General features: G+C 34.1%; 7 protein-coding genes and 2 pseudogenes across 7 annotated transcripts in view; 1 reads left to right on the top strand and 8 right to left on the bottom strand.

The window, feature by feature from the left end:
• LOC131657627 (uncharacterized) overlaps positions 1–7,367 on the bottom strand; it is a 23,479-nt gene extending 16,112 nt beyond the window's left edge. Inside the window, exon 1 of the mRNA XM_058927005.1 lies at positions 6,282–7,367. Coding sequence (XP_058782988.1) covers positions 6,282–7,367 — 1,086 coding nt within the window. The remainder of the gene's footprint in view (positions 1–6,281) is intronic.
• A 21,584-nt stretch (positions 7,368–28,951) lies between these two features.
• Positions 28,952–29,834, top strand: LOC131657621 (uncharacterized). The gene is made up of 2 exons (XM_058926997.1): positions 28,952–28,980; positions 29,213–29,834. The coding sequence occupies exons 1-2, from the start codon at positions 28,952–28,954 to the stop codon at positions 29,832–29,834; spliced, it is 651 nt and encodes a 216-aa protein (XP_058782980.1).
• Positions 29,835–30,317: 483 nt separating this feature from the next.
• Positions 30,318–30,998, bottom strand: LOC131657615 (ethylene-response factor C3-like). Its single transcript, XM_058926994.1, has one exon. The coding sequence runs from the start codon at positions 30,996–30,998 to the stop codon at positions 30,318–30,320; it is 681 nt and encodes a 226-aa protein (XP_058782977.1).
• Positions 30,999–63,991: 32,993 nt separating this feature from the next.
• On the bottom strand, positions 63,992–66,589 carry LOC131657605 (uncharacterized; annotated as a pseudogene).
• A 4,634-nt stretch (positions 66,590–71,223) lies between these two features.
• On the bottom strand, positions 71,224–73,852 carry LOC131657596 (uncharacterized; annotated as a pseudogene).
• Positions 73,853–103,872: 30,020 nt separating this feature from the next.
• LOC131657588 (uncharacterized) lies at positions 103,873–105,912 on the bottom strand. The gene is made up of 5 exons (XM_058926972.1): positions 105,245–105,912; positions 105,039–105,165; positions 104,650–104,940; positions 104,468–104,569; positions 103,873–104,352 (listed from the first exon to the last, which is right to left on the bottom strand). The coding sequence occupies exons 1-5, from the start codon at positions 105,910–105,912 to the stop codon at positions 103,873–103,875; spliced, it is 1,668 nt and encodes a 555-aa protein (XP_058782955.1).
• A 218-nt stretch (positions 105,913–106,130) lies between these two features.
• On the bottom strand, positions 106,131–107,251 carry LOC131657580 (uncharacterized). The gene is made up of 2 exons (XM_058926968.1): positions 107,030–107,251; positions 106,131–106,947 (listed from the first exon to the last, which is right to left on the bottom strand). Exons 1-2 carry the CDS (start codon positions 107,218–107,220, stop codon positions 106,131–106,133), a joined length of 1,008 nt encoding a protein of 335 aa, XP_058782951.1. The 5' UTR covers positions 107,221–107,251.
• Positions 107,252–107,334: 83 nt separating this feature from the next.
• Positions 107,335–111,398, bottom strand: LOC131657573 (uncharacterized). The gene is made up of 3 exons (XM_058926959.1): positions 111,238–111,398; positions 111,066–111,137; positions 107,335–109,678 (listed from the first exon to the last, which is right to left on the bottom strand). Exon 3 carries the CDS (start codon positions 109,675–109,677, stop codon positions 107,335–107,337), a length of 2,343 nt encoding a protein of 780 aa, XP_058782942.1. The 5' UTR covers position 109,678; positions 111,066–111,137; positions 111,238–111,398.
• An 11,898-nt stretch (positions 111,399–123,296) lies between these two features.
• Positions 123,297–123,968, bottom strand: LOC131657558 (ethylene-responsive transcription factor 1B-like). Its single transcript, XM_058926943.1, has one exon. It carries the CDS (start codon positions 123,966–123,968, stop codon positions 123,297–123,299), a length of 672 nt encoding a protein of 223 aa, XP_058782926.1.
• Between the last annotated feature and the right edge of the window lie 20,211 nt (positions 123,969–144,179).

The raw sequence follows: 144,179 nt of genomic DNA, 5'->3' as shown, positions 1-144,179 counted from the left end.
AGGGCACCTGGGCTTGAATGAATGATCTTAATAGCTTCCCTGAGACTCAATGATGCTAACTGGATGCTTATTGTAGCCTGAATCCTTCTGAATTGTTCTATGGACCTCCCTCGATTTGAGCTTCAAGTGAACATGGAGGGTGTTGATTCTCGAGTTACAGATGAGCTGCAGCCATCTGGTTAGCTTCACTATGACCTGAGGAGTGTGTCTGAATGATTGGCTTGGCTTGAAACCTCCTGAATCACTCCATGGACCTCCAACTGCAAGTGCTCCAAAGTGAGAGCAACAATGGTGTTCCTCCACCTACAGAAGTGATCCAGGTGCTTGGATCACCTCAAATGACCTCCCTTGAGATGTTAGAATGCTCACTTCCCAAAGATAAGCTCTGGTTTGAAGAAATCGATTCTTCTTGCCAAAGAACTTTGAAAAACAATGAACAAGAGAAGAGAAAGAGAAAGCAAGTAATATGGTTGCTTTGGTGTGTTTTTCTACTGAATTGTGCTCTCCTATTTATAGGCAAATGTCTCAGTACTGAGTGAGAGAGTGAGCTTCCTTAGTGAAGTTGATTTGCTTTCTTAGCCATGAAGGAATTTTTGCAAATATCTCTTATGCAATGATGAGAATTTTGATTCCTTTTGATCAATCCCCTAGCCCTCGATTTTGCTTGATCTTAGGGGACAATTCTGAGCCAGAAATGAGCTCTAATTGGTTGGTGGGAAGATTCCTTGGGTGATTCATCAATTTGCCATAAATTCACAAATGTAATCATTACATAATCACATGTTCTTGTTTTTAGAATCTTCTTCAATTCTTATGGCATGGTGAAAATGAATGCATGGCATGGTTTCAGATGTGTTATGGGTCGTGTAGCATCCATAAGAGAGGTTATTTGCACAAAATTTGCAAAGTCCAAAAGTGTCCATGACCTATAATTTTACTTCATGAGGCCAACTTTGAACAAGCATAACTCTTAGCTCAAATTGAATTTTGAGAAGGTTGAACACAATTTGGAAAGCCCTAAACATCTACTTCAAATCATTAGTTTATGTCTTCTTCAGAATCCTTTGGGAAATTTGTGAAAAATGAGGCCAAAGTTGGAAGAAAACTAGGTTAAAACACTTAGAAAAATTTCTAAGTGTTTATGACCTAAACTTCAAAATCTCCAAAACTTCATAAATGGTTGATCTTTTGAAAAAAGTTCCCTTGTAAGATGTTGTTTTATTTGGCAAGATCTACAACTTTCATGTTGGAAGTTTTTTGAGTTGTGTAGGTGAAATTTTGAGATCTCACCATGCCTTCAAAAACCCTAATTCCCGACTTTTCGCTCCTTGATGAATTTCTTTGAATTTCTTTGGCCAAATGACTTTGACATCCATATATTGATGATATTGATCTTTGAAAGTCATTTTTTGACCAAAAACCTTAAAAGTCAATGATGATCCTTCACAGTCGACTTTTTCCTGACAAAGTGAATTTTTGGGCTTTTGTGTAGAAATAAGATCTTCTCCCCAAATGGATGATATAAATGGATTATATGGAGGTAGTAGAGATCCTTGAATCATGTCTTGAGTTTTGGATTCATGCCCTGATCAGAAGTCAACTATCTTGGTGAATTAGGTCAAAACCCTAATTTGTCGACCATGTGAAAGTAATGACTGTAGACTTTGAATTGGAGTGTGATGTTCAGTAGACCTTGTAATATGAGTTATTTGAAGATGATTGATGTCTTTGAATGACCCTCTGAGGTTTCTTAGGGTTTCCCAAATGTGATCCCTGAGTTTAGTCCTTGATAGGCTCAAAACCCTAGTCTGGTGACCTGAGTATACCTGTACTCATATGACTGGATGTCTAATCAATCATAGATGAGAAAAGTGAAGTTTTTGAGCTCCATGATTGTATTAGAGACTAATCTTTGTATTGATTGATCCTTTGCCTGAGCTTTCTTGTCTTTGAGCATCCTTGATTAGGTACTAGATGGAGAAATGACTGCTCTGGGTACTTGTCTTGACCTGATGAAAAATCCTGAAGATATGTCATCTCAGGGGGGTCAAAAATTAGGGTATGACACCCCAGATGTAAGAGAAGTTCCTCCGAATTGGGTAAACAATTACTTGTGTTCTTTATGTTTCAGTACTGCATAATTTTGTGTCTGTATCTTATTGTAGTCTTCCTTGACAGACCGGATGTCTTGACATCTTTCTCGACATTTGGATCTGTCACAACAGAATTTCACTATATAATATAAATTAAATATATTGTTACAAATGACATGATTATGGATGTCCATAAATAAGCGGATTCCATATTGATTTTATATTCATTATATATGTCCTATAAATAGGACTCATCTTGATTTTGAAATATACATTGAATAATAGAATAATACAATACACTCCACTCTTCCCTTTCTTTCTTCTATTATGTTGTTTAGTTTCTAATACGTTATCAGCACAAAACTCTACAAAATCTTAAAAGGAAAAAATTGAAGTTCTAACTATTATAAGTTGTATTGGTGCTTTCTTTTAGGTTTTTTTTAATCTTAAACGTTTTGAATTTTGATATTATATTATATATTATTAAATTATCAAGTATCCTTGTAGATAGAAAAATGCTAAGTTTATATTATTCTTGAAGAATATATGAAGTCACTTGAAGGATAGAAAACTAATGAATTTCTTATATAGTTTTAAAGAACATATAAAGTATCCCTGAAGAATATTTTTAGTTTGTTTTATAGTTCCAGAAAAACTTATTAAGTATCTCTAAACGATAGTAATGAGTTTGTTATATAGTTCATGAAGAACTTATCAAACATCTCTAAAGGATTATAAATATTATTATTTTTACTAATAAAAAGATTTGTAATTGAGTTTCTACATAACTACATAAAAATATTTGTGATTGAGTTCTTATAGAACTTCATAAAAGGATTTGTGATTGAGATCCCGAAGAACTACAATAAAAACTTATGATTAAGTTCCTGAAGAAAAATTTGTTTTTGAGTTCATGAAGAACTTCAAAAAAAATGTTATTGAGTTCCTGAAGAACTAAGCATTTATATCATGCATTGGTTTACATGAGTATTTTAAAATATTTCCAATGAATAATATATTTTATCATGAAATGCATGTATGACATAGTTCGTGTAAAATTATAAAGAAATCAATATTAAAACATTTAGAAAGAATTGCATATATCCCTGAAGGATTCATCTATCAATAATTATACTTTTATTGTGATTCAATTATATGTTTAAAGTTTATCTATTTTTGATGAATTCTTGAAGAATTCATAGTATTGCATAAATCATTATATTTTAATTTTGATTTATGAGATCATTTGTGATATAGTTCTTGAAGAACTATATAAAAAGATATAAAAATAAAAAATTCCTAAAGGTGCAAGATGAAAATAAATTTAAAAGATATTATATAGCATGGACTTTTTGATAATTTTTTATGAATAGTGATTGTATAATTTTTAAAAAGTTTCTAATGAATTTTTTATCACAGAAAATAAAATAAAAGAAGAAACAATATTAATTTTCTAATGAACTAGACATTTAGATTATGTAAAATATGATCATTTAACTAGGAGTAATATGATGGATTATTGATACACTAATGTGATTTTTAAAATCAAAATTATTAATGAATTTGAATTTATATTGCATTAATACACAAATCAAATTAAATTTGTGCACCATTGATTCAAACAATTTAGAATAACTAAAATTTATGTATTATATAAAGCATGACTTTATATATCCAATTTTAGTTTATCGTTGGCAAAATCGATTGGATCATCTCGAATATAATAATATGATGCAGAACTTAGTATTTAAGAATCAAAAGTTTCTTCAATCCAATACACTGTGTGTTTCTAAAGGAAATTAAAAATATCAGAAATTGAGTTTTTCATGACTTCAATTGTTTGCATCAACTAAAATTTCATGTAAATTTTTATCCTCTACTCACAACCAGAAGTTTATAAAATTGTCTTCTTTGACTAAGATCTCATTTTTGGAAATTTTCAGCACTTTCTTAAAGTGTCACATATATTAAAATTGATATTGAACATCTTATAACATATGTTCATAAATAAATGGACTTGATGATCCATTCTTTAGACGTCTAACATTAATTGTATGACTAATACTTCCGAGATCATAAATTCTAAATTAGATATTAGAAACACATAAGGCATGAACATTAAGATATTTTTTCGCATTATACCAAAATATCAGTATACGTTTCTCCTCCCTTATTGTATAATTTATTTCAGGTTAATAATTTGATACTTCTCATTTAAGTGATTTTTTGGATGTGTTGTTTATTTTCAATTACTCCAATATAATCAATTAAGACAAGTTTTGAAAGAATATTGGAAAAATATATTTGTTATGAATCCCATTTTCGAGATATAATTTGAGAAAATAATTAAATACTTGATTGCAGTCTGGTAGGCTGATTATTAATTGAGAAATTAATATTTCTAAAATTAGAGGAAGAGATCAAGCGGAAGAGGAGTAAATGAGAATTTCAAATGAACAATTTAAAATAAATTATTATCTTGATCCTCGTATAAATGTATATGAACCAGAAGTTCAATATATTTCTCATTTGCAAAGTTTATAAAATTAATTATCAACAGCCAATACTCCAATCAAAGTAGATTCTCCCATTGGACAATCTAATATTACAAATGAGTTGAAATCAAGCATGAAGCGTGGTAGGAAAGTTGATTCCAATATTAAAAGTTCTCTATAAGAAAAGGAGATAAATTAAAGATGACTCAAGTGAAGATATGAAAACTCTAAGAGTACTCTGACATAATTTATTTTTAAGTTCCAGAAGAACTAATCAAGTACCTGAAATATTTGAAAATAAAGAGATCTCGATAAATAATGTCATGAACAGAATGTGATGGAACTAAAATAAAGTCAATATGAACAATATATTTGTATATAATATAGAACAAAAGATGATAAATGATAACGATAATCATGAATCAAACTCTATCAAAGATTGTAGACAAAGTGAAAATTGACCAAAATGAATACATCCAATTGAAGAAAATTAAACTCACTTTAGAAGCAACTCGCTTTGGACCTTTAGTTCATACACTTCAAGGTATGAAACCAATTGGATATAAATGCGTTTTTGCAAAAAAGAAAAATAAGAATGGTGAAATTGTGAGATATAAAGCCTAATTTATTGCTCAATAATTTTTACAAAGGCCTAAGATTGAATTTGTGAAATATATTCACCGGTAGTGTATTCAATATTCAATTAATTTTCGTTATTTAATCTTGTAGAACATAAAGGGCTTAATTTGAACATGATAGATGTTGTAATAACTTATTTGTATGGTTCACTTAATAAGAACATTTACATGAAATTATCTTAAGGGTTTAATATACCAGAGGCACATAATTTTGAACTCGAGAAAGCTAGTCAATACAATTAAACAAGTCTCTCTATGAGCTAAAACCATGTGGACGCATGTGGTATAATTGTTTCAGTAAATATTTGCTAAGAGAGGGATATAAAAACAACTCCATTTGTCCTTGAATTTTTATTAAAATATATGAAAAGGAATTTGCTATAATATATATCCATGTTGATGATATAAATATTATTGTGTTGTGAAAAACGATACCAATAACAAAGTATAATAGGGAATTATAGGGGAGAAGAAGAACACAATAATTGGTTATAACCGTTATTCTTTTACTTTCTCTTAAAACAAGATTACAAGTTTACAAGAATAACAAATAACCTCTCTCACCCTAAATTAGGATTTGCAGCTTAGCAATGATGAGAGACTAGTATGCTATTTATAATAAAACCTAACATACTAACTAATGGGCTTTTTCCACAAGGCCCATTACACAAGTCAACTTAATAAACAAGCTAACTTAACAAATTAGGGTTTAAACACTAAAACCTAATTTAACATGCTAACAACTCTAGCATCTTCGACACAAGCATGTGAACAACCTTCGACTTCATGCTTAACCCTGTCGAACCAAGAAGCTACCCTTCGGCCATACTAGAGTTCGATCCAAAATCTCACAAATCTCCACCTTGGATCTAACTCTACAACATCAAGGGAACAAACTAGCTTTCTTCATGCAGCTTTATCAACTGCATACAGTGGAAAAACTTGCAACTCGACAATGTCTTGGTGATCATATCAGCAGCATTGTCTTCAGTCGAAACCTTCAGCACTTGGACTTCTCCACGCTCGATTACTCCTCTGACGGAATGCAGCCTCACATCAATGTGCTTAGTGCGCTCATGATAGGCTGAATTCTTCGACAGGTGTATTGCACTTTGACTATCACATTTAACAGTGATACCTCGACCTTGAAGTTTCAGCTCCTTCGCAAAACCTTCAAGCCACAATGCTTCTTTCACAGCTTCAGTTAATGCAATGTACTCCGCTTCAGTGGTTGATAGAGCAACAACCTTCTGAAGTGTTGCTTTCCAACTAATTGCTGTGCCAAACATAGTGAAAACATATCCAGAAATAGATTTCCTGGAATCCATACAACCTGCATAATCAGAGTCGACATATCCTTCGATTACTGCTTTACCATCTTCACCCAAGGCTCCACCATAAATTAGGACTCTATTCAGAGACCCATTTATGTACCTTAAAATCCACTTCAATGCTTGCCAGTGAGCCTTTCCAGGATTCGCCATGTACCTGCTTACAAGACTTACTGCGTATGCTATGTCGGGTCTAGTACAAACCATAGCATACATCAAAGAACCAACTATATTAGCATATGGGATGTTATTCATATAGGCTCTTTCCACATCAGTACTGGGACACTGATCAATACTCAGCTTGAATTGAGGGTTTGTTGGAGTCACAACTGGCTTCGAATTCGACATACCAAACTTTTCAAGAATCTTCCGTAGATATGCCTCTTGAGATAGACATAACTTCGACTTCTTTCTATCTCTTCGAATGTCAATTCCAAGAATCCTGGAAGCAGCTCCCAGATCCTTCATATCGAACTCCTTATTGAGTTCAGCCTTCACCCTCATCACATCTTCGACACTGTTGCTTGCTATGAGAATATCATCCACATAAAGCAACAAAATAACAAATGAATTACCAGGTCGAAATCTGAAGTAAACACAGTGGTCGAACTGACTTCTAATGAAACTTATGCGTGCCATGAACTTGTCGAATCTCCTATTCCACTGTCGAGAAGATTGTTTCAGCCCATACAAGGATCTCTTTAACTTACACACATAATCATCCTTCCCCTTTTCGACATACCCTTCAGGTTGCCTCATCAGGATCGTTTCATCTAGATCACCATACAAGAACGCAGTTTTCACATCCATCTGTTCCAGTTCAAGATCGAACTGTGCCACCATGGCAAGCAGCATTCGAATGGACCTATGTTTCACAACAGGAGAAAACACATCATTGAAGTCGACACCTTCTTTCTGAGTGAAACCCCTTGCGACTAACCTTGCCTTATATCTTTTCGACGTCACTCCTTCAATTCCTTCCTTAACTTTGAAAATCCATTTACAACTGACTAACCTTGCCCCAGCAGGTTTCTTGATCAGTTCCCAAGTGTGATTATCATGAAGATATTTCATCTCATCATCCATGGCCTTCAGCCATTCAGTCTTATTTTGACTCCTCATAACTTCCTTATAATCTCTAGGTTCATCATCAAGAACCTCACTGGCAGAGATTAATGCATAAGCTATAAGATCTGCATACCCAAGTCTCTGAGGTGGTTTGATGACTCTTCTCGACCTATCTCTCGACAATAGGTAGTCATCGTCAGTTTCCTCAACTTCCTCAGCATCTTCTGCTTCTTCTTCGACTTCATCAGGGACATGCAATTCAGCATCAACATGCTCCACCTCAACAGGAATCTCTACCTGTTCCAGCTCTTCGTCAGATGTTTCTGTACTTCGACCAACATCATCAGTTTTCTTAAAAGCCATTTCAGCTTCATTGAAAACAACATCTCGACTGGTGATACACCTCCTATGACCTGGCTCTAGGCACCATAGCCTATAAGCTTTGACTCCTTCTGGGTATCCCATGAACATGCATTTCAGAGCTCTAGGTTCGACCTTGTCTTGCCTAATGTGAGCATAGGCTATGCAGCCAAATACTCTCAGTTTGTCGAGATCTGGTGGATGTCCCGACCAAACTTCTTCAGGTGTCTTCATATCTAACGCTGTCGAAGGACATCTGTTTATCAGATATGTTGCTGTCGCAACAGCCTCAGCCCAGAACACCTTCTTTAACCCCGCACTAGTCAACATACATCTAACTCTCTCCAAAATAGTTCGATTAAACCTTTCAGCCAAACCATTTTGTTGTGGAGTACTTGCAGTAGTTCTATGCCTTGCAATACCAGAGGTAGCACAAAAACTATCGAATGCCTCATTGCAAAATTCAAGGCCATTGTCGGTTCTCAACCTCTTGACCTTTCTGCCAGTCTGATTTTCAACCAGAGTCTTCCAACTTTTGAAATTCTCAAACGTTTCATCCTTAGTCTTCTGGATGAATACCCATAATTTTCTGGAATAATCATCTACTATGGATAGGAAATACCTTGCCCCAGAATGTGATGCACACCTTGCAGGCCCCCAAAGATCAGCATGGATGTAATCAAGGGATCCATGTGTTCTTGATTTGCCTTTGTTGAACTTCACTCTGCAAGATTTTCCAAGTACACAGGGTTCACAAAACTTCAGCTTTTCGACTTTGTCTCCACCAAGCAGATTTTGTTTCCCTAATTCGACCAGACCCCTTTCACTGACATGGCCCAATCTCATGTGCCAGATTTCAGTTTTCGACAAAGGTTTCGTGGATGCAACATTTGTCGAACCACTTACAACTTCAGCCTCAAGGGTATACAAGCCTTGTTTCTTCACGCCTCTCAAGACTTCCTTCGAACCCTTCATGACTCTTAGGATACTTTTCTCTCCTTGGAAAACATATCCTTTCTTGTCGAATTCACCAAGAGAAAGCAGATTTCTCTTCAAATCAGGAACATACCTGACTTCAGTCAACAACCTTATTGACTCATCATGGAGCTTGAATCTAACAGATCCAATACCTGCAATCTTGCAAGCCTTGTTGTTTCCCAGCAATACTGATCCACCATCTTGATCACATAATTCCTCGAACAAGTCTTTGTTTGGAGTCATGTGCCAAGTGCAACCTGAATCCATAATCCACTCTCTCTTAGAGTCACTGCTTGAAACCACAAGAACATCAGATGATTCGAAATCATCTTGAACAATGGCAGCGTTGCCATTATCCTTACCTCCATGATATTTCAGGCGTTCAGGGCACACCTTTCTTGTGTGACCCTCCTTTTTACAAAGGTAGCATCGAATGCCAGATGCTTCGCCACTGTAAGACTTCGACTGGCTTTTGCCTTTCTTCTTGTCGAACTTACCATCCTTTCGTAAGAGTTTTCCTTTAACGGCCAAACCTTCGCCAACAGTCGAAGGTTTATGCTCCTTTCGTTCATTCAAGTCCTTAGAGTACAAGGCTGATTGAACTTCTTCAAACGTCAGGGACTCCCTTCCATACAAGAGAGTTTCTTTGAAGTGAGCATGTGATCTAGGCAAAGAACACAATAGTAACAGCGCTTGATCTTCATCATCGATCTTCACATCAATATTTTCAAGATCAAGAATCAGCTTGTTGAACATATCCAACTGCTCAGCCAATACTTTGTCTTCAATCATCTTGAATGAATACAAAGCTTGCTTCAGGTAGAGTCGATTTACCAGCGATTTGGTCATATACAAACTTTCAAGTTTCACCCATAACCCTGATGCTGTCGTCTCCTTTGATACATGTCGGAGAACCTTATCACCAAGGCTCAACAAAATTGCGCTGTGTGCTTTCTCGATCATAGTTGTCTTCTCCGCTGCCGTTAATGCAGCATTCATGGCTGCCTCTCCCTTCAACGCTTCCAAACAACCCTGCTGAACCAGTAGGGCTTTCATCTTCAAGCGCCACAGACCGAAATCATTCACTCCGGTGAATTTTTCAATCTCATACTTTGTTGACGGCATCTTCTCCACGCTCACCGCACCAATTTGTTGTGAAAAACGATACCAATAACAAAGTATAATAGGGAATTATAGGGGAGAAGAAGAACACAATAATTGGTTATAACCGTTATTCTTTTACTTTCTCTTAAAACAAGATTACAAGTTTACAAGAATAACAAATAACCTCTCTCACCCTAAATTAGGATTTGCAGCTTAGCAATGATGAGAGACTAGTATGCTATTTATAATAAAACCTAACATACTAACTAATGGGCTTTTTCCACAAGGCCCATTACACAAGTCAACTTAATAAACAAGCTAACTTAACAAATTAGGGTTTAAACACTAAAACCTAATTTAACATGCTAACAACCCTAGCATCTTCGACACAAGCATGTGAACAACCTTCGACTTCATGCTTAACCCTGTCGAACCAAGAAGCTACCCTTCGGCCATACTAGAGTTCGATCCAAAATCTCACATATTGGAACTCCTGAAGAATTTCTAAAAGCTATAAATTGTTTAAAGAAATTGTTTAAGATGAAGGACTTGGGAAATACAAAGTCCTTACAAGGTGAAAATTTAGACAATGGAATTTTTGTAGACTAAGAAGGTTATATAGAAAAAGTGTTTAAATGTTTCTATATAGACATATCTCGTATGTTATATAACATAAGTGTTAAAACATTTATATATAGACAAATCTCATATGTTGTCTATCACAATGATATTAGGTCATTGGATGTGCAAATGATCCTTTAAGACCTTGAGAAGAGGATGAAAAATGAGTTGGTCCAAAAGTATCATATCTCAGTGTAATTCAAGCATTTATCTATATTGCTAATTATACATGCCATGATATATCATTTTCTATCAATCTATTATCAAGATATAATTCTTCACCTACATGAACACATTGGAACAAAATTTAACATATACTTTGTTATCTTAGGAGTACAATGGACATGAGTTTGTTTTATTTCAATGTATCCAAATTAGAATTAAAAGGTTAGGCATAAACAAGTTACTTGTTAGATCCTCATAATAGTAGACCACAAATAGGTTATTTGTTTGCTTATAGTGGTACACCTATTTCATGGAGACCTGTGAAACAAACCATAACCGTGTTAGCTGAAGATTTCGTTTTATGTTGTTTATCCTTCGAAGGAGTTGAGAATCGAAGGAAAGATGGTTACTGATGGCCATCCCTTAAAAAGTAAAAGAATGGCTACTGATGGTCATGCTTCGAAAAATAAAGACTTCTAAGTTCGATGAAGATAAGTGAACGCTGAAAGATTAATGAAAGCATATGTCTTCGGGACTTAGACAAAATTCATAGAATATGTATTCAAGTATTACTACTTAGCGTGTTTTTTAGTAGTGTTTGTTTAATACACTGCCACGCGTCGAAGATGGACTCAGGCGGGAAGATTTGAAATTCGAAGATGGTTTCGTAACCGTTCAACAACAGATGGCTTCGCTGGAAGTTCTGATGAGAAACGTGGCAGCAGATTAGTATAGGACCGTTAAGGTCGAAATTAGTATAAATAGGAGTCTTAGTGTTAGGATTCTGTGTGTTCATTTTGTACAAATCACTCACATATTTACTCAAGTATCAAGCGTTAAGAGAAAGAGTTCGCTGAGAAAATGTACGTATGACACCACCATTTTAATACATGTGTATTATCTTTTTGTTTTTATCTTTCAGAATTGCTGCATTTCGTTTACTTCTTGCCATTTACGTTTCTGCATCTTTACTTTAACGTCATTTACTTTCGAATTACTTTCATGCTATTTACTTTCAAAGTCTTTTATATTTCTGCAATTTAAGATTCTTTACGTTTCAATTGTCCATTTAATTTTTTATGTCATGTCACTTCGTTGAAGTCACATTTATATGTAACAAAGTGATTGTCAAGACTATTTGTTTTGTTAATCGAACAACGCTTATTGAAGAAGACAAATAATGAATATGGTTCGAACAAACATTGATAACAATCTTCTTGGCTATGTATCCTAGGATCAATCTAGTCGATCCTGCAAGTAACCAAATCATATTTATTATAGTTTGGAAGACTAGCGGTTGTTTACCGGAAATCACCGTAAACAAATTGGCACGCCCAGTGGGACAGTGTCAAGCAGATTGTTTTAATCAATTGCTTTATTTTTGTCTAGACAATATCAAGATCTTGTATGAACCTTAGGAACGGTAAATTAAAGAACAGTGCACAACCGATTCCCAAACAAAGGTACAACAGGAAAATGGTCGTTACGGCCAGTGCAGGGGGTAATCAAGATCCCCCACAAGGTTCAGGATCAGGAGCGGCAAATTCGACTTCTACTCAAGAAGCACGAGATGCAACGGGTCCAAATGGATCGAGACCTGCAGATAATTCCCAAACTATGCCTGAAAATAATACAGCACCCTCAGGGACTGTTCCAGTTTCAGTGTCGACAACCGCACCCTCATCCACAAGCGCAGAGGACGTATTGTTTGCCTCGACAAATGCTGCAAACAATTTATTTGGTCAAGGCACGAACTCCGCTTTCGAATGGAGACCAAATAATCCATACGGAATGCCATACCCACATGGAACAGGCGTACGAGGGGCAGGACATATATATGCCCCAACTAACAATGCGACATTTTCACCAGATGTTAGTTCAGTGGGTCGAAGTGCACATAACACTGGTTTCTCTGCCCAGATGCCTCACTTTACCACAAATAACCAAGCAGCATTTCGACAAGAAATAGATGCAAGCAACCATGATATGGTAGGGGTTTTGGCCAGAGAATTGACTTCAGTTTTAAGCCCACTAATGGCAAATGTTACTACTACGAATAGAGAAAACATGGAGACTTTCCAAAAGATATCATCTCAGATGAATCGAATGGCAGAATTCATGGGAGTAACGCCACCTAAAAGGAAAGACAAACAGCCTTCGAATCAAGAAGAGAGGCCCATTTTAGAACGTGTACAAGACATAGTTCCATCATCTAGGACGGCTACTAGGGATGTAGGCCCCTCACGAAGAACAGAGGAGTTCGAAGGAACTCCAATAATTAACTTAGAAGCTCCAAATCAAAGAACTGTCCCCGTCCGACAAGAAACGGAGGAGGAGCAACCCAGATTAAGGATTGTGGGTAGGAACGAACACCCAGATGAGATTGTTCAAAGAGTCAGAAGAGAAAATCTGGCTACAGAAAATAAATTAACTGCCATGATAGAAAGGGTTATGGCCAACAATGGCCTTAGTACTGGACTTAGACGTCCAAACTATACGTCCCCTATATCAGATTATATCATGCAAACAGAATTGCCTAGGGGCACTAAGGTACCCAAATTTACAAAATTTTCAGGCGAAACGAACGAGTCAACGGTGGAACATATTGCTAGATATTTGACGGAAGCAGGGGACTTAGCGGGAAACGAGGATTTAAGGATCAAATATTTCCCTAGTTCACTGACAAAAAATGCCTTCATTTGGTTTACTACTTTGCCACCAAATTCGATAGATGCATGGGCATACTTGGAAAGACTTTTCCATGAGCAATTCTACATGGGCCAAACTAAGATAAGCTTGAAAGAATTGGCCAGTGTTAAAAGAAAATTCACAGAAACAATTGATGATTATTTAAATAGGTTCCGTCTGTTGAAGTCAAGGTGTTTTACAACAGTCCCAGAGCATGAACTTGTTGAAATGGCTGCAGGTGGTCTAGATTATTCAATAAGAAAGAAACTAGATACTCAATACCTTAGGGACATGGCCCAATTAGCAGATAGGGTTCGACAAGTCGAACGCCTGAAGGCAGAAAAAGCTAGGGCAAATAAAAGTTATAAGAAAGAAAGAGTGGCATACGTCGAAGCCAAGGATGCTGAGAATGAGTCTTTCGATGACTCATATAGCCCTGAAGAAGTCGAAATAGACTTGGCTGAATTGAAAGAAGCGCCACCTTATGCTTGCAAACTGCTAAATCCTGCCAATGGAAAAAATCCAGTAGAAAACGATAAGAATGATAGGTTCCCTAAGAAAACTTATACATTCGACATTACTAAGTGTGATGAAATATTTGATTTATTGGTAAAAGATGGCCAAATGATACTACCTCCAAATTCAAAGATTCCTCCGTTGGAACAACGGAAGAAAAGAGGTTTTTGTAAATATCATGGGTTTTTAGGCCATAAAACTTCTCAATGTTTTCTTTTCAGGGATCTAATTCAAAATGCTCTCAATGATGGAAGGTTGAAGTTTGCTGACAAGACCAAGAGTCATATGAGGGTTGATACCAATCCCCTAAACATTGCTGACGCTAGCCTCTGCGAGATAGAAGATATCAACATGGTGGAGGTTTCTGAAATTGAGACTAAAGCAATGTTCAATGGAAAGCAGGCTACTGAAAGCCTAAACAGTGACATAATCTTCAATACTGATGTTGAAGAATCTTCCAAGGCAGAAATAACTGAAGCCTCGAAGGAAGAAAACAGCGAGGCCACTGAAGACCTCAGGATGAAACTCCAGAAAATCCAGATCTCTGAAGTCCCTCCAGCAGCGGTTAACATGGTTAGCGCCAGACGACCAGTGTCTGAATTTGGCGAACTAGAGACATGGCTGACGAGGAAAAATGGGGGCATCGAAGTTCCTCCAAGAACCGAAAGCCTCAAAGAATATCTCTGGAATTGCCACGAGAGAAATGGTGGTAAGCAATGGATGTGTCCAAGGTGTTCGATCATGCTGAATCGACGGGTCGAAGCCAACTTCGAAAGGGTTCGACGCGAAAGGTGGGAACACCCAGGAAGAGAGCCAAATCCCCTACTACAACTGTACCCAAAGATGGAGGAAAGCTTGGTAGGATTTTTGGTCAGATGCCACAAAGAAAACACTGAAGTTGCTCTCTGCCCAAGATGTGGGGCAGTCTATGACGAAATGCTAGCACGATCATTCGAACGTGTGTATTGCTACATGAGTCAAGAAACTCAGGGGTTGCGTCCCAACCTGTACGGTTTCGACATTTGGACTCCAACAAAGAGGCCTGATAGCCCACATCCTAGGACTCGAAGGGCGACGTTCAAAGTCCCTGCAAATGCACCCAAGGATAGGTGGGTACAAGCTGATGCAAGAACCAACAAATGGCGAAGTTGGGACCAAGGTGGAAGAACTGCAATGGCATATAGGAAACAATTTCAAAGACCAAATCGAGAGGCATATCGATTGGAGAATTATAAAGGAAGAAATCCTATGTCTCGATCCCAGTGGAGAAGACATCAGAGAATAAAAAAGGCTCAGAAGGAATACAGGCCAAGAGAAGCTGGAGACTCTAGTAGCAACCAAGTCCCATACCAGAGGGCAAAGTCGAACAAACCTCCGGTGGAACGCAGACTATTCGAAGCTGAAAAACTCTTGGATGAAGAAGACAAGATGCGTTCAAATTCTTGGAAAGAAGAGGATAGAATGACAAATGATTTTGACTCTGATGGGGTGTCATCTATAAACTTGAATTGCAATGTTGTCTCGGTACTCCCTCACGAGTTTAATCAGGAAACTGAAGTAGAAGACTGTGAAGAGGCTGATATCGAAGAAATGGCAAAACACAGACCCGTGTGTTACTATGTGCTGAATAACGGTGCAGTAGAAGAACAGAATGCTTTCTTCGAAAGGCCCGATGAGGGTATGCGAAATAATTTGAAGCCACTCTATATCAGGGCTAAGATTGAGAACGTGGGCATAAATAAAGTCCTAGTTGATGGGGGAGCAGCAGTAAACCTAATGCCTCAATACATGCTAAAAAGAATTGGTATGTTCGATACAGATATAAGGCCACATAACATGGTTTTATCTAACTACGAAGGCAAAATAGGACAAACTCTGGGAGTTGTTCAAGTCAATTTGACAGTAGGCTCAGTTACCAGGCCAACCATGTTCATGGTTATACCAGCAAAAGCAAACTACAACCTTTTGCTTGGTAGGGAATGGATTCATGGAGTAGCGGCTGTACCCTCAACCATGCATCAGAGGGTGACAATTTGGAGAGAAGATGGTATAGTGGAAAATATCGAAGGTGATCAGAGTTATTACATGGCTGAAGTCAACCAGGTGAACAAAAACAACTTCGACAGGAACTTGGCAAACATAGGCCCTTGTCATGCTGCTGAAGAGATGTATACCCCAAACAAAAATGCAATGTACTATTTGACTTTGCACCCAAATGGATTCCAATGGGATAGGGAGATCATGGATGGTCCACCAGATCCAGCACCATCGGAGAATTATCCAGCAGTACGACCAACGGGCTGGGACGATGACATTAATCATGTCTGAGTCTGCGTTCTTCGAAAAGATTTCGGCCTATGTGGCCGAGAACAAAAGGAAATCGGCTCTCGAAGCCGAACTATCAAATACAAAGATAGATACAGTCCTAACCAAAGAAGGAATATCAGAATTGGAAATTCGTACGAGTTTCGAACTCTCTGAAGATACGGGTCCAGTTGAAGAGATCATAGGAGAAGAACCAAGTCAAAGGTTAGATGCAATATATGACGAAGAACCGTTGGGATTTGAAAAAGACCCGATGGCGTCGAACATAAAGATGTTGGCCCAAGATCCACTTGAAGAAGTCAATCTTGGAGACAATGATCAAAAGAGAATAACATATATCAGCGCGAAACTAGAACCAGAATTGAAAGCAACGGTCATCAAAATGTTGAAAGACAATAGAGATTGTTTTGCTTGGGATTATGCTGAGATGCCTGGTCTCGAAAGAGACTTAGTCGAATTGAAATTACCAATAAAAGAAGGGAAGAAGCCAATAAAACAAACTCCCAGAAGATTCGCGCCAGAGATTCACTCGAAGATTAAAGCAGAGGTCGAAAGACTCTTACGGTGCAAATTTATCCGAACTACCAGGTATGTTGAGTGGATTGCTAATATAGTACCTGTAATTAAAAAGAATGGCTCATTAAGAGTATGCATAGATTTTCGCGACCTTAATGCAGCTACTCCGAAAGACGAGTATCCCATGCCTATAGCAGAAATGCTAGTAGACTCGGCCGCAGGTTTTGAGTATTTGAGCATGTTGGATGGATATTCGGGATACAATCAAATTTTTATAGCAGAAGATGATGTATCCAAGACAGCATTTCGTTGCCCAGGAGCAATAGGCACTTACGAATGGGTTGTGATGCCTTTTGGTTTAAAAAACGCAGGGGCAACTTATCAAAGAGCAATGAATTCTATATTTCACGACTTCATAGAAACATTCATGCAAGTGTATATAGATGACATTGTGGTAAAATCTACCTCGGGTATGAGTCATCTCGATCATCTGAGCCAATCATTCGAAAGAATGAGGAAATATGGCTTGAAGATGAACCCCCTTAAATGTGCTTTCTTTGTGCAGGCAGGCGATTTTTTGGGTTTCGTAGTCCACAAAAAAGGGATAGAAATCAACCAAAACAAGACAAAAGCCATTATGGAGACCAGGTCTCCCTCCACGAAGAAAGAATTACAATCATTGTTGGGTAAGATAAATTTCTTAAGAAGATTTATCTCTAACTTAAGTGGACGCACGCAAGCTTTCTCACCTCTACTCCGGCTTAAGCAAGGAAAATTCGAATGGCGTGCTGAACATCAAGAAGCTTTCGATCAGATAAAGCAATACTTGACTTGTCTACCAATTCTATCTCCCCCAAATGGAGAGAAGCACATGCGCCTATATATTTCAGCATCAGATAAAACAATAAGCAGCATGCTTGCCCAGGAGGATGAGAATGGCATCGAAAGAGCCATTTATTATTTAAGTAGAATACTCAATGATGCAGAGACTAGATATACTGATATAGAAAAACTCTGCCTTTGTTTGTATTTCTCCTGTATCAAACTCAAGTATTATATAAAGCCAGTTGATGTTTACGTTTCATCTCATTATGATGTTATTAAACATATGTTATCTAAGCCAATACTACATAGTCGAATTGGCAGATGGGCTTTAGCCCTTACTGAATATTCATTAATATTTCAGCCTCTCAAGGCAATGAAAGGTCAGATTGTGTCAGACTTCATTGTCGACCATGCGGTGGTTGAGAATCATCAGCATTGTGTAGATTTGAAACCTTGGAAGTTATATTTCGATGGTTCAACGCATAGAGAGGGAACTGGTATTGGAATGTTGATAATTTCTCCTGATGGAATTCCAACAAAGCTCAAGTATAAAATCAAAGGTCCATCATGCTCCAATAATGAAGCTGAATACGAGGCTTTAATTGCTGGACTTGAGGCTTTGTTAGAATTGGGGGCAACCAGAGTCGAAATTAAAGGAGACTCCGAATTGGTCATCAAACAATTGACAAAGGAGTACAAGTGCATCAAAGAGAATTTGATCATGTATTTTATCATCGCAAATAGGTTGCTCAAGAAATTCGAATACGTGGAATTAAAACATGTACCAAGGGCGAATAACCAGGAAGCAAACGACTTGGCTCAATTAGCTTCGGGATATAAAGTATCAAAAGAAAAGTTGGAAGAGTTGATTGAAGTAAGAGGAAGAGCAATGTTTACTAAACTTTCGCCAAGTGATCTGGAAGATTCACGATTGGGTTATGCCAATAAAGAACAATTCGAGGTACTAAATATAGAATCATTGGCTGACACAGATTGGAGGAATCCAATTATTAACTATCTGAAAAATCCTTCGACGGATACAGACAGAAAAATCAAGTATAGAGCCCTGTCATATTTTCTGATGGGAAATGAATTGTTCAAGAAAACTCCTGAAGGGGTATTGTTGAAATGCTTGGGAGAAGCAGAAGCATACTTGGCTCTATCGAACGTACATAGTGGAGCATGTGGTGCACATCAAGCAGGGCACAAAATGAAATGGCTCTTGTTTCGTTATGGGATGTATTGGCCTTCGATGCTAAAGGATTGCATAGAGTTCGCGAAAGGGTGCCAAGAGTGCCAAGAACATGCAGGTATCCAACACGCTCCAGCAAACGAACTAAGTACAATAGTAAAACCATGGCCTTTCAGGGGATGGGCACTAGATTTGATTGGAGAGATTCACCCCAAGTCATCCAAAGGGCAAAGGCACTGTAGGAAATCTAAAGATATATCTTGACAAGAAATTGAAAGATTTGCTAAATCAACAATGGCAAATATGATAGAGATAAAAGGGAGTCAAGCGTACAAATATTATATGTCTACAGTGGCCTCGATTACAAAATAAAGGTGCAATAAGTAACAAGATCGAAAACATTTAGTTGAAATCCTCAGGGAGATCCTTTTTGATCTTCAAATATTGAGTCTCCCATGAAGACATGCGAAGTTCGATTAGTGCCCGGTGTTTCTTCAACCTTTCGATTTCTGGCACTAACTTTTGTGCAGCCTCGAAATGTTTCATTCCTGACTGCACCACTTCGAGCAAGTCTTGTTGATTAGACTTTTGTAGGACTGCTTGACAACTTTCAGCCTCCTTTATCTTGCCCTCGATTACTTTGATTTCTTGTTTCCAAGAGCCGATTTTCTTCTCATAATCATCAATGGCCTTCTGATTTTCTGAATGTTTGAGCCTGAGGGCCTCACCTTGTTTTGTTGCGTCCATAGCAAAATTCCATGAAGAGTCATGAGAGGCCTTTGTCTCAGATAACTCTTTTTCGACATTTTGCCTTCGAAGGATGTTAGCTTGGAGTTGCTCGAGTAGAGAGCCCAGCAGAACAATTACCTCTGAAACTTCTGTGGAAACTTGAAGCAAATCTACTTTCTTTAGAAGTTGATTTAAGTTGTGGCTCTTAATAGGGTCCCGGTTGAGAACATCTACAAGATTGACCCCAAAGAATCTTTCTTTTATTTGTCGAAGAAGACTGGGAATATCTTCCTTGTCACTAGAGTCTGCAGTAATAGCTGTTGAGACGTTAAGCTCCGAAGGCGAAGGAGTATTCACATTCATAATGGCCTTCAAGAAACTGAGAGGATCAGTTTGCTTAAGTTGTTCAAGCTCTGAAGGAGTAAGCTTTGCAGGGGCAGGCGTCGAAGTTGTCTCAGGAATGGTTTTTGCGTCAAGAGTTGAAGTTCCATGAGAAACTGGTTTTTTAGGCTGAGAAATCTCTTCCATAGCATCTTTCTCCGACGCGGAATCTTCATTGTCATGTGATTGCTGGTTCACATTATCGCTGCCTGAGAATGGATGATCCTCTTCCAAATTTTTGCCTTGATGGGTAGGTGGGGATTCGTCAGTAGAGTGGCTCTCTTCGACTGGTTCATTAGGCAATATGGTAGCAATCGGCCTAACGTCTTCGAAGACTGGTGAAAGAACACGAGTTTGATTTTGAGAGGTACCTATGTTAAACAGAGCAAAGTTATTCAAGAAAAATAAATAAACTTTTGAGGAGTTTAGTTAACGAAAGTTAAAATTTGACAACTACCATAAAGTTTGTCAACATCAATGGTGAGGCCAGGGTCTTTAAAACCGGAAGTAGCAGTGCCAGCATCATCCTGCAATAACAAGGTAAAGTGTCAGTACAATTATTTAGTTAAAATCACAGGATAATATGTGGGACAAACCCAAAGTACCTTGGGTGGAATATTGACTGGACTTGAATTATGGCTTTCCACAACGAAAGCATTACTAGCAGCTTTCAAAGGAGACTCTTCAGAGGACGCTTTATCACCAGGAGAAACAGCCTTGGAAGGACTTGCCTTTCTCCCTTTTCTCGAAGGGGTAACAGCTTTATATTTTTTCTTCTGTCCTTGTCTAGTTTGAGGAGGGGATTTATCTTCGCCATCCGAACCAGTGGTCGAAGAAGCTTTACGCTTCGAACCCGTTGGGGGTTTCGAACTCTGGCGAGTGGAAAATGAGAAAGATGATTACTAATCACATATTGTACAAGATTGAGAGTATGAGATAAGTATGTACCGTGGGCTTCTTATCAGTGACGAGGGAGTCACTCCCACTTGGTTTATTGCTTTTAGATGTCCCAGAGTCTTTTGGGGCAGAAGCTTCCTTAATCTTCCTCCTTCGTGCAACAGCTGTAGTTGAGACTGAAATCAGTACATCAATAAAGAAAAAATAAGTCAGTCGAAAAGATTGCCTTAATCCAGACCTTCAGGTATTGGAGTCAGGACACGAACATGTTTAAGATCTATATGAAGATGTCCTTTGAAAGTATCCAAGGTATGCTTAGTCGGAACCACTCGTTCAGCGCGTTTTTTGGTACTCTCTTGAAGAATTTTGAGAGCATTCCCACACACTAACCAGTCTGGGAAAGGAGGACTTAGAGCCACACCAAAATCAGCACTTGGTAGTGGGGGGAATTTTGGAGGATTGAGTTTGAAAGCCACTTCATAACGTAGTTCTGGTCGAACATACGAGGGCAATTTCAACTTATTTAGTTTGGCGGAAAACTTTTCGCGCAAAGTAACTGCAGCCTCACGAACAGTCCGACTAAGATCATCAGGCCTATAGATAGTTTCAAAGAATTTTTGAAAAGCTTGGATTTCTTTAATATGAGTGGAAGTACCTTTTTGGAAGTTCTCCTGCACATCATTGAAAGCTGCAGTTAGTTCCTGAGCAAGGCTATCAGCATCAAAAATTTGAGAGCTATAATACTCTGTCCACCATTGATGAAAATCTGGTGTAGAGTAAAAAGAAGGTTCAAAAGGAATAGGAGAAAGATTGGTGACGTCAACGTATTTGTCGATTTTTTGTTCACATTCTTCTTCAGTCAAATACAAAGTGTGGAAACACATATGGTTCCTTTTCTCATATAAGCACTTGGGTGTTATTTGAGTTAGCCCAAATTGTCTTGAGACCAAATTCGGTTGATAGCACATGAGGATACATTGACCCTTTGATGGTCGAAGACGGTGGGAAAACAATCTTGGAGTCAGAAAGGCTTCCCAAATTTCCATAGATTCAGTTTGTTGATCCTGAGATGTTGGTGGAAATTTTCGAGTAAACCATTCAGGGCCTATTGTTCTGTGTACAAATGGGGCCATAGAAGGATCGAACTGGTCACGCCGAGCAAACATCATCGAATACGCCAGGAAATGTTCATGAAGCTTTCCCATTTCTTCTTTTGGAGTTAGGTAAGCTAACCTGGTCCCCTCTATAGTTCGATTTTTGATTATGCTATCCTCCTCATTGACATCTCCTCGAAAGGGAAGATGAGTTTCGAATGTAGCATTAAGCCACAGTTGCAATAGCCAGAAAGGACCAGCGTAAAGTAAACTACCAGATTTGAAATTCTTGGTAAGGTTTGCAGCTTCATTAAGGTTTTCATAAAGAGACCCTAGAAGTAGTTGGCTGAGGTTGAGCTTTTTTCCAGCATGCAATTGATTAGCCATGCAAAGGTACCTTTTCGCAACTTGGATAGACCTTGAACAAAAGGCACATCGTGAAAGCCATAATGCTAGAAAAGCAATATGCTCTTCATCAGATACTGTCGCTTCAGTGGTAATATGATGCTTCTGGATGAATGCCGTATAAGTGACTTGCGAATCGTTAAAACCAATAGTGTCATTGTCCATCTCATTGGGGTCAAAGGTTTCACCAGTTGGTCGAAGTCCTGTAATAGCGGCCACGTCGAAAAGCGTGGGGGTAACCATTCCACATGGGAGATGGAAGGTGTTGTGAGAAGCATCCCAAAAATGAACCGCTGCTACTAACATGGGTTGGTTGTATTCTAAACCCGTTCTTGACAGTTGAATCAAATGGTATATTCCTAATGTTTTGCAGAAGGATCCTTTTTGTTTCTCTACCCTTTCTAGCCAGGCATAGTACAAGTCAGGATCTTTGGCTAAAGGGATTGACCTAAACACTTTTACAGAATTGGTCATATAGTTTAACCTAATTTTTTTTAAAGCTAAAGGGATTGCGGTTGAAGTTTCCTCAATATTAGCAGATTTGCCTAAAGGAGAGCGACCGTCTTCATCTATCTTAACTTTGCTAACTAATGGTCTAGTCTTGTAGTAAGCAGGAAAAAACTTATTCATAGATTGGATACTTTCACTCGGTAACGGACCCATAAAGGCAAGAGTTTTCTCAGAAAGTTCAAAGGGAATGATTACCTGGGAAGCGTAAATAGCGCGTATTTCTTCAGTGTTAGGGTTTGGAACAAACTCTCGTTCCCCAGAACGTATTGTTGATTGGAGCTTCAAAGCGGGTTGAAGAACATTTGAAGATGAAGCCATGAAGAAATTTTTTGATTAAAAGAACAAGATTCTAAAAAAGAGTGAAGATGTTTCAATTTTTTGGTGAAGAAGATGAATGAAAGGCGGTATAGAGACACAAGATCAAGTATTTAAAGGTTTAACGGAAACCTTTTTAAATCTTTTGGGTAAAGCCCGAGAGACACGTGGCGGCTGGTGATTTAATCCAACGTCGGTCGAATGAGTTAGCTTCACTCCTAGTATGTAGGAGTAATGATCAGGAAGTAAGGTTAAAACGTGGGAATGTAAGTTATGAGAAGACATCTTTGAAAATGACAAGACGTCTCGGAAACAGTGTTATCAGTGATTATGACGCTAGTCAGCAGTCTTGGAACTTTCAAGGATCATAAAAACGAAATCTTATAATGGCAAGAAACGCCTATTTCTGTTGATTCTCGAAACAGGCATTTATTGGGGGCAATTTGTTAGCTGAAGATTTCGTTTTATGTTGTTTATCCTTCGAAGGAGTTGAGAATCGAAGGAAAGATGGTTACTGATGGCCATCCCTTAAAAAGTAAAAGAATGGCTACTGATGGTCATGCTTCGAAAAATAAAGACTTCTAAGTTCGATGAAGATAAGTGAACGCTGAAAGATTAATGAAAGCATATGTCTTCGGGACTTAGAAAAAATTCATAGAATATGTATTCAAGTATTACTACTTAGCGTGTTTTTTAGTAGTGTTTGTTTAATACACTGCCACGCGTCGAAGATGGACTCAGGCGGGAAGATTTGAAATTCGAAGACGGTTTCGTAACCGTTCAACAACAGATGGCTTCGCTGGAAGTTCTGATGAGAAACGTGGCAGCAGATTAGTATAGGACCGTTAAGGTCGAAATTAGTATAAATAGGAGTCTTAGTGTTAGGATTCTGTGTGTTCATTTTGTACAAATCACTCACATATTTACTCAAGTATCAAGCGTTAAGAGAAAGAGTTCGCTGAGAAAATGTACGTATGACACCACCATTTTAATACATGTGTATTATCTTTTTGTTTTTATCTTTCAGAATTGCTGCATTTTGTTTACTTCTTGCCATTTACGTTTCTGCATCTTTACTTTAACGTCATTTACTTTCGAATTACTTTCATGCTATTTACTTTCAAAGTCTTTTATATTTCTGCAATTTAAGATTCTTTACGTTTCAATTGTCCATTTAATTTTTTATGTCATGTCACTTCGTTGAAGTCACATTTATATGTAACAAAGTGATTGTCAAGACTATTTGTTTTGTTAATCGAACAACGCTTATTGAAGAAGACAAATAATGAATATGGTTCGAACAAACATTGATAACAATCTTCTTGGCTATGTGTCCTAGGATCAATCTAGTCGATCCTGCAAGTAACCAAATCATATTTATTATAGTTTGGAAGACTAGCGGTTGTTTACCGGAAATCACCGTAAACAAACCGCAACTTCATATAATCACGAAGAATTTTTTTAGCACTATATGAGGCAAGTTGAAAATGAATTTGGTTAATATCCTTGATTCAACACTCACAAAAGACTTGTGGCTAGACTTTTGAAAAAATAAATACAACAACTATATATGAAGATAATACTGCATGCATCACTCAATTGAAAGATGGTTACATTAAAAGAGACCAAACAAAACATATTCTTCCAAAGCTCTTTTTCACTAATGATCTTCGGAAAAGTGATGATACAACCATCCAACAAATTCGTTCATGTGATAATCTGCTAGACCTTTTCTCAAAATCACTCCCAAATAGAACTTTTAACCAACTAGTACAGAAGATTGTTCTTATCTTTGAAGAAATGATCGTTCAGTTGAGGGGGAAATGAATTTATCTTAAAAGAAGATTGTTCTTAACTATTTTTTTTCAATAGTTTTTCTAGCAAGGTTTTGAGGCATATCCTAAACGAACTTGCAAGTGTGTTATGAATAATAGATGCATGTTAAATATAATTGTCTCCCAAATATGTTTCCTTCTTATTTGAAATAGTTTGTATTGATTAGTAACGAGGAAATTTCTTAATAAAAAATGTTATACTCTTTTTTCTTCACTATGGTTTTTTCCACACGTTTTTTAAGTAAAGTTTTAATGAGCCATATTATTGATGGACATCCAAAAAAGTTGTAATAAATAACATGATTATAAATGTCCATAAATAAGTAAAATTCTATATTATTTTTTTAGGGTTAAATATGTTTTTGGTCCCTATAAATATCTCAGTTTTGGCTTATAGTCCCTATAAAAAATATATTGACTTTTAGTCCCTATAAAATTACTTTTGCACTCACTTTTGGTCCTGCTACAGGGACTAAAACTGAATGCAAAAGTAATTTTATAGGGACAAAAAGTCAATTTTTTTTTATAGAGACTAAACTCCATTTTAGGTAATTTTATAGGGACTAAATACATATTTAACCCATTTTTTTATTCTTTATATACATCTTATAAATAAAATTCATTGTGTTCAAAATATACCATAATAATAGATAATACAAAATATTATATTCTTCTCCTTTCTCTCTTCTATTATATTTTGTTGCATAGCATACATACATACATATATATATATATATATATATATATATATATATATATATATATATATATATATATATATATATATATATATATATATATATATATATAATAAATGTTAATACATAAATCACCATTTAATATAAATTATACTCAATAACTTTACCACCTACTAATTATACACATATATTATATGACAAGTGCTAACAAGACATAAAAATCAAGAGATTTTGTAGTATTTTTTTATTGTTCTAACATAATAGTAGTTGCAACTCTAGAAGTTTCTATTGGTAAACTCCAACATCGTTTTATCTTTGACGAAAATTCACAACATCTTTCTTTGTGGCGGCTAACGGTATTTAGGACTCGGAGGTTTTAAGGATAGACAAAATTAAACCAGAAGAGAATCTTGAATTCTACTATTCACACATTTATCATTATTTGTTTAATCCATATTGATGTTAATAATCCTATTTGAATTGCTAATGTTTAAAACAACATGCGTGCAGTGAACGTGTCCAAACCAAAACATAGCAGAGATCAGTTGAACCAGGTGCTGATTATTGTAACTGTCGCGAACTTTTTCGATTTTGACGTTTCTGTCGTTTGTTATTTAAATTGAAAAATGATAAATACAGCCTGAGGATCCAGTGAAGTTGGTCTTGTCTTCTAGTAGCTGGTCCTCTTCCTATCAATTTAAATTGATTAATAACATCGTTAACTATTTTGAGTTGTCTTTTCTTTTTCTCTCAATTATTCTTCTAATTTTTATCTATCTTTTAATCTAACTATGTAGAGAAATTATTTTATAACAAAACAAGAGTACACTTAAAAAAATAAAGAATTAGAAATAAAAAATAGAAGGATCCAAATTTATTGTTAATTTTGTCGTATATTTTTGAGAAATTAAAACTTCGAAAAAAATTTAGTTTCTTAAACAAACATAAAAAAAACCCTCCAGTTTTACGAAAGAGAGAGAAGAGGGAAGAAGAAGAAAAATTAGATTTGTTCTTATTGTTTTACTATTCACTTTCTTTATTAAGGTTAAAAGATTACAAGTGAATAACAACAACCAATGCTCTCTCAACAACCTGAAAGAACCAGTCTATTTATAGACTACTAAGCTAATTTAAACAGAAAGCTAAGTTAAACAATTGGGCTAAAAGATTGGCTTAATTCGACATGCTAACAACATATCATATGTCGATAACTGCTTGCTTGAACGTACTTTGACTATAATATGCAAGACTTCGACTTCTGTTCAACCAACCCTTATCGAGACTAGAGTTCGATCTAATTACAAAATTTTTTTACCTTGAAATAAACTCTACAACATCAAGGAAATAAACTAACTTTCTTCATGCAACGTTATCAACTACACGTAGTGAAAAAACTTGCAACTTGGAAATGTCTTGTTGATCATATCAGCAGCATTGTCTTCAGTCAAAACCTTCAGCACTTGGACTTTTCCTCGCTCGATTATCTCTCTGACAAAACGCAGCCTCACATCGATGTGCTTGGTTCGTTCATAATAGGTTGAATTCTTCGACATGTGTATTGCACTTTGGTTGTCACATTTAATAGTGATTGCTCGACCTTGAAGTTTAAGCTCCTTAGCAAAACCTTCAAGTCACAATGATTCTTTCACAGCTTTAGTGAGGGCAATATATTCCGCTTCAGTGGTTGATAAGGTAACAAGGGTTACTGCATATACTATGTATGGCCTAGTACATACCATATCATACATCAAAGAACCTACTATGTTAGCATATCGAATGTTATTCATATATGTTCTTTCGACCTCATTACTTATACACTGAGTTACAATTAGTTTGAATTGAGAATTTGTCGGAGTCACAATAGGATTTGAATTCAACATACCAAAATTATCGAGAATCTTCCGTAGGTATTTCTCTTGAGATAAACATAATTTCAACCGCTTTCTATCTCTCCGAATGTCAATCCCAAGGATTCTGATGGCAATACGTAGATCCTTCATCTCGAACTCATGTCTAAGTTAAGCCTTAACCCTTAATCCTTCTTCGACACTATCGCTGGCTATGAGGATATTATCCACATAAAGCAACAAAGTCATAAGTGAATTTCCAATTCGAAATCTGAAGTAAACACAATGGTTGAAGTGACTTTTAGTGAACCCAATATGTGCCAAGAACTTGTCGAATCTCCTATTTCATTGTCGAGGAGATTGTTTTAGGCCATACAAATACCTATTAAATTAGCACACATTATCGTCCTAGCCCTTTTCTTCATACCCTTCATGTTGCTTCATGAGGGTTGCTTCATCTAGATCACCATACAAGAAAGCAGTCTTAACATTCATTTGTTCCAGTTGTAGGTCAAACTTTGCCAACATAGCAACTAGCATTCGAATGGACATGTGTTTCAAAATAGGAGAGAACACATCATTGAAGTTGATTCCTTCTTTCATAGTGAACCCCCTAGCGACCAATTTTGCCTTGTATATCTTCGGCATCACTTCTTCGATTTTTTTCTTCACCTTGAAGACCCATTTACGGCTGACTAGTCTGGCCTCTATGGATCTCTTCATCGGCTCTCAAAGTGTTGTTATCATTAAGAGATTTCATCTCATCATCCATGGCTCTAAGCCATTCAATCTTATTTTGACTTCTCATTATTTCCTAATACTAATGATGTTCTTCATTTAGAACCTCACTTGCAGAGATTAATGCATAAGATATGAGATTTGTATAACCAAGTCTATGAGGTGGCTTAATGACTCTTCTCGACCTGTCTCTTGCTAGCAGGTAATCATCAACAGTTTCCTTAGTATCTTTAGCATCTAGTGCTTATTCCTCGACTTCATCTGGATTATGAAACTCAACATTAACATACTCCACCTCGATAGGAGACTCCTCCTATTCCAGCTCCTCTGCAGAGATCTTCGAACTTCGATCAACTTCATCAATTTTCTTGAAAGTCATCTCAACTTCATTGAAAACTACATCTGGACCTGTGATACACTTCCTATGACCTGCCTCTAGGCACCATAGCCTATAAGCTAAGAAGCTGATAAAGACGAGATCACTACATGTGGGAAAGAGTGATGTTAGAGTTTTGTTTTGAGAGTGATAGCTATTTTGTGTTGAAGTTTGATAACTTCGCTAATATATATGGGTAAAACTTATAACCATGGCTGTTAAAAACAACTGTGATAATATGTAAGTACTATTCACAATAGTTTCTTAACAACAGTATCTGTTGTTAATTATGGTGATAAATATTTATATTTTAATATATTTATAAGAGTATAATGACAACCTCTTTTTGTAACGAAAAATAAGAAAACATTGTTGGTACGGTAAATCGAAGCAAATAACATTTAATATATCACAATAGTTGTGTTTAAGGACTGTGATAAAATGTATTTATATAAAATATTGAAAATTTCAGGCACGCAAAAATGAGTTATTACTACGGTTATATAAACGGCCGTAGTAATATGGTGTTATCAAAGATAAATTTTGTTCCGCCTAACCGTTTTGATTTTGTTTATTCCAATTTATGGAAGGTGGAGGTGCCTAACAAAGTCAAAGCCTTCGGTTGGAGATGTTTTAAGAACAAGATTCCTACTAGAGATTCGCTATTGAAAAAGGGAATTCTTCTAGCTTCCTTGAATCTTATGTGTGTTTTTTGTGATGAGGTTAGTGAATCTCCTTCTCGTTCTTTTATGATGTGTCGGCATTCCGGTAAGGTTTGGAAAGATATGGCGGAGTGGATAGGTATGGACTATTGTAATCCTATGGATTTTAAAGAAAGTTTTTGGGTGTGGAGTTCTTTTTGTCATCAAAAGAAAGTTAAAAAAGGAAAGGAAGGAGTTGTTTGGTTGGCCATTTTATGGAGTTTGTGGTTGAGTAGGAATGAAATTATATTCAACAGTTCTCCTTGCAACGCTCATGATCTTATATGGAGTTGTAAAGTTCTTGTTTGGAGGTGGTCGGGCATAGAGAAAATTACACATCCCAATTGTAACTTCTACGAGTTAAGCAAAAACCCGTTGTTTTACTTAAGTTAGGTTCCATTTGGTGTGTAATTTTCTTTTCTTTTTGGCTTTTGGCTTCGCCTCTTTGTATCCGAGTTTTCTAGAACTTTCGTTCTATATTAATACAACTTGCTTAAAAAAAAAAGATAAATTTTGTAGTAGTGTATGTTTCGTGCTTTTTATAAAAATTGTTGCAAATTATTTTTTAAGAAATTCATTAATATTTATTTTTATTTAAAGAACAACAATACTTTAAAATATATGCTGTAATTTTTATTTTGTATTTTCTTTACTGCACTTTTAAATAAAACGATTATAAAACCAAAATTTGACGTAGTGGGAGGCTAAATTTATATTTGATTGAAGAGTAAATTGTTTAAGAGAACAATTTATTTCTAGCGAATCACTCAAAGAGGAAAGAAGTGCCGGCATATTGTTCTGGGCAATGCCCTAGCTAGCTGAATAATTATTGCTCTAAAAAGTGCCAAAATCACAAACAAAAATTACAAACAATTGTTAGAAGTTGGTGAAGTTTGTACTTGGATTATCAGACATAGTTAAAAGTTGCTCAAGATATTCAACTCCCAAGTCTTCTAGCACCAAAACACTTGATGATGATGATGATGATGATGATGATTCCTCTGATTGATCTTGTTTTCCTGATTTATTATTATTCTTTACACCTTTTGATGACAACTTTCTTTGGTTATAGTGTCTCTCCTTGAGTGCAAGTGCAGGTGAACATCCTTTTCTACAATCATATTGCATCTCTTGCAAAGACTCTTTGACCCTTTGGACAGAAAAATTGAGAGGAGCATTATCACCTCTCATTGAAAATGCAGCTTGATCATAAGCTAAAGCAGCTTCTTCAGCACTGTCAAAGGTTCCAAGCCAAACCCTTTTGCCTCCTCTTGTTGTGTCTCTAATCTCTGCAGCAAACTTCCCCCAAGGCCTTTTTCTTACACCTATATATGACTTTTGATCCGTCTTATTATTCTGCAATACTTCTTTAGATTGATCAGATGACTTCACCGAGTTCGCAGACATCGATGTTTGCGAACTCGATGAGAAATCAAGCGTACTAAAGGGAAGATAATCATGATTAATACCGAATTCGAAGGAAATTTCGGAAGGGATTTGCTGCAGCCTTTTGAAATCTGAGTTTTGAAAGAAAGAGAGATTGGTTCTTTGAGGCATGGTTTCTATTGGTGTCTTTCCCTTTCGGCTTTTAGTATTTATATTTACCACAAATTAATGGTCAAACCCCACTGCAGGTTGTTATTCAATTATGGATTATAGATTTAGATTATTCTAATGGGTCATAACCATTCATTTATTAGTTAAAGAATCTAGTACTTATCAAAAAATTAAGTTACGAGAATCTAGATCTAATGAGGAAGCTTATGTTATTATCACTCTTTTAGGACTATTTTTGCTGGCTTGTTTTTTTCTTAAAAGAATATTCGGATCCCGTAAACAAGTGGTCATGAGTTTAATTGTTAACCGAGTGAAAAATCTGTGTGGAGGGAGTTCATCATCTTAAGTAAAACTCCTTATCTATGCCGGTATCTTTTGGCTGAAGATAACTTGAGAACAAAACAAGCCAAAATCAAGAGCTTACGAAGTAAAGATTAAGTTGTTTGATAATATTTCTATTATTATTTAGTTTAGTTTTTTTATATAATTTTGAGTATGACGTGTATTGTGGAGATTGTTATGAGTATTATTGATTACGCATAGACGATTATGGATAGAGAATTTCTTTATTGACCCCACTATGGGGATGACTCCAGTGAAATTCCTAATTATGTTTTCAGATTTTATCAGATTTTCTCCATTTCCGAAAAAAATCCTAAAAATTAGGATTTTAATTAATTCGGAGATGCATCTCCAAAAAAACCTCAAAAAGATTTTTTCGGATATGCATATCCGAAAAAATCCCAAAAGTTAAAAATTTTCGGATATTAATTAATTCACATATCATAAATTAGATATAATTTATGAGTTATAAATAATTAATAATTATATATTTCTGATTCATATTTTAAAATTTAAAAATAATTTCAATTACAAAAAATTAAAATAATTTCAATTATTAAAATATAGTTACAAATAATTTTAATTCATGTTTCTACCGTTGATATAAATAATAAAATAGATCAAGTAAGAATAATGATAATAATAATAATAATAATAATGATAAAAATCATTTTTCATAATTAATTATGATAAAAAAAATCATTTTTCATAATTAATTATAATAAAAATATCATTTTTTTATTTAGTTAAAAAAATTAAAAGAAGATTTTGTCTTAATTTTATTTAGTGAATAAATTTATATTAAATTTTATATAATTCAAAATTTACTTAGGATGTTTTTAATTTATATAAGTTAGTAAGATAATTTTTAACTTTAAAATTGTTTAGAAAATTTTGTTTATAAAATGATTTTTTATAACTATAAAATTGTTTTTGAAAATTAATTTATAAAATGACTTATCATAAGAAAAATAGAAAATAAATATCTTTATTATTATTATTATTATTATTATTATTATTATTATTATTATTATTATTAATTTTTTATATAAAAATAAAATGTTAATTTAAATATTTATTAGGTTAATATTATTATTACATCTTGATTGTAATGATATATATTTAATAATATATTTTAATTAATACGGTTAATTATACTATTAATTGTATTGATTAACCTTGATTTTAATTTTTCGGAAATGCATATCCGAAACATTCCAAGATCAAAAATTGGAATTTTTCGGATATGCATCTCCGAAGAAACCCCTCTCTCAAAAAAAAAGTTGATTTCAAAAATGCATATCCGAAAACACCTTTTTTTTTTGGTGTTTTCGAAAATACATCTTCGAAAACACCTTTTTTTTTGTGTTTTCGGAAGTTCATTTCCGAAATATGGGGCATTTTGGGAATTTCGCCGCGGGTGACCAAGAAGGTTAGGGGGTCAATAAAGAAATTCTCTTATGGATATTATTGACTATGACTCATATTGTGGAGATTATTATGGATAAGAAACCAAGTTGTGCGAGGGGCTTTAGGGGTATTATTATCAACTAAGCCATACTATTATATATATTGTTTGTAAAACTATAACCATAATCAATCATAATTCCTAGATAGAAATAAAGGAAACTTTAGATGCTTTGTAGTCGTAGAGGTAGATACTGTTGAGATATTATTGAGATTGTATTTTTAATAAAATATTAAATCAAATCAAATCTAATAATATCAAATATAATCCAAGTTGTTAAGCCCAAGCCCAATCCGGGTTGTATATAAATAGTCATAGTGTTATCATTATTTGTACAATTCAATTCAATAATATAATCCTTATTTCCTTATTCTCTCTATTCTCTCTCCTCACTAAAAATGTCTCATTCACTAACAAATTGGTATCAGAGCCTCTGGTTATTGTTCTTGAGAACTTCACGTTAGAGATCGTGTTTCTAGGGAAAGTGAACCAATCGCTGCAAAGATGAATGGTACTAATGGTATTTCAAATTCTCTTCCATTGCTTGACGGAAAAAATGTGATATAACATAAAGAGAAAATAGATGCAATCTCTGTTTGACTTTCATGAAACCCTAGAAGTGGTTACTAATGGAGTTTATGCTGGCTGCAAATGCATCTGACGCACATAAAACTGCCCACGCCGAAGCCAAGAAGAAGGATTTCAAGGCTGCATATTACATTTAAACACCGGTTGATGTTGCAAATTACGACAGAGTCTCTCATGCTGAATCGGCGAAAGAGGTATGGGATATTCTTGTCAAATATTATGAAGGATGTGAGAAAGTCAAGGTTGTCAAGTTGCAGACCTTGCATCGACAATATGAACTGTTGTCAATGGGAGAAGACGAAAAGGTTGCAGAGTATGTGTAGAAGGTGTAGAAACTCGTCCATCTCATGCAGGGTTGTGGTGAAACCCTAACTTATAAGATGATAGTTGAGAAGGTAATGTGTACATTGACCTCTCACTTTGATCACGTTATTGTAGTTATTCAAGAATCCAATGAACTTGAAGGCACATGAGATTAGGATTGTCGACATGAAAGGAGTTCAAGATTCGATACAAGCCTTGCAGGCTCAGTCATGGAAAAAGAATGGTGGTTCCAACAAATTCAAAGGTAAATTCGAAAATACTCGGGGCAAAAAGCCTTGGTCGAACTCTCACAAGCAGCAGGTTGAAGATAGAACTTCTGAATCCTCGAAAGGAAAAGGAAGAAGAGGAAACTATTGAAAGGGCGAAGAAGATAAGAAAGGTAAAAGTGTGCAGTGCTATCACTATGAGAAGTGGGGTCACTTGGCTAAACATTGTTGGTACAAGAAAGACAATGGATCGACAAAAGGCAAAGACTAAGGAGCGAACCTTGCACACCAAGATTCAGATGATTATGAAGGTATGGTGGTTATGGCTACTGTTGCAGATAACCATGTCGAATCCAATATCTGGTTCCTCGATTTAGGCTACTTGAATCACATGACTGGTTAAAAGGTGTGGTTGGCAGATTTTGACGAATCGAAGAACAGCAAGGTAAAACTTACCGATAATAGTTCATTGCAAGCATTAGGTACTGGCAACATATTTTTTTCAGTTGAGTAATGGAGGGAAAGCTATGATCAAAGATGTGCTCTATGTACTTGGTATGAAGTGTAACCTGCTAAGTGTTGGACAAGTGGTCGAAAAAGGTTTCTCTATTGTCATGAAAGATGGAGTTTTAAATTTTTTCGACACCCAGAACAATTTGGTCTTGAAATCTCCTCTCTCGAAGAACAGGATGTTTAAGACCATGATCAGTTCGACTGAAATACAATGTCTAAAAACTGTTGTCGACCACAAGGATAGTTGATTGTGGCATTTGAGGTTTGGAAATTTGAACTTTCGATCACTAAATCAACTAATTACTCAAGACATGGTTACTGGTATTCCAAGTCTTGATATGCCTGACAAATTCTGTGAAGGTTGTTTAGTCGAAAAACATCCAGAAACTATTTTGCTTCGACTTTGCCAATGTCATCATCCTGTATTCAAAATGGTAAACTCAGTTGTATGTGGTCCATTTGAAGAACATACCCTTGGTGGAAACAAATATTTTGTTTCGTTAGTCGATGAGTTTAGTCAAAAGCTATGGCTCTATGTGATCAAGAGAAAAGACGAAGTATTTTCCATCTTTAAGAGATTCAAGATACTTGTCCAAAACCAGAATGAGAAGAAGATCAAAGTTCTGCGAACCAATAGAGGTGGCGAATACACATCCAAGATGTTCTAAGAATTTTGTGTCGAACATGGTGTTGATCATGAGATAAATACTCCTTATACTCCTCAACATAATAGAATTGCTGAAAGAAGGAACAAAACCACATTAGATATGGTGAGATGCATGCTGAAGCAGAAAAAATTGCCAATGTCCTTATAGGGTGAAGCTGTTTCGACTACAGTTTATATCCTCAATAGGTGCTCTACCAAGAAGTTGAAGAATAAGGTTCCTGAAGTGTGGAGTGGAAAACAACCATCAATGAGTCATCTGAAGGTGTTTGGCTATATGTGTTACAAGCATGTTCTTGATGCAAGAAGAAGGAAGCTTAATGAAAAGAGTGAGTCTATGATTCTGGTAGGATATCATCAGACTGGTGCATACAGGCTATTCAATCCAGTTAATGCGAAGATTGTGTTGAGTCGAGATATTGTGGTTAATGAAAATTCTGCTTGGGATTGAAATTCGAGTAATTCAATAAACAAGCCATTTATGAGCTCTTACTTCGAAGAAGCAACTGCTGAAGTCAAAGTTGGTGCAATTGTCGACACTCCCGTCAAAGTCGAAACAGTTGCCAACATCTTCGATTGAGATGAAGTCGAAGAGGGTGTGGTTGATACAAGCCAAAGACCTCAAAGAACTCAAACTCTTCCAGCAAGACTTCAAGACTATGAAGTGGCCGATGATGATGAAGTCACACCAGATGGAGAATTAGTTCATTTTGCTTTACTTGTAGGGGTTGAACCAATCAACTATAACGAGGCTTTAAAGATTCAACAGTGGAAGTTATCTATGGTCTAAGATTTACAAGCAATTGAAAGAAACAACGCATGGGAGTTAGTCAAATTGCCAATACATAAAAAAGCTACCGACGTAAAGTGGGTGTTCAAACTGAAACACAAAGCTGATGGGTCGATAGAAAGGTATGATACTACATCAAAAGAAGTATGTCAAAGAGATACTCAAGAGATTTAGAATGGATGATTCGAATCCTGCATCCTCACATGTCAAAACAAACTTATAGTTGGAGAAGCATGGAGAGGAAGACAAAGTCGATGTAACTTTGTTCATTCAAATTGTGGGATCTCTGAGGTATATGTGCAACAGTTGACCTGATATAGGTTTCGCTATCGGATTAGTGAGCCTATACATGAGTGAACCAAGAGTGTCGCACGTGAAGGCTGCAAGACAAATTCTAAGATGCTTAAAATGATCGATAGAGTATGGTATTCTATTTTGACAAAAGTCTGAAGACAAAGAAGCAACAGTCACTTGTTTTTTAAATACTGATTGGTGTGGAGATATGGAAGATCGAAGAAGCACAACTAGATATTTCTTTCAAGTATTTGGTGTTCCAATTTCACGGTGTTCAAAGAAACAACTTGTGGTGGCATTATCTTCGTGTAAAGTTGAATATATAGCAGGATCCTATGCTGCATTTCAAGCAATCTGAATCAGATTGGTACTTGAAAAAATGGAGGTCGAAGTAAAGAAACCTTTTGTGTTACAAATCGACAACAAGTCAGCCATAAATCTAGCAAAGAATTCAGTTTTATGTGGAAGGAGTAAGCATATCGAATCTAGATTTACTTCCTGAGGGAAAATGTAAATCGAGGTGAACTTGAAGTTAGACATTGCTCGAGTGAAACACAGTTGGCCGACATTTTCACCAAAAGATTGACGATCGACAGATTCCTAAATTTGATACAGAAAATAGGAATAGTTCATATTTACTCTTTATAGAGTTGTTCGACAACTTGGATTATAGGGGGTGTGTCATACCCCAAAATTTGCCCATCTCATTTTACTTCCCAAGCTCATACCAAGACTCAAGATTCAAAGACACGCTCTCCTAAACAATGGCTCAAGGAATTAGGGTTTTGATTTCTCTGAAGAAAACCAATGAATCAAAGGCTCCAATGCATTTCATATGGCTTATGATGTTTCAAACTATCTCCATGACAAAATTCAGGCTTCAATTCCAAGGATTGCCAAGTCAATTGCTCAGAAAGTCAACAGTCGACTAGTTTGACCTAAAAGTCAACTGTGGTCAAAGTACAGTCAAAACTCCTAATTTTTTGTCAACAACCTTATTTTGAAGTATCATTCATCATTTGATCAAGGATTGATCATGATTCATCAAGAAAAGATAAAAAATCAACAAAACCTAAAAGTTTCTAAATTAGGGTTTCATAGGAGAAAGTCAGCTGAACTTTGACCAGCCAAAACTTTCACATGGAACATCAGAAATTTCCCATCCAATGTTCATTTTGAAGGAAATTGAATTCTCTAAAATTTTGTCTCTCACAAGCCAAGTCTAAAAATGCTTCATTTGAGAGATATGGATCAAAAGATTATAGGTCCTTTTTGAAAGTCAACCAAAAGTAGTTTTTTGTCAACGCCCATATCATCAAGATGAAATCTCCAAATGCAAAATATCTTCCAAAGTGGCTTGTAGAGGACATCTTGAGGTTTCCAAAAAGTTCTAGAACTCCTCCATACCTTAAAAATTGAAGGAGATATGCCTTTTCAAAGTTGGTCGATTATTTGGAAAAAATGTGAAGCAAATGATGCTCAAAATGGATTTCCTTGCAAATGGGCCTAAGGTTTTATGGTCCAATATTTGTCCTCATGATATTTAGGGCCCCATATCCAAGGCCACGAATTTTTGGTTTAATATTCATATTTTTATTGGATTTAATTCATGAAAATATAATATAAATCAAATAACGAGGAAAATATTAAGAGGATTTCTTTTGATTCTATTTCCACTTGATTCCAATAAGCAATTATACCCCACAATCATTCAAAATTTGTGCAAATTGGAATGGGAGAAATTGAATCAAGTATTGGCCAATTTTAGAAACTTTTAAAACATATTTTCAATCAAAACTCAATTAAAGATTCAAAGAAGATTGGATGTAATTTTGTTACCCTAGTCCACTCACTTATAAATAGTGATCAGTTCATAACATTAAGGGGGGATTTTTGGGAAGGAGTGGCAGTCTCGAGAGCTCTTGGAGACCTAGAAAAACCGCCCCCTCTCAAGAACAAGCAATCAAGGATTTGGATCATTCCAAGCCAAGAAAAGAGTGCCAATCAATTCCTTGAAGCTTCCTGATCAATCCCAGCCATTCGCAACACATCAACCCGCTCTGAATCGTAATATCACCATTTACGTTTTATGGTTTTTTTGAATTTTCGATTGCATACATTCATGCGTCTTTAACGTGTTTTGATGATATATCTATGATTGTGATGAAGTTTGCAAGCTATCTGGATAGTTCAATTTTGTTTTAAGCGCAGGTATATGAATACACCATGGCTAGGGTTTGGAGTTTCAAAATTAGGGCTTCACGAAATAACCAAAATTAGACTAAGCCAAGGGTGCCACTGAATTCGTGAGACGATTTATAACTGAACCATGTCCAGGAATGCAATTTATTCATTGTTTCTGTTGAGTTCAAATGTTTCAGGTCATGGCTACGAACCAACTCGTAGCAAAAGCTTTGCAGAACCGTAGCAAAAATTTCCAGAAAAAAGACAGCAAGTGGAGAAGACGACATGACCTAGGCGCGAAGGGATGTTGTTTTAAATTTTTTTAGTTTTCTGTTTTTATTATATTATGGACAGTTTGTTTTTATATCAATTAACCACAGTAGCACGAATGGAAAAGGCGTAGTGGGCAATGTCAAAAACCTAGGTTCGAGTCCCCCAGGCTACACTCATTTTTACCATATTGTTTCTTATAGATCCGGTGTGGCTACCTTATGCGCGGCTACGATACATCCTCACACCAGGGCCCTTGGATTACCATCAAGATGGATCTGACGCTCTAGCACTCATCAGCTCCATCATGGACTCTCACCAGCAGACCACACACGATCCAAGCTACGTTATTTTTTTAATTTCTTTTTATTTTAATTACATAAACTTAAGTGCCTTCAAGGCCACACAATACAAGTTGTGTAAGCCCAAGCCCAATCCAAGTTGTATATAAATAGTCATTGTCTATATCATTATTTGTACAATTCAATTCAATAATATAATCCTTATTTCCTTATTTTGTCCTCACTAAAAGTGCCTCACGCACTAATAGATACCATTGGCCGAACAACGTTAACAAAGATTGATTGCGTTCGTCGACTTTTTCTTTTGTTTCTCTTTAATCTTCTATATTGGTTGTTGTTTTAACATTTGGTATTAGATGACGATTAACCTTGGTGTATAATTCTAATTAACAAGGTTCGACAAGACAAGAAATTTTAGATCATAGTAAATGAGGGTTAATAATATGTTGGCTAAGCAAAGTTTACATAAGGCGTTGTGTGAGACAAAATCGAACGACATGGAAGATACAAATTAGACAGAGATGAAGGAGAATGCCACAAAATTGATTCATCTATGTGGTCACTACTATGAATAAATAATTTTACCTCTGTTGTGAAATTTTTGTATTGCACAAAACTTTACTTCTTGGTTTTTTTTAATACACAAGGTGAAAAGTTAGTATTTACATTTTCTTTTAATTCATGGGTTTAGTAGTTTCAATAGAGGGATTTTTTTTTATTATTACATATTTTTCATTTTTGACCTGTAAGTTGTGACATAACTTATATTCATAAGTTGTAACATATTTTCATCAAACCGTAAACTAGTTAGGCAACACATATATACATTTTTATACAAAAACCTATACACACATTTTAGAATTGAATATAAATTTGTTAAACAAGGCAGCACATGTATTATTTACAACCAACTCAAAATTGCACACATACATTTACATTATACAAATTAAGGTTACTAGGAAATAAATAACAACAAATTAGTTAAATCATATAGTTATTTTTATATATATTATTCAATAACTATATAGAGAGGCGGTATGGTCTTATGACGGCAACAAAAGTCCCGGTCCGGATGGGTATTCTTTAGAATTCTTTAAATTGAATTGGGAGGTGGTTAAGGAAGAGGTTTTCATTTTTGTTAAGGATTTTCATGAAAGGGCTAAACTTACAAAAGCTTGCACGTCGTCTTTCATCACTCTTGTCCCTAAAGTCAAAAATCCTCAAGCCTTGAATGAATTCCGGCCCATTTGCTTAGTAGGAAGTATGTACAAGATTTTGGCAAAGTTGTTGGCGGCTAGATTAAAGAGTGTGGTTGGGAAATTAGTTTTGACTAATCAAATGACATTTATAGCGGGAAGAAACATTTCAGATGGTGTTCTTGTGGTGAATGAGGTGTTGGATTTAGCAAAAAGGGAGAAAAGAAGTTGTGTGATGTTGAAAGTCGACTTTGAGAAGGCTTATGATAGAGTGAGTTGGAATTTTGTTAGATATGTTTTAAAAAGAATGGGATTGGGTGCTCGATGGATGAGATGGATGGAATGTTGCATTTTTACCAATTCGATGTCTGTTCTTGTTAATGGTAGCATTACAAAGGACTTTAGTGTGGAAAAAGGCCTATAGAAAGGATATCCTTTGTCACCTTTTTTATTTGTTTTATTCATGGAGGCTCTCACGACCTTATTGAAGAAATCAAAGGAGATAGGTGAATTCCGTGGTTTTAGGATCAGTGGTGAAAAGGAGGTTGATTTGTTACAATTTGCGGGTGATATAATTATTATAGCCGAAGGAGATACCTCTAATTTATGGAAGGTGTTTCCTTGTCTTCAAATTTGGTTAGAGGGAAAGTTCTCGGAAGAGGAAATTAGAGAGGCAGTGAGGTCTTGTGTTGTGACGGCAACAAAAATCCCGGTCTGGATAGGTATTCTTTAGAATTCTTTAAATTGAATTGGGAGGTGGTTAAGGAAGAGGTTTTCATTTTTGTTTAGGATTTTCATGAAAGGGCTAAACTTACAAAAGCTTGCACGTCGTCTTTCATCACTCTTGTCCCTAAAGTAAAAAATCCTCAATCCTTTAATGAATTCCAGCCCATTTGCTTAGTAGGAAGTATGTACAAGATTTTGGCGAAGTTTTTGGCGGCTAGATTAAATAGAGTGGTTGGGAGATTAGTTTCGACTAATCAAACGGCGTTTATAGCGAGAAGAAACATTTCGGATGGTGTTATTGTGGTGAATGAGGTGTTGGATTTAGCAAAAAGGGAGAAAAGAAGTTGTGTGGTGTTGAAAGTCGACTTTGAGAAGGCTTATGATAGAGTGAGTTGGAATTTTGTTAGATATGTTTTAAAAATAATGGGATTTGGTGCTCGATGGAAGAGATGGATGGAATGTTGCATTTTTACCAATTCGATGTCCGTTCTTGTTAATGGTAGAGTTACCAAGGACTTTAGTGTGGAAAAAGGCCTACGGCAAGGAGATCCTTTGTCACCTTTTTTGTTTGTTTTAGTCATGGAGGCTCTCACGGCCTTATTGAAGAAATCAAAGGAGATAGGTGAATTCTGTGGTTTTAGGATCAATGGTGAAAAGGAGGTTGATTTGTTACAACTTGCGGATGATACAATTATTATAGCCGAAGGAGATACCGCTAATTTATGGAGTATGAAAGCTATCCTTAGAGGTTTTGAAATGATGTTGGGATCCCGAATTAATTTTTATAAGAGTAATCTTTATGGGATTAATGTGGGTGATTGGTACTTGGAAGGCGCTTCATCCTTCTTATCTTGTAAAGTGGGGTCTTTGCCGTTAAAATTTCTTGAAGTGAGGGTGGGCGATAATCCTAGGAAACTATCAATATGGAAAGATCTTTTAACGATGTTAAGAAAAAGATTGAACGTTTGGAGAGGAAAGCACCTTAGTATGGCGGGTAGGATGGTGTTGATAATTTGGTTCTTAATGCAATTCCGATTTATTCGCTTTCTTTCTACAAAGCCCCTAAGAAGATGTTGAATAAGGTTAGGTCCATGTCATACCCCAATTTTTGACCCTAAGATCATACATCATTTGCATTTCAATCTTCAATCAAGATCACAATCTTGAGGTATCACTTTTTTCCTTTTTTGCTCACTCTATCTCTGAGGGTAATCATCAAGCACTTTTAGCTTTTAATTTGTTTTATACTAACCAAAATCCAAAAATATTCATTTTTGTTTCCTTTGTTTGTGTTTTGCAGGAAAAAGATCGGGCAAAAATCAAAACAGTGCAAGAAAAGGAATTTTTGAAAATTTCACTATGGAAATCGATTTACCCATATAGGAAATCGATTTCCCTGGACGAAATTTGAAAAAAAGAGGGAAGCATGACACCATTTTGGCACCAATCACATTTTCTTTGATCATTTTTGTCATTTTACCAATTTTCCACCTCATCAAAATTAATTCCCTTCATTAAACCCACTTAAACCCCATTTAAATACCATTTTACCATTTAAATACCATTTAAACACCAATTAAACACAAGTTAATTAACCAAAAGCAAAAAGACCAAATTGCCACTACTCTTGCTCCCATCCTATAAATAGAGGTCTGTACTCCCTCATTTCTCAAGCTTGGAGAGCCAAAAAATTGCTTGCAAATTCATTTCTCACCCTTTCCAAAACCCTCACCCAAAGTTCATTTTCATAGAATTAGTGAGATTCACATTGAATCTTACTAGTTTTGAACTAAACCTCCTACATTTCACTCTTTTCTTTGTTTGTTCATCTCCAATTTTGAAGAATCTACACACTTTGTACTTGTTCTTGAAGCTACTCCAACATTTGATTCAAGAATTGGTAAATTCCTAAACTCTAAGATGTAGATCTTTGTGGCTTGTGTTCAATGCATCTTTGATGCTATATTGGTCCTATTTGATGGTGATTTGATGGAAAATTCGTGCTCCAATGGATATGTGATCATAAGGTGTTTGTATGTTTGCTTAAATCAAGTTTTATGCTTCCTAATGCTGATTTTTTGAAAGCTGCGTGCAGGAAATCGATTTCCCTCTGTAGGAAATCGATTTCCACCTTGTTTTTATGCCAAATTTGAACTCTGCACTTAGGAAATCGATTTCCTACAGAGGTAAATCGATTTCCAGTGAGGCAGAATGCTTTTTTTGCCTTTTTTATGCTTGTTTTGCCTTCTTTCTTCCTCTACTTCATTAATATCATTGGATCTAGGATGTTGATAGGTTTGAAATGACCAAATCCATAATATTAGATGAATGATATTAATGATAGTGTGAGTTGATTTTACTTTATGCATTTTATCTTCTTCTTCTCTTTTTTTCTTTTGATCGATGAAAGTCTTAATACCTTGAGAATTCTTATGGATTCTTGGTAAAGACTAGATCACTACCTATTTTCTTTTCGTGCGGTATTGCTTTCGGAGAGTAATCTATATATCGCTTCTCTTGCATGCATTAGCACATAAAGTTTTGACCGGCCTCGTTGTAGGGTGATTTCTACATAAATCACTTGGCGATCTGCTTAACATAGCGCAATATTTCGTGTCCCGAATCAAAAAAGATCAAATATGGAAGAGAATTGTATGTGGTGGATTTAAGACTTATGGAGGTTTATCGTGTAGTCGCTATGATTTTATCAAGCTTCTGATAAATGTCCATTGAATTTAAATCCGAGAACATCCTTCACTCACCATCGATCTTTATTACTAACTTTGATAACATACTTGACAAGTTTCAAGATAGTTATCTTTAACATCTAACAACTAACTTTAATTTCCGCACTTTATTATATTGCTCTTTATATTTCTCGCTTTATCGCTTTATTTTATCATTTCATCATATTTACATTCCGCTATTTTCTCTTTGTCCATTTGGACGTTTATATTCCGCTATTTTTTCTTTGTCCATTTGGACGTATCGTTTATGTTTCCGCTATTTTCTTTTTGTCCACTTGGACCATACTTTACTTTTATGCTAAAACACTAATAAACAACAAAAATCTAAAAAACGTTTAAGGCTATTTCTTGGACTATCGGTTACTATCCTGAGCATTTTGGAGATTCGGACTTATGGACTTAGTACCTCTGGACCCTTATTCTGTTATTACTCTATGATTATTCTGTCTGTTTGGCATTGGATTGTTGTCTGTTTGTGTGTGCAGGTATTTCCTTGAAAGTCCTTGATGGTTAATTCCAAGGCATTGAGATAAGGATTTTACCCAAAAACAGCCGTTACTCTGCCCGATTTTCGTCAGAATTTTAATGTGCTTAACGCAAAGTGGTGCTAAAGATAATAAGTTCATCTGGATCCCCAAGTGGTAATATGTTGGTTTAGTGTTGATATTCCAAAGGATGGGAAATCTACCTTGACTTTTAATGTCAAGTGTTGGCTTCTTATTTCGGTTAAACCGTTTCTTTCCTTAGCTTTTATTTTATGCACTAGGTTAGCCTCTTCATCTCCTCCCCTTCTTAAATTTTCAAAATCTTCTTCCTTTTTCAAAAACCTTCTTATGTTTGCAACCTTTTCAAAACTTTCTTTAAAAATATCTTTTGCCCTTAGTGGCTTTTCTTCAAAAAAGTTTAGACACGACTAATTGTTGGAACGAGTGGCGATACCCCATGATTTTGAAATTGATTGATATAATGAGATCTTTTCCGCGTGAGAGAGCTAGTGGCATACTCGTTGATTTCTATCCGAATTGGAGCCCTTCTTTCATTTGTGATGCAAAGAACTCATTTGTTCTCATGCTCAAGATCAATGGCTGAGTATTTCTCTCCGACGACGATAAAGTGTTTATTCGTTTTTAAAACGTTTTCCCTTTTAAGCAGAACTACATTAGCTCTGACTTCTCCATTGCACCGAGGAGGTATGTAGGCACAAGGCTTAACGCTTTGCCGAGCTTATTTTAAAAATAAAACAAACTCTTTTTTAGCACACACGACACGAATTTTCAAAAAGGTTCATGTGGAGTACCACAGATATGAGGGGTGCTTAAAACCTTCCCCTTGTATAATCAACACCCGTACCTAAGATCTCTTCTTTTTGTTTTTTAAAACAAACTTTGGGTTTTCTTCGTTCTTTTCCCTTTTCCTTTGGAAACAATAAAGCGCGGTGGCGACTTTCACTGAAATATTGAGTCGAGTCAATCCTAATGGCTTCGATCTCAGATTTTCCCCGCTACAGTCCATACAAAGTAAGTTTATTTTGGGAGGAGGTGATCTCAAAAATTCAATTAATTGGGTGTGTTGGGATACAGTGTGTAAATCGCAGAAAGAAGGAGGATTGGGAGTTTAAAATGTGGAGATAATGAATGTGGCTTTGCTTAGTAAATGGAAGTGGAGAATCTTTACGGACAAGGAGGTGGTTTGGCAAGATTTGTTAGAGGCTAGATATGGTAATACGAAGCTAAAAGTGTTGATAGGGGATGAGCCGGTTGTGGATAAGAAGGACTCTATTTGGTTGAGAGATTTAATCGTATTGGATAATTATGAGCAACTTCTCTTTGACCATTTCACGGGCGCAATTAAGTGTAGAGTTGGAAACGGGGCCAATATACCTTTGTGGTATGCACCTTGGATGGGACAACAATCTTAGATGGAAGCTTTTCCCGATATTTTCTTTTTGTATGGAAATTATTTGGATGCTATTGTTCATGCAGGTGATTTTGTTGGAGGTTGATGGAGATGCGATTTTGAGAAGTGGTTTGGGACAGGTAGTGAGGCAGCGTGTGCTACTGCAGGGGCTGGAGGAGCAGTCGTGAGTGCTGCTGTCGGGGCTGAAGCGTTCCCTCTTCAGTCGCAGCTGGGTAGCCACTATTAGCATATATGCAGTAGCTGATTCAGTGTTTACAGCAACAATCGGTGAAGGAAAATGTTGAGGAAATTTTTTCTTGGTCTTTGAATTCGAATGGTATATTCTCGGTTAAATTGTGCTATGACCGCTTCAAAGCAAAACTGTCCGGGCCACCTTTGGATGACAATAAGGTAATGGCTCTATCCTTTCTTTGGAAGACTAAAGTTCCTTCAAAAATTTTATTCTTTGGTTGGAGATTTATTCACAATAGAATTTCTACTAGAGATCAATTGGTGAGAAGGGGTATTTTGGTAGAAGGTAATGCTTCCATTTGTGTTTTTTGCTTATCGAAGGAGGAAACCTTATCGCACTTGTTTAGAACTTGTGATATTACCTTAGGCATATGGCGAAGGGTGTATATGTGGCTAGATATAAGCGAAGTTTTGTCTCTAGAGGAGTTTGTGGATTTCTTTCACAATTGTGTTAAATTTAAAAGCTTGAACAAGAGGACGATAGCGGCGGTTGTTTGGCTTGCTACGGTTTGGACTTTATGGCTAAAGCGTAATGCGGTGATTTTTAAAGAAGAGACCTTTAGCTTTACCGATTGTATGTCGGAGATTGTTTGTAATTCATGGAGGTGGCTTTGTTCTTCTTATAAGAAGGTGAACCTTTGTAACTATTATTATTGGAATATTCTACCTCTCTCGTGTTTTTAGAGGTAGGAACTTTCCGTTTGTTTTGGGGTGGAGCATCCCTTTTGCCCCCTTTAATTCCATTGCTTATTTAAAAAAAACTATTATATGAGCATATATATATATATATATATATATATATATATATATATATATATATATATATATAATTATATTTGTTATTTTATCAAATTAAGTGCCTTGAGTGATTGATTAAAATAAATTTAAAAGACTAATTAGATTTTGTTTGGTAATTAATTAATTAATTAATTAATTGGGTATGAGTTCAAATATGAATGAATGTCTGGATGAGGCATTTTAGAATAATGGAAACCCTAATTGGTCATCACTCTATAAATCTCTTCTCCATCTGAAGAGTGTTTAAGACATTAGGAGTTCCAGTTGAGGAAGACCAATAAGCCATCAAATGTTAGTAACTTGTGTCTACACTTTTGCATTCCAGGATTACCATTATCACTGCGTAAAAAGTTTTCTTCTTGGATCTGTTCAGATAATTCTACAATCTTTAATAATATTTCATAGACTAACAAATCGTAGATCATAAGATTGTGTGTATGCATGCTTGTATATTAGTTTTGCTTCCGCCTTAAATTATGATTATAGTTTTTTTATCTTTATATATTGAACTTGTAATGTATAGATTAATTATTAAATAAACTTTAACAGTTGGTATCAGAACACATCTTCATATTTAATTTAGGCTTAAATAATGATTTCGTCCCAGTAAGTTAGCGTGTTTTTGGTTTTAGTCCCTGAATATTTTTTTTTCATTCCAAGTCCCCATATGTTCAATTCGCTTTGGGTTCAGTCCCTCTTGTCAAAGGAACGTTAAAAAAAGGATTAGGTGGCAAAAGTTGCTGACATGGATAACATTGTTTCATTTTATTTTATTTTTCATTACACGTGTGGACATCTTCTCTTTGCAATATATTAAATAGGGACCAAATGGAAAAAAATAGAATTCGTTCTTCTTCTCTTTCAAGGTCTTTAACTCCAAAATCCCTCATCTTCTTAGCTGAACCTCTACATTCCCTCCTGCCATGGCTTACAATTCGTCTGCTAACTCTCATCACGTTGAAGCACCGGTTTGTGGTTGCAATAGAAGCATGAAAATGTTTATGTCAAACTCCATTGATAACCCTAAAAGGAGGTTTTGGAAGTGTCAAAATGCGGGGTTAATGTCTGGTTGCAAGTTATTCCTTTGGGATGATGAGCTTGAACGAAATCCAATTAACCATGGTAGAAGTGCATGTGTGTGCAATTGCTCTGAAATGTTGAAGGATTTAGGGTCCATTGTTACGGACATTGAAATTGGCAAAAAGGCAAAGATGAAGATTAAGTTGGAGAAGGAGAAGAGGAAGGTGACTCTGTTGAAGTTGTTGTTGTTGGGTCATGGGGGTTCTTTGTTGCTTGTCACAAATGGTGCTGAACCCAGTTGTTTGCTTTTGTTTATTGTTTTTTAGTTCAGTCCCTGTAACATATATGCATTTTGGAAATGGTCCCTGTACCATATGATGAATGAAAATGATGTTTTGACTTTTGGTATCATATGTATCATATTATATTGGCCATCCTGAATTGAATTATGCATAAACCAAACTTGATAATGTTCATCAAAGCTAAAACAATTGTAAAAGCTATAGGCTTGATAATGTATCCAAAACATACTTAAAATGTGCATAAAACATTGTGCATAGAGCATTGTATCCAAAACATTGTGGCATAAAGCCATATTATATGGTTGTGTCCAAAACATAACTGTTAAATCTCCAAGGCTTAGGCCATAAATCAAAATAAGAAACAACAAGTCTTAAACAAGTCATAATACACAATGGTTCACATTAAGTCATAATACAAGTCTTAAACACGTCTACAATTTCCAGGGTTGTGCTGCACTGCTTCCTTCTCCCTTAAGCTTTTTGCACTTGAGTACCCTTGTTCTATCACTCCTCCTTAACTCCAACTTCCTTGCCACTTTTTGTTTGGGTTTTTTTTGCCTATGAAGACACAAATTAAAACAAATTAAGTTAAGCAAATATCAATATAGCAGAGAGTACAACTGAAGCCATATTTTTAGTAACAAACTTAACTGGTTTAGGGGGCGCGGGTACAAGTTCATTAGTTGTAGCCTCAACATCTCTAAGAGGTGCAGACAAAATGTAGTTTGGTTGTGAGTCACCAACTACTTAAGAAACCATTACAGGTTCAGCCTCACGATCTGGAACATGGTCACAAGTAACTTGAGGTGGAACTTGAGCAGTGATATCATTAACATTGGGTTGAGGTTGTGTTGCTTCAAAAGCTGCACACAGATTTGCTGCAAGCATTTCAAACTCGTGGTGGACATCAAAATCAACATTAGGTTGTTGCTGCTCAGTAGGAGGATCCAATGGAGGTTGTGGCTGCACAGTAGGAGTATTTAATGAAGGTTGTTGCTGCACAATAGGAGGATCAACTCTAGGTTGTTCTTGTTCAGTAGGAGGATCCAATGGAGGCTGTTGCTGCACCACAGATGGAGGATCCTCTTGAGGTTGTGTAGTATTTTTCTTTGGTTTTTTCTGCATACAAAGTGAAACTATCAATATCATATGCCAATAGAGTGAATACATTTTTATAGAGATAGGATTGTACCTTTCTTTTCTGAGCTTCAGGGTCAGGAACCAATACTGAAGAACTCCTTGCATTGTGCCCATGTACACCACAGTTGGTACAACAATATGAGGTCTGTGTCCTTTCCTTGTTAGGGTCTTCATCAGGTTCCCTCCTTAATTTCTTGGGCCTACCAGGGCCTCTTTTGTATGATGGAGGCAACATCTCCTCAACATTCACCTCAGGCCACATGTCTTGGCCATTAATAGGACTGACATTGAAATCTTAGCATGCCACATATGTTTCTTTAGAATAACAGTCATCTACATATTCTTCTTGGCATTGGTTCCTAAAGCCTAAGGCAGCCACTGCATGTCTACATGGTATGCCTACCAACTCCCAAGAGTTACAGGTACAAGTTATCTTTGAAGTGTCAAGTATGAAGCTATGCTTGCTATGGATATGTTCAACTTGCCAAATAGTATCACCAGACTAGTTTGGAACCCAATTACCAGCAAGTTCTACCTCTTTATCTAACCTAATTCTAGGTCTTGGCATTATCCTATGTTCCCACCTATCAACCTTTTCTCTTAGGGTATCATTTCTATTCATTAGGTAGTTTCTTATCCATTCACACATGGTTAAGATTGGTTTATCCCTAGCCACAAGTATTGTGCTATTAAAAGCTTCTGAAACATTATTCATTAGCATATCACATTTGGGAAAGAATGAGAAAGCATGCTTACACCATAATTCGGTAGGTACTTTCATCAACCAATCCCAAGCCTTATGATTAAGCACCTTCAACTCTTTCATCTTTGCTTCCCATGCTTGTATATATGTGGCCTTTGCTACAGCCATCATCAAATATGTTATCTGTGTGCATCCACCAAACTTCTTTTTGAAATTGGCATATAAATGCCTAAGACAGAGTCTATGCTTCACTCTCTCAAACATCTCTTCAAACACAGGAATCAATCCCTTGTAATCAAAACAAAACATTAACATAAGGGACATAATTCAACACAACTAAACATATTCAGGGACCAAATCAAAACTGAATTGCATAACTTGGGGACATAATTAGAAAAAATTCAGATCTGAGAAATACCTTTTGCTGATCTGATATGAACACCCATATTTTCTCTTGTCCAATATCTTCCAAAAGCAAGGTCAAGAACCACCTCCAAGACTCCTTTGTCTCAGTCTCACACACACCAAAAGCCAATGGGTAATATTGGTCGTTAGGGTCCCTACCAACAGCCACAAGAAGGGTGCCTCCATATTTTATCTTTAGGTGACAACCATCAACACCAATGAATGGCCTGCAAGCATGTGTGAATCCTTTCTTGATTCTGTCAAAGCAAAAATAAAAGCATCCAAATCTGGGTTGTATTGTTGGACCAACTCTTATGACATTAATTTTGCAGGTGTTCCCAGCATTAACCCTCCTTAATTATGCAGAATACCTCCACAATTGTGTGTATTGCATTGTGGCATCACCTTCAACTTGAGCTCTTGCAATTTGTTTAGCCTTCCATGTCTTGCTCATAGATATTCCCACAGTGTAAGTATTCCTAATATCAGAGACTATTTCACGAAGCTTGATTCCATCAGAAGAAGACATCCTAGCAGCCACAGTCTTCGCAATCCACTTGGAGTTAGCAGTGGTGTTATTCAAAACCCTACCACATGTGTGAGGGCCCAACCATTTCTTCATTCTATAAGTGTGTTTATTCCCCACTTTACTAACAAGAGCCAAAAACCCACAATTGCACTTGCACACCACTCTAACTCTAACCTTGTCGTTTTTTACAAACTTTTGTTAGAACAAGATTTGTTCTGATCAATATTCTTAGTTTTGATGATAACAATGTATATGAATTTTGTATGAGATAATGTGGTACTCTAATACTATGCAATTTCCATTTCATGAATTATATAAAGAGTATGCATAAAATCAGCGCAAGAAGCACTGACTCAGAAGGTTCAGCATGCAACATCAGAACATGGTCTGGCAAGACATCAGAAGATGGTCAAGCAGAATCAGAACATGGGTCTATGGAAGCATCAGAAGAACTTTAGATCAGAAGCAGAAGCACTGAAGTTCTCATGGTATCACGCTCAGAAGCACTTCAAGGTCAGAAGACAAGAAGATGCTCTGCCCCAAGCTGTTTGACTCTGATGATATTCAAACGTTGTTCACACAAACATCAGATCAGAAGCAAGTACTAGCTGGCAGGCTATGCTGACTGACAAAAGGAACGTTAGAAGCTATTAAAGGCAACGTCAGTAGACACAGCGAAAACAAGGCTCGAGGTAGTTGACAAAAGAGTGAAACATTAAATGCAATGCTGTACGGATTACGCAAAGCATTAAATGCTCCTAACGGTCATCTTCTCAAACGCCTATAAATATGAAGTTCTGATGAGAAGCTATGTTACGAATTCTGAATACAACACTTGCGCATTATACAGAAACGCTTTCAAATTCAAAAGCTCTCAAACTTCATCATCAAACTCACTACATTGCTGTTGTAATATCTTAGTGAGATTTAAGCTTAAACTTAAGAGAAATCACAGTTGTGATAATAGCTTTATAAGAAGCATTGTAACTCTTAGAATTTGTTTACCTTAAGTTGTAAGAACTAGAGTGATCAGGTTGTTGGTCAGTATACTCTAGAAAGTCTTAGAAGGTATCTAAGCAGATTGTTCCTAGAGTGATCAAGTTGTGATCAGTATACTCTAGAAGACTTAGCAGTTGTCTAAGTGGAAAACCATTGTAATCTCATGTGATTAGTGGATTAAATCCTCAGGTGAGGTAAATCACTCCAAGGGGGTGGACTGGAGTAGTTTAGTTAACAACGAACCAGGATAAAAATCATTGTGCAAATAGTTTTTATCTTACAAGTTTTAAAGCTACACTTATTCAAACCCCCCCTTTCTAAGTGTTTTTCTATCCTTCAATTGGTATCAGAGCGTCGGTTCTAAGGTGCAAGCACTTAACCGTGTTTAGAAAAGATTCAGGAAGAGAAAAACATTAAGTCAAGATGGTTGAGACTCCACCAACTTCATCTACATCTACATCTGGCTCAGCTGAGCAATACAATGGAAATGGTAACAATGGTTATACTAGACTGCCAGTATTTGATGGTGAAAACTTTGAATACTAGAAAGATAAACTTGAAAGTTACTTCCTTGGTCTAGATGGTGACTTATGGGATCTTCTGATGGATGGTTACAAACATCCAGTGAACGCTACTGGCGTAAGGCTTACAAGACAAGAAATGAATGATGATCAAAAGAAGCTTTTCAAAAATCATCATAAATGTAGGACTGTTTTGTTGAATGCTATCTCTCATGCTGAGTATGAGAAGATATCTAACAGGGAAACTGCCTATGATATATATGAGTCATTGAAAATGACCCATGAAGGAAATGCTCAAGTCAAGGAGACCAAAGCTCTTGCTTTAATCCAGAAATATGAAGCCTTCAAGATGGAGGATGATGAAAATATTGAGAAGATGTTTTCAAGATTTCAAACGCTAACTGCTGGATTAAGAGTTCTGGACAAAGGCTACACCAAGGCTGATCATGTAAAGAAGATCATCAGAAGCTTGCCCAGAAGATTGGGTCCAATGGTGACTGCATTCAAGATTGCAAAGAATCTGAATGAGGTTTCTTTGGAAGAGCTAATCAGTGCCTTGAGAAGCCATGAGATAGAGCTGGATGCAAATGAGCCTCAGAAGAAAGGTAAGTCTATTGCATTAAAATCTAATATTAAAAAATGCACTAACGCTTTTCAGGCTGAAGAAGTAGATTCTGAAGAATCAGAATCAGAAGAAAAAGATGAACTGTCCATGATCTCCAGAAGGGTAAACCAACTCTGGAAGAGCAAGCAAAGGAAGTTCAAAAGCTTCAGAAGTTCAAAGAAGTTTGAACGAGGAGAATCTTCTGGTGGCAAAAGATCTGACAAGAAGAAGGTCGTCTGCTATGAGTGCAATGAGCCTGGACACTTCAAGAATGAATGTCCAAAACTTCAGAAGGAGAATCCCAAGAAGAAGTTTCATAAGAAGAAAGGTCTTATGGCAACATGGGATGATTCTGAATCAGAATCAGAATCAGACTCTGAAGGAGAGCAAGCAAACCTTGCACTGATGGCCACAGTAGATGATGGATCAGAATCTACATCAGAATCAGATTCTGAAGAGGTATTTTCTGAACTATCTAGAGAAGAGTTAGTGTCCAGTTTAACTGAACTTCTGGAACTCAAGGCTCATCTTAGTATCAAATACAAAAAGCTGAAAAAGCAATTTGAATTTGACACTAAGAAGCTGGAAGTGGAAAATTCTGAACTGAAGGAAAAAGTTTTAAAATTATCCAAAGATAGTGGATCTCCTTCTGAATCAGAAAAATCCATTCCTAGTCTCAATCATATTCTGAAAGAATATGACTCGAGCTTCAGAAAGTTCCTATCTAGAAGTATTGGCAGAAGTCATCTTGCTTCTATGATATATGGTGTTTCTGGAAACAAAAGGTTTGGTTTTGGCTATGAGGGTGATACCTCACATAAATTTGAACCTGTTGATGATTTGAAAATCACATGCAAGCCATTGTATGATCAGTTCAAATATGGCCACTCTCATGATATCAAGCTCACCTCACATGCACAGAGTTTTCACACTACACACACCAAGAAGCATGTGACACAACCTAAAAGATATTATGCTGCCAAACCTAAAGAATATCATGTTATTCCTCCTGTTACTTATAATGCTAAACCCAAGTTCAATCAGAACTTGAGGAAAACTAACAAGAAAGGACCCAAGAAATTGTGGGTACCTAAGGAGAAGATAATTTTTGTTGCAGATATCCTTAGCAGAAAAGAAGACAAAGCACAAAATGTCATGGTACCTGGACTCTGGGTGCTCGCGACACATGACGGGAATAAGGTCTATGTTCCAAGACCTGGTGCTTAAGTCTGGTGGAGAAGTCAAGTTTGGAGGAGATCAGAAGGGAAAAATTATTGGCTCTGGAACCATAAGTATTAGTAACTCTCCTTCCATAACTAATGTACTTCTTGTAGAAGGATTAGCGCATAATTTATTGTCCATAAGTCAATTAAGTGACAATGGTTATGACATAATCTTCAATCAAAAGTCTTACAAGGCTGTAAGTCAGAAGGATGGCTCAATCCTATTTACAGGCAAGAGAAAGAACAATATTTATAAGATTGATCTTTCTGATCTTGAGAAGCAGAAGGTGACTTGTCTTATGTCTGTTTCTGAAGAGCAATGGGTCTGGCACAGAAGATTAGGACATGCTAGTTTGAGAAAGATTTCTCAGATTAACAAACTAAATCTGGTCAGAGGACTCCCAAATCTGAAATACAAATCAGATGCTCTTTGTGAAGCATGTCACAAAGGCAAGTTCTCCAAACCTGCATTCAAATATAAGAATGTTGTCTCTTCCTCAAGGCCGTTAGAACTTCTGCACATTGATCTGTTTGGACCAGTCAAAACAGCATCTGTCAGAGGGAAGAAATATGGATTAGTTATCGTAGATGATTATAGCCGCGGACATGGGTAAAGTTCTTAAAACACAAGGATGAGTCTCATTCAGTATTCTTTAAATTCTGCACTCAAATCCAATCTGAGAAGGAGTGCAAAATCATAAAGGTCAGAAGTGATCATGGTGGCGAATTTGAGAACAGATTCTTCGAGAAGTTCTTCAAAGAAAATGGTATTGCCCATGATTTCTCTTGCCCTAGAACTCCACAGCAAAATGGAGTTGTAGAGCGAAAGAATAGGACTCTACAAGAAATGGCCAGAACCATGATCAATGAGACCAATATGGCTAAGCACTTCTGGGCAGAAGCAATAAACACTGCATGTTATATTCAGAATAGAATCTCTATAAGACCTATTCTAAATAAGACTCCTTCTGAATTGTGGAAGAACAAAAAGCCCAACATTTCATATTTTCATCCTTTTGGATGTGTGTGTTTTATTCTGAATACTAAAGATCATCTTGGTAAGTTTGATTCTAAGGCACAAAAATGTTTCCTTCTTAGATATTTTGAACGCTCTAAAGGCTACAGAGTATACAATACTGAAACATTGGTTGTAGAAGAATCAATCAATATCAGATTTGATGATAAGCTTGGTCTTGAAAATCCAAAGCAGTTTGAGAATTTTGCAGATATAGATATTGACATATCAGAAGCTGTAGAACCAAGAAGCAAAGTTTCAGAAGCTGAAAACCTCAGAAGCAAAGAATCAGAAGATCAAGTTGCTGCATCTTTAGAGAATCTCAGAATTTCTGAAGATCCAACAGTCAGAAGATCTTCTAGACTCACTTCAGCTCACTCAGAAGATGTGATTCTCGGAAAGAAAGACGATCCTATCAGAACTAGATCATTTCTAAAGAATAACAATCAGAAGCAGTGATCAGAATCAAAAGATGAAAAGTTCTTTCAGTACAACACAGCTGTCATCAAGAGTATTCTGATGATGAACACGTGTATGTACGGTTGGTAAAAGCGTGAGTTTATCTGATGGGACGCCACCCTATGTAACTGTGTTAAATCATTTCATTTACCACGATCTCTCATCTAACGTCACTCATCATTTAATGCAATTGATTTCATTTGATTCTGTAACTGTTCATTCTCATAACTTTATTGCATTCATTTTCAAATCCGTCTCTATAAATACAATTCAAATCATAACGTTTATCTTTTTCGCTCCCATTCTCTCTTTCTTCTTGCATGCATTTTTGCAACCTTTTCGGTCTTTTCTCAAACCCTAAGCGCAAATACAGAAATTGTTCTTCAAATCTCAGTACTGTTTCAATGGCCGCTTCATCATCTCACAATGTTGGCTCATCTGTCCCTCTCCATCTGCAAGAAGAAGATCAGCAAATCACTCCGGTTATTGCCTGTTCTATTCCCAAAAAGGAGTTGGAAGTTATCTGTGAATTCATGGTAGATTTTGATAGCATCGAAGAACATGGATATCATCTTAAAGAAGATATCATTTTTCAAGGGTGGACTTCATTGTTTGCTGAGTTCTGTGGACCGGTCTACCCAGATCTTGTTAAGGAATTTTGGGTGCATGCAGTTGTTGCACCTAAATCCATTCTGTCCTTCGTCCATGGGAAGTTTGTGGTCATTACTGAGAACATCCTGAGAATGATGTTCGATCTAAGAAACCCTGAGGGTGCTCACGAAATTGATCAAAGGGCTGATTGGGAAGAAGTGTTGTCTACCCTTTACATAGACGTAAAGGAGACAAAGCATGTCAAGGACATGAGGGATCTTTATAAAATCTGGGCCAAGATTCTTCTGGGGTGTTTCTATCACAGGAAAGGAACACATGCTGCAGATTTCGTCAACAATGAGCAGAAATACATTCTGTATTGCATTGCCACTAAGAAGAAGGTTGATGTTATCTACATTATATTCAACCACATGTGGAATGCTGTGAGGGATTCCAGAAATGCCTTCAGAGTAAAGAAGTGTACTATTATTCCTTTTGGAAGAATCATTACAAACCTTCTGGTTCATTCCAAGATAGTTGAGAACTTGGAAGCTGAAGGTACCATCAAAGATCTGGTTGTCAATACTGGAAGTTGCTTGAATGCTCTCACCTTAAGAAAGATGAGTGTTATTGATACTATCATCAAAACCCCTCAACCTCTTCCTGGAGCAAGAAGCAGAAGAGATCCTATTCTTGCTGACTTTGAACTCTTCTTCAGTAGTGAGGTGCCAAGAGTCAGAACTAGATATCTGAAGTCACTCAAGGAAGATGAAGGAGTAAAAGATCAAGAAAAAGGTGCTCCTGCTAAAGAAGGTCGCAAGAAAACCTCTACTTCCAGTTCTGCTGTTTCAGAAGCTGTTCCTGAAGTTGCTGAAAAGAAGGAAAGAAGGACTAAGAGAAAATTTGATCATCCTTCTGATAATCGGGAGAAGGTAGTTCAGAGTGTAGCTGTTGCTACTACTGTTGAGAAAGTCGTTCCAAAAGAAGTTATTGCTGAAGGAGTTCAGGTTACTTCAGTTACAAATGAGAAGAGTAAGAAGGAGACTGCTGAGAAGAATAAGAAGAAGAGAAAGATGAATAAAAATGTTGATACTGGAAAGGCTGTTGAGAAGAAGAAAGCAAAAACAAGAAAATTAATAATTGATGCCTCTAATGATGATGAGGATGTTCAAGAAGCTGTGACTCAGCAAGTTAAAATATCTCAAGGACCAACTACTCAAGCAGTTGGAGGTCAGAAGGTTGTTGGTAGTGAGAAGGAGACACTGGAATCTACCAGAAGAAGAGAAATCTCTCTTGGGAAGGCTAAGATTGTGGAAGAGCAGAAGAGTAAGAAGCAGAAGAAGCTTGAGGTTGTGTTTGAAGCTGTGTTTGAAGCTGTTCAGAAGGTATCCAAAGGTTTTCATCTCTCTGAACCTGATTTTGTTCCTACTTTACGTTCAGAAGTTGCACCAATAGCTGTTGCTCAAACCCCTGAACCAGTAAATCAACCAGAAAAAGCCCCATCAGAATCACCCATAAAAGTCCATGTTCTCACACCTCCTTCCTCTCCTATAACCAAAACCCTTACTCCTCCTCCCTCACCCATAAAAAATGCTCCCATTCCTTCATCTCCACCCACAACCAACCTTGCTTCTGACCAGGCCCCTGAAAACCCTGTTCTTGATATACCACCCCTACAAACTCTCTTTCCACCTCACACAAATATATCCACTTCTCAACCTCCTCCTCATGCACACTTTGAAACCATTCCTTCCACCTCTCAAAACAACCCATCTGGTTCTGGTCTTCCAGATTCTACATCACATGAGCAATGGCTCCGTGACTGCAATTACACACCCAAGCCTCGTCTTGAAGCTGAGATGGTAGTGTTAGATTTTGAGAATGAAGCTGAATCATCCTTTCGTTTGGATAGAGAGCCTCAACCCTATTCTGTCCCAAACCCAGATTCCCCCATAACCAGAATAAACTCCCACCGAGCATACCCTATTGGTGTAATTTATGAAATGGTAAAGAAGAACCTTAGAAGGATCTTTGATACTCTCAGAATAGTTGAACATGCTGGCTTAAATGATGGTTCTATGCAAAAATTCTGGAGAATCTTCCGAAGAAGAGCAGATGCTTATTTTGAAGAGCTTCAGGAAATTTGTGTAGATCTTGCTCCACGCCCTTGTGGAATTCTGAGGAGCTATGAAGACTTCTGGTTCAGTCGTCTCGGAGGGAGATATATTTTTGAAGAGAAGGAATTTGTTGATGAGTTGTTGGACAACCCTTGCAGAGATATTGTGGTCTGGAGACCTCAGTATCCAGTTCTGATTGGAGACTTCAAATCGCTGTTTGACTTTCTGAGGGAGAATCCTTTTGAAGAAGATCCTGATTTGGTAATCCCAGAAGTTGAAGGTCCTTCTGCCCCAAGGAATCTTGCTGCCATTCTTCAGGCTCTTGAGAATGGAGATTCTGAGGTGCCTGCTGCAGAATATGGAGATGCTTCTATGGAAGAAGCAGATGCTGATGATCATCCTGCTGAAAGTATTCCTGTTGAGGAAAATCAAGGTGATGATCTGACAATAGAAGTCGCGGTTCAAAATGCTATCCCTCTGGACAAAAGTTGTGAAGCTTCTTTTGATGAACCTTCTCGTCTCGCAAAGACTCTGGAAGTTATTCAGAAGAACCAGGCTGAGCTATCTTCTCGCATGGATGAGCAACGAACGATCAATGCTGAGTTCTGCACCTTCATGGAGAGGCAGACTGAGAGCAACAATGGGATTCATGACATGCTGGCCAAGATCATGTCAAAGCTAGGGTCATCTTAGTCTTTGAGTCTTAGATTGTTTTCTTTGTTTGCTGCATCTGTTTTTCTATGCATCTTCCATGTACTTTTATACTTCTAACAGTTTCTCCTTGCTATCAATGAAATTAGCTTTTCTTCTCTCATTTTGTTTATCTTGTTTTTCATCTGAATCTTTTATGTTTTTGATGTTATGACAAAAAGGGGGAGAATAATGTGATAAATGATCTGATTTATTTTATCAGTTGCTGGGAGAAAGGCTCCACATTTCTAACAGAACTTGCAAAGTTCTATGTCTTTGAGTGTTTTGCAAGAAGTGAAGAGTTTCTTAAAAGCTCAACATGAGAAGCAAAGACATGTGGAAAAGCAATTTTGTATGGAATCAAGCTCATGGAATTTGAAGCAAGCTGAATGCTATAAAGCTTCAAGATCAGAAGCAAGAAGGAAGAATGTTCTGATATTCTGATGATAGAATATGCTCTAACACATTCTTATTCCTTATATATTCTGATGCATGTTTTTAGTTCTAAAATATGCTCTGAAACATTATTGCTTTTTGCTCTGATACATAATTATATATTCTGATACATATTTTATGTTCTGATTCATTCATGCTCTGACTGTTGTCGTTTAGTTTGTTCTGTAACATTTCAGGATGTAGAGATGCTCAGAAGATGCTCTGGTACATTCAACAATGTTCTGATACAATCTGGCATGCAATGATTCAAGAAGAAATTCAAGCTCTGAAGCTGTCCTATGGAAGCAAAAATCAGAAGCTGTGAATGTTCTGAAGTTCTAAGCATATGTGATCGTATCAACTGAAATGGAAAATACTCAGGGAAGTCCTTTATTTATAAATTTCTTCCAGTATTTATTTCAGGGGGAGATAATTTATCTCAGGGGGAGATTGTTAATCTCAGGGGGAGACATATTCACACACTATGTTTATATGCTTATGCTATAGCTGTGTAATTGTCTTTAGCCGTCTGATATTCTGATCGCAAATTCATATCATTTATATATGTTTTTGTCATCATCAAAAAGGGGGAGATTGTTAGAACAAGATTTGTTCTGATCAATATTCTTAGTTTTGATGATAACAATGTATATGAATTTTGTATGAGATAATGTGGTACTCTAATACTATGCAATTTCCATTTCAGGAATTATATAAAGAGTATGCACAAAATCAGCGCAAGAGGCACTGACTCAGAAGGTTTAGCATGCAACATCAGAACATGGTCTGGCAAGACATCAGAAGATGGTCAAGCAGAATCAGAACATGGGTCTATGGAATCATCAGAAGAACTTTAGATCAGAAGCAGAAGCACTGAAGTTCTCATGGTATCACGCTCAGAAGCACTTCAAGGTCAGAAGACAAGAAGATGCTCTGCACCAAGCTGTTTGACTCTGATGATATTCAAACGTTGTTCACACAAATATCAGATCAGAAGCAAGTACTAGCTGGCAGGCTACGTTGACTGACAAAAGGAACGTTAGAAGCTATTAAAGGCAACGTCAGTAGACACAGCGAAAACAAGGCTCGAGGTAGTTGACAAAAGAGTGAAACATTAAATGCAATGCTGTACGGATTACGCAAAGCATTAAATGCTCCCAACGGTCATCTTCTCAAACGCCTATAAATATGAAGTTTTGATGAGAAGCTATGTTACAAATTCTGAATACAACACTTGCGCATTATACAGAAACACTGTCAAATTCAAAAGCTCTCAAACTTCATCATCAAACTCACTACATTGCTGTTGTAATATCTTAGTGAGATTTAAGCTTAAACTTAAGAGAAATCACAGTTGTGATAATAACTTTATAAGAAGCATTGTAACTCTTAGAATTTGTTTACATTAAGTTGTAAGAACTAGAGTGATCAGGTTGTTGGTCAGTATACTCTAGAAAGTCTTAGAAGGTATCTAAGCAGATTGTTCCTAGAGTGATCAAGTTGTGATCAGTATACTCTAGAAGACTTAACAGTTGTCTAAGTGGAAAACCATTGTAATCTCGTGTGATTAGTGGATTAAATCCTCAGGTGAGGTAAATCACTCCAAGGGGGTGGACTGGAGTAGTTTAGTTAATAACGAACCAGGATAAAAATCATTGTGCAAATAGTTTTTATCTTACAAGTTTTAAAGCTACACTTATTCAAACCCCCCCTTTCTAAGTGTTTTTCTATCCTTCAACTTTATCTCTCTTCCATTTAATACTGACCATTGCACTATATCCTCCTTAAATTTATGCAGAGATACAAACTCCAAACCAACTTTAACTTGTAGTCTTGGTCTAGCTCCTCCATCCCAAACCTAGGATACTTAGGTCCTTTCTCTTGGTCTGATGCATCAGGATCACTGCTCCCAAGATCATCACTCACATAATTGGTTTCAAGGCCTTCACTACCAATACTAATTCCACTAGATGAACCTACATTGCTGCCTCTATTCTTTTTAGGGTTATTCCTATGTTTCCTTGCTACCCTCTTGACCCTTTTAGTTGGTTTATCTACAACCTCAAATCCATCATCCATGCCAAGGGCCCTTTCATCCTCATTGTCCTCAAATGAAAAAGCCTTATAATCACCATCCTCACTATCTTCACTATCATCACCATCATTTGCACCTTCAATATCAACTTCAGCATCAACATTATCAACTTCAATCTCATCCACATTATCATCTACATTATCATCCACATTATCAGTTTCAACATTAACATTAACATCATCAATATCATTCACATTATCATCCACCTTGTGCTCAACATATAAATCTATATTACAGCTAGTTTGAACAGCAACCTCATAGACCTCAGTAGCATCAACATCACTAACCACCCTTGAATGCTTACACGATATAATGTTATACCACCATAGCCAGTAATCGGTTGACTCCAGATTGCAAGGATCTTTCACAATACCAGTTGCTTCAAAGAAGCTCCATCTATCAGGGTCAATATCTACTAACACTTTATCCCCACCTAAGTAGTATACCGCACCATCCCTACAAAACTTACCCCCATAATGAATATTCACTGTAAAATTCATACCTGGAAGCTGAAATCGAGGTGGCTCAAATAAGATTGTCAGGTCTTCAACGGAGAAATGCCTCAGAGAAGTGCTCTGTACATCGTCTCCTTCCACTTTCACTGAGTTTTCATTAAGCAGCTTCTAAGTAAGTTTAAACCCTAATTGATAGGGACTAAATACCAAAAGTGGAGTGACTTTTCATTTGCATAAAACTAATATCCACGTGTGTTACAAAAAAACAATAAAACAATGTTTAAGGAGTATGCCAAGTCACCAGCGCCTGCCACATAAGCTTTTTTTAACGTCTCACTAACAACAAGGACTAACGCCAAAGCGAATTGAACATATGGGGACTTGGAACGAAAAAAAAAGATTCAGGGACTAAAACCAAAAACACGCTAACTTACAGGGATGAAATCATTATTTAAGCCTTTAATTTATTGAAATTTGTCCTCTAACATTAATATTTATTTTTTACGGATCATGAAACAGATATTTGAAATTCACTATTTTTTTCTTTTTTTTTTTACAATATTGATATATATATATATATATATATATATATATATATATATATATATATATATATATATATATATATATATATATATATATATGTTTCATGAGCTATGAAATTTTAATGGTAATTTGTGAATATTTTTTGTTACACTTATGATAAAGTTATTTGGTTGTATATTATAGTTGTTTTGAAACAATTTTTAAGAATTTAGGTTATTCCTTATCTTTTGCACGAATCTGTGTAATTAATTTGGTTTAAAACTTTGATTGCGAATTAAACAATATTATTATTTGGAATTTTATTTGTCAATTGACATTGACATGAGCTTTTATTGAATGCCAATGGAATGATTGTGATGTTTTTTTTATAAGTTAATGCTTCAGCAACTTTTTCAGAGTTCCAAAAATTATTTGAGAATGGACATTTGAACTTTTTTGAATTTGACTCAAAAATTGCATGATAAAGATATTTTTGAAAATTTATCTCTCCGTTTTATAATATGTGTCTTATTTGCACTTTTTCTACTTTTTCTATCTTTCAAAATAAATGTTTTTTTAGAATACCAATGCAACATTTATTATTTTTTTCTACTACCACAGCTAAATTAAAATACATTGTGATAGAGACAGTTTTTACTTACCAAATTTTAACTTTGGTCTCTAATTCTTTGGTCGCAGATCTTGGAGACGAATATTTTTATATTCATTAAGTTGTATAATTCTTAATCATTCGTTAACTATACTCATTTTTTAGTTTTGAAAATTTTTATTTTTTATATTTTTATTTATATGTCTAATTTTATCTTATTTGAATCTTAGTACTCTGATACCAAAAATTGATACCTCATTATCTGAAATAATTTTATAATTTATTTTTATTAGCTTAATCATCGTCGAAATAGTCCCACATTTCATTATTTTTTTGATTCCATTCCTCCGGGAATGAGAAAAGAATTTGTTCGTAATAGACTAGGTATATCTAATTTTAGGTTCTCCTATTGATGGGTCTTTTTGTCTAACCCATCCTTTTTGTAATTTTTCCTTCTATAATATACAAGGCTTCATTTAAAAAAATTTTATAAATTCATTATCATAAAAACTTTCAACTAATAAAATATGATCTATATCACTTTCTCGTGCATAATCTATTTCATTTTAAAAAAGTATAGCTTATGCACATAATTTCCCATATTTTTTACATATTTTTGTTTTTAAATAATTTGGTAAAGTAAGTTTCCAAATACATTTTATTTTTTCATAAAAATCTTTCTCTTTATTTTCAATATTATAAAAATAAGTTATATCTATTTCTTTTATTTTTATAACTATTTTTTTCTTTTTCCTTTTTACTAAATTCAGCAATACTCACTTTGTTTAAATTTATAATCTATTTTTTTAAATATGTTGTTAAGTCCATTACTTGGTTTGAAAGTTTATCAATATCATTTTCTTAAAAATTTTCTGGTTCATAAAATCTAAGTGGTTTTGGTATTTGATTTTTTTTCTTAGCTCTAAAATGTTTGATTTATTCATAAAAGTTCTAAGCTCAGTTATTTCATTTTTCATTGGATAATAAATTTTTCCTCAATCTTCAAAAAGACTTGGAATATCAATTCTTTTATTATTTCTAAAGGTAATACTATGGTGAGAAGTAGTTAATGCATAATTAACACAATAAGTGATTGAAAATATTTTATATCCTGGCCTCATTAAATTTCCTTTAAGAAATTTGTGTTCAAGGGTTAAAGTTTGCTCTAATCTTTGAGTATTTAAAGGTATTCCAATATTTGGATGTATTTCAAATTTTAGTTTACCATAAGCTAAATTTCCTTCTACAAATCCAAGTATTTTGTTTACAGGGTCTGTAATTCTATCATCTTTTAATATTAATTCAACTGGAGAATTTATTCCTTCTTGAAAAATTGCTTTGATTAATACTTGTATTGCTCCTATATGAATATATCCTATTTTATTTCTATGTTTATCTTTCTTTATATTCTTTTTAAGTTCCATGAGTTTCTTTTTATTTAATAGTTGTATATAAGTATGTCCTTGAGCATCTGCTATGTAAGTTGGTGTTTCATTAATTGTTTTACCATAATATATAATATTATCCTTTTGGCTAAATATCTTCATTATTCCTCCAATTTTTTCTTTACCTTACATTCTTTGTTAAATCTAAATCTTCCTTTTGTATTTTTTGAAATAAGGTTGGATCTATTAAAATACTCCCTTCATAATTTCCATCCTCTTCAGTAATATTTAAATGTTCAATATCATTTATCATTTTTTTTCCATTTTTAGTATACTAGATATATAAGTTTATTATAACACTTAATAAACATTAAGTAAACATAGTAATTGTAGTTGATCATAATTTCTTGAAATTTTTGGTCCAGCGCTGCTTCCGTAGCTTTATGTGAGATATTTGATTAATAGATATATGTATATGAGAGTAATTGAAAGATTCTTGAATAAGTGGAAATATAATTGTATTGATAGTAGGTTTGATACAAGAAAGCACACAAAAGATGTCAAGCTAAATCCTAAAGGATTAACATATGTTTCTAAAATGAAACTTACACAAAATTTTTGTTTTCTACAACTTGCTTCATACTATCGTAATATTTATAGACCTAAAGACACATTATAATATTATATTATTAATAAAATAATTCACAGTAACATTCATCTATAGTACTACAATAATAATTGTACTTAAAGACTACATGACAAATAGTTACATCCTTATCCTTTTATCCAAGGTGTCCATAAGTATTTGGTCGCATAGTACCACAAGACCATTAAAGCCTCTGCATTAAGTCTTCCATTATTGCTTCATATTTATCTTCTTCATTAAGGCACATTGACTTTTCTAAGCATTGAGCAACTTCTACGACATTTTTTTTCTTGAAGAATCTTTCACATGCATGGTTTTTATTTTTCTTTAGACTAGAACATAAATCATTGAGGATACTTGGTTTGTGATTCATTACCTCCGTATTAAATGTATTAAAGAGCAACTAAAAAGTTGTCGATAAGTGAACATCTATATCTTTTAGTACCTTCCCACTTGTCTTGCTTAAGAGTATGATATTGGATGCTTTGTATAATACTTTTACACATGAACTTTTCCAATAGCTTGACATTTAAAAAATATACTTGAAAGTTGATTGGATAAGATTTTATTTAATTGCTCGTCATCATATATTTCCTCCTTAGATTCATCTCTTAGAGGAAATTGAATATTACTCACTCCAATGAAGACAAAGTGTTTTGCCCGTTGATTTGTTGCAAAATCCAGATAAGCTGAGTAGAACTTCATATAAATATTTCTTTCTCCTGCAATATTCTTTTTGAAATTTTGGACTGCTTCTTTAAAATTATATGAGAAGAGGTTAATTTCTTCAAGATTTTACTTAAATAAAGACCTTCACTAAGTCCAAATTGGAACATATTAAATGTTAGTAACTGAGGTGTTACTAGGGTAATTATAATTTTTACTCCAAAATGCTTTCTATCCACCATATAAAAACAATTGGTTTTTTTCTTTTTGGTTTAATGAGTAAGTCTTTTGAGATTCTCCTTGAATTTTTCTTCAGAGAATTTAACTTGATTTTCGTGCTCCTTGAGAGACATAATTGGCAAATTATCTTAAGAAGAAGGAATTCTTCCTAAGATTTTCATCGATGTTCTTACTGGTGCATTATTTTTTGTTGTTTCTGAAAAAGTTCATGAACTAAGAAAAATTTTTTTTCTTGATTTTTCTAATACCTTGTGATCATTCATTGCCTTTTCAGCTTCTTCTTTAGTGGCATACCCTTTATAGGTAACTCCCGAGATTTTTGTACAATGAGGGACTGCTTTATACAATTCATCATAAATTCCTAGAAATGGTCCATTAAACACCACATACCATTTATTGGGTTCTTTTATTTTAATTGCTTCAACTGGACTTTTTCCTCTAAGTTGAGATTTTATAATTTCTATTTTTTTCCGATCAGTTCCACTTCCTTTCCAATCAGTTCTTGCTCTTTTATTTTGTGAATTTAGAGTGCTTCTTCTAACACTAATTGTTGTTTTAATATTTCTTTTGTGCCTCGTTCCATTCTCTTGAAAGTATATCTGCAAGCACGTTCTTCTCTCCTTTAATGTGAGAAATTGAGTAATTATATTCGGATAATTTCATTTGTCATCTTATGATTAATATTTTTGAATCCTGCAACATAAGTAGAATCGATTCTAACAATAAATTCTTTATCAAGAACATAAGTTCAGTGTTTTTCTAACATCCGAATTAATGCTAATGTTTCTTTTTCATGAGTAGGATAATTAATTTCACTTTCTAAAAAGGTTCCATACATATATCTACATAGTAATTCTTTCTTTTGGCCAGAGGGTTTTGCCTTCATAACACCTCCCCAACATTCGTTAGATGCATCCGTTTCAATAATAATTAGATCATCATCTGATGGATGATATAATTTTGGAAGATCTCGACATAAATATTTAAATTTAGTAATAAGTAATTCGTCATCATCGGTCCATGACCAAATAGCATCCTTCTTAAATTTTTGTTCAAGTAATTTTCTTTCGGCAACAAGATTTTTAATAAACATTCATTTGAAATATATGTTAGTAATCCAAGAAATCTTTGCAATTCTTTTTTGTCTATTAATTTAGTAGGAAAATTTTGAAGTTTTTTCTAATACACGTTTTTACATTATTATTTTTCCCATTTCAATTTCTAATCCTAAATAATTAATTATATTTTGAGCTACTATATCTTTTTTCTTACTTAATACTATTTCATGTTCTAAACACTTACTAAGTACTAATTCTACCTTTTTAAAGTGGTCATTTAAATCTTTATTTAAAAAAACTATTATATCATCAATATAAATAAGACAAAAATTCTTTGAGGATAGAGTCCATTCTTCGTTGGAATATACCTGGTGATTGTTTCATTCCTATTGGAAGTACATTCCACTCATATTGACCTTGAGGGAAACTAAATGCTGTTATGGCTTTAGATTCTTCTGTTAATCTTATTTGATAGAATCTAGATTTACAATCAAAAGTACTAAACCAATTCATATTTCTAACTCTTTCAATAATTAGATCTTTTCTTGGAAGAAAATAAGCATTACCTTCCATAGCATTATTTATTTTTTTATAATTAATTACCATTTTTTTCTTTCCTCTTTTAATCTCATTATGATTTTCAACATAAAATGCTGGTGCTGAATTTTTACTTTTTAATGATCTTATTAATCATTTTTCACACATTTGCTAAATATCTTAAGCAAATTCATCTCTATCTTGTTTTGTGTATATCACGGGTTTACATTTAATTTCTTTCGTTGGATCTTTTAGTTTCAATTCAACTAAGTCCATATTTTTATTATTAATTGTAGGATTTAGTGGATTTTCACTACACACTTTATCTAATAGCTCTTCATTATGCGTAAATATTTTTCTTCCTGGTTCTAAATTAATCAATGCATAACACATTTTTCTACAAACTAAATCCATAATTTCACCATGTTTTAGTCTGGAGAGCTCTGATTATTTTCTTGAATAAATCGTTTGAGATGAATGAATAATAGGAATATCGATTATTTCTTTCAATTGTTTTCCTTTAATATATGGAGCCTTAATTGATATATACTCTAAGTATTGGCAAAAGGGTGCATATAATCTTAGGAAATTATTTCCAATTATCATATCTAACCATGTTTCTTGTTGGTATATTATAGATACTAAAAATAATTTACTTTGAATATTTAAAGTAATTCTGGTAGCTACCCAATTTAGTAGATGTATTGAGCCATCTGCTATTTGAATCTTTAATGGTTTTTCCAATCTTTTTCATTAACTTAATAATGCTCTGGTTGCTATACAAATACTTGCTCCGGTATCTATATATGCTTCAATTTCTTTGTTTTCTTTTTCAATTTTAATTTTGATATATGTACTATTCATATTCTGATTCTTCTAAGATAATTCATCTTCTATATATTCATATACACTACAATCAGAATCACTTAGCTCATCTTTAAGAGTTTCTAAATTATATATTTTATACTTTCTTTATTAGTTTTCATTTTTTCTTAAGGTCCTTTTCCTTTTTTGTTGGACATTCATTGGCATAATGACCTTCTACATTGCATATCCAACATACGCATTTCTTTTTCTTTTTCTTTTGGGCAATATTTGTTTGTTTCCTCTTTCTAAAATACTTTTTTCTAGTATTTTTATAGGCCTTTTTTCTAGGATAAGTTTTTCTTAATTTATATATTCTTTTATAACTTTTTCTACTTCTTTGATTACAACCATAATTTTTGACTGCTCTATCTCTGGTATATAAAATCAAAGTGAGGTTCTGCTTCTATTTAACTGTTTAACTCTTGTACTCTTTATGCATTATCGTCTTAATTCATCAAAGAGAATTTGAATAATTTCTCCTAAGCTATCACCTATTTCAATTGGTTGAGACTTCGATATATCTCTTATTCTTGTACTAAGTGGGTATGGTAAATTGGATATAAAGACTCCTCTATATATTTCCCTAGTTTCATTATCTAATTCATAATAGAATTTTTTATACTCACAAATGAAACTATCTATTGCACACATATTACCTATCTGCATATTAATTAGATGAATTTCTTACTTTTCTCGCAAAAGTTTATTTGCTTCTGTTTTATGTTCAAGAGTGTTGTAGCCTATGAATTCTTTATATATTAATTCTATTATTAGTTTAGCGAATTGTTGATTATTTTCTACTATCCCTATATATTGATGTAATGTTTCATTATTAAAACTTGTTAAGAATTTCAACACATTTCCTGTTGTTTTATAGGCTATTAAACTGTTGACATTTATTAGGTTTATCTTAAAAAATTTATCATCGTTTTCTATAAGCATAATCATATCGTTAGACCACCTTCGTAGTATATCCTCTAGATTTCTTACACAGTCTAAGTTTAATAATTTTTTAGATTTAGTTTCTTCATAGTAAGGTTTAAATTCTTCCGCAACTTTTGTCCATTTTCCACTATCCTTTGTATAACCTCTTTGATTCATGGTTTCATTTTCATAGTTTTCCCTAGAACTATGTGGATTCCAACTCTCTTCATGTTTTCTTTTTTGTTTAGAATTATTTGTTTCTCCTTTTTCCATAAATATTTTGTCTATATCTGATTCGGATCCTAATTCAAATCCTATTTCTAAAAATTCAAATTTAATATTACTTTTTCATTTTCTTCCTTAGTTTTTATTTTTATTTTTTCTACTTGTTTATTTTCTTCTTCTATTATTTGTAGTTGTTCTATTAATTGTCTACTTTCTTCAATATCATTAGATCTTCTTAATGCTTCTATGTATTGAGTTTTTATCCCCTCCATGAAGATGATGGGTTTATTAACATAAATGTAGTTATAGGTTCTTGTTAACCACTTTTAGTCGGTTTACTTCTTTTGATCTAACTAATATTTCTTCTAAATCTTTTATTGATATACTTCTATTAGTTTCTTCATGTTTTAACAAAGTTTCTAATTGATAAATAATTTTCATAATTTTTTTGAATATTTATATCTTCATCAATTTCTTTATCTCTATTATTTATCTTCAAGGGTTTGATGTATATTATTTATTTCATTAAGACCATTTTTTATTTTATTAAATGTATAATATGCAATTTTATTAGTATTTTCTATTAATAATATAATATTTTTATTTATTTATTTCATTGTATTATTTAATCTTTATACATCACATCAATTTTTTCAGAGAATGACATTATTTTAAATTTCCGTGGCTATCTCAACTTTTTCTAGTAGTGTTAGTATTTAGTGACGTATAGGTATCCAGATCCGTATGGTCTTAATTAGTATTTCGGGTCGTATAGGTATCCGGGTCCATATGGTTTTACTTAGCTAAAATAATTTGTGATAGAGATGGTTTTTACTGACTGAATTTTAACTTTGGTCTCTAATTCCTTGGTCGCAGATCTTGGTGACGGATTTTTTTATATTCATTTAATTCTCAAAACTTTGATTTATAAAAATCTAATTTATTTTCAATTTCTAAAAGGTGTTATGTAGTTCTTTCAATTTCAAAATTAACTCTTATTATTAAATGATAATCTAGTCTATCATATATTATTTTTATTTGACATCTTGTTCTTTTTGTTCGATCATTAAGTTGTATAATTTGTAATCTTTCGTTAACTATACTCATTTTTTAGTTTTGAAAATTTTTATTTTTTTATTTTTATTTATATGTCTAATTTTATTTTATTTTAATCTTAGTGCTCTGATACCAAAAATGATACCTCATTATTTATTGAAATAATTTTATAATTTATTTTTATTAACTTAATCATCATCAAAATAGTTCCAAATTTCATCATTTTCTATTAAAGCTAAATCTATTATAAATTCATCATCATAAAAGCTTTTAACTAATAAAATATGATCTATATCACTTTCTAGTGAATAATCTATTTCATTTTCAAAAAGTATAGCTTGTGCACATAATTTCTCATATTCTTTATTTGGTAAAGTAAAATTCCAAATACATCTTAGTTTTTCATAAAAATCTTTCTCTTTAATTTCAATATTATCAAAATAAGTTATATCTATTTCTATAATTTTTATAACTATTTCTTTTACTTTTTCTTTTATACTAAATACAGCAATACTCATTTTGTTTAAATTTATAATCTATTTTTTAAATATGTTGTTAAGTCCTTTACTGAGTTTGAAAGTTTATCAAAATCACATTCTTAAATTTTTTCAGTTTCATAAAATCTAAGTGGATTTGGTATTCGATTTTTTTCTTAGCTCTAAAAACTTGGATTGATTCATAAAAGTTCCAAGCTCAGTTATTTCATTTATTTTTGGATAATAAATTTTTCCAATATCTTTAAAAAGACTTGGAATATCAATTCTATTATTATTTCTAAATGTAATACTATAGTGAGAATTAGTTAATGCATAATAAACACAATAAGTGACTAAAAATGTTTTATCTCCTGACCTCATTAAATTTTCTCTAAGAAATTTGTGTTCAAGAGTTAAAATTTGTTCTAATTTTTTAGTATTTAAAGGTATTCCAATATTTGGATGTATTTCAAATTTTAGTTTACCATAAGCTAAATTTCCTTCTACAACTCCAAGTATTTTATCTACAGGGTCTGTAATTCTATCATTTTTTAATATAAGCTCTATTGGAGAATTTATTCCTTCTTGAAAAGTTACTTTGTTTATTACTTGTATTGCTCCTATATGAATATATCCTATTTTATTTTAATGTTCATATTTCTTTATATTCTTCTTGAGTTCCGTGAGTTTCTTTTAATTTAATAGTTGTATATAAGTATGTCCTTGAGCATCTGCTAAGTAAGTTGGTGTTTCATTAATTATTTTACCATAATATATAATATTATCCCTTTGGTTAAATCTCCTTATTATTCCTCCAAGTTTTTCTTTACCTTTCATATCTGCATCCTTTGTTAAATCTAAATCTTCCTTTTGTATTTTTTAAGATAAAGTTGGATCTATTAAAATACTTCCTTCATAATTTCCATCCTCTTCAATAATATTTAAATGTTCAATTTAATTTATCATATCTTTTTCCATTTTTATTATACTAAATATATAAGTTTATTATAACACTTAATAAAAATTAGGTAAACATAGTAATTGTACCTGATCATAATTTCTCGTAATTTTGGACCATCCCTGCTTCCGTAGCTTTATGTGACAGTTGATTAATAGATATATGTATATGAAAGTAATTGAAAATTTCTTAAATAAGTGGAAATATAATTTTATTGATAGTAGTTTTGATACAAGAAAGCACACAAAAGATGACCAGCTAAATCCTAAAGGATTAGCATATGTTTCTAAAAAGAAACTTACACAAAATTTTTGTTTACTACAACTTGCTTCATTCCATCGTAGAAGCACTTATTTATAGACCTAAAGACACATTATAATATTATTTTATTATTATAGTAATTTACAGTACTATTGATCAATAGTACTACACTAAATAATTATATTTAAAGACTACATGGCAAATAGTTATATCCTTATCCCTTTATCAAAGGTGTCCCTAAGTATTTTGTCCCATGGTACCACAAGACCATTAAAGCCTATGCATTTAGTCTTCAATTATTTCGTCATCTTTATCTTCTTCATTAAGGCACATTGACTTTTCTAAACATTGAGCAACTTCTACAGCATTCTTTTCTTTGAAGCATCTTTCACATGCATGGTTTTCATTTTTCGTTTGACTAGAACCTAAATCATTGAGGACAATTGGATTATAATTCGTTACCTCTGCATTAAATGCATAAAAGTACAACTCAAAAGTTGTCAATATGTGAACATCTCTATCTTTTAGTACCTTCCCACTTGTCTTGCTTAAGAGTATGATGTTGGATGCTAGGTATAATACTTTTACACTGAGTTTTTTCCAAAAAATTGACATTGGAAAAATATACTTGAAAGTTGAATAGATAAATTTTATTTAATTGCTCATCATCATACATTTCCTCCTTAGATTCATCTTTTAGAGGAAATTGATTATTAGTTACTCCAGTGAAGACAAGGTGCTTTGCCGATTAATTTGTTGTGAAATTCGGATAAGCTGAGTAGAACTTCATATAAATATTTCTTTTTCCAACAATATTCTTTTTTAAAATTATATGAGAATAGGTTCATTTCTTCAATTTTTTTACTTAAATAAAGACTTTCAATAAGTCCAAATTGGAACATAATGAATGTAAGTAACTGAGGTGCTCCTGGGGTAATTACAACTTTTACTCCAAAATGCTTTCTATCCACCATATAAAAACAATTGGTTTTCTCCTTTTCGGTCCAATGAATAAGTCTTTTGAGATTCTCCTTGAATTTTTCTTCGGAGAATTTAACTTGATTTTCATGCTCCTTGCGAGGCATAATTGGCAAATTATCTAAAGAAGAAGGAATTTTTCCTAAGAATTTCATCGATGTTCTTTCTGGTGCATTATTTTTTGTTGTCTCTGAAAAAGTTCTTGGACCAAGATAAATTTCTTTTCTTGATTTTTCTAATTTTTTGTGATCATTCATTTCCTTTTCAGCTTCTTCTTTGGTGGCATATCCCTTATAAGTAACTCCCGAGATTTTTTTACAATGAGGGGCTGCTTTATTCCATTCATCATATATTCCTGAGAAATGGTTCATTAAACACCACATACCATTTATTGGGTTCTTTTATTTTAATTTTTTCAAGTGGACTTTTTCCTCTAAGTTGAGATTTTATAATTTCTCTTTCTTTTTCAATCAATTCCAATTCCTTTGCAATAAGTTCTTTCTCTTTTATTTTGTGAATTTTGTGTGCTTCTTTTAACTCTAATTGTTGTTTTAATATTTCTTTTGCGCATCGTTCCATTCTCTTGAAAGTATATCTACAAGCACGTTATCTTCTCCTTTAATGTGAGAAATTGAGTAATTATATTCAAATAATTTCATTTTCCAGCTTCTAAGTCTCCCTTGCTTGTAAGTTCCTTTATGATTAATATTTTGAACCCTGCAACATAGGTAGAATCGATTCTAACAATAAATTCATTATCAAGAGCATAAATATGTTTTTCTAACATCCGAATTAATGCTGATGTTTCTTTTTCATGAGTAGGATAATTAATTTCACTGTCTGAAAAGGTTCCATACATATATCTACATAGTAATTCTTTCTTTTGACCAGGTGGTTTTACCTTCATAACACTTCCCCAACATTCGTTATATATGCATCAATTTCAACAATAACTAGATCATCATCTGATGAATGATATAATTCTGGAAGATCTTGACATAAATATTTCAATTTAGTAATACGTAATTCGTCACCTTCGGTCCATGACCATATAGCATCCTTCTTAAGTTTTTGTTGAAGTAATTTTCTTTAGGCTGCAAGATTTTTAATAAATCCTTCATTTGAAATATATGTTAGTAATCCAATAAATCTTTGCAATTCTTTTTTGTCTTTTAATTTAGTAGAAAATTTTTGAAGTTTTTCTAATATATGTTTTTGCATTATTATTTCCCCTTCTCAATTTCTAATCCTAAATAATTAATTTTATTTTGAGCTACTATAGATTTTTTCTTACTCAATACTACTCAATGATCTAAGCACTTACTAAGTACTAATTCTACCATTTTAAAGTGGTCATTTAAATATTTATTAGAAAAAACTAATATATCATCAACATAAATAAGACAAAAATCCTTGAATTCTTTAAGGATAGAGTCCATTCTTCATTGGAAAATACCTGGTGATTGTTTCATTCCCATTGAAAGTCAATTCCACTCATATTGACCTTGAGGGAAGCTAACTGATGTTATGGCTTTAGATTCTTCTGTTAATCTTATTTGGTAGAATCCAGATTTACAATCAAAAGTACTAAACAAATTCATATTTCAAACTCATTCAATAACTAGATCTTTTTTGGAAGAAAATAAGCACGACCTTCCATAGCTTCATTTACTTGTTTATAATTAATTATCATCCTTCTCTTTCCTCTTTTAATCTCATTATAATTTTCAACATAAAATGCTGGTGCTGAATGTTTACTTTTTGATGGTCTTATTAATCCTTTTTTCACACATTTGTTAAATATCTTCAACAAATTCATCTCCATCTTGTTTTGTGTATATCATGGGTTTACATTTAATTTCTTTCGTTGGATCTTTTAGTTTCAATTCAACTAATTCCATATCTTTATTATTAATTTTATGATCTAGTGTGTTTTGACTACACACTTTATCTAATAGCTCTTCATTATGCGTTGTATTTTTCTTCCTGGATCTAAATTAATTAATACATAACGTATTTTTCTACAAACTAAATCCATAATTTTACCATGTTTTAACCTGGAGAGCTCTGATTGTTTTCTTGAATAAATTGTTTGAGATGAATGAATAATAGAAATATCTATTATTTATTTCAATTGTTTTCCTTTAATATATGGAGCCTCAATTGATATATACTCTAATTATTAATAAAAGGGTGCATATAATCTTAGGAAATTATTTTCAATTATCATATTAAACCCTGTTTCTTGTTGGTATATTATAGATACTAAAAATAATTTACATTGAATATTTAAAGTAATTCTTGTAGCTACCCAATTTAGTGGATGTATTAAGCCATATGCTATTAGAATCTTTAATGGTTTTTCCAATCTTTTTCATTCACTAAATAATGCATTGGTTTCTATACAAATACTTGCTCCTGTATCTATATATGCTTCAGTTTCTTTGTTTTCTTTTTCAATTTTAATTTTGATATATGTACTATTCAGATTCTGTTTCATCTGAAGATAATTCATCTTCTATATATTCATATACACTACAATCAGAATCACTTAGCTCATCTTCAAGAGGTTCAAAATTATATATTTTATACACTTTCTTTATTAGTTTAGATTTTTCCTTAAGGTCTTTTTCCTTTTTTCCTAGACATTCATTGGCATAATGACCTTCTACAATGCATATATGCATTTCTTTTTTTCTTTTGGACAATATTTTTTAGGTGTGTGCTTCCTCTTTCTAAAATACTTTTTTCTAGTATTTTTATAGGCCTTTTTACTAGGATAAGTTTTTCTTAACTTATGTTTTCTTTTATAACTTTTTCTACCTCGTTGATGACAACCATAATTTTTTGGTTGCTCTATCTCTGGTATATCAAATCAAAGTGAGGTTCTACCTCTATTTAATTGTTTAGCTGTTGTACTCTTTATGCATTTTCGTCTTAATTCATTATATAGAATTTGAATAATTTCTCCTAAGCTATCACCTATTTCAATTGGTTGAGACTTCCATATATCTCTTATTCTTGTACTAAGTGGGTATGGTAACTTGCATATAAAGACTCCTTTATATATTTCCCTAGTTTCATTATCTAATTCGTAATAGTATTTTTAATACTCACAAATGAAACTATGTATTTCACACATATTACTTATCTGCATATTAATTAGATGAATTACTGTCTTTTCTCGCAAAAGTTTATTTACTTCTATTTTATGTTCAAGAGTGTTGTAGCCTATGAATTCTTTATATATTAATTCCATTATTAGTTCAAAAAATTGTTGATTATTTTCTACCATCCCTATATATTGATGTCATGTTTCATCATTAATACTTGTTAAGAATTTCAGCATATTTCATGTTGTTCTATAAGCTATTAAACTCTTGATATCCAGTAGGTGTATCTTAGAAAATTTATCATCGGTTGCTATAAGCATAATCATATCATTAGACCACCTTTGTAATATATCCTCTGGATTTCTTACACAGTATAAGTTTAATAATTTTTTAGATTTAGTTTCTTCATAGTTAGGCTTAAATTCTTCCGCAACTTTTGTCCATTTTCCACTAGCCTTTGTATAACCTCTTTAATTCATAGTTTCATTTTCATAGTTTTCCCAAGAACTATGAGGATTCCAACTCTCCTCATGTTTTTTTTTGAATTACTTGTTTCTCCTTTTTCCATAAGTATTTCCTCTATATTTGATTCATATCCTAATTCTGATCCTACTTCTGAAGAATTATAATTTAATATTACTTCTTCATTTTCTTTCTTAGTTTTTATTTTTTCTATATTTTCTACTTGTTTATTTTCTTCTTCTATTATTTGTAGTTGTTCCATTAATTGTCTAATTTCTTCCATATCATTAGATCTTCTCAATGCTTCTATGTATTCAGTTTTTATCCCCTCCATGAAGATGATGGGTTTACTATCATGAATGTAGTTATAAGTTCTTGTTTAACTATATTTAGTTGGTTTACTTCTTTTGATCTAACTAATATTTCTTCTAAATCTTTTATTGTTATACTTCTATTACTTTCTTCATGTTATAACAAAGTTTCTAATTGATAAAGAATTTTCCTAATTTTTTGAATATTTATATAATCATCAATTTCTTTATCTCTATTAATTTCATCAAGGAGTTCATGTATATTATTTATTTCATTAAGATAATTTTTTTATTTTATTAAATGTATAATCTGCAATTTTATTAGTATTTTCTATTAAAAATGTAATATTTTTATTTATTTCATTTATTGCATTATTTAAATCTTTATACATCACATCAATTTCTTCAGATAATGACATTATTTTAAATTTCCGTGGCTATTTCAACTTTTTCTAGTAGTGTGCTATATCCGTATATGTTAACTTTCACGTTTTTCAACAATTTCACTACCTATAATAAATAAGGGTACTTTAGTAAATGATATTAATTTTATCATTAAAATCAATATATCTAATTATTTTCTTAAGAACCGCACAAAGCTCAAATAAGACATTTATTATGAGACGGAAGGAGTATATTTGAATATTTTGTGGAAAAACTATTTGTGAAAATTTTAGTTTATTTTGGGAGATTTTTTTATATAATATACATTATACTAAATACATTTAAAATAACACACACCTTATGATTGATGTTTACGAATCATACAATTCATAAATGGCTTAAATGCAGTTTTGACTCTCCAAATTTTTCAATTGCTTGATTTTGGTCCCTCATGTCAATTGCTTGATTTTTATTTTTCAAGTTTCGTAATTGTTCGATTTTGACCCCTCCAATTTGTCCCTTTTTATATTTGATAGTCCCCTAATGACACGTAGACTAAAATTCTCTTTTTCATTACCTTTTCTCTTTTCTTTTTTTTTTTTTAATTTTTTTTATAATTTTCTTTTTCTTCTCTTTTTAATAGTTAAACTTTGAATGTAATATTTAAAAAAAATCTTAAATATTTCATTCAACTTATGCCTAACGGCAAATTATTTTGACAAAAATAAACTACTACTTGATTAAAATAACAAACTCTTTGACCGTTAACCCTCTCATATTTCAGCATAAAGTCCGAAACTCTAGCAATACTATTAGTCATACAGAATTTCAATTTTTTATAAAGAATATTGCATGCTTGTTCGTATATTCTAAGTTTAATGAAATATTTAAGATTTTCAAAATATTACATACAAACCTTACCTATTAAAAAGAAAAGAAAAATAGAATCGTAAAGAAGAAAATTAAAAAAAATAATTAAAAAAAGAGAATTTTAGTCTACATGTCATTAGGGGACTATCAAATGTAAAAGGGAATAAATTTCAGGGGCCAAAATCAAGCAATTGAAATTTAGGGCTCCAAAATCAAGCACTTAAAAAATTTAGGGAACAAAATCAAACAATTGAAACATGGGGGGATCAAAATCAAGCAATTGAAAAATTTGAGATATCAAAACTGCATTTAAGCCTTCATAAATATTAATTTTAAAGATTATGATTCTTACAATTTTTATATATATATATATATATATATATATATATATATATATATATATATATATATATATATATATATATATATATATATATATATATATATATATATGGAGCATATCAAGTGAGAGCATTTTTTAAATGAGAGATGAGAGAAAAAAAATGAACCATTGGATTCATCAAGAGAGAGAATGTTAATACATTAATGAGGCTATTAATTTCTCTCTCTTGATGAATCCAATGATTGTTATTTCTTCCTCTCATCTCTCATTTAAAAATGCTCTCAATTGATATGCTCCATATATATATATATATATATATATATATATATATATATATATATATATATATATATATATATATATATATATATATATATATATATATATATATATATATATATATATATCAGGATCAAATGACACAAAGGTTTCAAACTTAGTAACTTGCACTACACAAAAAAAAGAAAAGAAGGCGCTTTTTTTTGGCCTTTAACGGCGCTTAAAAGCGCTGCCTATGATGGCGCTGCTGTAGGTATGTACAACGTTTTTTTTTACACAAAAGTGTTGCCTTATGTATACTTTAGGCAGTGCTTTTCTTTGAAAAATGCTTTCTAAAGTAGGTCTGTAGCAGCGCTTTTTCCTGAAAAAGCGCTTCCTAAAGTAGGCCTTTAGCAGCGCTTTGTCTAGCCTTTTATGCTTTTTATTGGCATTTTTAAGCAGCGCTTTTCCTAAAAAGCGCTTTCTTTGCTTCACGTAAAAAATTACATTTTAAGCGTTTTTATGTAAACGCACTGCCTATTCTTTCTTTTTTTAGAAAGCATATTTTTTGGAATAATCCCATAAACCTGTAATTCAAGCCTTACATTTCAACGAGCCTTTATTTCAACAAAGGAGCCATTATATACAAAAAAAGACATTATATACCATTATAATTCAAAATATGTACACCATTATAATTCAATTCACATGTTTGCAACAAAACTAAAATCAGCCCTAACAATAACTAAATCAGCCTTAACAAAATCAGCCTAAAATCACCAAAAACCGACGAGCGAACGGTCCTGGTCCTGCAAGGTATGAACAAAACAACACGATCAATTAAACTAACTTGGCTCCAACACAATTAAAGGTCCTGCAAGGTATGAACAGAACAACACAGTCAATTAAAATAACTTGGCTCCAACACAATTAAACATAATTTTTCATAACACTTTTCAACTTCCAATACCTTATATGATTCTTTTCTCCATAAAGTATTCACACAATTCCTCCTTGATTTCTTCCAATTGATTTTTCGTGTAATGAGCACACTTGTATTCATCAAAGTACTACATAATAAAACATAATATGCACGATTTAGTTAAAGTTATAAATTATATGAAATATTCGATAAATATTAAAATAAATCCTAAGTTATAAATCCATATCGTGATTGGAATCTCTATTCGATTCAAATGAAGGATTTCTTTCATAAACCTCATAACAAAGTATCTGCAATATATACTGTTACGCTGACGAGCATACTACATAGAAAAACAAATAAGAATGTATAGTTGTCTTGTTTTATCAAGTAGCATCACTATTATATGCAAAATTGTGGAAATTAATGTACCTCCACTTTGATCCATGTAATGTTGCTTGATATAGACCGTGATACTCGAGCTTCTCTTTGAGAGCATAATACTTGTATTGATCTTACAAAATAAAAACATATATTTAGAAAAATCTCACTGAAATAATTAAATATACAAATACACACGAATATATTTAGAACAATCTCACTTACATATCAATCATTAACTTCATATCTGGATAATTTGTCCAATCACCATCTACCGAATTCAGATAATACACCACTTCTTTGAAAGGATCAATAGAAACCAACAACCAGTGACGTTCTATAAATTAAAACAAAAGTTTTGATGGAAATTTTCAACACAAAAGATACAAAGATTAGAATGAACTTAGAATGAAGTACTAACCCTACAGGAATAGTATTATACGGTAAAAGATACAAGCTTTCTGTACTTCTGGCCATGAATCTCTCAACTAAGTAATATCTTACTGAATCTGGATCCTTAACAATTGACGCTCCGTTGACACGGGAGGAAGACACGAAATGGAATCTATTTGACAAGTGATTCCCGCGCATCAATTTTTCATACAAGAACCTTAAATAAAAACATAATAAAAATCAGACTATTTTCATTGAAATGTGTAAATAAATTATTCGACTAATTAAATAATAGATTAATCGCATTACCGGATGCATGAGTGTACAACACTGATGCCTAATTTTGTATGATGTACGTAGAACTCAAGGAATCACATAGAATGAGCGATGTACGTCGAACTTGGCAAGGTTGATGATGGAGAGTGAGAGGTGGTGGCAGTCCCAAGGTTGACGGTGGTTCTGCGAACATCAACACAGACGGAGGGCTCGCGGAAGAACTGAGATGAAAGGCGACGAGAGTGAGAACGGCGGTGTTGATAGAACTGAGAACAGCGGTGACCGGTGGTGAACGGGTTGTGAGGAAAACGAAAGAAGATGAAGGTCGCGTAAGAACTGTTGAGCAACTGAAATCGTGTTTTGTTATTTTATGGTTTAGGAATTTTAATTATAAAATTTAGAAAAGCCAGCAAAAGCGCTTTCTTAATGTTAGATTTAGCATCACTTTTTCCTTAGAAAGCGTTTTCTTTTCATATGACTTTAGCAGCGCTTTTTAAAAGTGCTTTCTTAGGTTAACATTTAGCAGCGCTTTCTGAGGTTAACATGTAGCAGCGCTTTTGTAAAAGTTTTTTCTGAGGTGCTTTCTTAAGACGGCCTTTAGAAACGCTTTTTTAAAGCGCTTTCTTAAGATGGCCTTTATCAGCACATTTGTTTAGCAATTTTTTTTACAACTTTTGGCAGCGCTTTGTGATAAAAGTGCTGTCTTTTTAGTGCTGCAAAATTGACTTTTAGCGTAATGTTGATATCTCTGATAACTCTTTACTGCATATCCGTATAACAAAATATACCGTTGGATAGCTAGCATCATATTGATCATGTCCATAAAATTTAACATCAATCGGAAATTATTTAATATGTTAAACAAAATGATCAAAATTAACAGTTTTGTTGAAGTTTTGTAAGATGTTCGTTTTAGTGCTTCTCGTTGACATATCAAAAATTTTGATTGATGTTAAAATTTATAGACATAATCTATATCATAATAGCTTTCAATCCAATAGTGAATTTCATTATATAAATACGTGATATAGAGTTATCAGAGGTGTCATGTTACTAAATTGGACACCCTTGTTACAATTATATATATATATATATATATATATATATATATATATAGAGAGAGAGAGAGAGAGAGAGAGAGAGAGAGAGAGAGAGGGATCAAATTACACCGGAAGAGTTACACTCGCTCAATAACTTCATTTTGAATACCGTTGGATTGAAATATATTATCATATAGATTATACTTATAAAATTTGAGATTAATCTATAGTAATTTACTATGTCATAGAATTACATCAAAATTACACACTATATGAACGTTCATTTTAACATTAATCTTTAGATATCTCGATGGTATTGCAAATTATTATAGATTAATCTCAAATTTTAAATGTTTGATCTATATGATATTATGTTATAATCTAACTGTTGATTTTAAAAAATATTATTCGAAATGAATTTACGAGCGAGTGTAACTCGTGGTGTAACTCTTCAAATATTTCTATTATATTTATTTTCAAATTCATTTTCCTTCATCCTTGATTCATGTAAAATATGCACTGTATTTATATTTTGAGAGGGAAGATGAATACACTTTGTTATATATATATATATATATATATATATATATATATATATATATATATATATATATATATATAATATTTAATTATTATATATTATTTATAAAAAAAATCTTTTGAACACATCTCTATGTATGAGGAAAGATTAAATGTTTGTCTCTTTAAATTTTGGATACTTAGAATTTTTTTTATTTGTTTTCGTCGTTTCTAAAGATTAATATGTTGTGAATTTTTTTTCAATATATAAATAAAATTATATTTATTTAATTTAAAATTAAATATTTAACATTATTATGTTGTTTAAGTTTATTGGTATTAAGTTTTATACAATAATATCTTTTTAAGCATTCAATTTGAATAAATTCATAAAACTTATATTTTAATGAGTTTGTTCTCACAGTAAAGTTTATTGTTATTATTATCAAACGACATCTTAAATGAATATGACCTATATTTGTGGCTAGTGCCTTGTAAATTTAAGATTCCCTCTATTTAATTTATTAAAATCTCTAGTAATTTTTGCTGATCAAGTTGGTTGATAAAACAAGTTGTAAAAGTAGCCACTGTTGTGTAAATTTGATTCAATCGAAATCACAAGTGTGTAATTATTCATGCGAACTGTTATGTTCCGTTAAATACTTATTAATTATTAAATGTATCAATGTGGGTGCGTAATACTTGATGTCAGCATTACTACAAAACGCCCATACGACAACGCCAAACTCACCACAATTCATCAATACACCGTGGTGACATATCTAAACTAAGGCGCTAACAATTTTTAAATTTTTTTTTTATTAAAAAATGTTAGCATATAATAATGGTGGGTCATTTAACCGTGGTGATAAAATGAAACTTTCATGGGTTTGAACTTCAGCGCCCTCGAATATTTTATTTCCTTAACATTAAGACGCCTGCCTTTTCGTTTTTATTTATTTTTAAATAAATAATATAAGGGATATCACTATGGTTGATAGTTTTAACCGTTGTGAAATAGTATACCCATATATAATCGAATTAACTCTCACTTTTTGACAGTAGTGTCGTATCCTTCGCTGGTAAACCCTAGCACCCATTTTTTCTCTTCTTCTTCATTAGTCGTGATTCTTGTTCTTCATACGAAAGGTATTAATCATCTTCCATCTTCTTGTTACATAGTTCCTGATTATCTCTTTTGTTCCATCTTGTTGAATGTTCTCTTTTTTTTTAGATTCGTCTTCACGACCTTAACAGAAATAAATTACAAGAAATATGAAGCCATGTTAAAAACATCATCCACCTTGTACTTCTTCTTAGCTTCACAACAATACGAACTTCATACTTTTGTTAGTGTTTTTAATTTGTTGCATGTATTTGTTGTTGAAAATTAAGTTTGCAGTTTCACATCTCGATAACTTTCATGGTATTTGTAGGACTCAAAAAAAGAACAATTCATTGTTAAGTCACAAGAAAAGTAAATGAAGAAACAACAGTAAAAAACTTCATCTAGTTTGAGAAATTATGAGAAGAAATATAAGAAGTATGAAATTATTGTGTAAACTTCTTATTCCTTATATTTTTTTTCATTGTTTATCAACCTTGATGAACCTCATAATTGATTCTTATTCCACCTACGATTAGTTTCAATAAAAGGTGTGTTCTAGAAACATTTAATAATATCTGGTTCTGTTGTAAGATGTTGTTTTGTTGATAACTGCTTTTGTATGTTGTTGTTGTTTTTTATTAATGTTCTTAGAGCAACAAGATTAGGTTGAGTTTATTATATTCTATGTAGATTGTTTGTTTCACTAAGCCTCACTTAAAATACATTCATGTAAATTGACATAGATACTTATAATCTACAAATTAAGTTATTTTTGAAAACCAACTTATATCAATCAATGTTTTCCGAAATGCTTGTGTTTTATCTTTCATTTCGTGCTCTTTTACTTATAAAATATGGTATAATGACATGGCTCCTTAGATGCATCGATATCTTTGATTATATTTAAACTTCAATAACAATAATTAATTGGATAATCTACCTCATCATCATCACTTATAATCATAATTTTAATGATGTTCTATCATCATAAAAACTATGATGATAAGTGATGATGACAAAACAAATTATCCAATGCCTTGTTGTTATTGAAATTTAACTATTATCAAAGATAGAGATGTATCAAAAGAGTTAGACCAATAAACCACATTCTATATGTAAAAGAGCATGAAATGAACGATGAGACACATGCAATCAAAAAACAATGGTTTGTTTAAGTTGGTTCTCAAGAATAGTTAAGTTGCAGATTATACACTACAACAAATTTGTCTTTTAGCGGCGCATCTACGAAAGCGCTTTTGGGAAAAGCGCTGCTATAGGTTGCGCAAAAAACAAAAATAAAAAACACGGGAAAAAAGTGCTGGCAAGGGGGGGTACGAGAGCGCTTTCTAGAAAGCGCTGGTAAGGGGGGGTACGAGAGCGCTTTCTAGAAAGCGCTGGTAAAGGGGGGGTACGAGAGCGCTTTCTAAAAAGCGCTGGTAAAGGGTGGGTGCTGAAGGATAGAAAAACACTTAGAAAGGGGGGGTTTGAATAAGTGTAGTCTAAAAACTTGAACGATAAAAACAATTTGCACAGTTATTTTTATCCTGGTTCGTTGTTAACTAAACTACTCCAGTCCACCCCCACGGAGTGATTTACCTCACCTAAGGATTTAATCCACTAATCGCAACAGATTACAATGGTTTTCCACTTAGCCCACGACTAAGTCTTCTAGAGTATCCTGATCACAACCTGATCACTCTAGGAACAAATGCTTAGACACAAGCTAAGACTTTCTTAGAGTATCCTGACCACCACGTGATCACTCTAGTTACTTACAAATTAATGTAATCAATTCTAAGAGTATTACAAATGCTTCTGAAAAGCTATAATCACAACAGTGATATTTCTCTTAACGTTTAAGCTTAATCTCACTAATATATTACAACAGCAATGTAGTGAGCTTTGATGAAGATGAAGTTTCTGAGCTTTGAGTTGAACAGCGTTTCAGCAAGTTTTTCAGAATAAGTTCGTTCAGGATTGGTAACCTTGCTTCTCATCAGAACTTCATATTTATAGGCACTTGAGAAGATGACTGTTAGGAGCATTTAATGCTTTGCGTATTCCGTACAGCATTGCATTTAATGTTTCACGCTTTTGTCAACTACCTCGAGCCTTGTTCACGCTGTGTCTATTGACATTGCCTTTAATAGCTTCCAACGTTCCTTTTGTCAGTCAGCGTAGCCTGCCACCTGTACTTTCTTCTGATATGATGTTTGTGTATATAACGTTTGAATATCATCAGAGTCAAACAGCTTGGTGCATAGCATCTTCTTGTCTTCTGACCTTGAAGTGCTTCTGAGCGTGATACCATGAGAACTTCAGTGCTTCTGCTTCTGAACTCAAGTTCTTCTGATGCTTCCATAGACCCATGTTCTGATTCTGCTTTGACCATCTTCTGATGTCTTGCCAGACCATGTTCTGATGTTGCATGCTGAACCTTCTGAGTCAAAGCTTCTGAGCGCTGATTTGTGCATACTCTTTATATATTTCCTGAAAAGGAAATTGCAGTGTATTAGAGTACCACATTATCTCACACAAAATTCATATCCTTGTTATCATCAAAACTAAGAATATTGATCAGAACAAATCTTGTTCTAACAATCTCCCCCTTTTTGATGATGACAAAAACATATATAAATTATATGAATTTGCGATCAGAAAGAGCAGACGGCTAAAGACAATTACACAGCTATAACATAAGCATGTGAATATGTCTCCCCCTGAGATTAACAATCTCCCCCTGAGATGAATAATCTCCCCTTGAAATTAATACTAGAAGAATTTTATAAATAAAAGACTTCCCTGAGTATTTTAGTAGAGACGTTCACATATGCTTGATCTTCAGAACATTCATGACTTCTGACTTCTGCTTCCATCGGACAGCTTCAGAACTTGAATTTCTTTAGATCTTCAGAACATCCACAGCTTCTGATTCCTGCTTCCATCGGACAGCTTCAGAACTTGAATTTCTTTGATCTTCAGAACATTCACAGCTTCTGATTCCTGCTTTCATCGGACAGCTTCAGAACTTGAATTTCTTTGATCTTCAGAACATTCACAGCTTCTGATTCCTGCTTCCATCGGACAGCTTCAGAGCTTGAATTTCTTCTTACATCACTTCATGCTAGATTGTATCAAAACATTGTTGAATGTACCAGAGCATCATCAGAGCATCTCTACATCCTGAAATGTTACAGAACAACACTAAATGACAAAAGTCAGCATGAATGAGTCAGAACATAGAATATGTTTCAGAACACATAATATGTATCAGAGCCATATAGAATGTATCAGAACAAATAGACATAATGTTTCAGATCATATTCTATCATCAGAATATCTGAACATTCTTCCTTCTTGCTTCTGATTCTGAAGCTTCATAGCACTCAGCTTGCTTCAAAAATCCAAGAGCTTGAATTCATCTTGTTGCTTCTTATGTTGATCTTTAAAGAGAATCTTCAATTCCTGCAACAACACAACTTAAAGCATAGAACTTTGCAAGTTCTGTTAGTAATGTGGGGCCTTTTTACCCGGTAACTGATAATATTATTCAGATCATTTATCATATATTTTCTCCCCCTTTTTGTCATAACATCAAAAAGAATATAAAAGATTCAGATGTAGAAAACGACAAAGGAAAGAAACAGAATCAAACTTTTGAAGAAACGTTTGAAGAATATAAAAGAAGAAAAATAAACTGAAATGATGAATAGCATTTAATGTTACGTGACGTGAGGAGAGATAATAATGACAAAAGAAGTGATTAGCACAGTTACCTAAGTAGGCGTCCCCTCAACTGCACGCACGCTTGTCCAGAAATAGTGAACACGTGTTTACCATCTGGAAAGCCACTTACAGCTGTTTTACTTTTAAAGAGATTCTGAGTCAACTTAGACAATGAAACGTTAGTAATAACAGAATCACTACTTCTAATTGATTACAATCAGAACTTCTTATAAAAGACTAATCCAATCTCATTTCAGAAGATACTCATACATAAGATCTTCTCATCTTCTCATTCTGGGCATAAATCCATACTGATATTCTTCAGAATGAACTTAAACCTATCTTCAGCAAGGGGTTTTGTAAAGATATCAGCCCATTGATGGTCTGTATCCATAAAGTTTAAAGATATAACACCCTTCTGAACATAGTCCCTTATGAAATGATGTTTAATCTCAATATGTTTAGCTTTTGAATGTAAGATAGGATTCTTAGATAAACATATAGCAGAAGTATTATCACAGAAAATAGGAATGTTACTCTCATATATCTGATAATCTTCTAGCTGACTTCTCATCCAGAGCATTTGTGTGCTACAACCAGCAGCAACAACATATTCTGCTTCTGTTGTTGAGAGGGCAATAGTAGCTTGCTTCTTGCTGTACCATGAGATCAGATGACTTCCAAGAAATTGACAACTTCCAGAAGTGCTCTTCCTTTCAATTCTATCTCCAGCATAGTCAGCATCACAGAATCCTACTAAGTTGTATTCTTTGGATCTTCTGTAAACTAAACCAACATTAGTAGTACCTTTCAGATACCTCAGAATTCTCTTAACCGCAGTTAAATGAGATTCTCTCGGATCTGATTGGCATCTAGCACACAAACAAACACTGAAGAGAATGTCAGGTCTAGAAGCAGTTAGGTATAGAAGAGATCCAATCATACCTCTGTACAACTTCTGATCTACCTTCTTACTTACCTCATCCTTACCTAGGACACATGTTGGATGCATAGGAGTTTTGGCTTCTTTGCTTTCAGAAAGATTAAACTTCTTCAGAAGTTCTTTCACATACTTCGTTTGATGAACATAGGTTCCATCAGACGTTTGGTTGATTTGAATCCCAAGGAAATACTTGAGTTCTCCCATCATGCTCAATTCAAATTCAGCCTGCATAGACTCGGCAAACTCCTTTCCAAGTGTAGCATTAGATGTTCCAAAGATGATATCATCAACATATATTTGACATATTAAAATATCCTTTTTAAAGGTTTTACAAAAGAGAGTAGTGTCCACTTTTCCTCTAGTGAAACCATTTTCCAGAAGGAAAGAACTTAAACGTTCATACCAAGCTCTAGGAGCTTGCTTCAATCCGTATAATGATTTCTTTAATTTAAAAACATGATTTGGAGACTTGGAGTCTTCAAAACCAGGAGGTTGATGGACATAAACTTCTTCATCTATATAACCATTTAAGAAGGCACTCTTGACATCCATCTGATAAAGAGTGATGTTATGTTGAGTGGAAAAAGAAATTAATAGACGAATAGATTCTAACCTGGCCACTGGTGCAAAGGTTTCTGTGTAGTCAATCCCTTCTTGCTGACTATAACCTTGAGCAACCAGTCTGGCTTTGTTTCTTACCACTTCTCCCTTCTTGCTTAGCTTGTTTCTGAACACCCACTTAGTGCCGATGATGTTAAATCCTTTTGGTCTAGGAACCAAGTCCCATACATCATTCCTTGTAAACTGATTTAGTTCTTCTTGCATGGCAATTATCTAGTCTGGATCTTCTAGAGCTTGATCAACAGAAGTTGGCTCGATCAAAGAAACAAGAACTAATTGACATTCTGCATTGTTCTTAAGGAATGCCCTTGTTCTGATGGGATCATCTTTCTTCCCAAGGATCACATCTTCTGAATGAGCTGAAGCAAGTCTAGGTGATCTTCTGACTGTTGGCTCTTCAGAAATCCTGAGATTCTCTAAAGATGCAGCAACTTGATCTTCTGATCCATTGCTTCTGAGACTTTCAGCTTCTGCAGCTTTGCTTCTTGGTTCTACAGCTTCTGATATATCAATATCTATATCTGCAAAATTCTCAAACTGCTTTGGTTTTTCAAGACCAAGCTTATCATCAAACCTGATATTGATGATTCTTCTACAATCAATGTTTCAGTACTGTATACTCTTTAGCCTTTAGAGCGTTCAGAATATCCAAGAAGGAAACACTTTTGTGCTTTAGAATCAAACTTACCAAGATGATCTTTAGTATTCAGAATAAAACATACACATCCAAAAGGATGGAAATATGAAATGTTGGGCTTTCTGTTCTTCCACAATTCATAAGGAGTCTTATTTAGAATAGGTCTGATAGAGATTCTATTCTGAATATAACACGCAGTGTTTATTGCTTCTGCCCAGAAGTGTTTAGCCATATTGGTTTCATTGATCATGGTTCTGGCCATTTCTTGTAGAGTCCTATTCTTTCGCTCTACCACTCCATTTTGTTGTGGAGTTCTAGGGCAAGAGAAATCATGGGCAATACCATTTTCTTTGAAGAACTCCTCAAAGAATCTGTTCTCAAATTCGCCACCATGATCACTTCTGACCTTTATGATCTTGCACTCTTTCTCAGATTGGATCTGAGTGCAGAAATCAAAGAACACTGAATGAGACTCATCCTTGTGTTTCAAGAACTTTACCCATGTCCAGCGGCTATAATCATCTACGATGACTAATCCATATTTCTTCCCTCTGACAGATGCTGTTTTGACTGGGCCAAACAGATCAATGTGCAAGAGTTCTAACGGCCTTGAGGTAGACACAACATTCTTAGACTTGAATACAGGTTTGGAGAACTTGCTCTTCTGACATGCTTCACAAAGAGCATCTGATTTGTATTTCAGATTTGGGAGTCCTCTGACCATATTTAGTTTGTTAATCTGAGAAATCTTTCTCAAACTAGCATGTCCTAATCTTCTGTGCCAGACCCATTGCTCCTCAGAAACAGACATAAGGCATGTCACCTTCTGCTTCTCAAGATCTGAAAGATCAATCTTATAAATGTTATTCTTTCTCTTGCCTGTAAATAGGATTGAGCCATCCTTCTGACTTACAGCCTTGCAAGACTTTTGATTGAAGATTATATCATAACCATTGTCACTTAATTGACTTATGGACAATAAGTTATGCGTTAATCCTTCTACAAGAAGTACATTAGTTATGGAAGGAGAGTTACCAAGACTTATGGTTCCAGAGCCAATGATTTTGCCCTTCTGATCTCCTCCAAACTTGACTTTTCCACCTGGTTTAAGCACCAGGTCTTGGAATGTAGACCTTCTTCCCGTCATGTGTCGCGAGCACCCAGAGTCCAGGTACCATGACATTTTACTTTTTGTCCTCTTTGCCGCCAAGGATATCTGCAACAGAAATTATCTTCTCCTTAGGTACCCACAATTTCTTGGGTCCTTTCTTGTTAGTTCTCCTCAAGTTCTGATTGAACTTGGGTTTAGCAAAATATTTAACAGGAGGAACAACATGATATTCTTTAGGTTTGTCAGCATGATATTTCTTAGGATGTGTCACATGCTTCTTGGTGTGAACAGTGTTAAACTTCTGTGCATGTGAAGTGAGCCTAATATCATGTGCATGGCCATATTTGAACTGATCATACAATGGCTTGTATGTGACCTTCAGATCATCAACAGGTTCAAATTTATGTGAGGTATCACCCTCATAGCCAAAACCAAACCTTCTGTTTCCAGAAACACCATATATCATAGAAGCAAGATGACTTCTGCCAATACTTCTAGATAAGAACTTTCTGAAGCTCGAGTCATATTCTTTCAGAATATGATTCATGCTAGGAATGGTTTTTTCTGTTTTAGAAGGAGATCCACTATCTTTGGATAGATTTAAAGCTTTTTCCTTCAGTTCAGAATTTTCCAATTCCAGCTTCTTAGTTTCAAATTCAAACTGCTTCTTCAGCTTTTTGTATTTGATACTAAGATGAGCCTTGAGTTCCAGAAGTTCTGTTAAACTGGAAACTAACTCTTCTCTAGATAGTTCAGAAAATACCTCTTCAGAATCTGATTCTGATGTAGATTCTGATCCATCATCTTCTGTAGCCATCAGCGCGAAGTTGGCTTGCTCTCCTTCAGAGTCTGATTCTGATTCTGATTCAGAATCATCCCATGTTGCCATAAGACCTTTCTTCTTATTAAACTTCTTCTTGGGATTCTCCTTCTGAAGTTTTGGACACTCGTTCTTTTAATGTCCAGGCTCATTGCACTCATAGCAGACAGCCTTCTTCTTGTCAGATCTTCTGTCACCAGAAGATTCTCCACGTTCAAATCTCTTTGAACTTCTGAAGCCTCTGAACTTCCTTTGCTTGCTCTTCCAGAGTTGGTTTACCCTTCTGGAGATCATGGACAGTTCATCTTCTTCTTCAGATTCTGACTCTTCAGGATCTTCTTCTCTAGCCTTAAAAGCGTTAGTGCATTTTTTAACATTTGATTTTAATGCAATAGACTTACCTTTCTTCTGAGGCTCGTTTGCATCCAGCTCTATTTCATGGCTTCTAAAGGCACTGATAAGCTCTTCCAAAGAAACTTCATTCAGATTCTTGGCAATCTTGAATGCAGTCACCATTGGACCCCATCTTCTGGGTAAGCTTCTGATAATCTTCTTTACATGATCAGCCTTGGTGTAGCCTTTATCCAGAACTCTTAATCCAGCAGTTAGCGTTTGAAATCTTGAGAACATCTTCTCAATATCTTCATCATCCTCCATCTTGAAGGCTTCATATTTCTGGATTAGAGCAAGAGCTTTAGTCTCTTTGACTTGAGCATTTCCCTCATGGGTCATTTTCAGTGACTCATATATATCATAGGTAGTTTCCCTGTTAGATATCTTCTCATACTCAGCATGAGAGATAGCATTCAGCAAAACAGTTCTACATTTATGATGATTCTTGAAAAGCTTCTTCTGATCATCATTCCTTTCTTGCCTTGTAAGCCTTACGCCACTAGCTTTCACTGGATGTTTGTAACCATCCATCAGAAGATCCCATAGTTCACCATCTAGACCAAGAAAGTAACTTTCCAGTTTATCTTTCCAGTATTCAAAGTTTTCACCATCAAATACTGGTGGTCTAGTATAACCATTGTTACCATTATATTGCTCAGCAGAGCCAGATGTAGATGCAGGTGGGTCTGTTGGAATTTCACCAGCCATCTTTTACTGAAGCGTTTTTCTCTTCCTGAATCTTTTCTAAACACGGTTAAGTGCTTGCACCTTAGAACCGGCGCTCTGATACCAATTGAAGGATAGAAAAACACTTAGAAAGCGGGGGTTTGAATAAGTGTAGTCTAAAAACTTGAACGATAAAAACAATTTGCACAGTTATTTTTATCCTGGTTCGTTGTTAACTAAACTACTCCAGTCCACCCCCACGGAGTGATTTACCTCACCTGAGGATTTAATCCACTAATCGCAACAGATTACAATGGTTTTCCACTTAGCCCACGACTAAGTCTTCTAGAGTATTCTGATCACAACCTGATCACTCTAGGAACAAATGCTTAGACACAAGCTAAGACTTTCTTAGAGTATCCTGACCACCACGTGATCACTCTAGTTACTTACAAATTAATGTAATCAATTATAAGAGTATTACAAATGCTTCTGAAAAGCTATAATCACAACAGTGATATTTCTCTTAACGTTTAAGCTTAATCTCACTAATATATTACAACAACAATGTAGTGAGCTTTGATGAAGATGAAGTTTCTGAGCTTTGAGTTGAACAGCGTTTCAGCAAGTTTTTAAGAATAAGTTCGTTCAGGATTGGTAACCTTGCTTCTCATCAAAACTTCATATTTATAGGCACTTGAGAAGATGACCGTTGGGAGCTTTTAATGCTTTGCGTATTCCGTACAGCATTGCATTTAATGTTTCACGCTTTTGTCAACTACCTCGAGCCTTGTTCACGCTGTGTCTACTGACATTGCCTTTAATAGCTTCCAACGTTCCTTTTGTCAGTCAGCGTAGCCTGCCACCTGTACTTTCTTCTGATCTGATGTTTGTGTATATAACGTTTGAATATCATCAGAGTCAAACAGCTTAGTGCATAGCATCTTCTTGTCTTCTGACCTTGAAGTGCTTTTGAGCGTGATACCATGAGAACTTCAGTGCTTCTGCTTCTGAACTCAAGTTCTTCTGATGCTTCCATAGACCCATGTTCTGATTCTGCTTTGACCATCTTCTGATGTCTTGCCAGACCATGTTCTGATGTTGCATGCTGAACCTTCTGAGTCAAAGCTTCTGAGCGCTGATTTGTGCATACTCTTTATATATTTCCTGAAAAGGAAATTGCAGTGTATTAGAGTACCACATTATCTCACACAAAATTCATATCCTTGTTATCATCAAAACTAAGAATATTGATCAGAACAAATATTGTTCTAATAGGTACGAGAGCGCTTTCTAAAAGCGCTGGTATAGGGCACATTAGGTATATGGTATGAAAGCGCTTTTAGGGAAAAAGCGCCGGTATAGGTATACCTATGAAAGCGCTTTTGAAAAGCGCTGGCGTAGCTCATTTTAAAATTAAATTTTTTAAAACAAATTAAAACAAAACGCGTTTTGTATTTCATTCTTCATCGTTTCTTCATCGTTTCTTCACTGTTTTTCTTCACAAAGACGAAGTCACTGTTCTTCACAAGACACCGCTGTCGCCAACCTCCACAGGACCGTCGTCGTTCATTCTTCATCGTTCTTCTTGCCTTCTGTTCGCCGTCGCCGTTCGTTTTCTTCTTCGTTCACAGCCGGCACCGTTCGTTCTCAACATCTCCTCTCAGCAACAACAACTTTGAATTCGTTTGGAGGTAAATCTTCTATCATCTTTCACTATTTTGTTGTTATTTGAAACCCTAATTCTGGAAATGTGAGGTTGTAGATGAAAGTGAGGTAGCAAGGATGAGAGTGTGAGGTTTCAAACCCTGTTTTGCTTTGTTTGTATATTAGGGTCTCTGGCATATGTTTTGATACATTGTTTTGCTGAGTTTTGCTTTGTTTTCTCTGTTCAACACAATGAAACAAAAATTGCATAGACAAAATTTCTCAATGCTCAGGAATTGACTTAATGATGTCGGAATCACCTGAAATAAAAAACAACGTATAAAATTAGAATATAAAAACTAAATGTATTACAAGTTTCTAATATTGAAATAGTTAAAATAGTTGAAATAGTCAAAGCCTTGTAAGTTTTGCTTTGTTTGTATATTAGGGTCTGTGGGATATGTTTTGATAGATTTTACAGTCTGTGAGGATCAAAATTGTTGTCTCATACCGAGGCATATTCAGAATTTTATTTGCAATAAAAGGTTTATGAAACAGTGTGAATTTTTTGAATTTGCTAAGTTCCAATTGTGTACCGGTCTCAAGTCTAAGGAGGAGGTTATAATATTTTGAAAGGAAAACTCTAGCCAAAGCAACTAGATATTTTGCAGTATAGAAACTAACTTTAATATGTTCAATCTAACACGTAATAAAATCATTTTAAGCATACTTTTCTAGAACCAAATATTTGAGCATTTCGGTTTTGTAAATTCGAAAAGTGTAGAATATATGAACTACTTACTGCATTTTTCAAAAATCGAGTTCTAGCTAATTGAGTCTAGAACATATTTGAGCATTTCGGTTTTGTAAATTCGGGTGTTTGTAGTTACTAGCTAATTGATAATTGATTTCATATCATTTTAAATAATTGAGTTCTAGATTGGGTTTTTTTTATATTGTGTTAGTAGTGTGTATTTAACTACATCGTGTGTGTTTAATTTTACAGTTACTTTGAAGCCTCTGGTTTCTACTTGTACAACGCCGATTCAAACCTACCCGTCTCCCACATCAAGTCCAACTCAGGTTACTAGCCATTTCTTCTTGCTTATAGTTTGTTGTTTTCTGCTTATAGTTTATTGTTTATGGTTCTATTTAATTTCAATTTAGTGTCTCTCAATCAGTTTTTTGGTTTGTGGACTTATATTACCTTGAAATAAGGTAATGTCTTCTTTAAGAAATCGGAGGTAGGCTGAAATAAGGTACTGTCTTCTTTTAGAGACTCAAACAATCGAGACAACTGTAACTTCCTATCTTTAGCTAACTACCAACTTAACCAATATGAAAGCTATAGGATCTCATTAGGTATTGCTTAAGTGTTGCTTATTCACAGTAGTATATTTTTGTACTATAGTTGCATAACATTCTATTTCAAGACTTGAGTGGCTTGACAAGATTTATTTCTATTATTCACACTTTATAGGATCTCATTAGGTATTCTGATCAAGACATAATGATGATAGCTATTTCTTATCTTGACAGAATTCCTTAGTACCTGATAGAGAAACCAAGAAGCAAAAGCATTTGTTTAGATTAATTAAGACATGGATAAAACATGGATGAATTCAAACAGATTGTCGAAAGAGTACGAGAAAGGGGTATGGGAATTCGTTAAGTTTGCGGTTGCGCACGCCGAACACCCGATTCGAATGGCGTGTCCTTGCCTGGGTTGCTGTTATGGGGGTAAGGTTGACGGGAATAAGTTGGCATCGCATTTACTACGGTTTGGAATTGATAGAAGTTATACATGTTGGACAATGCATGGTGAGAAAAGTAACGGGAATGTTGAGTCGAGGTGTAATACGAAGTATGCTTCAAACAACGATTGCACAGACACATATGATTATGATCGAGTAGAAGAGATTGCAGAAGCGCTTGAAGAAGATCTTGAGGATTGTCCCAAAATGTTTGAGAGGTTGGTAAGCGATGCAGAGAAACCGTTGTATGATGGTTGTACAAAATTCATAAGATTGTCTGCGGTGTTAAAGTTGTACAACTTAAAGGCGGACAATGGATGGTCGGATAAAAGTTTCACAGAGTTATTAGCCCTTATGAAAGATATGCTACCAGATGATAATGTTCTTCCCAATCGAATGTATGAGGCCAAAAAGATGTTGTCCTCTATTGGCATGAGCTATGATAAGATACATGCATGTCCAAACGATTGCGTTTTGTTTCGAGACGAGTATGCAGCGTTGAATGAGTGTCCTAAATGCGGTGCCCCTCGATATAAGAAAAAGTTGTCTCCGGCCAAAGTCTTATGGTATTTTCCTATAATTCCGAGATTTAGACGCATGTATCGTAGTGAAACCGATTCAAGACACTTGATTTGGCATGCAGATGAAAGAATTATTGATGGAAAGTTGCGACATCCGGCAGACTCACCACAGTGGATGAAAGTTGATACTGATTATCCTGAATTTGGAAAAGAAGCAAGAAAACTTCGCTTGTCATTGTCTACTGATAGAATGAACCCGCATGGTATTCAAAGTATCTCGCATAGCACATGGCCTGTGATTCTTATGATTTATAACCTACCTCCGTGGCTATGTATGAAGCGTAAGTACATGATGTTATCTATGCTAATTTCTGGGCCTAAACAACCAGGGAATGACATAGACGTATACTTGGCACCCTTAATCGAAGATTTAAAGTTTTTGTGGGAGAACGGTGTGGAGGTTTACGATGGGTATAGGAAAGAAAGTTTCAACTTGAGGGCGATGTTGTTTGGAACAATTAATGATTTTCCAGCATACGGAAATCTATCCGGGTACAGCAATAAAGGTCAAAAAGCGTGTCCTGTTTGTGAAGATGAAACCGATACGACACGATTGGATCTTTGTCAGAAGAATGTCTTTCTCGGCCATCGTAGATTCTTAAATTCTAATCATCACTACCGTGGGTGGAGAAAAGCATTCAATGGAAAGGCCGAACATCGTACAGCCCCGCCTTTTTTGTCAGGTGATCAAATTTTTGAAAAGGTGAAAGATGTGAGCACTCAGTTTGGCAAGCCTTTTGCACATTCACTTGTCAAGGGTGGGTGGAAGAAGAAGTCAATTTTTTTTGAACTTCCATATTGGAAGTCGTTGTACGTAAGACATTTCCTGGATGTTATGCATATTGAAAAAAATGTATTTGACAGCGTTATAGGTACGTTACTCAATATACAAGGAAAGTCTAAGGATGGCCTTAACATAAGGAAGGACATGGTAAACATGGGAATGAGAACTGAATTGGGACCCATGACGAAAGGAAGACGAACATATCTGTCACCTGCTGTTTACACTCTATCTAGAAAGGAGAAGAAAACATCGTGTAAGTTCCTCAGTGAAGTTAAAGTTCCAGAAGGCTACTCTTCAGATATTAGAAGACTTGTGTCCATGAAATACCTCAAGTTAAAGAGTTTGAAGACGCATGATTGCCATGTTATAATGGAACATTTTTTACCAATAGGTATACGTTCTATTCTTCCAGAAAAAGTAAGAAGCTCAATAACTAAACTGTGTTTTTTCTTCAGGTCAATTTGCAGTAAGGTGATCGATCCCGCGATCTTACCAACATTGCAAAAAGAGATAGTTGTTACTTTATGTGATCTTGAAATGTATTTTCCTCCCTCGTTTTTTGACATAATGGTTCATCTAGTCGTTCATCTTGTGAAAGAGACACAATTGTGTGGACCAGCTTATATGAGATGGATGTACCCTGCTGAACGTTATATGAAAATATTAAAAGGGTACGTGAAAAACAGAAGTCGACCGGAGGGTTGTATTGCCGAACGATACATTGTTGAAGAAGTGGTTGAGTTTTGTATTGATTTTCTGTCAAATGTTCAATCAATTGGACTCCCCAAATCTCATATTGTTGAAAAAAAAGAAGGAAAAAGGCTAATTGGAAATAAAGTTGTGACAGTATCAATGGTCGAGCGGGATCAAGCGCACTTGTATGTTCTGCACAATGAGATTGAGGTTGAGCCGTATGTTGAAATGCACAAGGTTGTTCTCCGAGATTTAAATCTGAATAGAAATGAGAATTGGATAGTACGAGAGCACAATCGAAGTTTCATACCGTGGTTTAGGAAACATATTTATTCAAAGTATCGTTCAGATCCTGCTTCAGTAACAGAAAGGTTGAGATGTTTAGCCTATGGTCCAAGTATAATTGTGTTTTCTTATAGCGCATACGCAATTAATGGATACACATTTTATACCAAAGAACAGGATGATAAAAGTACTATGCAAAATAGTGGTGTTACCTTGGTAGCTGAAGCAATGCACATATCAAGTGCGAATGACTTAAATCCGAAATTTGCAAATTTGTCATATTTTGGGGTTATCGAGCGCATTTTGGTGTTTGATTACGCAAAGTTTCAAATTCCTGTATTTGGTTGCAAGTGGGTTGAAAATAATAATGGCATACGAATGGATAAGTCAGGATTTTTGCAAGTGGATCTCAATAGGGTGGGGTACAAAGATGAGCCTTTCATTCTAGCCTCTCAAGCTAAACAAGTGTTCTATGTCAATGATCCGACAAGTACGAAATGGTCTTTAGTGCTTTTATCAAACAAAATAGTTGATGAAAACATTGGAGATCAAGGTGATATTGGTGTTGGCATTGAATCTTGTACAAGAAACGATCAAAATGAGAATGAATCTTGTACTAGAAATGATCATAATGAGGGTATTTGGATCAATCCAACCGTCCGCGTTGTTAAGAGACGCGTAGAACACAATCCTACCAAGAAAAGAAAGAGACGTTAGTGAAAAAGGTAATAGTATACATATTCCGACTAATGTGCTTTATTCAATTTGTACCGATTGTTATATATTCAATTTGTATAGTTTTTTCAATTTGTATTCCAATTGTTACAATACTTATTCAATTTTGGTGCATATTTTCGTTTTGTACATAACTTTTGAACCATGTATCCGTTTGTCGACTTCTTTACATGTAACTATACTATTTTGACAATTCTGGAGCTGCTCATTCACTTATCTTTACATTTCGGGACTGTTTTTTATCGGTTTTGCTTCTGCCCGTGATCAAAAGTCGGGCTTAGGGTCTGAATTTCGGAAAACCGACTTCATTTTTGAGTCCGTGAGGACGTTTTACCATAGCCATGTAAATTTCGTTCAATTCCGACAACTTTCTTTTTTTTGACGCTTATTCTGATTTCATCGATTTCGATTTCGATGTACTTGTACATGCATGGTTTGACTTCCATTTGACTTGTATAGATTGTTAGCTTATTAATAGTGTACTAATGTGCTTTAGTTTGTTTGATACAGGTTCAATGGCTAGTAATCAAGAAAACCTACAAGAGAACCCACAAGAAAACCCACAAGATAACCCACAAGAAAACTCACAAGATAGAGATACCCCGGATACAAATCCTCAACCCAATACATCATCAAAAGAAGTTGCACGAGGCATCACCATTATGAAGGGAATCATTCGACATAGAGACCAAGGATTAATATATAATTTGGAATGGAATTCTGATAACCAACCAATTGGTCCTAATTCTGCAAAGTTGACAAGCTATATTGGTACACTTGTTCGTTTACATATTCCAGTCTCCGTAGCTAAATGGAATCTAAAAAGCAAAGAGTTGGACGAGAAAAAAGACATGATTTGGGACGAGCTTAAGGTATCATATATGGTTGTTGTTATTATCTTGACGATAATTTTATTAAATTACTTATACTAACACACTCTTTGCGTATGTTTGTTTGCAGAGGTCTTTTAACATACCAGATGAGCGTAAACGCTTCATTCTTAGTTTGGCCGGAAAAAGATATAGAGGGTGGAAAGCTTATTTAACAAACACATATCTTAAGGATAAAGAAGGACACTTTCTTGAAGAGGCCCCGGGACGTCCAAAAAAGTATGAGATCTTCATTGATGAAGAAGATTGAGTTGAGTTTGTAAATCAAAGAGATGAAGCTTTTCGGAAAAGGAGTGCCACAAATAGTGCGAGAGCATCAAAAGCCGCGTATCCATACAAAAAAGGGCGTTTGGGATATGCACGCTTAGAGGAAAAAATTGTAAGTAAATAGAAATGCGTTTTAATTAATTGCCTAAATGTGTTTTATTTGACGATTTTATCATTTGTGTCAATGCATAGTTAGAGGAGACGAAAAGTGAGGAAACCTCACTTCCAGTACATGTGTTGTGGAAGGAAGCTCGTGTGGGCAAGAATCGAGCTGTCGATCCCGATGTTCAAAGAGTTTATGCTGAATGTGTAAGTATAACACTGTGTCTTTAATTAAATCAAATGTTTTTTTTAATATATAATTGATTTTTTATCTCCACTAATAATTATTGAAATGTAAATGAATTACAGGAGACCTTGTCGCAATCGGTATCCACCGGTGAGGACCAGGATGATAGGAGTGTACTTAGTAGAGCACTAGATGCTCCTGAGTATCCCGGTCGGGTGAGGGGTAAAGGTCATGGTGTGACTCCAACCTCTTTTTACAAGCATTCTAGGAGAAGAAATCCTACCAATGAACAAGTGTTGCAAAAATTGCAGGAATTGCAAGCACAAGTCTCTGAATTGCAAAGAGATAAAGTTATGTATATGAGAGAAAAGTGCAATACTTCATCGGTGAAAGAAACTAGTGATAAAGCTAGTATCAACTGTCAAAGAAAATTTCCCGAGGTAATTATAAATTTTTTTTTCCTTACAAATTGTTCTATTTTATTAATGATAATGACTTTATATTTACTATTGGTTTAGGGAATTTCATCTTGCCAACTATACTTATCGTCACCGAATTATCGCCTAGTTGGCAAGGGAAAAGTGCACAACACTTTGGGAGATTTACTTCACCATAGACCGCTCCCGGATGGACACCTGAAAGTATCAGTTGATGTTGTATTAGATCATGATGCGGTGCTACCGGTACCTGACATGGTCTCAGAGACAACATTGATGCGAGATGCAATAGGGTCATTTGTTGCATGGCCCTCGGAGCTCATTATCATTGGTGATGAGGTATATTGAAAACCATTATGAATCATTTAGTTTTCGAATGTCAATTCTACACCGTTACGTTAACTATTTTTTACATTTTAATTATAGACTGCTCCTACAAAACCCGCAATTAAGGGTAAAGGGATTTTACAGGAGGAGGAGTCTGTTGCATCACTAAAAGAGGTACATTTAAGGTGTTAATATATAATTTGAATCTAAAACTGCATGATTTTATATTTTACCGATTGTTATATGATTTTTAGGCATCTGCTCGGGGGTCACAACAAGTGACACAGCAAGTTCGTAGCGTACCACCCAAGGGTCCTCCGAAGCAAGTGACAAAAAAAGGTGGTGCTTTTGTGCCTCGATACCGGATGACGCTCGGAACACTTGTTGATATGTCCGATTTGAAGGATGGTGCTCTCCGTGAAATCAATATGGATGAAGGTATCTTTGGTATTGAATTCATGTCAAATATTGCACTAGATGACTTGGAAGAGATTTTTATGCATGAACAACTAGGCGTCGCTAATATGCACTCATACATCCGGTAATATTCACTCATCCGACCAGTTAGACAGCACTTAGTCGATAGATTCCTGTCCACCGGCAATACAGAAAGTCTGATTCTTTGGGCGTATAATACCCGACCAGTAGGGTTAGTTTCTCATTCTTGGTTCATCTAATCTTTGTTTCTTTTGCATAGCAAAATTTTCATATAACCTATTGTTTTAATTTATAGAGCACACTGGTTGTTGCTTGCTATCAACCCTATAAGAGAAGTGGTATATTTTCTGAATTCGGTAGATGGTGAGTGGACCAATTATCCGGCTATGAAGACAATGATTGATACGTAAGTGGGATCGTTCTAAATATTCGTGTATATTTATATATTTAATTATTTGTGAGATTGATCTAAATATATGCTTTTATATTTTTGTTAGATCAATATAAGTGTTCCGAAGTCAACGAGACGCACAGGTATCCCGGACTAAATCAAACAACATTACTTGGATCAAAGTGCAGGTACATTAATTTTCACAATTTTGCTTATAATATTTATGCTACTTGATAAAACAAGACAACTATAAAATCTTATTTGTTTTTCTATGTAGTGTCCGATACAGCGAAACAGTTCAGATTGCGGATACTATGTTTTGAGGTTTATGAAAGAAATCCTTCAAACGAATCAATTAGAGATTCCAATCATGGTATGAATTTATAACTTAATTAGATAACTTCTTATAATTTATTACATTTAACTAAATCACTCATATTATGTTTTTGTTCTGTAGTACTTTGACGACTTTTATGCTGCTTCTTACACGAGACTTAAGTTGGAAGAAATCAAAGAGGATTTGTGTCAATTTTATATTCATCAGCTATTCATGCAGTAGGATTTGTGTCGATTTGAAGTATAATATTATAGTACTCTAGGATGGTTACTAACTTTGTTCATACTGTTGCCAATATTTGAAGTATAATATTGTTGATGTTACTGATTTAGTTTGTTTGACATGAGTTAGTTACATGTGAAACTTTCTGTATTCATACTTTACATGATTTAGTTTGTTTGACAGGAACTATAATGATGTATATATATAATTTTGGATATTATAATGGTATTATATTAGTGTGTATATATATATATATATATATATATATTGTCCTACCTATGGTTGAAAATATATCGTCGAAAATATATTACAGGTCGAAAATATTACAGGTTGAAAATATATTACAGGTCGAAAATATTACAAGTCGAACTGGGAGGCTGAAATTACAGATTGCACTTTAAAATACCTCATTTAGCAACGACAACGCTTTTAAAAAACGCTCTTAAAGGGCCACCTACTAAAGCGCTTTATTACTAAAAGTGCTGCCTAAGATTAAAAAAAACATAAAAAACACTACAAGAAATACTACATTTTGCCAGGGGTTAAACACCTCACTAAAGGCAAAAACCCCTCACAAATGCACAATTTGCGAGGGGACAGCTTCCCTAGCAAAACAGGGGGTCGCAAATCCATTACCGAGGGGATAAACACTTCGCTAATTTGCCAGGGGTTACCCCCCTCGCTAAATGCAAACTCAAAAATCTGCTCTGCAGGCTACAGCAATAGGCACCAGCTAGCAGTCTGCACATGGGCAGACTGCGTCAGATATTTTGCTTGGGGATTAGCCCCTCGCAAAATGCAGGATAAATTTTTTTGCTTGGGGACTAGCCCCTCGCAAATTGTTTATATTTAAAAAAAAATAGTTTTCAACGTCGTACATAATATATATATATATATATATATAATTATAATATAATTTAAATTAAAATATATATATATAATAATAATTTAAATTAAAACAAAATTATTATAATACATATAATAATTAATATTTAAGCAAATATATTAAAAATTAAACTCCATACAAAATTACAATAATATTTAAAAATAAGTTCAAAATAATTAACACAAATTGTTCAATACAAATTAAAATAAACTTAAATATGTAAATTTAATTATTCCCCCCATCTTGTTCCTCCTCTTCTTCACCAGCTCCTCCATATCCACTAGTTCCTCCAAATCCACCACCACTCATATTTTGTGAAGCAAAAAACTGATCAAACCTTTATGACCGCTCATTTGCAATTCGCATTGCTTCTTGATATTCCTGTGTCTGCCTCCTCATTTCTTCCTGAAATTCTCTCCTCATTTCTTCCCGTAATTCTCTTTCTCTTCTTTGCATTTCCTCCTGCATCTCTAATTGTTTTCTCTTCATCTCTTCAATTTCCAAATTTCTTGCTGCTACTTGTTGTGCTGCCTCAGTATTTGCCAAGTTTCTCACAGTTTCAAGCATTTCGGCGGTTAATATAGGTGGAGTGGATGATCCTTCTCCATCAGCATATCTCATTTTGAAATCTCTACTACGCCGCTTGATATTTTTGGAATACCCTCCAGTACAATACACCCTCCCATTTTTCTTCTTTCCACCTGAAACCTTATACCAAGTCTGAAAACCAAGACTGGGGTCAACAGGATACCCTGGTGGTGGTTCGGGTATTTCAGGATGCTCTGACAACTTTATGGCAAGTTCTTTATCAAAATTCTCCTATAAAAAAATTAAATGTTATCATGATTCAAATAAACTATTACATATAAAAGAAATAAAACTATGTGCATATAAAAGAAATAAATAAAATATATTTGATATAAAAGTAACTTACTTGAGTGATTTTTGCGCGCTCGTCAATAAACTCTCCATTTCTCTTGAGATGAGTCTCCATGTGGAGCTCATTAAGAAGTGGAGTTCTGCCTAATTCTTCAGGCTAAATAAGTAAAAAAAATTAATTATACATAATGAAACATTTAAATAATAGGTTAATAAAAAATTTATAAATTTATGTACCATCCTTCGCGCAACTTCAGCCACACTAATACTTCCCGCTGCATAGTTGCAGCCACCAACTTCAGATGCTCTATTTTTCTTTGCCTGCTCAGATATTTCCTTAAACTTATCAGAATTCCAATGATCAATAAGCTGTGGGAATATATCTTCTCCTATCCAACGTGGACGTGTCCCTTTTGCTTCCCATTTAAGTCTAACATTCCTCATGGTATCAGAAAATCGAGCAGCACATTTTGTGTGAAAGTTTTCTTTAATCGCGGCCTCATCTCTAACATCCCAAACACAACGCTCCTACATTGTTGTATGAATTTAAAAATATTAGATAAAGTAGAATCATGAATATCACAAAAATTAAAAAGGAAATGTCAAAATGAATAAGTAAATTATACCTGAAATGCCTGAAACCATTTTTCCCTCTCATCTTCATCTACAGCTCCATAAGACGCCCAAAATTGTGTGTACTTCTCTTTTATAATATTTGTTATGATCGATACTGCCTGATGTGAGGGAACAATACTAAACAACAAAATATTGAGTTAGTATTGATTAAATAAAACTCATATTTAAAATATAATATAAAAACACAAAAACTTACGATCCTGCATCGGGATAAATGCATAGTCTGCCCTCATGATACTTAATTTTTTGAGTCGTATTTTTTTTCAAAATACGCTTCCTCTTTGTTTGCTCCTCAGCACTAGTATCTCCAGGAGCGCTGGTATCTCCAGGAGCACTGGTATCTCCAGGAGCACTGGTATCATCCTCTGAAGGAATGGGTAATGGCATGCTAGATCCACCTGTCTCTATATGCATGGGTAATGGCATGCTACCAGATCCACCTGTCCCCATATGCAAGGGTAATGGCATGCTACCAGATCCACCTGTCCCCATATGCATGGGTAATGGCATGCTTGATCCACCTGTCTCTGTAGGAAAATATGTGGGGTAAGAGTATCCAGGAGGACAAAAAAAACCTGATCCAGGGGGCATGGATAGTAATCCAGTGAACGATCCAGACATGGGCGGTGTAGGATGCATAGGCGGTGTAGGATGCATAGGCGGTGTAGGATGCATAGGCGGTGTAGGATGCATAGGCGGTGTAGGATGCATAGGCAGTGTAGGATGCATAGGCGGTGGAGTATAGCATGGAGTAGAGCGTGGCATAGGAACGAACATATCTGAGTTAGGAACCTCCTCTACAATGAATCTAGTGCGACGAGGCTTTAGTTGACCCTTACCTTTTTCATCTTTTTTGGGTGGCATCTTTTCCTGTTACACAAGATAATATTTGAAAGATAATTGCACAAGATAATATTATCAAGTTAATATTACATAAGATGCTATTTGAAAGTTAATATATTACACAAGATAATATTTGAAATTTAATATTACACAAGATAATATTTAAAAGTTAATATTACACAAGATACTATTACACATGATAATATGTGAAATACACAAGATAATATTACATATTCAATTCATTCATCATCATAATCTTCATTGTCTTCATCGCATCTGATATTATTGTCTTCAGACTCTCCTAGCTCTTCATGCTCTTCTTCAATAGGATTTGTTGACAACAAGATACTTGCGTCAATTTGTTGACCCTCAACTGCAGTATCACACAAACTTACAATCTCCTCAGTTTCAATTACCTCATTAACAGGTGAAATCTCATCATGTTGGTATGCAACATCTTCCATTAACTCATCAGTCTCAATGTGACCCATTGGGTTGGACTTGATTACAACACACCATTCTCGTTTCCGTGGGGTAATTGAAGGATAAGGTACATAATAAACTTGCCTAACATTATGTGCCATAATGAAAGGGTCATACTCTTTGTACTTTCTATCTCTTCGAATCTCAACAGTGTTATACTTTTTATCAATTTTTGTTCCTCTAGAAGATGGATCATACCAATCACAATAAAATAAGACAACTTTATTTTCCGAGTCCATATAATTATAAACCAACTCGTAAATATGTGTGATAACCCCATAGAAGTCGTCCTCACCACCCTCTGTAACTCCTTTTACGACTACACCACTGTTTACGGTTTTCTTCCCTACACTCCATTCCTCAGTGTGAAATTTGTAACCGTTTACAAAATATGTGTGCCATTCATTTACACGTTGACTAGGGCCTTCAGACAAATTTCGCAAATGTATTAAGTCAGGACTTAGTGTAACAATACATGATAATTGCTGCTTAAACCATGTTGGAAAATAGGCATGTGTGTAACCAGTCGATGGTTGTTCGCCTGTGCTTTGATAATAGTAGGTACCAAATGCCCTATTTCGAAAAGAAAAAAAGGTTAGAGAAGGTAAATCTTAACCAATTAAACAGCACATGATTTAATTTAAAATATACTTACTCAAGATATGGTTTAACTTCAACGCAGTTAATCAGCACATGAACATGAGCAGATTGCATTTCTTTTTGTGAAAGCCAATGCTCACTCTTCTTCCCTGCGGGACGGCCTGGACGACCGAAAACTGATAAGGTAAATTGACTTCTTTCACTGAAGTTAACTTCATTCCTTATGATTCTTGGAGACAACATCATGTGATTGAAATAATGAGAGCAAAAATGTGATGTTTCGCGATGTATATAATGTGCACAAATTGATCCCTCAACTCGTGCCTTATTTTTAACTGATCGCTTTGAATCACCCATGAATCATTCAAATGGATACATCCATCTATATTGAACAGGTCCACCTAGAAAAGCTTCATAAGCAAGATGCACAGGGAGATGCTCCATAGAATCAAAGAAACCTGGCGGGAATATTTGCTCCAACTTGCAAAGAATGACAGGAATATTTCGGTCCAATTTAATGATGTCGTCTACTCTTAAAGTTGAAGCACAAATGTCTCTAAAAAATTGACTGATCTCAGTAAGTGGATTAAGCACATTCTTGGGCAGTGAACTGAATGCAATTGGAAGTAATCGTTCCATGAAAATATGACAATCGTGACTTTTCATTCCATGCAATTTCCCAGTGTTGGCGTCAGCACATCTTGCCAGGTTAGAAGAATAACCATCAGGCATCCTCAATTCATTTAACCACCGACATACAACTTTTGCTTCTTGGGGAGTAAGAGCGTAACAAGCCTTGGGTTTTAATAATTTTCCGTTTGGTCGAGGTTTCAACTCCAATTCTTTTCGATTACAATAAAGTTCCATGTCTTTCCTAGCCTTCTCATTGTCTTTTGTCTTCTCATTATCCATCACCGTGTTAAGCACATTATCAAAAAAGTTCTTCTCAATATGCATAACATCAAGATTATGACGCAATAAATTATCCTTCCAATATGGGAGGTCCCAAAAGATACTTCTTTTTGTCCAATTGTGGTCAACCCCATATCCTTTAATTCTACGTGCTTCACCATAGTCTGTGAATTTTGGTAGGTCACAAACATTATTCCATACTTGAGTCGATGACAATCGAGGGGGAGGTAGATCTTTTACTTTTATTCCTTTTCTAAAAGCATCTTTATTCCTTCTAAATTCATGGTTGGTAGGTAAGAACCTACGATGACAGTCAAACCACGAACTTTTCCCACCAAAGTCCAAAGTAAACGCTTTTGTGTGATTCATGCAATGCGGACATCCCATTTTACCATGTGTACCCCATCCAGACAACATGCCATATGCAGGAAAGTCATTAATTGTCCACATCAAAGCCGCTCGCATATTAAAATTTTGTTTACGAGACACATCATAAGTCCACGCTCCCACCCACAGCCTCTTGAGATCATCAATTAAAGGTTGCAAATAAACATCGATTCCAGCCTTTGGACTCGACGGTCCCGGAATGATGCATGTCAAAAACATGTAAGGTTTCGTCATACACATCTCAGGAGGGAGATTGTACGGGGTAACAATAACTGGCCAACAAGAATATGCATTTCCTGAAAAATTATAAGGAGTGAAACCATCTGAGCATAATACAAGTCGGACATTCCTAGGTTCAAGTGCAAACTCAGGATGAACTCTATCAAAGTGTTTCCATGCCTCGCCATCAGATGGATGTCGCATCATGCCTGAACTAATTCTGTTTGTATGGTGCCATGCCATTTGGCTTGCACTGTGCATTGATGCAAACATTCTTTGCAACCTAGGTATTATTGGTAGATAGAACATAGATTTCGCTGCAACGCGATTTTGCCTTTGGTCAACTCCTTTACTGCTAACTAAATACCTCGGACTCTCGCAAAACTTACATTCCTCCAATTCCCCATCATTTGTACCAAACTCGTTGTCATAAAACAACATGCAACCTCTAATGCAACAATCAATCTTTTTAACTTCTAATCCCAACTTCGACACCACCCTTTTTGCATCATAATAACTTGTAGGCATGTTTTCTTTCACAGGAGTCGCGTCCAACATCAATCTCGCAAAGAATTCTAAACACTGATCAGGAACATTCCAATTTGATTTCGCAGCCAAAAGTCTCACACACATTGATAGCTTAGAGTCAGAAGACCCCTCAAACAATGGTATATTTATTTCTTTCAACAGCTGATAAAACCTTTGAGCTTTCTCATTCGGGAGTTCTTCTCCATCTAAGTCTTGTGGTTCATCATACGCCACATTCACCCCTAATGCGTCAGTGAACATCTCCTCGACGAGATTAAATTGCTCCTGGCACTGCATATGTGATGAACTACTCCCTGGATCAACTCTATTTATATCTGGTTCTATATGTGTTTGACTGCTAGAAGCCTCTCTATTCATCTCCTGCATTGTTTCCCCATTAGATGTCCAAACCCAGTAATTTGGCCTAAAACCCACTCTCTCCAAGTGACGCTTCACTTCACTAGGGTCACTAATAATATTTCTGCAACCACACTTTAAACACGGACACCTTACCCCTCCTTCCCTGCGACAACATTCTTGAGCAAACGCATACGAGAGAAACGCGGCAACTCCTTCCATAAAAAGTGGTTTAAGCCCACGTCGTCCAGGAAACATTCTATCATACATCCAACTACGATAGAATTGGTAATGTTCCATACTGCACATGTGAATCATGTTTAATTATATTCAATATTTGTCTTTTTCTAAACATATATAAACTATATACTTGTTTTTAGTCCTAAAAAAATATTTGTTTTTAAAATATATTTAGTTGTTTTTAGTCCTAAAAAAATATATATACATGTGAATCATATATAAACTATATACTTGTTTTTAGTCCTAAAAAAATATTTGTTTTTAAAATATATTTACTTGTTTTTAGTCATAAACATACATACTTGCTTTTAAACTATATATATACACAAAAGCACACAAATTTGTGAGATATAAACATAAATATATATATATATATATATATATATATATATATATATATATATATATATATATATATATATATATATACTATTTATTTATATACCGTTTTAATAAATATATTGTTTGTATATACTATTTTTTATTACATACAATAAAATTATATTCAATATTTGTCTTTTTCTAAACATATATAAACTATATACTTGTTTTTAGTCCTAAAAATATTTGTTTCTAAAAAAATATTTTGTTTTTAAAACATACAATAAATTATCAAATATATATTAAATATAATAAACTATCAAATATAATTTTAATTTCAAAAGTACAAAATTTACAACTGTTTTTTTGATATAATAATACTAACTATACAAATTTTTTATACTGTTTTTTTAAATACTTATTGTTTTTAATGCATACTATTTCCAAATACATACTATTTTTATATTATTATACTGATTTTTTAATACATACAGTTTTTAAACTATTATATACCATTTTAAATATACTGTTTTTAAATTATAATATATAAAAATCGTTTTTTTTAAATATACTGGTTTTATAAAATATATTGTTTTTAAATAATATTTTTATAATATATAAAAATCATTTTTTTAAATATACTGGTTTTATAAAATATACTGTTTTTAAATAATATTTGTATAATATATAAAAATCGTATTTTTTTATTTAATATATAAATACTGTTTTGTAAATAAAGATTATAATATTTATTAACACATATAAAAATATACCAAACATAATCTTATTTTTAATACTAAACATAAATTTTATTATACTACATTTAAACTACTAATTTAAAAAATCAGCAAATATATTATTGTTCACATCAATAAATCTGTTATTTTTAAAAGAAATAAACTGTAATTATGATATTAAATTCGAAAAAATTAAATAAAAAAATCTAAACACATAAAAAAAATATAAACTATAATCTAAACACATATATAAAATTTATATATAACAACATCATAAACACATATAAAAAAATATAAACACATATAAAAAAATCTAAACACATATATATATATATAAACACTTCCATCATAAACACATATAAAAAAATTTCAAAAATTTTATATGTGTACCTTAATTGAAGATAACCTATAGCCTGAAGATTCCCTTCAAATTATAAGATCTTTCTTCCAAGATTTTGTCTTCTATAAATCAATTGTTGTATAAAAAAAACAAAATTAGATTATATTTTAAATAAAAAAGAATGTATAATATTACTTAGAGGAAGTAGAGGAGAAAATTTACCTTCAAATTATGGTGTTGTTGGTTGAGATGAATGAGATTTGAGATGAATGGGGTTGTGAGGAAGTTGAGATGAATGGGTATTTTGGTTAAAGGAAGAAGAAGATAAATATGTAGGTTTGAAATGGGTAACGTTCGGAAACAGAGAAGATGAAGTAAATGCGTGCACATGGGGTCAGACATCAGCGAGGGGCTGCCCCACGGAAATGAAACGGTCAAAGGGGGCGTGGGGGGACCCCTCGCAAATTTCACCTTGAAAATAGAGACTGCACGCGCAGTCTGTTTGCGCCAGTTAATGAGACAGTACTGTCTTTTTTCCGAGGGGCTACCCCTCGCTAAAATCTGTACTTTTTTTCCTTGGGGTTATCCCCTCGCTAAATGATGTACTAGCTGCAGAATGAATTTTATTTTTGGCGCCACTTTACTTTGCTTGGGGTATCCCCTCGCAATGCAAATTTTCAAAATCAAAATTTCCCTCTTCTCCTATTTGCGAGGGGTCTCCCCTAGGTATGCGTATTTGTTTTTAAATTGTGTTTTGCGAGGGGCTTAACCCCAAGCAACGTTATTTTTTTGCGTGAAGGTATACCCCTGGCTAAATCCCCTGGCTATTTCAAAGATTTCTTGTAGTGAAATAAAAAAACGCAACCTACGAAAGCGCTTTTGGAAAAGCACTCTTATATGGGGGCTACCAAAGCGCTTTTTCCAGAAAAAGCGCTCTTCTAGGGGGGCTACCAGAGCGCTTTTTCTAGAAAAAGCGCTCTTATAGGGGGGACTACCAGAGCGCTTTTCTGGAAAAAGCGCTCTTATAGGGGGACTACCAGAGCGCTTTCAAAAGCGCTTTCGTTACCTACGGCAGCGCAGACTTCGGCAACGCTTTAAAGCGCTTTAGTAGCCCAAAAAAAGCACTTTTAAAGCCCTTTTACGTAGTAGTGATAGACTCCTTCATCAATTTTGAATGCTTGTATTTCTTTACTGAGGTGTTTAGAAAAACAAGCAATCTACATATTATATAATAAACTCGAGGTACTTTCAATAACGGTTAACTACTCTAACCGTGATCAAAAGTAATTTATGTTTTAAATTATTTGTTAGTGTTGAGTTTCGAACCCAGTATCTATGTGTATATATCAAAATGTTTTATTAGAATAACCATTGTGATATATGGCGCGCGCCCTGCCTTACATTAGCAGTTTTCAGACTGTGGTGGAAACAACGAACTTACAACCACACCTTACTTAACAATAGTACGGTACGCAATGTGGTACCCCTTTTTCAACCGTTGTGTAATGGGTTTTTCGTAGTAGTGTAAAGACATCCATTATCGGACTAGACTTATTACTAATGTTTGATCATTGCATAAGATTACCACTTACAGTTAATGTTTGATCATTGTTTGGTATCTTGTTTAAGTCTTTTAATTTACAAATAAAGATGCACATCTATATATAAATTTATTGACATATCAATAATGATGTAATTTATTGACATATCAATAATGATATTGGATGAGTGTAAATTTTTCAAAGTGTTTTATTTTATTGGAGTCACACATATAATGATAAAAACGTGACAATTGTAAGAAGAGAAAAAGGGATATGCACTGACAGTGTAAAATATTTTTACACTGTCAGCCAATCACAACCATGTATCTAATTAAAACACAATTTTAATTTTAAAAAATTAATATGACAGGGCAAGTGTAAAGATATTGATTGGTTGTATGTGTAAAGTTAGTTTACACTGTCGGTGCACTACCTTTTTTTTTACAAAATCGGTGCACTACCTTTAAACTCTTGTAAGAATTTATTATTTATAAATATTAATTTTTATTGTTTGATCATAAGGTTATGTTATTTAAAAAATTTTAGATATTATTTAAGATGACACAAATTGTGACATATTTTCTTATTTTAATTTAAAAATAATTCTTACAATGTAAGTGTCATTTTAAAAAGAAATTAGGGAGGAAAAAACAATTGTATTTACAAAATTGAAACCTAAGTAAGTAAATGAACCACGTGAGGAAAATGAATTTGCACGGAGGCGCAGCCTCACCTCATAAGCAAACATTGTTTCGACTTTTTCGATGTTCATGAATGTAAAAGCCTCCTTTTATGCACCTATAGGCTATAACTAATATAGCTTCCCACTAGTTTCTAAATTATCATTAAACACACAGCATATCACTTTGTATAAATTGCTATTTACAACAACCAATTCAGTACTACTTTTTGAATTTCTTCTCTCCGATTCTTTGTCCAATTTATACTTTCATGAACAAGATTTCGACAAGTGAGTAAGAAAAATTTCCGTATTAATTAATCTCTTTATAACCTCAATTTTTTTTTGTCATTTTGATGATACTCATAATCTCTGTTTTTTTTTCTTTGCTAGAATAAATGAATTTATTATTTGCTGAATTTGTGTCAACTGTCAAGAAGACAAATAATTGCATGACCTGCACTTGAAGCATTGCCAGGCCGCAGCAATAGAATATATACGTGTAAGTATTAAATAAAATAATAAGCTTGATTTATTGCTTCTAATTTTTTTTTGTTTCATGAGTTAGCATGTTGGTATAAGTTGACAAAAATATATTTAATTAATTTACACAAGTTTTTTTTTCATTCTTTAGTTTCCTTAACTAAAAATTTATTATATTTTCTAGTAAAAGAAAAATTTATTAAATATAAGCATAAGTGTTTTTGTAAATCAAATTAATATATAGTTACGCAGAGATATTCAATTACAAAATGGTAAATTTGAATATGTGAAAATGAATCTGAACCATTGGATTTTAAAATAAATGGCGGAGATTATGAGTGAATCTTTTTTTCTCTTTCCTACATTTTGAAATAAATGATGTAGGAGAGAGAAAAAAAAGATTCACCCATAATCTCCACCATTTATTTTAAAATCCAATGGTTCAGATTTATTCTCACATTCTCATATGATACGCCATATATATATATATATATATATATATATATATATATATATATATATATATATATATATATATATATATATATATATATATATATATATATATATATATATATATATATATATATATATATATATATATATATATATATATATATATATAGGAGGGTTATATTTACTCCAGGAGTAAGTTATTATAACTTACTCCAAATCTAGACCATTGATTCATATCAATCTAATGGTTAAAAATAATAAGTAATAGTTTTCTCTCTCCACATTTAATTACTTATTATTTTTAACCACTAAATTGAAAAGAATCAATGGAGTAAAATAATTTTGTTTTTTTTTTCCAAAAAAAGAACAATTTTTGTCTTACGCATGCATCATGAGACATGTGGGCATTTGGTCAATGAGCTTGCAGAACTTTTTTTTGTACTCTAAGACCATCTCCAATGGTGCAACTCATCGTTGAGTTCTTTATGGGTCCCACCAGCCATATCATCTCAAAATAATTTATTTAATTTTTATTTTATTGGTGTAATTCTAAAGGGTCCCACTACTTTACCTCGTAAATTAATTTGATTGGGTACCACAATTTTTTATTAGCTGCATTGCAATACAACTCTACTATGACATGGAAAATTATTTCAATATTTAATTATTATATTGATGTCCAGCTGGAGAACTCAAAGGAAAATACTACCATTGGAGATGCTCTAAAATCTAGAGTTTAGTTTGCATTTAGTATTATGAATTTTAAATTATCCCATTTAGAGCATGATATTAGACCCATTTGTTTTGTTTTTTTTTTAAATAATTTTTAGTGTTACATAATTTTGTGTAAAAAAATTTTGTAAAGAAAAAATTATAAAAATTTCAAATAAAAATTTGGTTTAAATGGTTATTTTTAAAATGTGATTTTAAGTATTTTATCTATTTATATCAAAATTTCAAAAATTCACTTAATTTTTAAGCTATTTCAAATAGATTCTCATAAAAATCATTTTTGAAATAACACTTCATAATAATGTAAATTTATGTTGTAAGATATCAAATTTAGTGTTTATTTTAGAAAAAACGAATATAAAAAATTTGTAATATTTTAAAAAATAGTTTTGAAAACAGGTTATAGAGAACCCTTACTTCTCCTTTATATATAAAATCTCTTGTTTAAAAAAAAAATACAAAGAAAAATATATTTTTTTAAACCTGAAACAAACTGGTCCATTGTCTTCTTTTTGGATGCTCCTGATGGTCAGTCATTATTGCTTGTCAACTATTAGCCAAATAAAACAAAACGGAAAGGAAAAAGGACTCGAATATTCGATGCGTGAGCTTGATTCACGCGAATTTATGTGAATTTATTTCCCATAGTTTGCTTCTTGAGGCAACAGTAGCACACTGTATGAGGCCGTGCAGTTAGGTTATCTCTGTCATACACTCGTTTCAGTAGCTTTAATAGGCAAGAAAAGTGTCTCATTTTAGTTCCAAATTTTGTTTATGGAAGCTTGGAACTTAATTTGCATATACCATAGGTTAGGGGTTAAGATCCTCTCCATTTTTCTCTCTCGCCATTTACTCCATTATTATACTTTTATGTGTAAACAACACGCATATCGAAAACATGTGACATATATTTAATGATTATTTAATTTTATACATCTAAAACTATAGTAATGGAATTTTCCATTTCTTTTAGGAAATGGAAAGAATCCATACCCATATGTTAGACGTTTAGTATAGTTTCAATAATAGTTTGTTAGAATGTCTAATTCTATTACAAGTTCTATAAAAAGTGTTGGAACTAAGGTCGTTTTTATGTGTAGGACAAGTGTTTAGAAATATTGGAGGCTTGAATAAAAACTTGATAGGTAGGAGAATTCTTTATGGAAGAGAGAACTTTGTATTTTGCTTCGATACAAATGTGTGAGATTACATCTCTATTTATAGATACTCTAAGGAGAACTCTAGATTCACTAATTCTAGAGAGTTCTCAACTCTAGATATCTAAAGAGTATTCTAGAGAATATTACAACCATAAGAAATATCTAGACACTCCAAACACTACAAGAATTCTCTAGAAACACTACCCAAAATCATCTAAGCCCAAAATAACTAAGCCCAAACTACCAAATAATAAAGAGGCCCAAATCAAGTTTAATATTTCAACATCCCCCCTTAAACTTGATTTGTGACTCCAAGCATACTCCTTAGCTTCATGCTTGCTCAACACACTGCCACATTCCAACAGGGTGTCAACTGAATTGAATTCATCCATCTTGAACTTCTTAAGGACTTCTTTGACATATCCTTCTCGGGTGATGAAAATTCCTTTGTCTTCTTTCTCCAAAATTTTAAATGAGTCTTTGTCCATGGCGTCTCTCCATTTTACGTTTTTCGCCGGTTTTTGATAGCTTAGAGGCTCACAATCACCAAAAAGACAAAAGAGGTTAATGTCATTTAGGTTTTCGGTTACCTCGTAAATCTCTTCAATGCTCCTTAGTCGCGGTGTCCTCTCACTTGAGCTTGTTTCTTCCAACCTTGGTGTCGGTGAGGTCGGTGGTGTAAGATGTTCCTCTATCATTGGTTGTTCAATTTCTTCTTCTTCTTCTTCAAAGTAAGGAAGAAAATCATACCTTTCTTCTTGAACACTCCAATCCCAACAATCTTCTTCATCGAACTCCACGTCGCGGCTTATGACGATCTTTCCACTATTTGGATTATAAAGCTTGTATCCTTTGGAACTTGAGTCGTAACCTACAAGCACGTATTTCTCACTTTTATCATCGAGCTTTGTTCTTCTTTCGTCTGGAACATGGGTGTAAGCAATACTTCCAAACACTTTAAGGTGAGAGATCCCAGGCTTCCTTCCACTCCATGCTTCTTGTGGTGTCTTCTCGTGCACACTTCTTGTTGGGGAGCAATTTGTCAAGTAAACCGCACATGCCACAGCTTCGGCCCAAAACTCCTTCGGCATCTTCTTGCTCTTGAGCATGCTTCGCACCATGTTAAGTATGGTTCGGTTCTTTCTCTCTGCTACTCCATTTTGTTGTGGCGATCTTGGCACAGTTAGAGGACGACGTATTCCATGGTCTTCACAATATTTGTTAAACTCATTTGAAGTGAACTCTCCTCCTCGATCAGATCTCATGGCCTTAATGGAAAGACCACTTTCTTTCTCCACAAGGGCTTTGAACTTCTTAAAGTTTTCAAACACTTCCGACTTCTCCTTCAAGAAGTAAACCCATGTTTTTCTAGAATAATCATCAATAAATAGGAGAAAGTACTTACTCTTTCCAAATGAGTTGGGTTTGATTGGTCCACAAACATCGGTGTGTATGAGCTCTAGCGGCTTTATGGCTCTTGATGTTGATTCCTTTGGAAAGCTTTTTCGGAATTGCTTCCCAATTAGACATCCTTCGCAGAGTTGGTCTGGGTGGTTGATGCTAGGCAAGCCTCTCACCATCTCCTTCTTTGCCAAACGTTCTAAACCATCGAAGTTGAGATGCCCAAATCGTAAATGCCATAGCCATGAAGAGTCGGTATAGCACGCATTGAGACACTTTGCCACATCATTTTGAATGTTCAAAAGGAACATTCTATTCTTTGACATAGGCACCTTCGCAATCAAGTTATGTCTACAATCTCTTAAGAAAAGACTATGTTCTTTCAAGTGGATGTCATAGCCTTTCTCTAATAATTGTCCCAAGCTCAAAATATTATTCTTCATGTTAGGGACATAATAGACATTGGATATGAACTGATGAATACCATTCTTCAAGCGTATGAGAATTTTACCTTTTCCTTTGACCGGTATCTTCGAGTTATCTCCAAATGAGACATCGCCAGTTGCCGCTTCATTGATCTCTACAAACATGCTTCGATCGCCGCACATGTGATTGCTTGCACCAGTGTCGAGGTACCACTTGTTTCTTTTCTCTTCAACTTGGTTTTGACATGCGAGTAACAAAGTTTCTTCTTCTCCACCCTTTTCTTCTACGAAGTTAGCTTTCTCTTCAACCTTCGTCGAGAATCTACACTTGGATGCATAATGACCAATCTTGTTGCAGTTGAAGCACTTGATTTGTGATTTTTCGTACCTCGACCATGAATTTCCTCTTCCACGACCTCTTGTCTCTTGTGGATTCCAACTTCTTTCTCCATTGTTGAAGTTGTTAGAGTAGTTGTTGTAACCTCCTCTTCCTTCTCTTCCACGTCCGCGTCCACGATCTTGGCCACGTCCTCGTCCTCTTTGGCTCTTGTAGTTTACATAGTTTGCTTCCTTTATGTTGAGTTGTAGTAGTTGCTCTATAGCCTCCTTTTGTTTAGTTTTTCTCTTTTGTTTTTCTTCATATGCTTGTAAGGAACCCATGAGTTGCTCAATGGTCATGGTCTTTAAATCCTTATTTTCTTCAATGTTGGTAACAATGAAGTCAAAACTTGGATTTAAAGTGCGAAGTATTTTCTCCATGACTTTCACATCATCAACATCTTCACCATTTCTTTTAAGTTGATTGACTACGGCCAATACTCGAGAAAAATAATCAGAAATTGACTCGGACTCCTCCATAAACAAACGTTCAAAATCACCTCTAAGAGTTTGAAGACGAATCTTTTTTACCTGCTCAACTCCTTTGTTGCAAGTTTGAAGCTTGTCCCATGCTTCTTTGGCCGTCGTTGCGTTGGATATCTTCTCAAAAGTATCTTCATCCACCGATTGATAAATGAGAAAGAGAGCTTTCTTGACTCCTTCAATGTATCTTTCGCACTTTGGCTTAACGAGGCTTCGTCTTGCTCCTTGAAGCCTTTCTCAACGACATCCCACACATCTTGAGATCCTAGTAGCGCCTTCATCTTGATACTCCAATTATCATAGTTGTTCTTTGCGAGCATCGGCATTTGAAAAGGGAAACCTCCATTCGCCATCTTTTGAGGACCTTGAAGCTCTGATACCACTTTGTTGGAACTAAGGTTGTTTTTATGTGTAGGACAAGTGTTTAGAAATATTGGAGGCTTGAATAAAAACTTGATAGGTAGGAGAATTCTTTATGGAAGAGAGAACTTTGTATTTTGCTTCGATACAAATGTGTGAGATTACATCTCTATTTATAGATACTCTAAGGAGAACTCTAGATTCACTAATTCTAGAGAGTTCTCAACTCTAGATATCTAAAGAGTATTCTAGAGAATATTACAACCATAAGAAATATCTAGACACTCCAAACACTACAAGAATTCTCTAGAAACACTACCCAAAATCATCTAAGCCCAAAATAACTAAGCCCAAACTACCAAATAATAAAGAGGCCCAAATCAAGTTTAATATTTCAACAAAAAGAGCATCTCAAACTGAGTTATTTTCAAGAAGTTGTTGAAGAAAATTCTTAGCAGATGAGTTCTCACAATGTGAATCACTCATTGCAAATGAATACTTCACAATTCACAAATTCAATGAATTCCATCACGTTTTGCTCGAAATCTCTCCATTGGATTGCATTAAAGCAACTTTCTATTGGGGAATCAACATATTAAATGAGTGATTCTAACTAAATAACTTTACAAACTCATTGTGAATGCTCCAATTTCGTTGATCTTCAAGATTGTTGTGGATAAAATTGCAAATATCATTTATTGCAAATATCCCTAAACATTTAACTTCGTGTTCCAAGTATAACTCATAACCTGATTTCTGGGTCTTAGTTTTTCAAAAAAAAAATGATGTTTTGTTTCAAAAAAAAGGGTAGAGTAGAGCGAAAACATAGACAAATTGTTGAGATGATTTTAACCTTACTAGCTCATGCTTCCATTCAATTTAAGTTCCAGGATCATAGTTTTACAACCTGTGTATATCTTATTAATATGTTACTTACCTCTATCTTATAATTTTTTTCATCTTTCCATGCATTACTCAAATGTCTATGTGATTATAAATGAAATAAAATGTTTGGATGTGCATCCTTTTCTTTTTTAAGACCTTATAATTAGAATAAGCTTCAGTTTCTTAGTTCTGAATGTGTTTTTTTTTAGAAGTCTCCCTTCAACATAAGGGATATAAATGTCTTAATAGTGAAATTAGCATATTCATTTCAAAGGATACGTTGTTTAATGAAAATAGGTTCTCTTATATTGATTTGTTTAAGTTATCTGCTTAGTCTACCACTGCTTGTTCAACTAAGTCATTAACTTTGTGAGGTTGCTTAAACTATTTGGTATGAGTTTTTAGGTTGTTGAGACGGCCAAGGCCTCTACCTCAAATGCTTTTAGAGGTGTTTGAGATGTTTCACTAAATCATTAACTTTGTGAGGTTGCTTAAACTATTTGGTAAAGAGTTTTTAGGTTGCTGAGGCGGCCAATGCCTCTACCTCAAATGCTTTTAGAGGTGTTTGAGAAGTTTGAGGGCTTTTGGCATGGGAAACAGGCGTCCTTAGGATTGGTCTCGATTTAGAATTTTGTGGTCTAGATTATTTAAAAAAGCAAAATAAAGTAATTTTTTGTCGAGAAAGTTTAACGCTTAATCACTGGATGACTATGATGATTAATTAGCTTGACTTGTAAGTGGGTTAAGACCCATGCTTTAGATTTTGTCATTTCTTTGCCTAAATGGGAGCAGCGGCCGCTCAAGTGGCTTGGCGTTTAGGGATTTGGGGGTAGGTGGAACCATCTATCTTCCTTTGGTTTTGTGCAGGTGGGTGTGTCTACCTCCCTCAAACATGTCCTCCCTAAAGGTCTCTTAAATCCGAGTTTTCAAGATAGATTGAATTGTTGGGTTGGCTGTGTGTTTCTTATTTTTGTTGTTTGTTGTTTAAGGTCTTTTGTTATGCTGTTCGGCCTATGTGTTAGCTTGTTTATGTGTTTTACACACTTCTGAAACTCTATTCCTTTTTGTAATTTTCTATAGCTTGTGTTTATATATTTTTTTTCTCTTTCTAGTATATAATTCATGATTTGTTATATACCCATTTTGGCTCTAGTACATATTTAGCTCTGCTGATAGCAATATTTTATTAATCGAATCGGTCGGTTCAATCGGTTGAACTGAGAATTAAAACTGAATCCGATTCAGTCAATTTTTCAAAACTCCTAGTAGGTCAAAATTAAAGTAAAATTGAAAAAATTAAATTGAACCGGTCGAAACAGTTCGAACAAAAGAACCATAGGTATAGGCAGTTTTGTAGACTCAGTTTTTTATCTTTTTTTATTGTTAAACATCACAATCATGGTTTTAAATTGCGGTTGCGGTAGCAGTTGCGGTCATTGCGATTGCGGTCGCTGCGACGCGCAATGCGGCTGCTACGGCGTGAAATCAATTTAAATGTTCACAAACTATATAAAATGATCAGCACTATACCACTACACTATTTATCCACCATTGTAGAGTCTCAGTTTATTCCATAACTACTAATTCAAATTTGCTTCAAATATACGGTTGAGAGATTGTTAAAAGTACGATTTTTCATTTTATTTGACACAAATTAGGATTTGAGGTTCATAATTTTTATTTTTTGGTGAGAAAATTTGAACGAACATGGCCGAAATCGTCTGATGCGGCTCCTGATGCGGTTACGATGCGGTAATACACGTGAATTTAAAATCACACCGCAATTGCGATATGATGCAGTTACGGAGACTATCGCATCAGCAATATTGCGGCCGCAATTGCGGATGCGGGCCGCAATTTAAAACCATGATCACAATGCCAATTATGCTGGCTTTTTAAGTGCTCCTTTTATTAAACTTATTTTGTAGCTTTTTTTTATTAAATATTGTTAGTGCTCAGTGCATTCTAACTTTTTTTTTCACGAATGATTTTTAAAATCCATCTTTGTAATTAGAAAAAAAAAAATAGTACTTCAAGTAGGTCAATTAATTAATATTATATTGTTGGGTTTTTGATTTCACCCTGTGAGAATCGGACACGGAACTGATTTCCTTTCTTCCCTTTGAAACCCTACCTTTCTCCAACAGAACAAGGTTGGCTGTGGATTTAAACTGTTTATACTCTCTCATTTTCTTCTCTATTTTTGCAGATTAATACTATTTCAGTAATCACTATTGCTTACCGCTGAATACAAGGTTGGCTTGATTTCTTCTTTCCCTTCTTTTCAGTCAATCATTTTGTAGTCTCATACCATAGAATGAAATTGCTTTGCTTTCATTTGCTTAACTTTGGTTGAATTGGTTTTTCGTTGATTCAAATATTAAAGTATATTTGCTTATTTTCTATGATCAATTTATATCAAAATGTGTGTACAAATTTATAAGATTGGTATGTGAAATGTGATAGAAAAAATTAAACCGTTGAGATGTACCAGCTTGAATCTCATTATCAAAAGTAATGATGAATGTTCCTCCTAAGTCCTAACCATATTTTGTTAACAGAAAAAATATAGGTTCAATATAATTTTACTTGTATTGTCTTTTCTTAATCTATTATTTGATTTCATAGCTCACACTTTAATTTTAAATAAACAAAAAATCGTCCCGAATGTAATTGCATGTTTGAATTTCTGATATGTAGCAAGAATTTGGAGAAGTACTAGATATATTTTTCAATATGGTATGTTTAGGCTATGTGATACTTATCTCACATTGTCTTGTATTATAAAGGAAGAGGTAGAGTAGACTAATACTATATATACACATCTATTATAATTTTTTGGTAAAAGATGCATCATTTGTGACACTTTATAGTTTATTTCTGATTCATCTCTTTCTTGTATACTTTGGTTTAGAATGTTATGAGAACTACATTAGCTATTTATTTTGGAGAGTGTAGATATATCAGACTGAGTCTTAGAATGTTTGAAAGAAGTTTATGTGTTATGATTTTTTGATGCAGTTATAGTTTGTAAATATTATCATTTTTGCCTACAATTTTGTTCCTTGAGTTCGATTTGTTGTTTTCCCGAACAATACTGTTTATCGTTTTGAAGGTACTTGTCATGTTTTCTTGTTTTATTACTCCTTGAACTCAACTTATGAATAATGTTTGTTTCTTATGAAAAATAATAAAGAGAATAGAAAACCTAAACAAGCAGAAGCTTCATAAATGATGTTGTATAAAATCCAAAAAACCAGAAAAAATAAAGTCAAAAAAGGAAAGAAAATTACTGAAATTAACAATTTGATTTGAAGTAGCTGTTGTTGCTTGTACTTGGATTATCAGATATACTTAGAAGTTGCTCAAGATATTCAACTCCCAAGTCTTCTAACACCAACACACTTGATGATGATGATGATGATGATTCCTCTGATTGATCTTGTTTTCTTGATTTATTATTATTCTTTACACCTTTTGATGACAACTTTCTTTGGTTATAGTGTCTCTCCTTGAGTGCAAGTGCAGGTGAACATCCTTTTTGGCAATCATATTGAATCTCTTGCAAAGATTCTTTAACCCTTTGAACTGAAAAATTGAGAAGACCATTATCACCTCTCATTGAAAATGCAGCTTGATCATAAGCTAAAGCAGCGTCTTCAGCTCTATCAAAGGTTCCAAGCCAAACCCTTTTCCCTCTTCTTGTTGTGTCTCTGATCTCTGCAGCAAACTTCCCCCAAGGCCTTTTTCTTACACCTATATACGACTTTTGATCCATATTATTATTCTGCAATAATATTTCTTTAGCTTGAGATGACTTCGTGGAATTCGCAGACAACTGCTTCTGCGAACTAGGTGAGAAATCGATCGTACTAAAGGGATGATAATCATTATTAATACCAAATGATTGGAAGGAAATTTCAGAAGGGTTTTGCTGGTGAAAGAAAGAGAGATTGGTTCTTTGAGGCATGGTTTCTGTTGGAGTCTTTTGCTTTCGGCTTTTAGTATTTATATTTGCCACAAATTAATGGTCAAACCCCACTGCATGTTGTTATTCAATTTTGGATTATAGGTTTTAGATTATTCTAATGTACCCAGATATATAATAACCAATCATTTTTCAGTTAAGAGAATCTAGTGGCTATTACAAAAATGAGTTAAGAGAATATAGATCTAATGAGGAAGCATATGTAAAATAATAATAATAATAATAATAATAATAATAATAATAATAATAATAATAATAATAATAATAATAATAATAATAATAATAATAATAATAATAATAATAATAATAATAATAATAATAATTAAATAATATATAAAGTTAACAAAAACTTTCATTTGATAGCTTATCAGAACTTACAAGATGATTAAAATAAATAAAAAACATAGAAGATATACTATCAATAAATCTTTAATAATACAGCTAAAATTTGATATTATTTATTTGTTTGATTTTATATGTTTTTAATAACAAAATGATGTCAGTCGTCATTGCGTGATTTTTACAAGTAAATTTGGATTAATTAGGAGAAATAATGAGCAAAAGTCATGTCAAAGTGTGAAGAAATGAAAAAAAATAAAAAGTTGAAGAAACAAAGCAAAACCAAGAAATCGCGAAGAAATTGTGAAGAAACTATCATTTTTCAGCACAATTTACATCATGATGTCTATCCAGTAATTTCATCATTTATGGAGTTTCGTAACGTGGATTAAGGTAGAGTTTTTTGCAAAAGAAAGCTAAAAAGGAAATCTTTCTACTGGAATCATCGCACGCTTAATAGTTGTGTGATGTATCGCGGCGCAATGCTGACATGTCGCGGCGCGATGGGACACTTTTTGCTGACACAAAATTGTTATTTAAAGGGTTTGTTTGACTATTTTTTCAAGGGTTCTGAACCAGAGATAGAAAGTGACGGCTAGAGCTTTCCAAGGGGAGATTTTGGAGCATATTAGTCATTGGAGATTAATTATTCTTTAGATTTTGATGATGAATACTTCTTCACTCATGGTATTTGTTATCTTATCAATGAGTAACTAAGTTTCTCTAGATAAGAGATTTTTGGGATGAACATTGTTTTTACTCAGTTGGATCACACGTCTACTTGAGATTTGTTGAATAATTTTAATATTATTATCTTATTTAAATTGTTCAGAAAGGGGCGGTTTAAGGATTGTGCAGAAAGTAATGCTGGAAAGTAATTGAATACATAGGATTGTTAACCTAGTTCAATGTACAACAACACCTACTATGGGGGCTACCAAGCTAGGAAGGAAATCCATTATTAACAGTATCAATTTAAAGTACTATGCAAACAACCTCTGGTTCACACGTAAACAACCTTCGGTTTAATGACTTCCACTTAATCCCTACCAAGTTCAACTTCTACCTAAGAACTTCCTAGATAAGAGAAACCCCTCTCACTTCCAATCACCACAGTGATGTCTCACACTAATGACACACGTTACTGATATATGATGGCCCTTGACCATAATTGTCAATTACAAACAATACCCGATTAAGACTCTCGTAATCAACAAATACTTGATATTGCTTAAAATCTTTGATCAAGAACAATATCTTGAATCACAAATAACACATACTTAGATAACAGTATCAATGATACCTAAGCGACACACATACATTCAATACTTACCAGCTTATGAATCCATGACAAAACTTACAACCCAATAAAACAGTCCATCTCTTATATCAACATGATAATATAGAGGCCCACAATAATAGGACAAACCCTAACATTATCCCGTAAGCTCTGCTCTTCAAAAGATTTGTAGCTTTCTATTTATAGCACACATCTGGTCAAGACTTGGGCTTCAAAATGCAACAAGGAGACTGCTAAAAATATGCACAATCTTCCCATAAAAATTGATCTTCAATCAAATCTTCCTAAATATTCTCCATATTTAGTAACCATGAAAATCTTCAAAACAGATAAAATCTTTTATCCGCAAATGTAGCCCTAGTCTAGATTGCATAGTATTCTTCAAATATTCTGCACTTGTAATAACTTTAAATATAATGCAAAAAAAAAAGCCAACTTAATACTTAGTCACGATGTTAGATGGTCTTTGCATATGACATCTTGTTCGACATGTTACACCAGATCTAGTTGATAGAACATCCTGTTCCACATAAGTTTTTTACAATGTTGAAAAAATCTATCTAACATGTTGTTGTCTATTTTATTTTTTTTGCTAAAATTAATACCAACCATACAAACAGAGAATCTACAATCCCCCCTTTAGTAAATTTTGACTAAAACAAATTTAAATATTACATTCAGATTACAGCAACAAAAACAACAGAAGCTTAGCAATACCGTAGTAGTCTTCATGCACTCCTCAAGTATAGCCTTTCTGTTTGAGTCTTCTGTAGCAGATTTAACTGTTAAAGAGTTAGTCTTGCTCTCATTCATATGAAGGTTGTCTGGACATCCTGTTTGACATCTTCGCACAACATTTTGAATGAGCTCCATTTTCCACACATCACATAACAATAACCTCAGGAAAGGAGTAGAAAGTCCTGAAGTCATTTGGTGTACATGAGGAGGAAGATAAACAATACTCCCCCTCATTTTGGAAACCAATGCTTTCTACTGATGAAAGTATCTAATTTTGCCTATTGAAGGATAACTCTTCCACGGGGCATAAGCGACCCATTAAGTGGCATAAGAGACCCCTTAAGAAGCATAAGAGGAAACTTAGTAAACAACCACCAGTCAACCTGTGTAACTCAGAACACAGGACACAACTTTGTTCTTAACTTAGATTACAAGACACAAAAATAAACAAGGTTCATGATGAAACATCTTATTTGACATCTTTATAACATCAAAAAGACAGACACAAGAATAAAAGAAGTCACACAACCGGACCCCTGACCATATTTTCTCTCCCCATGTTTAGCCAAAAATTTACAAAGGACTCAATCACAGCCCATACCCGAACAAATGTCGTAGGCAAAAATAGGGACTAAAAACGATATGCAATGAGAAAAGAGAAGGGACGACCTCTTTAAATAGCTGGGTAGTTACTTAGGAAATATCGATCCTGGAAAGTAACGATGGTCTTGGTCAAGGAAACACGTTATTTGAGAGATGCCTCTTTAAGAAAAATGTGCACCGACCAAGTCAATTTTATGGCTTTATTGACTTTGGACTAGTTCTCTTGAAACGCCGGTTTCAATAAATGTGCATGCTCATACACGTTTTACACACTTCTGACGTGCTCCTCAATATATTTTCCACAATATTCCCTTGCTGATATTGAGGGACACAAGTCCTGAACAATGTTCTGACATCTTTTCAGACATTGTCTGCTTTCTCTTGGATTCTCAAGACTGCTCCAGCTAAGTAGTAGATGGTTCACAAACCCATCACATAACCTGAAGTAAACCACTATGCCTTCCACTAGATCATATCCTAAGTAGATAAGATATCATGTTGGCATCTCCCCATGCTCTAATGTTGACCTTTATATACTCACTCCTCAAACAGAAGAGAAAAATACATTCTCTTCCACATAGCCAAGTGTACTCATGATTCAATCAACCAGCTTCATATGATCAGAATCATGCATGTCCTCCTAATATCATAGGTACATAACACTTGGTAACTCAGATGTCAAAACATATTTTCTAACATTATAATCTCCACAGACTTTTCCAGCACACACGACCTCAAGCACAATAATGTTAAGGCAATAATCCAAGCACAAGACTTAACTCCCCATATCTTGGACAACCAAGGCTCTTGATAGATATAGTTTCCTAGAGTCATATTCAGCTTTCTGATCAATCCAAGCTCTACAATTTCTTTGTGTGCTCAAAAGCTTTACAAAGATTCAAACTCACAACACACGTTTCGAATCATAATTTTCAGATTGCAAACTTGCATAACACCTCAGACAAATACTCAGCTCCCGTCAAAGTATTTACCATTAGTTTCATGCACAACTTGATCAGAGGACAGACAAATACTCAGCTCTCGTTAAAGTATTTTCCATTGATCGGATAAGACTAACTTTAGAGAAACATTTCTTCACATTCTTATACGATCTTCATAACAACTTCCTTTTCTGAATAGGTACACTCTTGAGATGATGTTTCAACGTCATTAGTGGCATCAATCATGTTTATATGGATTATACCTTTCACTATGACTTTGGAGAAAACACTCATAGTAATCCATACATAAGCAGCTAATAAATTTTCATGATTAGACCATAGTGATATGTCATTCCCTACTGTTGCACCCCAAAATTTGCCCTCTTTTTTTTTGTACAAGTTATGGTAGACGTTTATTTTGTCGTTCAAAAATCAAAAGAAAATAATAAAGAGTTTCCATTGTTTCAAGACAGCTTGGTTTAAAGGTCTGCTTTTACGGTGCAAGTGCAAAATTCGTAACTTTTGACTTGAAGGTCATATGCGCTTAGTTCTCTCAGCACCGGGAATGTTTCAGCGTTCTCTCCATTTTTTGTCGTGTTCGGGCCGGATGCCAGTTCTTTGAGGAAGATGTCTGAAAGTGCAAGTTACCTGAGATTTGAATTTACCGTCCACTATCTTTCAAATGTTTGAAAATTTAAAAATTCTAGACGCAGTATCATTTTGAAGCGAGCCATACGCCAAAAGTTCCATCTTGAGGTGTATTATAATTCACGTGGTTGTTCGACGATTGTTTCTGTGAAGAAGGTTCTTGAATTCGCAATTTGCTTGAAGTTTTACAGTGAATAAATGTGCTTAACTGCTGTCTTCTGGATGATCAAAAGTTCACAACTATCGCACTGTTTATTCGTAAGGATGTCTCTGGCATTTCGTATGTTGGGACTTAAGGTCTATTCTACACTAGAAATTCCATAATATTGTGTGTAACACCCTTCTAAGCCCCCGCGGAAAATATGATAAAGATCAGAGTAATCATACAACAAGGATGTTACAATTAATAAAATAAAGAAAACTCCAAGTCGTTTGTCATGCTTTATTAGGAATAATCCAAAAATATCAAAACACATATTCAGCACAGCGGAAACTCATTCAACAGTGTTATAAAACATCACCAACAAAATCAACGATACGTAAATCCAAAAACGGCAAAATAGTGTATCACAAGTAACTCTAAAACCATCATTCCCAGTGTTACAAATCAGAGCATGACTCGACACGAACTACGGACTAGCCTACGAGCTATCCTCACCCAATCAAGATGCCGCTACTCCTTAATCTGAAAATGTCAACATGTAAGGGTGAGTTTCATTCGAATTAATAAGCATTATACAGTCATAAGTAATAAAATATCATAGCAATTATCATCCACCCAACCATACAGGTATTCGGATTTACTAAAAACAAGCAAGCATCAATTCACACGTATCACCTACCACATTACACAATCATTTAGTTATATCATGCTATAATGCACATGAATGGACTGACACTATGCATGTGGTACCATACATGGGCTAAACCCATCCAACTGATCTTTTCATCACCAAGATACAGTCCAACCGGCACAAATTCCTCACAATGGGAATTATGCCCACCATTTTGATCCACAACGTCACCGAGATCCATCACCAAAATGTATGCGAATGAATGCAACGTATATCATGCTTACAACATCACCGATCCGGTGTATTACATTGTCTCATTATCAATCACCAATTCATCACCAATAAGCATGCATATGTTTCAGCACTCATTCAAGTATATCACACATAATCATGTAAGACATCACGCGATATATAATCTAAGCAAAATATAAAACTCGAACCCACGTCCATTTCACCCATTCATCATATAGGCTATTCAATCAGCTTCGCAATTCCCCAAACGGCACATAATTCAGACACTCGGATCAAAAGTTATGGGTTTTTAAAATAAAAACAATTTTTCAAAAACACACAGTGGAACCCGGTTCCTCCCTATGTGGAATCCGGTTCCTGTATGCGTCCCAAAAATCGTCTCTGATTTTTACTATGGGGAACCGGGTTGTTGCTAGCTGGGAACCGGTTCCCAGCAACCCAGACAACCCAAACGAATATCACATACAAACAGCACTAAATTGCACATTATAACACAACTCAAACAAGTTTTAAACATCAATTAACAACATATATCATGGTTATTATCAAAATCATACAAAACTATGAAGGTTCATCAAAACCTAGCAAAATCCCCAAAAACCGACACATCCGATTGAACTAAATAACAATCCTAATCAATTCTACTACCCATAATCGCATAAGGATTACTAACCCGAAGAATTCCCCCTTACCTCAGAGTCGAATCTTCGAAGGTCCTCTTCCTCTTTGGTTCTTCTCCTTTTCACGTACTTCTTCTGTTCCTCAGACTTTTGGCTTTCTTGCTTCTAACCTTCTCTTTTTTCCAATTTCCCTTATTTTTATGAAAAATAGAAAATGTCTTAATAGGCTTACATATTTAACACCTCCCTTTTGCTAACAACTACACTAAGCTCAATAACCAATATTTCATTATTTCCCAAATAATTCCCAATAAAATGTTAATTCCAATAATTTAATTAAAAACTTAATTAAATTAATAAATAAGAATTTACGGGGTGTTACATTGTGAAAGCGTTGAGATTTAACTGTCAAAACCGAGTTTACGACATTGTTCGACAAGATTAAAAATTTCATAACTTCCTTAATTTTTATCTGATTGGGCCCAATCTTGTGGCATTTTCTAACAAATTTTGTTGGCTACGATTTCTCTTCACACCCCGAGTTTGGATTTTGATCAGAAGATCGAGTTTCGCCACATTCTTTGAGCGGTACACACGAAAATTCTGCACTATTAAGTTTTCTGACTCAGATGACCAGATGAATTTCTCGTTGTTCAGACGCGCATAACTTCTTCACCGTTTATTGGATTGAGTCCGTTCCGTCGGCATCAGTTCAAAACTTTTATAATCTTCAATTTTCCGGTGGTCCCGATTTCATTTAGCACTGAACCGCGTTTCCTAAAAAATGGAGCTTAAAAAGTCGTTTTGGCGCACGTTTTGAAATTTGAATTTCAAACTCACTATACATACCTTTTTCCCTAATTATTTTCTCATTAACCACAATCTTTCACCAAAACTCATAAACTTCTTCTCTCATTTCTCTCTCCACTCTCCCAAATCAAACTCATTATTTCTCAAAATTTTCTTTAACAACTTCAAGAATCCATCAAGAACATTCAAGAAAAAATCATCAAAACACCATCAAACTTCAAATCCTTTCACCTCTCCACTTGCGAGCAGAATCACCACCTAACACCGATCAACTTCCCCCCATATTTAGGCCACACGCGATAACTCCTATGTCTTCACCGACGACCAACCACGGTCTCCTTCCTTCGTCGCGCGAAGCAACGAACTCTTCCATATGACCGTGCGCGAGTTCGTGCGAGGCTTCCACCGGAGGAGCCATTCTGGAAGCGCTCTCCCCTCTCTTCCGATTGCAATTTGGACGTGACTCCCCTCATCTCTTCGATTTAAATTTGTCATCTCATTTCAGTAACATCCTTCACTTGCTTTTGGTAATTTTTTATTGAATCTTGAACATGCTTGCATTAAATTGATAATGATTCTTGCAATTGCTTGAGAATAGTTTTGTTGTTAATTGATAATGGAGATGCTGATTTTGAAGTATAATAATTGTTGTTAATAATTGGAAATGGAATTAAAGTGTTGATGATGAGATGCTTGTTGTGGATTAATTGTTGACAATATATCAAGTTTCTTGAGTTGTTGTTGGTATTTGAGAATAATTATTGATAGGAAATCTAATTGTGTTATTGTTTGTAGCTTCTTGAAAATGCATTGAATTCATGAGTCGAATGTGCTAATTGTTTGAAGTTTGAATCTTGATTGATTGTTGTCCATAATTGTTGGCGATGAATTTGTTTGATGACGATTAATCGATGATGATAATTGAGAATTGTGTTTGCTTGAGTTCATGAGTTAATATGTTGCACATAGTTGAGATTGTGTCTTTTCATGTTAATTTCGAACTTACTTTACATGCCTTTTGATGACATATTACCATGAGTCGATACTCGAGTTTGTGCATTAAATTGTGGATTTAAATGATGATTTCGGTTGAGTTTCTTGAATAAATTCATTGTTGCCTGGAATTGCTCTTGTTCCATGTTTCACCTTTCGATTTTGTTTGATACTCACTTGCGCTTGATAATGCATTTGATAGTGAACAGTGTGCTTAAATTTCGGTTTCGACACGATTTTCTTTGAGCTTCCATAAGTTGATGTAATGTTGTCCCAAGTTGTTCATAAATTGTAATTTGTGATTCATAATTTGTCTAATGCATGCGTACTTGTGATTGCTCGATTGTGAAGCTTTGTTATCATACTTGTGCATTTTCGAGTTGATTTCCCATGTGTTCACTATGCTTGCACCAATGCTGCCCCATCCTCTAAACGTATGCTTAATTGTGATTTTTTTTTTTGCGCGGTATGCTTGCATTATTGTTGTTTTGCGACTTGTATGGCTTAGGTTTGGTTTACGGATGTTTTCATCACATGTGTCAATGCTGCCCCATTGCTAAATGTGTGCTTAATTGCGGGTTTTTTTTGTATGGTATGCTTGCGTTGTCTTTATTTTACGTCATGTATGACTTATGTACGATTGGTGGTCATTTTCATGACACTTTCTTGAATGTTGTCATTGCTTCCCCGTACTTGATGTCGTGCTTCCGATGCACATTTTTCACTCCTTTCTTCACCATGCGCCTCTATTTTTCTTTGTTATGCATTTGTGCAACTTCGGTTGTAAGTTTTTGTTTTTTCTAATGTGTGTGCTAGCTTGTGCAAGGAACTTTGAAGGAAATTTCCGATGGACACATTTTTCTCCGTGTTCCGCTTTATTTGCAGAACACAGTATTAATTCTTGATTGCAATTTGTTCGTCTCACTCTTTGAGACACGATACATATACCTGTTGTTGCTTGTTTGTATTGTGACTTTCCTTGTAGGTATATTCTTTGGATATGCCGATACACATCCCGACACGTGATTTACTTTCACGTTGCTGTTGCGCTTTGATGCTTATGCCGTCTACCGAATTTCTGACACTGTTTGTTGCTTGATGTTAGCTTGAACGCGATCTCTGAGTTTCTTACTGCTTATTTGCTATTATTTACGGATTAATATTTGTTTGGTAACGATTCTTGTTTCCCTTTTTATTCTCTTTCTTGCATCATCTGTTGCTATGAGAAGTAGGGTAGGCATTCATTTAACCGCATTATAATGCCATGAGAAGTAGGATTGGAGTCCCGACCGTTTATTTTTTGCGGGCATTTTCTGGTAGTCGTCAAGGGAGGCTCTGTTTTTGTGTGTTTACTTTTCGTGCTTGCAGATGTCATGGTGCAGTAAGTCCTTGAAGTGGCTCCAGCATTAAGTCTTCATGATAAGGAAAGTGGAGAGGGTTCGTAACCAACCCTCGCTAGTTTGTCCAGTCGTCCAGTTAGTGCGTGTTACACGCCGTTGCTTTTGAGCTCGTCTGCTCTTGTTATTGAGTCGTGTCAAGTAGAGAGGATCTTGCAGTCGGACCTTCATGCCTTATCAAGCTCGCTTTGACCAAACACTGATGTTCTGTGTACGCACACACATTTTAGTGAGTCCCCCCTTTCCTCCCATGATAGCTTGTACGACATTGGTTGTTACGAACTGTTGGCTGAGCTCCTCCCTTTTCCCGTGCTTGTTTGCCTTGGGTGATCTGATCCCGTTGGCTAAAGAACCCTAGTTCCTAGGTAACTTCCTTGGTTCCCAGACCGTGGTTAGTTGTTAGTTTATCGAGTGGCACTCAATTGTGTGCTTATGCTTGTGTTTTCCCGTAGGATTGCTGACTTAGTGTAGTTCCCTTTTGTATGCCAACTTAGGTAGATATTCCCTTTCGCATTAGGTTATCCTTTCATGCATATTAAAAACACAAACCAAACTCTTTCTTTTTTTTTCTCACGACGCTTAAGAGCACATTATTTCCTTTCTTCTTCCCTGGCATAAGTCTCCAAAGGTCGGGCTATCGTAGGATGCGAATGTAACATTTCACCTAAAAAACACAAAACAAACTAGTTAGCCGAACTACGGTAACTCTGATTCCTCAAATAGGATACGTAGGCATTGGGGTAGAGCCCAAGCGAGTACAACTCTTTCTTTTCCATACATTTTACATGCATTTTAGTTCATAGCTTTAGACATAGACTTTTACACCCATAGATTAGACAACAAGCCTGGATCCCATCGAGTACGATGGACGTAAGGGATGCTAACACTTTCCCCTCGCGTAACCGACTCCCTTACCTGTTTCTCTGGTTCATGATGACCTTGCTTATCTTTTCCCCGAGTTTATTCTGTGTTTCCTTTCCCTCTCTTCAGATAAATACACACGGATGGAAACACTATTTACTGTGCCACTTTCGCGTTTGTACTTGGATGAATATCCCGGGAGCGACACCTGCATTAGGACAAATGTTGAATATACATAATGTGACATCATTCTTGTACATAACATCCTAAAATCAGTTCTTCCCTTACTCAAGAAAGAAAATATGAACTACTTATCCTAGAAGATTTGGATGACACTTCATCAGTTTCTGCACCAGTCAACCACTTGTCTTAGGTTGACACATCTCCATTACAGAAAGCCCCTTGGAGGTATATTCCATCCTACAAGAGTTCCATTCTCTCATAGACTTGATAGATGACATAAAGTTTGAGTAAAAAACCTCTATCCTGTTTGAGAGAAACCACTAGTCAACCTATTGAGAAAAATAAATTCCTAATATGATGATGTCAAGACATTATATCAGACACCTCTTCAAGGATCTCTAACTCCAGATTAGGAATTCTCCTTCACCAAATACTAGGAACCCTTGAGAATAATACATTCTCCTCCTTTAATAGCAGCACAACTTGTGGTTAGTTCACATCCACACACTACTTTTTCTGTTCAACACAAACAGAACCTGTTTCAATTGAACAAAACCACACGATTGACTACTTTGATCTTCCAGATGGCAGAGAGATTGTCATTGACATATGAGCCTGACTTCCAAATACAAGGGCCTTGGTTGAGATAACAAATCTCTACTGGACACTAGAGCTCAACCATTGCACTCCTACTTTCTGGGATATAAAATAAACTGAACCAAGAAGTAATTAATAGGTTGATCATCATTCAACCATATCACTTTTCTAAGACATGTTTCTGGATAAGACACTTTAGATACATATCCCAGATGCCTCCTCTTCCAAGTCAGGAGTAGGTCTCAAACATATGTGATTATCATACATTTGTTTAGCACCCAAAGCATCTGCCAAGCTACAGTAATTTGCACACTTGCTGATATGATGTTCCAACATCTAGTAGAACATCAGTTCCCTTCTCCTTGATTACCTTCAAGGTCTTCAATGGAAGTCCATCTTCTAGCAACAACATGGACAATTCCATTCTAGAAATAGCCACGCAGGTGTATGTGATCACCATTAATCATCACTTCCCCAATTTCTCATCCATGCGGAGAACAAATCACATAACACACATTCCTCAACCAGAGGTGCAGCAAAATAGAACATGTAAAATATGTTACTTAGTGGAATATGTACACATCAGTATTGAGAGACACAAAACTCTTAAACAGCCAAATGAATGTTACAACACTATTTCTAACATCCTTGCATAATCCAACAATCTTCAATCTTCCTAAGGGAATTAGAAGTTGCTTTCCCTTAGATAGAATATTGAGACCAGTCTTTTGATTTATGCTTGCCCAGAGTCCTTCAAAGAAAGTAGCAAAACTTCTTCAAGAACACAAGTTCTTCAGAGAATCTTATGTGTACCTTAGCATCTTCTGCACTTCTGCATTCCAGTCCTGTTTACCTTAATTCAACCATTGTTTTGACAATAGCTCAAACACAATGTTCTTAGCATAGGAACCAACAAACATGTTGTGGAGAAAAAGAAATTCTCCCAAGTTTTCTTAGACATGTCTTGACATATTGTCTGAGACAAATGTCCCTGCAGACACTTCTAGGCTACACCATAGAGAAAATTCTCTCCTTGTAGCAACAGAGTTCCACATACTTTCCTATGTCATACACTATCCTGTGTTCCTTGTTTTTCATGAATTTGATCATTAAGTCCTTCTTCCCTGTCCATTGAGCCAGAAAGTATCTCTCCTATGTCTCACCCAGATACAGAACATGATGCTTGCTCTGATACCAATTGAAATTATGGTCTTCAGATTCAAGATGTCATATGATTAGTTGGGACATCTGATCTGACACAACATTCAACAGACTAATATTCATGAATAAAAACAATGTTGGAAAGTAATTGAACACACAGGATTGTTAACCCAGTTTATTGTACAACAACACCTACTATGTGTGTTACCAAGCTAGGAAGGAAATTCATTATTAGAAGTATCAATTCGAAGTACTATGTAAGCAACCTCCGGTTCACACGTAAATAACCTCCAGTTTACTGAATTCACACTTAATTCCTACTCAGTGCAACTTCTACCTAAAAACTTCCTAGATAAGAGAAACCCATCTCATTTCCAATCACCACAGTGATGTCTCACACTAATAACACACATTATTGATATTGACGGCCCTTGACCATAATTGTCAATTACAAATAATACACGACTAAAACTCTCTTAATAAATAAATACTTGATATTTCTTAAAAGCTTTGATCAAGAACAATAGCTTGAATAACAAGCAACACACACTTAGACAACTGTATCAATGATACCCAAGCGACACACATACATTCAATACTTGCCAGCTTATGAATGCATGACAGAACTTACAACTCAATAAAACACTCTATCTCTTATATCAGCATGATAATAAAGAGGCTCTCAATAATAGGAACCCTAATCTAATCCCGTAAGCTCTCCTCTTCAAAAGGTTTGTAGCTTGCTATTTATAGCACACATCTGGTCTGCACTTAGGCTTCAAAATGCAGCAAGGAGACTGCTAAGAATCTGCACAATCTTCTCCATAAACATAGATCTTCAGTCAAATCTTCCTAAATATTCTCCATATTTAGTAACCATGAAAATCTTCAAAACAGATAAAATCATTTATCCATAAATGTAGCCCTAGATTGGATTGCATAATATTCTTCATATATTCTGCATCTGTAACAACTTTAAACAGAATCCAAAAGCCATACTTAACACTTAGTCACGTTGTCAGATATTCTTTACATAGGACATCTTGTTCGACATGTTACACCAAATGTAAATGATAGAACATCTTGTTTAACATATGTTTTCTGCAATATTGAAACAATCTATCTTACATGTTCTTGTCTATTTTGTTTTACTAAAATTAATGTCAACCATACAAATAGAGAATCTACAGCTTCTACTAAGAACAATACTTGATCTTGCTTAAAAACTTCAATCAACAAGAATACTAAACTCCATTCATAAAAGCTTAGAGAGTAAGAACAACAACTTGACTAACAATGAAGTAACAGATAATCTACTACATTGTATCAAAAGATACGTGGGTAACTTACACACACACAAGAGACTCTCCAAACTACATACCCAAGACTTCCCCTAATTTTACAATTGTTTAAAGTTCTACATATATTAGGTTATAGAGTTCTCTTTAAATAGTCCATGGGTTTCGTAACCTTTTTCTAAATGTCACTTGATCCACAAACTGAGAGCTGCAGAAATCTGGAGTTTGCACAACCCAAAACCTAGAGGAATGCTAATTATTTGTTTTAGGAATGCTGGTTGTTTTACTACTTATATAGTTTTATTAGGAAATTTCTTTACCCACCTCCCTATTTTCTTGGTCACCTCTGGTGAAAAACCCAAAATACCCCTTACTTCGGAAATGCATTTCTGAAATGCTTTTTTTTTCAAAATTTGTCTTATTTCGGAAATGCACTTCCGAAAACACAAAAAAAGGTGTTTTCGGAGATGCATATCCGAAAACACCCCCTTTTTTGGGAAAGGGGTGTCTTCGGAGATGCATTTCCGAAAACACCCCCTATTTTGGGAGAGGGTGTCTTCGGAGATTCAAATTTGAAATATTCCAAGACCAAATTGGTCTTGGAATGTTTCGGATATACACTTCCGAAAAAATTCAATAATTATTAAAAAATTAAAATCAAGGTGAATCAATACAACTAATAGGTATAAAATCAAGGTGAATCAATAAAATGAATGTAAATCAATAAAATCAAGGTGAATCAAAATTTCCTAAACAATTTTAAAGTTAAAAATTATTTTACTAACTTATATAAATCAAAAACATTTTAATTTCATAAGTAAATTTTGAATTATATAGAATTAAATATAAAATTTATTCATTAAATAAAATTTAGACAAAATCTTTTTTTAATTTTTTTAAACTAAATAAAAAATTATAACTCATTTTTAATTACGAATCAGAATAGAAATATATAAATATATAATAATTATTATTAATTTTGTAAGTGAAATATATAAATATATAATATATAAATATATAATAATTATTATATAAATATATAAATATATAATAATTATTATATAAATATATAAATATATAAATATATAATAATTATTATAAATTAAAACACTCATTTTTTAATTTTAATAATTATTATATAAATATATAAATATATTTATAATTAATATATAATAATTATTATATAAATATATAAATATATAATAATTATTATAGTTATTATATAAATATATAAATATATAAATTAAAACACTCATTTGTTTAATTTTTTTGTAAATATATAAATATATAATAATTATTATAAATATATAAATAAAAAATTATAACTCATTTTGTAAGTGAAATTATTTTAATTTTTTTAATTAAAATTATTTTAAATTTTAAAATATAAATCAGAATAGAAATATATAATAATTATTATTCATAACTCATAAATTATATCAAAATATATAATTATTATTATTCATTACTCATAAATTATATCAAATTTATGATATGTGAATTAATTAATATCCTAAATTTTTAATTTTTGAGATTTTTAAATTTTTTTAGTTTTTTCGGAAATCCATCTCCGAATTAATCAAAATACTAATTTTTGAGATTTTTTCGGAAGTGCACTTCCGAAGTCTGGGAAAATTTAGAAAAAAAAAACTTCGGAAATGCATTTTTAAATCAGGGGTAAAGTGGGATTTTCGTTGGAGGTGACCCCATAGAGAGGTGGGTAGAGAAATTTCCTTTTATTATTATTTCTTTTGTTAAAGTTAGTCGACAAGTGGCTCTTAAACTTTTAGGAGCAAGTAAATTGCTATCCCATGTTTTTTTTTTTATTTTTAGAATAGTGGTAATGTTTTGTTTTTAAATTCAAAACACTATTAAATATATTGTTGCATAATGAAATAAAAACTAAAAAAATTTATTTCATCCCAATTATCTTATTCATCATATTTCCTTCTTCAGTTTTCTTATTTTCTTTATGTCATAAACCTACAAAGTCCAAACGATCATGGCAAAGCACATCCATGGTATATCCTTTTTAAACTGTCCCAAAATTTATGGCTCCATATTTATGGTTTTAAATTGCACTCTCCAACCGTAATTGTAGCCGCAATATTGCTGATGCGGTAGCCTCCGCGTCCGTATCGGATCACAATTGCGGTGTGATTTGTAATCATACGTCCAACAACACTAGAATTTACATCAGACACCTTCATCCATGTTTGTTTACATATTTTTCGTCATAACTCAACCCTTGAGAATTCAAAAACTCAATTTACATGTGATTTGTAATGAAAAATATTAAAATTAAGAGTTTTTTTAATGGTGTATTTCAAATATCTTTCAATTAAAATTCACTCTGCAACGGCGGCAATGCCCACTGCAGCAACCACAATGACCGCAATAGCAACACCCGCATCCTTATCCGCGACCTAAACCACAATTTTAAACCATGTCCATATGTTTGGAACTTTGTTTATATTGTTTACGATTTTCTCAAAGAAGGCTATTTTTTTTTGTGTAAGCAAAATATATTAAACCGGAGAACTAAGGGTTCTCCAACCCGATTACACAGAGAAACGGGAAAACCCGGCAAAAACAAAGAAGGCTATTGTTATAGAATTGGTGATGATAAATCCGCATTTATGACTTCAATTTTAATGAATGTTTCCATCTTCATCTCTTCTACTCTCATATACCTACTCATATTGTTTGAGCTATAAAGTCCTTTAACTTGATCCTCAACCATTATTTGAAAGGAGAAATTAGATGGTATTTATAATACCTCTTCAAGTTAGAGTTGGCTTCGAGATAAATGAAGAGTGCATGACCCTCTTATAAAATTGAGTTTTAATTTGGTAGCTCAAAGCACTTTAAAATATCAAATTCTTTATTTGGTGTGCTTTATTGAATTCCTACCTTACAATGTTAGTGACATTTAAAAATGAAATTAGGTGGAGAAAAATAAATGGATTTACCAAATAGAAACCTAAAGTAAGATAATGAACCACGTGAGGCAAATGAATTTGCACGGAGGCGCAGCCTCACCTCATAACCAAACACTGTCTCGATTTTTTGAATGTTCATGAATGTAAAAGCCTCCTTTTGTGAACCTATATAGGCTATAACTAATATAGCTTCCCACTTGTTTTCTAAATTATCATTAAACACAGACCATATCACTTTCTATAAATTGTCATTTACAACAATCAATTCAGTGCTCTTTTTTGAATCTCTTCTCTCTTATTCTTTCTCCAATTTTCATTTTGATGAATAAGATTTGGACGAGAGCATAAAAAGCGTATGTATTAATTAATCTCATATTATTATATCTTCATAACCTTTTTATTTTGTTCATTTTGATGAAACTCATGACCTCTGTTTTTTACTTTGCTAGCATAAATAAATTCATAATTGGCTGGATTTGTGTCAACTGTTAAGAAGACAAAGAATTGCATGACCTGCATTTGAAGCATTGGCGGGCCCCCGCAACAGAATATACAGGTAAGTAGTATTCATTAGAATAACAAGCTTGATTTATTGCGTCTAATTTTATTTTTTTAATGAGTTAGCATGTTGGTATAAGTTGACAAAAATATATATTAAATTAATTCACTAAAGTTTTTTCTCATACTTTAATTTCCTTCACAAATTTTTTATTATATTCTAAGAGTTTACACAAAATGTTAAATAATTTTACACGGTCATTATTCAAGTAATTTTAAAATATGAACTGAGTTGATAAAGTACATATCAGTTATTGGTTGACGGCGTAAAATTACTTTAAATTATCGGTGCATTTCCTATTTTTTAATATTCAAATGCTATCAATTTTTTTTTTTGTGTAAGCAAGATATTAAATAAGCGAGAATTAAGGGATCTTCAAGCTGATTACACGAGAAAATGGGTCAACCTGACAAAAAAGAAAAATTACAATCTAATTAAAATTATTACGAGAGAAATAACAATGGGTGTTTACTAAAATCGTAAAAAGAATAATTGGAATGAGTATTTTTCCCGCAAAACGACCACTGCCACACCAAAAACATTGTGTTCCACACCGTATTGTTAAAGTTCAACACCTCTTCCCGAAAACACATCCCATTCCTTATTAACCATAAAATCCAAAAAGTGGCGAGCCAAACAACGTCTATTTTATTATCTTTAACCTTTTGTATACGAAAGAACAAATATCAATCCAAAAAACTATTTCACTATTATAAGCCAAATCGGTAAATAGTTATGTAGAGGAATTCAATTACTAAATTGTAGATTTGAATTTCGACTATTAAAATACTATACAAAACATTATATTTAAATCAATAGCATCTTTTTAATTTAATAAATATTTATAATTAGTTCACTTAGCGCTAAAGAAATCGAGTCTTATATATAAAATCAAGAGACTACTTTATTTTTTATTTCTTTTTGATGGGGACTACTTTATTAATTTATACATAATTAAGCGACAAATAAAATTATTTTGTCTTTTTTTTTTCTTAGAAAAAACAACTATTTTGTCTTAAATACGCATAATGATGAGACATGTGGGCATGTGGTTAATGAGCCAGCAAAACTTTTCAACGACTTTTAAATTTTAGAGTTACCAATAGATAGTTTGTCCAAGTGGCGATTGAAACTGAATCTAGTAAAAAGGATCATAGTTCGATTCTCAATTGCGATCAAGAGAGAGAGAGAGAGAGAGAGAGAGAGAGAGAGAGAGAGCGACCGAGAGAGAGCTGTCCTCCAATTCTCTTGATGTTCAAGACTATGCGAATCAAATTGCAAATATCATTTCTGAGGAATATGAAACTCGGTGTTATCCCTAAACAATTTACTTCATGTTTCAAGTATAACTCGTAACTTGATTTATGTGTTTAAGTTTTTCAAAAATAATGATGCATTTTTTGAATTCCACTCTAACATATGTTGTGTCAAATCTCAAACATCTAAATTAGTGCTTCTTGAATGATTTCCTTGATGAAAGATGATTCTATCATTTTTATAACTTTCTTGGAATACTTAATTAGGCAATCCTATTGTTGGCCAAGTTATAAATGATTCAAACTAGGACATATTCATACTATTTTTTATTTGTGTAATATACATTTAAGCAATAAATGTTTAATTGATTTTTGCAATTCCTGTTGTTTCAGTAATTCAAATATGTGGAATGCACTTTTATCCAAAATTGTGTATTCATCTCCTGTTGAATTAATAAATACGGATTTTGGGTTTTTTTTTCCCTACTCCTTTTAGTTGTGGATACTCTTACTATATTGACTTTATTGATGCCTTTACTTTATACATTTGGATCTATTTCCTAAAACATAAGTTGGTTGCTTTATATGCCTTTAAACTCTTAAAAGCTTATGTTAGTACTAATTTAGTGCTAAAATTAATGCAATTCAATCTAATTTTGGAGAAGAGTTTAGACCATTTACAAATACTTAAATGAACTTAGAGTTTTTCATAGACTAACATGTCCACGTACATCTCATCAAAATGGCAGAATAGAGTGAAAAGATAGACAAATGCATGATTTTAAATTGTGGTTGTTGTCGCGGATGCGGTTGCGAGTGTTGTGATTGCGACCAATATAATTGCTGCGATGTGCATTGGGGTCGTTGTGGCGTGAATTTTGATTGAGACATATTTGAAAAACACCATTAAAAAACTATTAAAGTTTCTATTTTACATTACAAATCACATGTAAATTGAGTTTTTGGATTCTCAAATGTTGAGCTATGATGAATTTTTTTGAAGAAACATGTGAAGATATTTCATGCGAATTCTAGTTTTGTCGGATGTGTAATTACAAATCACACCGCAATCGCGGCCTGATGCGGATGCGGAGACTACCGCATCAGCAATATTGCGGCTACAATTGCGATTGCGGACTGCAATTTAAAACATGAACAAATGGTTAAGATGGGTTTAATCTTACCTGATCATGTTTCCATTCCATTTAGGTTTTGGAATCATAGCTTTAGAACCTCTGTATATTTCACTAGCATGTTACCTACCTCTATCTTGCAATTTTCTTCACCTTTCTGTGCACTAATCAAATTCTGCATGATTATAAATCAATTAAAGTGTTTGGATATGCATATTTTTCTTTTTAAAGATAATATAATGAGAATAAACAGTTTCTTATTTCTTAATGCATGTGTTTTCTTAGGATTTCTCCTCAATCCAAGAGATATAAATGTCATAATAAATTGCGGGTGCGGCCTCTGCAGATGCAGCTATTGTAATTGTTGCGATGCGATTGTGATCGTTGCAGAGCGAATTTATGTTTTATGAAGATAAAATATTATACTTTATTATTAATTATTTTATGTTTCACATGTCTTACTTTTTTTTTATAAATCTTCATATATATATATATATATATATATATATATATATATATATATATATATATATATATATATATATATATATATATATATATATATATATATATATCAATATCAATTCGCGATTTGAAATATCTCTAATTCTTTTAAAACATACCTTAAATCTATGGAAGAAAGATAGACAAGTAATTTTTGCGAACATTGCATAATCTCTTGCGGCCTGATGCATTCCGATGCAGGCTAATGCGACCGTTGTGGTGTAATGATGCGGCCAATGCAGTTTTATGATGCAACTGTTATTT

This window comes from Vicia villosa, linkage group LG1, assembly GCF_029867415.1.
Source record: "Vicia villosa cultivar HV-30 ecotype Madison, WI linkage group LG1, Vvil1.0, whole genome shotgun sequence".
NCBI classification, from domain to species: domain Eukaryota; kingdom Viridiplantae; phylum Streptophyta; class Magnoliopsida; order Fabales; family Fabaceae; genus Vicia; species Vicia villosa.
This window is presented reverse-complemented; position numbering and strand designations above follow the sequence as displayed.

Bases quoted from the DNA above. Each gene is read 5' to 3' on its own strand.
- LOC131657573 (XM_058926959.1), bottom strand. From the start codon at position 109,677: ATGGAACATTACCAATTCTATCGTAGTTGGATGTATGATAGAATGTTT.
- LOC131657558 (XM_058926943.1), bottom strand. From the start codon at position 123,968: ATGCCTCAAAGAACCAATCTCTCTTTCTTTCACCAGCAAAACCCTTCT.
- LOC131657580 (XM_058926968.1), bottom strand. From the start codon at position 107,220: ATGATGTTGTCTCCAAGAATCATAAGGAATGAAGTTAACTTCAGTGAA. The intron at 106,948-107,029 runs GTAAGTATATTT...TTTTCGAAATAG, and splicing joins GAAGTTAAACCATATCTTGA to GGCATTTGGTACCTACTATT.
- LOC131657588 (XM_058926972.1), bottom strand. From the start codon at position 105,912: ATGCCACCCAAAAAAGATGAAAAAGGTAAGGGTCAACTAAAGCCTCGT. The intron at 104,941-105,038 runs GTATAATTTACT...ACAACAATGTAG, and splicing joins AATGGTTTCAGGCATTTCAG to GAGCGTTGTGTTTGGGATGT. The intron at 104,353-104,467 runs GTAAGTTACTTT...ATTTTTTTATAG, and splicing joins AGCGCGCAAAAATCACTCAA to GAGAATTTTGATAAAGAACT.
- LOC131657615 (XM_058926994.1), bottom strand. From the start codon at position 30,998: ATGCCTCAAAGAACCAATCTCTCTTTCTTTCAAAACTCAGATTTCAAA.
- LOC131657621 (XM_058926997.1), top strand. From the start codon at position 28,952: ATGGCTGTTAAAAACAACTGTGATAATAT. The intron at 28,981-29,212 runs GTAAGTACTATT...TGAAAATTTCAG, and splicing joins AAAAACAACTGTGATAATAT to GCACGCAAAAATGAGTTATT.